Genomic DNA, 144,179 nt, shown 5'->3' on the forward strand with positions numbered 1-144,179 from the left:
GGCATTTTCCCCTAGCACTGAGAGATATGTCTGTACTTATGCCATCTACAGGAGTCTGTATGGCAGCACATGGAGGCTGTTTGTCACTTATACAAAAGTGTGCCGCCTCTCTACTGGAACATACCCCATGTCTGTATGACCGTGAGGTTAAAAGTTTGTCCTACTTGCTTTTACAAATAATACCTGCACAACTTGTAGGACAACAAAATTACTCATCAGAGGCTTGAGCATCTGCTAGATTTCACACATTTCCGAACCAGACATTATCTTCTCAGCCATACTCCCCCTCTCCCAACAAGCTCAAAGTTCACTGATGGTTGCTAGGAGACGTAGATTGTTATTCTTCACTTTTTTTTTCACATGCCTGAAAAACACATCAAAAACTGATTGCACCCATGCAGAAAAAACTGAAACGCTAAACGCAATCACAGACAAAACTGACTGAACTTGCGTGCAAAACCCGTTCTGACCTCCACTTCTCTGACAGGATCACAGAGCGTTGTAATGATTTATGATGCTGTGTAACCCTGAGAGTCCTGGAATCTACCGAATTACACTGACATAATGCTGTCAGTGTAATACAATAGATTACAGGTCTCACATGGGCACACAGCCTTATAAATCATTATCATGCTGTGCGATCCTGTCAGAGAAGTGGAGGCCATACTCCCTCCTCTCCCAAGAAGCTCAAAGTTCTTCTGAAGAAAATATCCAGCTCGTAGTTGGTTCTTGGTTCTTGTTTGTGTAGTTAGGAAGCTTTACCGTGCACTCAGACTGATACATACACATAAGGCGGAAATTAAGACTTTTTTCTGACTCCAGTTTTAATTTAAAAAATCTTGCTGGTTTTGGAGCATCCTTAGGAGGTCTATGTGCCAGAAAATTAAATGTATGCCAGCTAGTAGCTGGCATAGATTTTAATCGTTGTGTTGCAATTTTCAATGGTCTTTCCTTTCTTATTTTTGTAAAAAGTTGGCAAAGTCCTCCAATTAGTCACAAACGGGCACAGCACAATCTAAAACGGGTTATCCCATTAGACAACATATAGTACATGACAATCTCTGTCTAACAAAGCTAGAACCAGCCCTGCACCTCCCATGGAATCAGAGATCTCCCCATTCATTGTTCTGCTAGATTTATATGCCACTGGCAGCTCAAGGGGAGGGTCTTTTCTGCTGCAGCTACGAGGGCGTGTCCGTGCTCTCCCTATCACAGCTCAGGGGGCGTGTCCATGCTCTCCCTGGATAAAACTGGTCATGTGCGGCCTTCTCAGTGAGCCGGATAAAGAAATAAGAAAACAAACAGCAGGTGGCGCCATACAGATACATTTTATTGAATAACTCAGCGGCTATGCAAAATTTTTAATTACATACAATTACAACAGTATTTAGATCCAGGGGCTGGTTTGAAAACTGCTGAATATTTATTGTTTGACAACCCCTTGATTGAAGTAGATCTGCTTCAATAAACAGTCTTAGGCCTCTTGCACACAAAAGTATTTTCATTCCGTTTCTGTTTCGTTTTTTTTTGCGGACCGTATACGGAACCATTAATTTTAATGGGTCCACAAAAAGGTATTCCGTGTCCGTATTTCCGTTCAGCAAAAAACATGTCCTTTTATTGTCCGCATTACGAACAAGGATAGTACTGTTCTATTAGGGGCCAGCTGTTCCGTTCTGCAAAATACGGAATGCACACGGATGTCATCCGTATTTTTTGTGGATCTGTTTTTTTGCTGACCGCAAAATACATATGGTCGTGTGCAAGAGGCCTTAAAGGGTTTCTGTCACCCCACAAAACTCATAATTTTTTTTTTGGATAGTTATATTCCTTATAGCTCGATATAGGAGAATATAATAGTCTTACTTACTTTCATGCGGCCGATTCTTTATAAAACGAAGTTTTAAAATATGTAAATGAGGGCTCTACCAGCAAGTAGGGCGTCTACTTGCTGGTAGCCGCAGCAGCAATCCGCCCCCTCGCCGTGTTGATTGACAGGGCCAGCCGTGATCTCCTCCTCCGGCCGGCCCTGTCAGTAATTCAAAAATTCGCGCGCCTCTGGTCATTCGGCGCAGGCGCTCTGAGATGAGGAGGCTCGTTTCCTCAGCACTCCCTCAGTGCGCCTGCGCCGATGACGTCTTCTCTTTCAGTGATGTCATCGGCGCAGGCGCACTGAGGAGACGAGCCTCCTCATCTCAGAGCGCCTGCGCCGAATGACCAGAGGCGCGCGATTTTTGGAATACTGACAGGGCCGGCCGGAGGAGGAGATCACGGCTGGCCCTGTCAATCAACACGGCGAGGGGGCGGATTGCTGCTGCGGCTACCAGCAAGTAGACGCCCTACTTGCTGGTAGAGCCCTGATTTGCATATTATAAAACTTCGTTTTATAAAGAATCGGCCGCATGAAAGTAAGTAAGACTATTATATTCTCCTATATCGCCCTATAAGGAATCTAACTATCCAAAAAAAATAAAATGAGTTTTGTGGGGTGACAGAAACCCTTTAATGAATCATGGTCCACAACGTAATCAGTCGCCGTTCACACGTCATGTATCTCTTCAACCAGAGTTCCTCTTCCTCAAGTCGCACAATTATTTTTGGTTGCATGACTTTATTGAGACTCCCCCAGCCTTATTTACTATACAGAAAAGATCATCTGGATGTGGGATACGTGGAATTATGTTAGGTCATGCATGCAGGGAACTCCTCCTCTCATAGAGCTTCTTTTCTTTCTCATTTTAGGCTTCATGCCTATGTTCATGTCCGTATTTCTATCCGCAAAGAACGAATCTGCAAATTACGAACACCTTCCATGTGCATGCTGCATTATATTTTTTTTTCCCCATCAATAGGGCTATTGAGGACAAAAATAAAAACTGTGAAAAGCACACACATGAAAAATAGGGTTGTGTGCATGCGGGCTTATGGACCTGAATATATAGAGCGTCCTGTCTGCTTGTTTGCTTTGTGCCATTTGCACAATAACTTGTTAAATATTAAAGGGACTTGTAAACGCCAACTTCTTGTCAGGCTACACTGGGGGTTGTATTTTAACAAAATGTAAAGAACATTAGGTTATGTGTCTGTTTTGTTTAAAGTCAAGACCACCTTCTGGTTTGCAAGTAAAGGACTTCTCCAGATCCATGCACAGGGCTAGATTAAGGTCTCTTTCACACGAGCGAGTTTTCCTGCGCGGGTGCAATGCGCGACGTGAACGCATAGCACCCGCACTGAATCCTGACCCATTCATTTCAATGGGTCTGTGTATATGAGTGTTTTTTTTTTTAACGCATCAGTTCTGCGTTGCGTGAAAAACGCAGCATGTTCTATATTCTGTGTCTTACACGCAACCCTGGACCCATAAAAGTGAATGGGGCTTCAGTGAAAAACGCATTGCATCCGGAAGCAGATCCAGATGCAATGCATTTTTCACTGATGGTTGCTAAGAGATGTTGTTTGTAAACATTCATTTTTTATCACGAGTGTGAAAAACGCATCAAAACACATTGCACCCGCGTGGAAAAAACAACTGAACAAAACTGACTGAACTTGCTTCCAAAATGGTGCGAGTTTCACTGAATGCACCCTGAACGCATCCAGAGCCAATCCGTATCGTTTGTGTGAAGGAGGCCTAAGGTTTCCAGGAGTATTGAGCAGTCCATTCATTGGGGGCCCAAACTCAAGTCCACCTCCACTACATACTGGAGGACACTTAGTAAGGCCTCATGCACACGACCGTTGTGTGTTTTGTGGTCCGGAAATTGCGGACCCGCAAAACACAGATGGCGTCCATGTGCGTTCCGCAAATTGCGGAATGGCACCGACAGCCATTGATATAACTGCCTATTCTTGTCTGTAAAATGGACAAAAATAGGACAGGTTATATATTTTTTGCGGACCACGGAAAATAGGACAGGTTATATATCTTATGCGGCACCATTGAAGTGAATGGGTCCGCATTCCAAGCCGCAAAAACTGTGTCTCGGATGCGGACTAAAACAACAGTCGTGTGCATGAGGCCTTAGACTTATACAGTGCTTTGGAGTAAACCAGGAGAAATATACAGTGCAGTGTGCACCATACTGTAGCGTACTTGCCAACATGAACAAGTTGGACTGCGGAAGGCAGGGAATTTTTTCAGGTTTGGACACACCCCTTTTTCTGAGCCTCCACACCCTCCCATATATATGTCCACCCCTTTCATGATGTGTCCTCCATGCCCTGTGTGGGGAATTTACCAACTACTCTAGGAGTTTGCAGCATTTTTTCTACACCCCCTAAAATTAAGGTTTCACTGTTAGGGTCCATTCACACGTCTGCAAAATGGGTCCGCATCCGTTCCGCAATTTTGCGGAACAGGTGCGGACCCATTTATTTTAAATGCGTCCTGAATGTGCTGTCCGCATCCGCATTTGCGGATCTGCACTTCCGTTTCGCAAAAAAATAGAACATGTCCTATTCTTGTCTGCAATTGCGGACAAGAAAATAAATTTTCTATGAGAGTGCCGGCAATGTGCAGTCCGCAAAATATGGAACGTACATTGCCGATGTCTGTGTTTTGCGGATCCGCAAAACACATACGGACGTGTGAATGGACCCTTAGGCTGGGTTCACAAGAGCATTATCACATTGTGTTATATAATGAAAGTGCTGGATTCAGCATAAAACTAAGGGTACTTTCACATTAGCGTTAATATTTTCCGGTATTGAGATCCGTCATAGGGTCTTAATACTGGAAAAAAAGTTTTCAGTTTTAATTGTCAATGGGGACGAAACGTAACTGAGCAGAACAGTATGCTCCAAAATGCATTCCGTTCCGTTTGGCTGCGTTCTCATAACGGAGAGCAAACCACATCATGCTGCGGTTTGCTTTCCGTCATGGGATGCGGAGCCAACCCCCATTATTTCCAGGGGTTACAGCCACACGTTCAGCCTTTTTGAAGCAGTTTTTTTTAAGCGAAATGAGGCGTGGATCATAACAGGAGAAAAAGTATTAGGCTAGGGCTACGCGGCGACATTTGTCACGCCACTTCTTGACGTTGAAAAGTCAGGCAACTTTTTTTGTAACGATGTAGTTAATGGTGTCACACTGTGACTTGCGACATGCTGCGACACGACAGTCTCAAAAAATGCATCCAAGTTGGATTTCTGTGCGACTGTCGAGCCATTGACTATGACAGATGTCGCAATGTAGTTGAACCCTTTTTGTTGTGGAACTCCTGGTTTTGGCTTCAAAAACTGCATCAAAAACCTGAACGGGCAGCAGCCCCTAGGAATAACGGGGGAGATTTATCAAAACAGAGCTCCTTTTTAAAAGGAAAGGTGGAATCTGATTGGCTGCTATGGGCTACTAAGCCAGTTTTCCGTTACACCAGTTTTGATAAATCTCCCCCTAAGGCCTCATGCACACGACTGTCCGCAATATAGGGGCACCGGCCGTGTGAACACCGTATAACAGAGGCGGACCTATTCACTTAAATGGGTCAGCAATGTGGAAGATACGGTGCTGTGCGGTGCGGAACAGAGGCGCGGCTCGGAAGCACTACAGAGTGCAATCACTACTTTTTTGCGGTGCGGATGTGAAGTGAATGGGTCCATGTCCGCATGTCGGTGCTGGTGCATTGCAGACTGCAGCACAGGCACAGCTGGCACACGGTCGTGTGCACGAGGCCTAATTGTATGAAAATTAGAATTTTGGCATCAGTTTGAAATCTGTAGAAATCAATAGGGTCATCCACACATCCATTTGTATTCTCTCTCCCCCCCATAATACTAATAAAATGACATAAACCCCTGTGGACAGTCTTTGCAGTGTTGTCCTTCTTATCATGTGCCTCCAGTTGATTAGTTAATTTGTAACTCCTGTCTGTAGGAAAACATGTTAAATAGAGCGGCTTCACAGCCAGACAGCTAGTCAGAGGGAAAACATGGCCAAACTTGTGGAGTGTGTCCCTAATTTCTCAGAAGGAAGAAACAAAGAGGTAAGAATGTAATAGTCAGGAATGTGTGTTCGGTATACACCTGTATTCTCTGTTGTATTACGTTACTGTAGTTCTTTCTTAGTATTTGCTTTGTCCTTGGAGTCCCTATACAAAAATGGTGCAATATGATATCCTGTTACTCACGTCTAATTTTGGACGTCTGTGGGGCACATTTACTATGGTGTCAGCGCCTGTTTTTCAGGGGTAAAAAAAAGCAGTTTCAGACTGGGGCACATTTACTAAGCTCACCTTTTTCTCTGTCACCCCCCCCCCCCCCCCCATTGTGCACCCTATTGTAACCTGAACCTTGTACGCTGAACTTGAAACGCAAGTTTGCTCATTCCTATCTATGTGGTCCAGGTTGTTTTTGCCACATCCATTACCCATATTAAGGCAGCCTGTTTGTGGGACATATATTTTGTCTTTCCAGCAAGCTGTGGGTCTTTTTTTTTTTTGCTGCAATGTATGTAATTTGGTTTCACATTTGGTCATGGCTTCAGTTACTCCTGTGTCTGTAATTGAGTCATTTACTGGGACATTTCAGCCCTAGAATATATATATATATATATATATATATATATATATATATATATATATATATATATATATATATATATAATTATATTATTCCCTAAATTAAAGTATACTAGAAAAAAATGTTTCTCTATCCCTGCCTCTACCAATTAGCAAAAAATAAAAATATGACCGCAAAACTTTGTTTATTAGACAAAAAGCTGTTTGGAAACGATAAGCTTGTATAACATTGCAGAACACATCTGAAAAAGTGTGCCAAAAAAACCTCAATGGTGCCACAAAATCATATACATGTGGACCAAAAAATGCATCAATCCCAGAGTGTCGTAGGTTTAAGGCTACTTTCACACTCTCGTTTTGTGCGGATCCGTCATGGACGGATCCATTCAGATAATACGACCGTCTGCATCCGTTCAGAGCGGATCAGTTTGTATTATCTTGAATAAAACTATGGTCCAGAATGATCAAGGTGTAATTCTTTATTCAAGCGGTTTAAAAATATTCCATACAGGTACACAAGTGTCATGAGGAAGGACCTTAATTGAATACGGTCTGAAACGGGTAACGCATGTGTACCTGTATGGAATATTTTTGAACCGCTTGAATAAAGAATTATACCTTGATCATTTGGCGCTGGACCATAAAGTTTTTTTTTAAAGTTCCACTTATAGTGCACCCAGATGCTATGTCCTGGCTCAAGACAAAGATACACAGGTGAGAGCTGCCTTTGTTTGCTTCAGTTTGTACAATCTGTAACATAGCCAAGACAGATCCGTCTTGAACACCACTGAAAGTCAATGGAGGACTGATCTGTTTTCTATTGTGTCAGTAAAAAAAACTTTCTGTCCCCATTGACTTACATATTTGTGGTAGGAGCTAATCGAGGAACAGAGTAGGCATGCCTAAGTACTGCCCTGAACCAACTGGCTGGAGTGTGCCCGCTGCCAGTGACTAGGTAAGGCCTAGATAAGTGGGCAAAGAGAACCGGCCCGGAGTAGGGTGCAATGTATTTATTGGAGCATCATGGAACCCATAAAGCCCAAAGAACGAAAGGCTCTGACAATCTCAACTCGCGGATTGGGAATGTACCTTGCGTAGCAGGACGACCGCTAACGACCCACCTTGCGGATGACGTGTGCCGGTACCTGATGACTGGATGCTGCGGAAGCGGCCCCTACGCGAGAGGAGTGCCCGGATACCATGCTAGGGTTGAACCCCAACCCTGCCGCCAGGATGTGGATATTGGAGACAAACTGGGCCGAAGAAGCGGGGCCTTCCGTTAATTGGGAGCAACGGGTCGTCTAACGCAGGAGACTGGAGTGAGGCCAGAAGCTCTTGGAGCGCCTTGACGGGACACCAACAGTTGGCCGTAGGGAAGAACTCTACCTCCGTGGGAGGACCAGCCTGATTGAACTTGGTGGCTGGGATGGACAGTATGAAGTGGATGTTGCCTGAGCAGGGTCGCTCGGTTGACCGTGCCGCAGGTGAACTCCCCGGGTCTAAGAACCCAGAGACCCTAGGTACATGGCTGCTTTGGTGATGATGCTTGCTGAGTGCCCAAAAGGGAGACCGTCTAGGGCTACAGACAATCTGCGGAAAAAACTCGCCTGACACTGGTTGCCTACGCACCTGGACCGCCGCGCTAACGCTGAGGGTGGCTTTGATGGCCTGATACGAAAAATGGATTTGGCAGAGGGGTCGCCGAGCATCCGATGGTGTTGAATGCTGGCCAAATACAGCTTGATGGTGTTAAATGACAAGTGGCGGTGCGTGTGGCAATGGGCTATAAAGCCATGAGAAACGTGAGGAACCCTAACAGGGACTGGAGTTCCCACTTGGACAGGACCCTGGAAGAAGCCGCGGATGAAACGGCGGCCTGGATCTTAGCCAGCTTGGCGGCCGCCACGGGGGCCTGAAGCCTGGCAAGAAGCTGGAGCAACTAGCCCAGCCCGAGGGGACGCCCTGAGGTCCCTTGATCAGGAATCGGGGTGCAGACTGCCCAGGTGAGATTAAGAAAAACCATGACGTAGCAATGAACACAAGAATGCCGCTTGAGTGGGAGCAGAGTACAATACCTGATGTAACCACAGTTGTCGAGATAATGGATGACCATGTCCAAACCCCCATGATGACCCGGATCCAATGCAATCAGGGATTCAAACATGCGGAACCTGAACCGGATAAACAGGAACCACTGGATACTGCTGGAAAAAACCCAGAGCGTTTCAGGCAAATATATCGGATACTGAGTGATTCAGGCAAATGCGAACAACCTGCGGGAAAAAGGAGCTGAGAGAATCAGGCAAATGCGACCAACCTGTGGGAAAAAAGACCTGAGCGATTCAGGGAATACGTAACCTGAGTGAATCAAGAAAAAACACACAACCTGGAGATACTGCCAACCTGAAAGAGATGGGAAAATACCTAAACCTGAGCGATTCAGGGAAACACCTGACCTGAGTGATTCGGGGAAAACGTAAAACCTGAGTGACTTGGGCACATACATAACCTGAGCGATCCAGAAAACATGAACCCGGGCGATTCTGGAAACATAAAACCCGAGTGATTCAGGTAAATACATGAACCTGAACTGGCCAACAGATGACTTAAATCACTGTTGCATTCAAGTTCCTGACTTAGTTTAGCTTGCAGGCGTCTGCAAGGTGTCGCCGGATAGAACAGCCCCATCATCATACCTGCGGCGCCGTCCCCGCCTGCCCCCCTCTCTCCCGAGCCGCGCCGCACCAACTTGCGGCGCGTGCGCCGGAAGCTGGAGGGGGGAGGCGTCTGGGTGATGCATGCTCCGGTAGCAGTCGCGAGGCCGGGAGCCAGCGTGGAGCTTCCGGCCGGGCTGTGAATGGGGGGAACACGAGGTGCCCGTGGCAGGCGCGTCTGCCCGGGCCGCAGAGCGGTGAAACTTGTGGGAGGCGATGCGGCTGGCTGCACGAACCGAGATGAGGACTGAAGACACGACTGAAGATGCGACCGGAAGTGACGTCAGGCGCAGGTGATGCTAAGCAAAGAAACGGGCGCCCTCCTGCTTGTACCAGGGGGTTTAAATAGGGGAGGTCGCTCCACCCACAATTACAGGCTGCACGCAGCCTTAACTATTTGTGGTAGGAGCTAATCGAGGAACAGAGTAGGCATGCCTATGTACTGCCCTGAACCAACTGGCTGGAGTGTGCCCGGTGCCAGTGACGAGGTAAGGCCTAGATAAGTGGGCCACCCAGGAGGAGTGAATGAAAAAGGGGATGGGAGGGAGGGGCAAAGAAACGGGCGCCCTTCTGCTTGTACCAGGGGATTTAAATAGGGGAGGTCGTTCCACCCACAATTACAGGCTGCACGCAGCCTTAAAATAAAAATATATATATATATTATAATTTATTTTTTGTCTCAATTAGCAACTGATTTTGTGCCTGTTTAGGAGTAATTTGCGCCTTCGTCTCAAAATAAGGCTACTTGCACATGTCCGTTTTGGTCCTCATCTGAGCCGCAGTTGATGTGGCCCCGTTCACTTCAATGGGGCTGCAAAAGATGCGGACAGCACTCCGTGTGCTGTCCGCATCCATTGCTCTGTTCTGTGGTCCGCAAAAAAAAACATAACCTGTCCGTTTTGCGGACAAGAATAGGCAGTTATATTAATGGCTGTCCGTCCTGTTTCGCAAATTGCGGAAAGCACACTGACACCATCTGTGTTTTGCGGATCCGCAATTTGCGGACCGCAAAACACAACGGTTGTGTGCATATAGCCTAAGAATTGGATGAACAATTTTGGAGTGGTATTCGTTTAGCGCCTTATTTCTGATGTATTTATCTTGATGCGCCTTTTTTTTGTGCCTGAATTAGGCGCATGTTATTTTTTTTTATATTTTTTTTCCTACGCCACTCCTGATCAGGCTTATTTTTTTCATCTGTTTTAAACTAAAAAAATAATTTCACTGAAGGAGGTAGTTGCGACGTTTTCCCCAGTTTTTTGAGAATTTTTATTTTTTTTTTCATGTGCAAATCAGGGAGACAAATCTTAATGAATATGTCTTGAATTAATTATGAGGGGGCGGAGCCGAATACAGAGCTAAGCAGAAGCAGCATAGCTGAGCTCCAGCAGCCACAGCAAAGATCCATTTTGCCGCCCCCTCATGTCACGCACACCCTGCCAGGCACACACTCACTGACTCACTCACTGCCAGGCACTCACTCACTCACTGCCAGGCACTCACTCACTCACTGCCAGGCACTCACTCACTCACTGCCAGGCACTCACTCACTCACTGCCAGGCACTCACTCACTCACTGCCAGGCACTCACTCACTCACTGCCAGGCACTCACTCACTCACTGCCAGGCACTCACTCACTCACTGCCAGGCACTCACTCACTCACTGCCAGGCAGGCACTCACTCACAGGCAGGCACTCACTCACTCACAGGCAGGCACTCACTCACTCACAGGCAGGCACTCACTCACTCACAGGCAGGCACTCACTCACTCACAGGCAGGCACTCACTCACTCACAGGCAGGCACTCACTCACTCACTGCCAGTCACGCACTCACTCACTGCCAGGCAGGCACTCACTCACTGCCTGGCAGGCACTCACTCACTGCCTGGCAGGCACTCACTCACTGCCTGGCAGGCACTCACTCACTGCCTGGCAGGCACTCACTCACTGCCTGGCAGGCACTCACTCACTGCCTGGCAGGCACTCACTCACTGCCTGGCAGGCACTCACTCACTGCCTGGCAGGCACTCACTGCCTGGCAGGCACTCACTCACTGATTGACTGGCAGGCACTCACTCACTGATTGACTGGCAGGCACTCACTCACTGATTGACTGGCAGGCACTCACTCACTGATTGACTGGCACTCACTCACTCACTGATTGACTGGCACTCACTGATTGACTGGCACTCACTGATTGACTGGCACTCACTGATTGGCTGGCACTCACTGATTGGCTGGCACTCACTGACTGACTGTGCGCACACAAACAAAGTACGACGTTTCGGCTACACAGTAGCCTTTGTCAAGTATACAAAAGGTAAAAACTGGCAATGTTAAATACAGATATGTGACCTCTCCCACCACATGTTGGAGCCAATCATTAAAGGGCTCCGTCCACTCAATGCATCAGTGCAATTAGAAACAGCCTCTTCAGTAATCAGGCCATCTGATTCATATAATGAAATAAATGTGTACCTGAAACATATAAACATTGTCCAATAGCGCTAGACATATTCCCATCCATCTCGGCGTCTGGCCGACCCAACAACAGAGTAGGGACTCTCTTGGACTTGTAGTATTCCCTTAGCGTGCTGAGGTGCATTTCTGTGGTAGTGAGCCTCTTGGACTCCTGTTCAAACTTCCTTTTCAACAGGTCAATTGAAGGAGTACTGAGGAATGTCACATCCGTGGCATCCTCATTAACCAACCTGTGAACGAGATGCAGTGTACTCAAGTTAGGGTTAATAGTGTTCCTGGGTGTTGTAGTGCAATCGTGACCACTAACCTGGGACAGCTGACTCTCTGCAAGGGCAGGTAGTGATAGGTAGTGTTCGTGACGCCAGTGCCAAGTAACAGTGGCACGCCGTTTGCTGATAGCAGGAATAACTGAGGAACCACGTGATGATAAAACAGAACTTGAACTTTACTTGAGCTTTAGTAGTCATCATACATGGACATAGATGGAAGCGCAGTTCCTTTGAAGACAGTTGGCTTCGGTACATTTAATGCAGGCAATATGTAGCAAGGTGATCTCAGAGGGTTAATGTCACGGATGGTGTACAGGAAACAAGACAATACCATATAAACAATGTCTCTCTGGATCCACAACTAAGGAACAAAGGGAGACCCCTGCAATAGAGCTGCCGCTCTCCCTCACTGCTCAGCCTATGCGAACACCCCAAAGGTGGATGGCCGCATATCCACGTTCCTCGGCTATCTATTACCTGAAGACCCTACAATAGTGAAGGGACACGACCACCGGCTCCCTACACTGACACGGAGGGAGTCAGGGTCACCTGGATCCAGAAAAGACAAAAACATAAATACATAAACAGCACTTATCTGCAGACGACTGAGGACTGGGAACTGGGAACAGCATGCACACACACTCCAGGAAGTTGTATCAGCCGCACACTACTGCATTATGGGGAGGAACTTAAAGGGTAGCGATCAGTCTGACTGCATGACAGCTGAGATAGACTAACGAGATGAGAAACTAAACCAAAACAAAGAAATTCAAGGAGGAGGATCTGAGAAGCTCCTGTGAGCGCTTCTCAGCTGTCTGGCTGTGACAGTTAAACACAGGACTTGCAGTACAGGCGGCTTGCACTCTATTCCTGACTGATCCTGGGACATGGAAACTATTCTCCAAGGCCCAATGCCCTAGCTCTGGCGTATATCCTTGGGTCTGTAATTATCAAGTACCTCCTCTGCTGTCTTTAGTACCTCCTTGCTTTCCTAGACTTGCCTCTGCCTCTCTGTTTCCTCAGGCTGGTTAACCGTGGTGTTCCTGCTTCTGCTAATATGGACTCAGGAGGGGAACCTTCTACTTGGATCTGGAACCCGGTTACAGGGACTGCGATGCCCTCTCCTAGTCTGCAGGCTCCAGGCCTGCTCTGCTTTCACAGGCTCATGGCCTGGACTTAACTCAGACACAGTCTAATCTCCTCATTCCTTTCCCTGACTGGGCCTTATATAACCTAGGGCTCCCTAGCTCCCTCTATTGACTCAGAGCTGGAATGACACCCCTAGCAGGCCTGCACATGCACATTTCACAGTAACAGGGAAGTACATAGCATTACATTACATTATATTTTATGAAGATGACTTATACCAACCTCCCCATAAATAAGGGGAAACGACAGCACACAAGTGACCCTTCTGTAGTGACTGGCATTACAGCTCCCGTACACTACAAATGGGGTACCCGGTCTTCAATTTACTGTGACTTCCTCCTCTGAGGAGTTAGTTTCTTGACGTCAGGGTTTACATTGAAGAGGGCCAGATGAAAACAGACTTGTACAAGAAGCCTACCGACAGGAATAACCTCCTGAGATATGACAGTTGTCATCCCAGCCACATGTTAGATTCCTTGCCTTGGTGTCAGATGCTGCGTGTTAGACGAGTAGTATCTGATCATGTATTCAGCAATCAGATTAACGTGATGTGTAATACATTTTCTCAGAGGAGGTATCCTGGTGGGTTATTGCATAGGTCTAGGGCCAGGGTCTCCTTGGTTGACAGTGTCCACATTTCAGTCTTCTACAAGCAGGGATGCGGCACTTATCCCGTTTGTTTCCACTTATGGCAACCACAGTGCTGAGAACACCTATTTTGAGAAAAGAGTGGCATATCCTTCATAGAGTTTTTCCTATCGCCCATGACAGCACCACCGGAGAGGAGGATCCGCCCCACAGAGACAGGAAACCTGCAGAATAAAACGGGCGGGCATACTCCTCCTCTTCAGTGTGGTTTCCTGTCTCTGGGAAGCCTGCAGATCGGCATGCTGGATCCTTCCCTCCGGTGGTTCCCCACTTACCTGCGATCCCTGGAAGTGCGGTGGGAGCTGGCAGAGGCACATCTGAGCTCCGGAGGGGGCGGCAGTGTGCGGGGAGACGGCGGCATGTGTTACGCCGGAAGAAACGCTGACCACCAGGGGGGGGAAGAGGAGCGGCTCCGGCTGTGAGTAGGCCGTGGATCGCTCCTAAAGTCACATGACGCCAGCTGTGACGTCATCTACAGGCGCCTATGAGAGGTGCACGAGTTGTCGGCCCGGCGTCTCTTCCGATTAGGCCATGGAGGATGAGAGCCTTCAGAAGCGATCTGAGGATCCCACAGTTCCTGCCCCGGCTAAGCCCAAAAAAGTGGGGGCAAAGAAAAATAAGGAGTGTGCGTTATGCAGCAGGGGGTTGCCATCTGAATGGTAAGATGGAAATGTCTAAACATAACTATTGTTATAGCTTAGACGGAGTATCGCTGGGTAATTACATTTTGACCTGCAAACCTGTGTAATTCATTTCCCAGGGATAAGATGTGCCAGCCCTGTATAGATAGGACGGTGGCTGAAGAGTCTCCCTCATTTTACAAATGTTTGCAGACATTGGTACGCTCTGAGATTAATGCATCCCAGGTAGCCCAGAAACGGCTAAAACCAGAGCACCTTCCAGAGAACCCCCTTCGTCAGACGAGGGTGAGATCCCTTCTTCAGTATTTTGTCCTTCTGATATCTCATCACAGGACTCGTCGGGGGAAGAAGAAATAGGGGGGAGACCCTGTTTTCCGGTTGAAGACACCGAGAAACTCCTTAAAGCTATTCGCTCGACTATGGGCATAGAAGAAATTCGGGAACCCCGCTCAGTTCAGGATATTATGTTCGGGGGGTTGGAGTCCAGGCAGCATGGTACCTTTCCAGTGCAGAAAAATGTATCAGCATTGATTAAAGGAGAGTGGAAAAAACCCAATAGGAGGGTATTTATTTCCAGAAGTCTTAAGCGTAAATATCCTTTTAAGGAGGAAGATTCTGCGTCTTGGGATAAAGCACCTAGGATAGATGTGGCCATATCTAAAGTTTCCAGGAAAACGGCCCTACCATTTGATGACACAGGAATCTTGAAAGACCCGCTGGATAAAAAGGCGGATGCCTTTCTGAAAGGGGCTTGGGAGGCATCAACCTCTTCTTTTAGGCCTAGTATAGCCTCCACTTGCACGGCCCGGTCTCTGATTGTATGGTTGGAAGAGATTGAATCCCAATTAAAAAATAGATGCCCCCGTGAAGAGATATTAGCCTCCCTCCCTACAATTAGGAAGGCTGCAGACTTTCTGGCGGATGCCTCAGCCGACTCGGTTAGGTTGGCAGCCAGATCAGCGGCTTTGTCCAATTCTGCACGGAGAACTCTTTGACTGAAGGGCTGGTCTGGGGACATTGCTTCTAAGTCTAAGCTCTGTGGTGTTCCATGTGAAGGGTAATACCTTTTCGGTCCAAGTCTGGACGACCTGCTAGATTAAAGCGGCACAGGAAGAAAAAGTTTCCGGGGTTTCAGGGATCTTTTTCTAACAAATAGGTTTAGTCGGTCCTTTCATCCCTTTAGGGGTAGCCAGGAACAAGATAGGAGAACAAGGGAGGACCGATTCAGAGGTCAGAGGAAAAATAGAAATTATTTCTTCAACCAGTCCTCCGCAGACAAAAGAGAGCCTGAACAACAATGACGCCAGGATTCCGGTTGGAGGCAGGCTGAAGGTCTTCTTAACGGAGTGGAAGAAAATTTCCCTAAGTCTGTGGATTTTAGATACAGTCAGCAAAGGGTTAAAGTTGGAATTCCTTCAGTCCCCTCCGGCCCGATTCCTTCCAACCATAGTTCCTCCTTCGGTCTTAGGGAAGTCAGTGATACAGGCAGAGGTGCTGAAATTAATAGAGAAATCTGTCTTGATCCCAGTATTAAAGGAAGAAGTAGGCAGAGGATTCTACTCTCCTCTTTTTTTTTGGTCAAAAAAACAGACGGTTCCTTCAGGACCATTCTAAATCTGAAAAAATTAAATCAGTTCATTCAGCCCAAAAGATTCAAAATGGAAACAGTACGATCAACAATCAATCTTCTTTACCCCTTATGCTTCATGGCTGTTCTCGACTTAAAAGACGCATATTACCACGTCCCCATTGCAATAGAACACCAGAGGTTTTTAAGGGTGGCCATCCAGTTGAAGGGTCAACTGGAACATTTCCAATTCCAGGCTCTACCCTTTGGCCTTTCCATGGCCCCAAGGGTGTTTACAAAATTAGTGGCGGAAGTAGCAGCCCACATAAGGGAAAAGGACATTCTCTTCGTCCCTTACCTGGACGACTTTTTAATAGTAGATCAGACGGAAGGAGCGTGCATCTGGGCAGTATCAGAGATCCGGGTTATCCTGGACAGGTTAGGGTGGATAATAAACGAGGAGAAGTCAAGACCCCGTCCATCGAGGAGGCAGACCTTCTTGGGCCTAAAACTGGACTCTTCTCTCCAGAAAACCTTCTTACCTACAAGCAAGGTAGTAGTTGTCCAGAACAAGATCCGAAATCTAACCCGGAGACCGGTTTACTTCAGTAAGGACAGCAATGTCGGTCCTCGGCTCCCTCACATCCTGTATTCCGGGAGTAAGGTGGGCTCAGCTGCACTCCAGAGCTTTACAGTGGGAAATCCTGTCTGCTTGGAAGGAAAGCCGGTCCTTAAATGCAAAAAATGGACGTCTCAGTCCAAACCTTACAGAAGCTATCATGGTGGCTGGATACGGAAAATCTCGTCCAGGGGATCCCGTGGAAAACGGGCGGATTAGTGTGCTTAACTACAGATGCAAGCCCTTGGGGGTGGGGTGCCCACATTCAAGGAACTTCCTTCCAGGGTCGTTGGAACCCCCTACAAAAAGTAGAGTCCTCCAACCTGAAAGAATTGATGGCAGTCGGCCTTGCGATGAGAGCCTCCCTTCCAAAGATAAAAGGGAAGGACCTAAGGATCCTTTCGGACAACAGGACTGTAGTCTCCTATTTGAACAGGCAGGGAGGGACAAGATGCAGGGCTCTTATGGAGGAAGCTTATGTCACTCTGAGTCTGGCAGAAAGGGTATGCACCTCGATTTCAGCAGTCCACATCAGAGGGGTAGAGAACAGACAGGCGGATTTTCTGAGCCGTCATACCCTGTCCCAGGGGGAATGGTCCCTAGACCCCATGGTTTTCCAGAGGATAGTAGATCTTTGGGGGTTCCCCGAAATCGACTTATTTGCCACGTATTTAAACAAGAAGGTGGCCAAATTTTATTCCCTAAGCAGAGCGGGATCTCCCTGTGGGATAGACGCCCTGACACAGGAGTGGAATTTCCGCCTGGCTTATGCCTTTCCCCCTCTTCCCCTGAGTTTTACGGAAAATCAGGGAGGAGTGGGCCACAGTGATCCTGATTGCGCCCTTCTGGCCCAGGAGGTCCTGGTTCACGGGACTCCGAACCATGTCGATTGCCGATCCCTGGGTGCTTCCGACGGTCCGGGGCCTTCTGAGTCAGGGACCTGTGAGACATCCAGCTGTATACAGCCTACATTTAACGGCCTGGATTTTGAAAGGTGGTTATTAGAAAAGGAAGGGTTCTCTAATGCCTTGGTTTCTACCCTGCTAAAAAGTAAAAAGGAGGTTACTATAAAGATCTATAGCAGAGTTTGGCACAAGTTCCTAAATTTTGCCCAGATCCAGTTAAGGAGCCTACCTAGGGTTGCTCCCTTGCATTCTATTCTTGAGTTTCTCCAGAAAGGTCTAGAGATGGGTCTATCAGTCAGTACCCTGAGAGTTCAGGTCTCTGCCCTGTCGATTTCTTTTTAATCAGAACATGGCTAATAGCCCTTGGGTTGCCAGGTTTTTTAGAGCTGTGGAGAAGGTCTTCCTTGGTGGTAGTTCCAAAAGCCCCCCCCCCTGGAGTCTGGAGGTGGTATTAAAAGCTTTGTCTGGGCCCCCCTTTGAGCCCATTGATTCTATTTCAATTAAGCACCTTACGTTAAAGCTATCCGTTCTGATAGCCTTGACTTCTGCTCGGAGGATTGGTGAGATCCAGGCCATCTCCATCAACCCTCCGTATACCTTGATTCTAGAGGACAAAGTTATCATCCGTCCTGACCCGGCTTTTCTTCCAAAAGTCGCCACCAAATTCCACCGCTCTCAGGAGATTGTTCTTCCCACACTCTGTCAAAATCCTTCCTCTGAGGAAGAAGAATCTCTCCACTGTCTGGATGTCAAGAGAGCTCTTTTGGCCTATCTGTCCTCTACTTCTTCCTGGTGGAAATCTTCCTCGCTCTTCTTACAGTTTCAAGGGAGAAACAAAGGTTCTGCTGCCTCAAAGAGTTCTATATCTCGGTGGGTCGTGTCAGCCATCTCCTTATCCTACCTTTCATCGGGGTTGTCTCCCCCGGGGGGCCTAAGGGCCCACTCGACCAGGGCGGTGGCTGCTTCCTGGGCTGAGAAGTCTTCTGTTCCAATGGAGAAAATTTGTGAGGCAGCGACCTGGTCTTCCCCTTTGACCTTTTTTAGGCACTATAGGTTGGACTTGAACTCTTCTGGTGATCCTTCCTTTGGTAAAGGGGTTCTTCTTTCTACTTCCCACCCTTATGGATTACTCTAGTAAATCTCCGGTGGTGCTGTCATGGGCGATAGGAAAAAATGGTATTACTTACCGGTAATTTGATTTTACAGAGCCCATGACAGCACCCTGGGTTTCCCTCCCTGGTGGTTCTTCCTTATTACACGGGTGTTGCAAAAAAAATAAAAAAATAAAAAAATATATATATATATATATATTTTTTTTTTTTTTTTTGCAACACCCGTGTAATAAGGAAGAACCACCAGGGAGGGAAACCCAGGGTGCTGTCATGGGCTCTGTAAAATCAAATTACCGGTAAGTAATACCATTTTTCCGACTATATATAAATTTGACAGTCCGCCATTGATGGCATACAAACGGGGCACCAATTTCCGTGACAAGCTGATTAAGACTGACATTGGAGGTGTTTTTAAAGGGGGTCAAACTTGCGTTAAACCCAGAAAGATGGGGAACTTCCCATGTTTGGGTTGTTGTAACTGTGGGAATATGTTAAAGGGGAACACCTTTGTACACCCTTACAGTGGCAAGAAATACAACATTGCAGGATATTATACATGTCGGTCCAAGTTTGTAATCTATATGATTGTTTGTCCCTGCAGTTTGATCTATGTGGGAGAAACAACCATGTAAATTAGGGAGCGTATTAACAAACACAAAAGCACCATTAGGAAAAAATGGTGGACAAACCGGTGGCTAAGCATTTTGTTGACTGTGGACATTGTCAGCCAATTGAGATTTGGGGTCATTGACTCTGATGTCCCCAAGAGGGGTGGTGATAGGGAGCGCATGTTGAGGAAAAAGAGCTGAAATGGATCTTTACATTACAATTGCTACAACCCCAGGGACTCAACATTGAATTTAATGTAAACAGTGTAGATGGGTAGTGTTCTGTTCATGTCTAACTCAGTATAGAGAATGTTTGTTTGTTTTTAATGGTAGATTATGGTTTATTTATATTTTGTTTTGATCACTAAATTCACATGTCTATTCACAATATATCGGTTATGTATTTGATACATTGTTTCATCCGGTTCCATTGGATTTAAGCCTTTTTTTTTCCCCCCATATCCATCAAATTTTAAATGGCCATTCTCTGTGTCCGACCTCATATAACATCCATCTAGATAGTGGATATATTGATTTGCCCCTGTGTGGTTGTCTGTGTGTGACATGATTTTGTCCCCATTGACACACACAGGCCGAATAGTTAGGTCTGTTGACAGGACCTTCCAGTTGGTTTAACTTTCATGTGTGCAAAGGACCTTGCGCTCAACACGTGATGATCATGTGACTCGATGACACATTATGCACGTGACTGACGGCTACGCGTCATGGACATGCGCACTGCGACTGGCCAGACGCCGAGATGGATGGGAATATGTCTAGCGTTATTGGACGATGTTTGTTTCAGGTACAGATTTATTTCATTATGTTTCAGATGGCCTGATTACTGAAGAGGCTGTTTTTTATTGCACTGATGCATTGAGTGGGTTGAGCTTTTTAATGATTGGCTCCAATTTGTGGTGGGAGAGGTCACATATCTGTATTTAACATTGCCAGTTTTTATCTTTTTGTATACTTGACAAAGGCTACTGTGTAGCCGAAACGTCGTACTTTGTTTGTGTGCCCTCAAGGCTTCCAATAAATGATGCACTGGATATGCTGCTGTGACTACAATCTTTCATAAATACACAGGCAGACACTCACTCAGTCAAACACTTAAACACTCACCTCCCTGGGGTCCAGTGTGGTGCAGCTCCTCAGTCCTCCAGCGCGCCGTTTAGTATGCCGGGGCCGAAATGACGTCATATTCCGGCATCACAGAGGGCACACGAGAGAGGAGTGGGGAGCTGCTAGAACAGCCTCCCTTGCCACCCGCCTCCTCTCCTCCGGTAATTTACTGGCAGAGCAGGTACCTGCCATCAGGGTAAGCAGATGCCTGCTCTGCCATATTTAAGAAGGACCTCCACCTCCTGGCCCCCCTGTAACGGCGCTGGGGGCGGCTCAAGAGCTGCTCGCCCAGTCGCCCAGGGCTGCAGCTCCAGTCAGGGGGGCCCACCAGGGTGCCCCCAGCAGGCCGGCACCCTAGGCGAACGCCTAGTTCGCCTATATGGTTGCACCGTCCCTGAGAGTACAGCATTCTAAAGTGCCCCAGAGGCACCCAAACTGCGCTGGAGCAGACCGCTCTCCGCCTACTCACCCCCAGGAAGGCACTGGAGAAGACTAAGAAAAATCCAGTTCCCCCACAAAACTTACATCTTTCTTCACAGCAGCACTGATCCAAGATAGCCCCCGGCACATGCAGGAGGCAGCACAGACACCAATAAACTCCAGCAACAAGTACACCACGAGGCAGCAGGTCCATGAGGACATAGGACATATTTCCCCTGCAAATAAAACTAGTCATGTGAGTGCGGGGTCTGCCCTAAGCTCTCCAGCAGGGGGCAGTGTCTGATTTTTAACATGAGCCCTAATACAAGCTCTGAACATGATGGGATCACCCTGTCTGCTATGCAAGATTTAATGGCAGACCTGGAAAGTTCTATACACTCAGATATTCAGTCAGCACTATAAGGGCAGACATCACGACCATTGGGATCGCACTGCGCACCTTGAGGAAAAGATGGCGGAATTTAAGGAAGCACAACTCCCTAGTGGATTCCTATAATGCGACACAGGATGAGGTTGCTGCCATGAAACTGAAATTGGCAGACCTTGAGGATAGGTCTAGAAGGAATAATATCAGACTCAGAAATCTCTGAAGACATTAAAGAGGACTCTGGCACAAAAAAGGAGGGAAAGGAAAATTGCAGCGGCACTGCGCAAATACAGCTCTGTATATGTAAGTCCGTGTCAAACCTAGGAACGGCAGCCGTCTGTAAAGACCATATAGGAGGTGGTGCTCAGCGTGGCAAAGTGGTATAACTATGAACAGTAGAGAGAGACGCGGCACTCACCAATATTCTTATGCTGGTTGCTTTTTATTGCAGAAAAGACAGCGTGCTGCGCAGGCAGGGGGGCGGGATGGCCACAGTGTGCGTCGGCGGCGACTGCCGTTTCGCGCAGGGATAGTGCTTCTTCTGGCCGGGTATGACGTGCAGGTGCACGGATAACCTTTTATCAAGGAGGGAATGCTGGGCGTGTCTATGGTAATCCCAGACCTCCCCTGTGTGCAGCTGCGGAAAATATACAGACAGACACAAGTGAATAGTACAAAAAGTATCATTTAGCAAAACAATGCAACAATAAGGTACTCATTCTATGCTTGGGCGACAAGTTTCAGGGGCCAGGCCGAGAGTAAGGGCATCTGAGAGGTATGTAAATACTGTGGGTGCATGAACGAAATGCCTAAAAAAGAGATGTAGGGAATTGTCAAAGGTGATAAAGCTGATCCACAAAATACTATTGGGGTAAAGTAATGGGAGCAGAAACAATGAGAGGACGACATGGCCATACGCTCACAAGAAGACAGCCATGTCGTTCTTATCATTGAGTCCATGGGGTCCCATGGCATTAGTCCTGATAATCCATCTGGCCTCTCGTTGCAGCAAGAGGCGGTGGCGGTCACCTCCGCGGAGGATCGGTCCCACAGCCTCAATGCCAGCAAAGGAGAGGCCAGATGGATCACCATTGTGAGCTGCATGTACATGTTCAATAAGGCGGGGAGAACCTCGTCCAGTGCGGATGGAGTTAACGTGCTCGCGCACCCGTTCAAGCATTGGCCTGATTGTTTTTCCGATATAGAACATGTTGCAGCTACAAAAAATGACATATACCACGAAAGGGGTGCGACAGTTAATAAACTGCAAAACTTTGTGTGACACCCCCTAAGGATAGACTTTTAGCCTGGGAGTTCAAATGACAAAAAGAGCAAGTTCCACATTTATGGTTGCCTATGGGGATTCTACTTTGCAACCAGTTAGACCTTTTAGGTAGCCGAAGGGCGCTCTGGACCAATTTGTCCCTTAAAGTGTGGCATTTCCTAAAAGAAATAATTGGTTTACTGGAAGCTACTATGCTCAGATATGCATCATGTTTCAAGAGGTCCCAGTTACTGTATATTGCACGTCTAAATATAGTCCCGTAGCTGACACCATTAGACGTGCAATATACAGTAACTGGGACCTCTTGAAACATGATGCATATCTGAGCATAGTAGCTTCCAGTAAACCAATTATTTCTTTTAGGAAATGCCACACTTTAAGGGACAAATTGGTCCAGAGCGCCCTTCGGCTACCTAAAAGGTCTAACTGGTTGCAAAGTAGAATCCCCATAGGCAACCATAAATGTGGAACTTGCTCTTTTTGTCATTTGAACTCCCAGGCTAAAAGTCTATCCTTAGGGGGTGTCACACATAAAGTTTTGCAGTTTATTAACTGTCGCACCCCTTTCGTGGTATATGTCATTTTTTGTAGCTGCAACATGTTCTATATCGGAAAAACAATCAGGCCAATGCTTGAACGGGTGCGCGAGCACGTTAACTCCATCCGCACCGGACGAGGTTCTCCCCGCCTTATTGAACATGTACATGCAGCTCACAATGGTGATCCATCTGGCCTCTCCTTTGCTGGCATTGAGGCTGTGGGACCGATCCTCCGCGGAGGTGACCGCCACCGCCTCTTGCTGCAACGAGAGGCCAGATGGATTATCAGGACTAATGCCATGGGACCCCATGGACTCAATGATAAGAACGACATGGCTGTCTTCTTGTGAGCGTATGGCCATGTCGTCCTCTCATTGTTTCTGCTCCCATTACTTTACCCCAATAGTATTTTGTGGATCAGCTTTATCACCTTTGACAATTCCCTACATCATCTCTTTAGGCATTTCGTTCATGCACCCACAGTATTTACATACCTCTCAGATGCCCTTACTCTCGACCTGGCCCCTGAAACTTGTCGCCCAAGCATAGAATGAGTACCTTATTGTTGCATTGTTTTGCTAAATGATACTTTTTGTACTATTCACTTGTGTCTCTGTCTGTATATTTTCCGCAGCTGCACACAGGGGAGGTCTGGGATTACCATAGACACGCCCAGCATTCCCTCCTTGATAAAAGGTTATCCGTGCACCTGCACGTCATACCCGGCCAGAAGAAGCACTATCCCTGCGCGAAACGGCAGTCGCCGCCGACGCACACTGTGGCCATCCCGCCCCCCTGCCTGCGCAGCACGCTGTCTTTTCTGCAATAAAAAGCAACCAGCATAAGAATATTGGTGAGTGCCGCGTCTCTCTCTACTGTTCATCATTAAAGAGGACTCTCTCCAGGATTATCTGATAGCTCTCTTTACATCAATCCTGCCGGACATCAAAGAGAGGGATTTACTTGAAGATGGGGTGCACAGAGTCCCCAAACCAAAAATCGATGCTGGCCAGCATGCCAAGGGATGTACTAGCTCGCCTTCACTTCCTTCACTTTTTTTTTTTTTTTTTAAACAAGCTTCTCAGGGAAGTAGGAAGAGTGTTTTAAACAAGTTTCTTTCTATGCTGATCTCTCTCCAGCAACTCTAGCCAGGAGGAGGGAGTTTGCTAAATATACCACAATCCTGAGAGAGAATGGAATCCCATATTGCTGGGGTTTCCTGGTAAAACTTATTGTCAGTAGAAATGGCACTAACTTTTATTTTACTTTCTCCATCTTGAGCTGCAAACCTTCTGGAGAGGTGGTCCTTACTCCAGCCACAAGAGGGAGCCAGGTCTCCAGGGAAACAGAAGCCACCCACGCTGACTCAATAATGGACTGTGGTGAACTCCACAAAGTAATAAGCTCCATAGGTGCCAACAATGTAAGGTACCTCACCTGACTACACCATTCTACATTGGGTCTGCTCTCCTCCACTCTTGACCTATCTACTGTATACAGGGCTGGTTCTAGGTGAAATGGGGCCCTGGGGCGGAAAACAAGGCCACAAATACCACTGTCATAGAGTTTTAAAAAAAAAATAGAGTGCAATACCCTACATCAGGGTTTTTATTGGCGGATAATTTTTACCACTTTTTACTTTGCTTGGTGAACGCTAACTATGAGGGAAACATCTAATAATGGACGTGTTGGTGGAGCCTCTGGTGCAGGGAGAGGACGTGGCCGTTCTGCCACAGCTAAATGTCCTACTGAACCTACTACCTCAGGTCCCAATAGCCGCCAGAATCTACAGTGATATTTGGTCGGGCCTAATGCTGTTCTAAGGATGGTAAGGCCTGAACAAGTAAAGGCGCTAGTCGATTGGGTGTCCGACAGTGGATCCAGCAGGTTCACATTATCTCCCACCCAGTCTTCTGCAGAAAGCACACAGGTGGCGCCTGAAACCCATGCCCATCAGTCTGTCACATCACCCCCATGCATATCGTGGAATCTGTTTGAGCCTCAAGTCATGCAGCAGTCTTTTATGCTGTTTGAAGACTCTGCTGGCAGGGTTTCCCAAGGGCATCCACCTAGCCCTTCCCCAGGGGTGGAAGACATAGAATGCACTGACGCACAACCACTTATGTTTCCTGATGAGGACATGGGAATCCCACCTCAGCACGTCTCTGACGAAACACAGGTGCCAACTGCTGCGTCTTTCTGCAGTGTGCAGACCGAAAAGGAGGCCAGGGAGGAAGACTGGGTGGAAGACTATGCAGGGGACGATGAGGTCCTAGACCCCACATGGAATGAAGGTCGTGCCACTGACTTTCAGAGTTTGGAGGAAGAGGGAGCAGGGTGCAAAAGCAGAGCAGCCATCGCCAAAACAGTTTGCCTGCTACTGGCCACCGCCACCAGGGACCGAGCACACCAAAGGCAGCTTCAAGGAGTTCCCTGGCATGGCACTACTTCACACAATGTGCTGATGACAAGACCCGAGTGGTTTGCACGCTGTGCCATCAGAGCTTGAAGCGAGGCATTAACGTTCTGAACCTGAGCACAACCTGCGTTACCAGGCATCTACATGCAAGACACTGGCTGCAGTGGAGGAAGCACCTTCAAAACCAAGGGGCTCAGGCCCCTCCTGCTGCCTCGGCCTCTTCCTCCCGCCTCTGGAGGAACGTTGGCACCTGCCTCCCAGCAAACAGAGAATGTGCCACCAACACCACCACCTCCGTCGCCAAACATCTCCACCATGTCACACGGAAGCATTCAGCTCTCCATCTCACAAACCTTGGAGAGAAAGCGTAAATTCCCACCTAGCCACCCTCGATCCCTGCCCCTGAATGCCAGAATTTCTAAACTACTGGCCTTTGAAATGCTGTCATTCAGGCTGGTGGAGACTGACTGCTTCAAACGACTCATGTCGCTTGCTGTCCCACAGTACGTCGTTCCCAGCTGCCACTACTTCTCCAGGAGAGCCGTGCCTTCCCTGCACAACCAAGTATCGGATAAAATCAAGTGTGCACTGCGCAACGTTATCTGTGGCAAGGTTCACCTAACCACAGATACGTGGACCAGTAAGCACGGCCAGGGACACTATCTCCCTAACTGCACACTGGGTAAATGTAGTGGCGGCTGGGCCCCAGGCGGAGAGCTGTTTGGCGCACGTCCTTCCGCCGCCAAGGATCACAGGGCATCATTCTTTGCCTCTTCTTCCTCCTCATCCGGTCAGTGTCAGACCTTCACCACCAACTTCAGCACAGCCAGGGGTAAACGTCGTCAGGCCGTTCTGCACCGCGCAGGAGTTGTGGCGGGGTATAGAACAGACCGACGAGTGGTTGCTGCCAGTGAGCCTCAAGCCCGGCCTGGTGTGTGATAATGGGTGAAATCTCGTTGCAGCTCTGGGACTAGCCAGTTTGTCGCACATCCCTTGCCTGGCGCATGTGCTGAATTTGGTGGTGCAGAAATTCATTCACAACTACACCAACATGTCAGAGCTGCTGCATAAAGTGCACGCTTCCGGCGTTCTCATCCTGCCGCCGCTCAGCTGTCTGCTCTACAGCGTAACTTCAGCCTTCCCGCTCACCGCCTCATATGCGACATGCCCACCAGGTGGAACTGCACCTTTCACATGCTGGAGACTGTGCGAGCAGCAGCAGGCCATAGTGGAGTTTCAGCTGCAGCACGCACGGGTGAGTCGCACTGCGGAACAGCACCACTTCACCACCAATGACTGGGCCTCCATGCGAGACCTGTGTGCCCTGTTGCACTGTTTCGAATACTCCACCATGGCCAGTGGCTGACGCCGTTATCAGCGTTACAATACCACTTCTATGTCTCCTTGAAAACACTTAGGGCGATGATTGAGGATGAGGAGGAATGTTCACAGCGGGGTGGCATCCAACACAGCTCGGGCCCATCACTGGTGCGTGGCTGGGGGGATACGGAGGACGCAGACGATACGCCTCCCACAGAGGACAGCTTGTCCTTACCTCTGGGCAGCCTGGCACACATTAGCGACTACATGCTGCAGTGTCTGCGCAACGACAGCAGAGTTGCCCACATTTTAACGTGTGCTGACTACTGGGTGGCCATCCTGCTGGATCCCCGTTACAAAGACAATGTGCCATTCTTAATTCCCTCACTGGAGCGTGATCGGAAGATGCGCGACTACAGGCGCACGCTGGTAGATGCGCTACTAAGAGCATTCCCGACTGACGCCGGTGGACAAGTGGAAGCACAAGGCGAAGGCAGTGGAGGAGGAAGAGGTCGCCAACGCAGCTGTCAGCGCCAGCACCTCAGAAGGCAGGGTTAGCATGGCCGACATGTGGAAAAGCTTTGTCACCTCGCCGCGACAACCGGCCCCAACTGCTGATATGGAGCGTGTTAGCAGGAGGCAGCATTTGAACAGCATGGTGGAACAGTACCTGTGCACACGCCTACACGTACTGACTGATGGTTCTGCCCCATTCAACTTCTGGGTCTCCAAATTGTCCACATGGCCAGAGCTTGCCCTGTATGCCTTGGAGGTGCTGGCCTGCCCTGTAGCCAGTGTACTCTCTGAACGTGTATTTAGCACGGCAGGAGGCGTCATTACAGACAGACGCAGCCGCCTGTCCGCAGCCGCCTGTCCACAGCCAACGTAGACTAGCTCACGTTCATTAAAATGAACCAGGCCTGGATCCCACAAGACTTGTCTGTACCTTGTGCAGAATCGACAGTTCTAACAGCCTCAACCATCCATCCTTGTACTCAAGTGCACTTATTCCTTTTTTTTTTTATAGATGTCCCAATATTTTGGGGGATACCCCTATGTAAAAATGCAAAAAAAACACATCTGTGGCTACCTATTCCTCCTTCGCCGTCGCTTCCACCTAGACCGCCACATGAGCCTACACCGCCACATCCACCCATTCACCACCTCTTCCTCCTACATCATTCCTAATTTTTTTTTTTAAGGTCTTTTTTTTATTTTTATTTTTTATTCATTTCCCTATCCACATTTGTTTGCAGAGCATTTGCCATGCTCTTAAGCACATTTTGCTGCCTTTTGCAGCCCTCTAGCTCTTTCCAGGGATATTTTAGAGCCATTTTAGTGGCCAAAAGTTCGGGTCCCCCTTGACTTCAATGGGGTTCGGGTTCAAGTTCGGGTCCCGAACCCAACTGTTTTTTTCAAGTTCGACCGAACCTGAACATCCAGGTGTCCGCTTAACTCTAATCCCTATATCTATTGAGTTTGTTCCTAACTTCTCAGCATCACCATGGACTGAGAAAGGCCTTGACTTCTTGAAAGATCTTGGTGTTCCTACTCTACATCAATTCCACATTTTAGCTGCCAAACATAAATTGCCATCCTCAGAGTACTTCCAGTACATTGCAAAAAGGGAATGAGGTTGTCCTATGTAGGTGAGACGGTGCAGGCCGCACCTCTCCCCAAGGTACTGCTAGAGAGCGTAATAGGAAAATCAAAGGGGCAGTAACAATTAAAACAAGGTATTTATTGATATAACTAAAACGTATATATGTGTGTGTGTGTGTGTATGTATGTATATATATATATATATATATATATATAAAAATAACAGTGTCGGGACCTGGGTACCAGAGAGCCGCAGAATTGCGGGTCGCGGTACTCTGAGTCCCTAGTGCGGGCCCTTAATAGAGCTGTGTGGACCCCAGAGGTCAAGAGGAGCCACAGGAGATGCTAAGAAACACCCCAGCGTGGGCGTCCCCAATCCCAAGTGGGAATGGGTAATGCCCAGTCAGGGTAGATAAGGGTGGATCTTACCGGTGTGAGGTCAGACCATACGTGTGTCCAACGGACACAGGGGACGCCCGGACAAGAGATCTTTTCTCAGCACGTTGATAAGGTGTTCAAAATGCGGGGGAGGGGTTCTTCATAGATTAGGTCAATCCTGGTCAGGGTCCGCAGGGAGAGTGAACTGTCCCTGTTGTACCCTGCTTGGCCTAATATGACCCTAATTCCCTAACACTGGATCCGTGCCCCGCAAGGGGTGGTCCCGTCCGGAACCTGACCCTGGTATAAGGTCCCTATGAGACCCTGCCAGGGTGGTGTGTAGAACACCTAAACTAGTGAGACTAGAGTGAATGGTGGAACCATAAACGGATAGGGGTATGTTCCTATGTCCCTACGCGTTTCTTCAAATAGAACATACACTGAAAATATATAGCACTACAGGCAACCCCTAGAATCATCAGGGGACGGGGGTGAGTACTAATAGCTGCCTCCTAGGCCACTCAGTGTCAGTGATGTACTGCTGAACCTAGGTGGGCCAGGGCAGGCTGGAAAGGCTTAGTCTATTAACACTAAGAATGACCTCATAGCCACATAAGAAGCTATGCTTTATGCTAGGCAAATGTGAGTGAGGTGCTGGCTACCTCTAACCACTAATGGATAAGTAGCGTGGTAACTGTAGCTAGAGTGCGTATGGCAGAGTCCAGGTACATAGTAGGCCTAGGTGCGTGTGGCATCCGTCTGGCCGGACCGGCATCACTTTGTTTGTATGAGGCAGGGTGTATGGCGTCTGGCAGCCGGACGCCTTACACCCGGCCTCATACGAACGAACAACAAAAGCAGAACTTCCAACTCCCCATTCACAACACCCAGCCTACTACATCATTCCTCCCAATACACAACGCTTTTAAGTAGGTCGCCCACATACTGGATGCCAATGATGCCTGAATGAGCCCTGCTACGGTCCCTCCAGAAGATCCCACAGACAGCTCGGGCACTCCCTCCCAAACTCTTCTGCCTCTGGGGCCAGTTGCCGGAAAGTATCCCACTGTGAACAAGAGCGTCAGCGACACAGTTGTCGACCCCCGGCATATGCGCCGCCACCACCCAAGCATTAATCAACAAACACTCCAATACCAACCGCTGTAGCAGCTGTACCACTAAAGGCCGACAACCCATTTTTTTTATTTTTTTCCAGGAGGGTGTCCCCGCCTCCCCAGGACAGGAAACAACGTAGAAGCCCAAGCTTTAAAAGCCTTCTCCCCTTACCTGCTTCAGTCTGTTTCCTGTCCTTGGGAATTGCGTGGAAGCCACTCCTGCTAGGTCAGGGGTTCTTGTATGCACGGCCTGGATAAGGTTGCCCCATTCAGGAGGGCCGTGCAGAGGCGGGGGTTGGCAGGTTTTTGGCCCTGTTTCTTTGGCATAAGGCCTTCGCTGAAGGCAGCCCCGGGCTTCCGTTCCCCTGCTCAGCAGGAATGAAGAATCGCGTGCATGCGCACAGGATGGAGATGCTGTTGCCAGTTCTTTGGCCTCACTTCTGGTGGCGGGTGACATCAGAGAACTGGCGGATAGGAGACCGGGAGCAGGGAGTTCGGCGTCCAGCAGCACTGCCCGGTAAACATGTCTTCTCCCCTCGAAGCTCCTGAGTCCCGCAAGCCTGTGGATCCTGTCGCCCAGAGCCCAGTAACCTCCTTCCCGTATAATATTGACCCTTCTATGAGAGGGGGGTGGGAAACACTTTATAATATCCCTCACTGGTGCGGTGCTGGTGTTGAATAAGAGTCACTGTAGTCAGAGCACTAAAAATTTCAAATATTACCTTGCAGGGCAGGGACACCAGCACCAGAAGATGTGAGGATTTATTAGCTAATAAAAAATGTGCAATCTGTAAAAAGACCCTACCCTCTAAATTAAAAGAAAACATTATGTCAAAGATGTACGGACAAAATTGTTTCGGAGGAAGCACCTGTTTATCTTGAATCTGAGGCATAATTAAGGAAGAGGTCCAATCAGCAATTGATACAAGGCTGCCTCCGCATTCTCAGCCCTCTACCTCACAAAAATCTCAGATGTCGGACCTTCAGTTGGAGCCTGACTCTGAGGAGGGAGAGGTATTATTATATCTGGGAGAATCTGAATCCTCTGACGATGAATCAGGGAGGCCCCTTTTGTAGCCCAGAAGATACAGAAAGACTATTAAAAACCATTAGGGCTACAATGAAAATAGAAGAAACTAAGGATCCTCAGTCCATTCAGGACAGAATGTTCCAGGGGCTGGGGGAAAAGAAAAGGGGTCTTTCCAGTACATAGTAATATTAAAATGCTGATTAAAAAAGAATAGAAAGATCCGTAGAAAAATAATGTAATCCCCACCTCCTTTAAGAGGAAATATCCATTTACTGAGGAGGACTCAGTTTTGTAGGACAAAAAACCTAAGATTGATGCGCCTGTAGCCTGGATATCTAAGACTTCTCTCCCCTTTGAAGACCTGGGCCTCTTAAAAGATCCCATGGATAAAAAAAATGCGAGGGTCTGCTAAAACGTGCATGGGAAAACAGCCATGCTTGGGCCCAGCATAGCCGCTACCTGCACTTCAAGATCCCTGTCAGTCTGGTTAACACAGCTTGAACACTTGGCGGCAGGGACTCCAAGGGAAGAAATCCTGGCCTCAATCCCTACCTTAAAACGGGCATGTAATTTCTTGTCGGATGCGTCCGCAGACCTGGTGAAACTCTCTGCCAGATCCTCAGCCCTCTCTAATTCTACAAGAAGGGCTATATGGCTCAGATCTTGGTCCGATGATGCCAGTTCGAAAAGTCGGCTATGCTCTATTCCGTGTGAGGGAGATAAGCTGTTCGGGTCAGTCCTGGAGGACATTTTAGATAAAGCATCAGACAAGAAAAAAGGATTCCCTTCGGAATCGAGATTCTATCAGTAGCGTTGATCCTTTTGAAATCAAAGGAGGAATAGACCAGACCAGAAAAGAAAGGACAGTACAGGAAAATGGCAATCCTCCAGAGGAAGAGGGAAGGGATTTCTATTCGACCCTGAATCCACTTCTAAACCTCTCCAATGACGCCAGGCCTCAAGTAGGTGGCAGGTTAAAGATGTTCTCCATGGCCTGGGAAGAAATTTCTTCCTCCCCATGGGTTATAAACACCATATGCATGGGGTACAAACTAGAGTTCGACACACCTCCACCAGAATTTTTCGCCGTAAACAGGCCATTAAAAGGGTCAAAAAAACACCAAGCCTTAGAAATGGAAATATTATCTCTCCTAAAAAAAGGCGTAATTGTTCCAGTCCCGCGATATCAGGAAAGGCAAGGATTTTATGCTCCCATATTCCTTATTCAGAAACCAAACAAGTCTTTCAGACTAATATTCAATTTAAGAAAGCTAAACAAATACATGACCCACAAAAGATTCAAGATGGAATGAATCAGATCCACAGTGAATCTCCTATCTCGCAATTGCTACATGGTAACTATAGACCTCTCGGATGCATATTACCACGTTCCCATACACAGAGCATACCAAAAAATTTCAGGTTTGCGATATTCCTAGGAGGTCAGGAGTACCACTTTCAGTTTCAAGCACTCCCCTTCGGGCTGTTGTCAGCCCCAAGAATCTTTTCGAAGATTATGGCTGAGGTGACGGGATATTTACATCTCCAGGGTATAATAGTGGTCCCATATCTAGACTACCTTTTTTTTATAGCAGGTTCATCCCTTCAAGACCTCCCAGGGGCATCTGAAGACGGTGCAGGAAAAGCTGAGTTAGGCTGGCTAATAAATGCCCAAAAGTCCGACCTAGTTCCCAGTCGGCAAAAGAAATTCTTAGGAATCCTGCTAGATTTACACAGCCTTATGTCCTTTTTTACCTCCAGAAAAACTGATGGTTATAAGTCAAAAGATCTCCCAGTTCTGCGAATCCAGAAGAGTGGCCATAAGAGATACCATGAGACTGTTGGGACATCTAACATCCACTTTTCCTGCTGTCCGATGGGCCCAGCATCATACAAGGACATTGCAGAAATTCCTTCTGGGATGGGAACCAGAGCTCTTTAAACAGGAGAGTGAAAATTCCAGTAAAGGTAAAAATGTCTCTTCTGGTGGAAGATAAAGGATCTCCGATCTATTATATGGCAGAAAAGTCTTATCTGCAGTAGTCTCACCCTAGAGTTTAGTTTTTTTTCTATTAATCCTCCTGGAGTGCCATTGTGGAGGCGCCGAGGAAAAGAGACTATTACTCTTACCGGTAATTGGATTTTCCAATAGCCTCCAACGGCACTGGATTCCCTACCCAAGTTATTATAGTGGGATATATTATGTTATGTTTTGTTATTATCCATTATATCAATACAGTTCTTGAACTAACTAACCGAGTCCTATATCATTAACTGAAGCAAGTAAGGGGAGGAGGCTTTTAAAGATTGGGCTTCTACGTTGTTTCCTGCCCTGGGGAGGCGGGGACACCCTCTCGGAGTGCCATTGTGGAGGCTATTGAAAAATCCAATTAAGAGTAATCGTCTATCGCTTGAACCACTCCCAACTTATCACAGTGGAAGCGAACCTTTTTTTTTCCTGAACCCCCCCCCCCCCACCCCACAACATAATTGCCACCACAATGGGAAACCGCTCTAATAAGGCTAATTTTTATTTAATTTTTTACCAGCCATTCTCCGCCCAACTCACCGGCCATCTCCCAAGCACACAATTCCACCCCTTTCCCAGTAGACTCCAAAACCACAACACCATTCCCCCGGCCGCGTCCGAGAACAACTTCCAATCGAACAAGTTCACCACCTCACCCATGAATAGCGAGCGACCGTTATAATTCTCCAAAAAAGAACTCCAAACTCGCAGGTCCTTGCCCAAACTAATGTAGTGATGTGGTAAAACAATGCCAGTCGTCGCCCCCACCAACCTCCTGCTAATACCCCTCCTCATGGGCATAATCCGGCACGCAAAATTAAGTTTTCCCAGGAGTGACTGGAGCTCACGCAATTTTCTTTTTTAACCGAGCCACCCTCTCTACCTCCCCTTTTTAAATCCTCCAACTTGTCCCCCGGCAATATTCATTTCATCTTAATGGTATCAATGACCATCCCCAAAAAACTCCAATTCTGTGACTGGCCCTACCATCTTCTCTGTTGCTAATGGAACTCCAAATGCAGCAAACACCGTACTCCATGTATGCAGCAATGGTGCACACACTCTCTCGAATCCGGAGGGCCGATACAAAGGAAATCGTCCAAGTAGTGAATTATAGATTCTTAACCTGACAAATCCACCAAAAATGAGCTAAACGATTCAAAGTATGCACATGACTAGGAACAGCCCATAGGCAAACACCGATCGACCAAAAAATCCCCTGTCCCAAAAACACCCTAATAGATGCAAACAATCCCGATGTACTAGCAATAACCTAAACGCCGCTTCAATGTCTGTCTTCGCTAGCAGCGCCCCCTGCCACGTCAAATGGGATATAGACCATAAAACACAAGGCCGAATCAATACCGTCATTGACAAACCATCCCTTTTGGGAAAGACAGGTGGTGAATAAGCCGAAACCTATTCACCTCCTTCGGAACCACCCCCAGTGCAGACTGCCACAAATTTTCAAATGACAGATCCAAAAAAACAGACCCGCCATCCAACCTAGCATGACCTCTATTATTTTTTATTTTTTTTTACGTTTTTCTGCCATTACCTCCGAATGCTCCCTGGCCGACCTCCAATTCCTTCTTAAAACCGCATCCCTGGGAACAAATAGAATTCTAAAACCCATCGAAAAACCCACCCGTAACAAACGCCACCTCCTTATCCAGGTATCTATCTAGGAATCACTCCATCCTTTCCAGATGGACCCCCCTTTGCTATTACTATCCCCCCTTTTTTGTCTATTTCCCCCTAAAGCACTGCGCCACTCCATGAGATCCCCCACAGATGGAGCATTCGTGCTTGAATTTGCACTTGGCTCCAAATTTACAGTTCCCATCATTAAATGAGAAGCACAGGCCATTCATGGACGCGGCGGCGACACCGTATTGACCCCCAGTTCCTGATTCCCCCCCCCCCGAAAGGACTGATCTAATGGGTGCAGTCACCTTCAGCCACAAAGCTAGATCTTTGTGGTCCGACCTCCTCCTTTCTGGACGCACAGCTTTCCGCTGCCTGAAATGCTCATACCGCAGCCACGCTATTTCCCCCCCCCCATATACCCGATACGCCTCACCAATTGCGTCCAAATAACAAAACAACGCCGAACAGCACTCCAGCGCCTTTTCCACTATCACTCGCTAATATTGCAAACGCCTATAACCAGTTCTGAAAGTTCGCGCTGTTAGACCATCCATCATCAATGTCCGGTCCTCTGCGCTGATCTTCCAGATTCAGACCCAAACGCTTTTCCCTGGCTGCGCTCTTACTAGGGACGTTAGAGCTGCTCTCCTCCATGAATTGGTCAGAGGGGGCGGAGCTTCTTCCATGCTGCGGTCTGGATGATGGTGGGGCCTGCTGCATGACTCCACCGGACTCTCTGCAGCCCTGTGTCTCCCGACATCTTGATCACGCTGGGGGGCACCTTCCTCCCCAGGGCTTGTGAAGGTGCCCGGTCCCGCTCCCACGCCGTTCCTGGATGTAGAACGAGGTGACCTGGCCCGGCCACCTCGTGGGTTTTGCCTGCATTCTGGATTCCTCCCACGCCGGGGAGTTCAGGCGGAAGCTTTCCCCGCCAACCTCCGGCGTGAAGGGTCCTCTGAAGGGCTTCGGCACTGAGCCTAGCGGCCGGTTTGCAGAGGGCCGAGGCGGTACTGAAGCCTAAGCCGCCCCCCTCAAGAGCTGCTGCTGCAGCTGGTCCTGAACCCAGCTGTGGCCCTGAACCTCTGCAGCCTCCCTTAATCTCCTAATGTGTCCTCCAATTTTGCCATCATTGGTAAGCTCTGTACTAAATGGCATGAACTCTGGGACTCCTTTCTGCTCTGCCTAAAATTGCACCCTTCTCCCAGTCTCAGCCTTTTAATCCCTCGTCCCCCCCCCCACCCCTAAACTCAAATTACCCAATCTCTATCCCCCCAGGATCTTCCTAAACCCATTCTCTGACTAACTTGCCTATCCCTAACCTCTGGGGTCTCGCTGTGCCCCCCAGTCCGGCCGTAACTCGAATTCATCAATACGTAATTTAAAGGAACTGTATGCAAGAAGGATGTATTTTTATTCATCAATTGGTTATTAACACACTACCATCGGAGAGTTACATGTTTCGCTTAATTCGTCGGCATGGAATCTTATACTGTTATAACGATTTATAAGAAGGATGTGGTTTTATTCATTCGATCTATCGTAATGTATGAATCCTGATTCTTTAAGGGTCATCATTGAGATTAATTTAGTTAGGGAAATACATTTGGATTATAACGCACAGATTATCAATCTGATTTTTATTTAAACCATGTTTATTAAATAAAATGTTACATTGATTGAATACTTTTCCATGCTACATCAGAGGATGGAGTGCCACTGCCTGCCATATAATAAATCGGCAGTGGGTGCGCCAAGGACCGTGCACCTACTCCAGAAGCCTAGGAAGGTTGAGCCACTGTGGCAATATATAAGTACATATGAATCTGTCTTACAAGAAAACGGCCACTAGAGGTCAAACCAAATGAATAAAGGGGCTGTCTCACTTCAGCAAGTGGCATTTATCATGTAGATAAAGTTTTTAATACAAGAAAATTACCGTACTAATGTATTGTTATTGTCCATATTGCCTCGTTTGCTGGCTGATTTCATTTTTCAATCACATAATATACTGCTTGTTTTTAGGGTTATGACCACCCTGCATTCCATCAGCGGTGGTCGTGCTTGCACACTATAGGAAAAGGCAACTGCCTCTCTGGTGACTGGCATAAATGTTTAGTATATTTGCCACTGCTGGAGTGCCAACCACATCACGGCTCCTGACACATCCTGACCCCATTCCGTCCAACTGCCAAACACTGGGTAAAAACTGGCCACAACTATTGTTGCACGACTGCTCAAACAAGGAAATTGCAACTTTTGGATTTAGAAATTTGCGGCATGTCGATTGTTTGTGTGGTTTTCAGTGCAATGCAAAGGGTGAGATCTGGGGTAAATCTGTGTCAAAATTTGTAAGCAACAAATGTGGGTTTTGGTGCAAAAAATCACCAAAATCTGCTTTAAACCACAGTGCCATGTATGTGCAGTATCCCAGGGGGTCAGTAGCCGCTTTGGGTATGCGGGGAGTCGTAGTGCAGGGCAACCCACTAACCTGGGATTCACTGTCTTCAATCTGGGTAAATACTGGAACAGGCAGTTCATAAATGTCGTGACGCCAGTGCCAATTGAACGGTGACACCCCGTGTAGTGATAGGTGGAATAATAGAGTAGTCTGGATATTCATACAACAGGTCAACTTTACTGCATGGATTTGTAGTAGGATGAACAGCCAGAGAATACAGTTCCAGAGTTATTCCACACTTTACCATACAGTTAACAGTAGTGGTTCAGGCTTTTACTTACAACAAGGTTAACTTCGAGACAGGCCTCCTAGGTTCAGGGATTCCCTCTTATGCTACTTGCAGCAATACCCTCAAGGTCCAGACACCTAATTCCTGGTGATAACCCTTGAGCAAATACTTGGTAGAGGTATTCTTCCCTCCTGATGGCAGGCTCTATCTTTTTGAGTTCTTCAGGTATAACTAACCTGGAAAGCTGGATGGGTATGACCCTCCACACCAGTAGTGCAATCTCTGCACTCTTGACTGAGCCCTGAATCTCTCAGCACTCTCTCCAGAAACTTCTAACTCCTTCCTAGGCTAGGCCCTAGCCTATTTATACTGAACTGGGGGCTCCCTCTGCTGGCTGGAATAATGATTGCCTGCAACAGGCCTAACTGGCTTAAAGGGAAATACACCTCACAATCTAGCAGTGTCGGGTAACCTACCCGTATGCTGCACACCCCCAGACTTTAACGTGAGTAAGGCCTCGTACTCACACACCTTCCTGAACCGGCATAACATGGTACATAACTTAAGCATTACATTATAAATATAATAGATAATTATTTCACACAGAAAAACATAACATTCGTAACTTCATGACCAAATGACGCAAGGGAAAGGGGCGTCTTCTTACTTCTTAGTCACGGCCGCCGACCTGGCACAGCGGACTTAAGGTGAACCAGATTAGTCCATTTTTCTTTGGTTGCAGTATAATAACGGAACTACCCAGGGGTTTCCTGTGGGTGTATCACAGGCAAGGGCTCACGTGGAGGAGTCCATTCTTGCGCACAAATGTCAAGCAAGGTATTACCAGTAGCAACTGCTCGGGAAGAGACACCAGCAGCATAGTCAAAGTCTCCTAACCGGACTGGCAGACGTCCCCTGGTCATCCGGGTAGACCTTCTCAACACAGGGGTCTCCTCTTCCCTTAGCAACGAGGTAGAAGAGAGAGGAGCAACAGGAGGGTCTCCATCAGTGAGACCTTGGTCAGGAACAACAGGAACAACAATATCCCTTAGAAGGGGGACTGGATCTGGGGCATCTTGAACCGGCTCTTCTGGAGGTGAAGATACATTAGGTTCCGGAGCGGGCACCAACAAGTTCAACCATGGTGTCAGAAGCCAATGCATGGGATCAGAGTCATACCTTAGATTATTGACAGCCTGCATCGGATCCTCGGGCTGTATTGATGGCTCTGACACAGGTGATTCAGATCTAGAACTCTCGGCACTGGGTTCTGGTGTCAGGCAGAGTTTTAACCGGTTTCTGTGTACAATTTGGGATCCCCTGCCTTCCCGGGTGATCTCATAAGTGTGAGTCCCAACATTTGGGATTGCAGTGACAACATAGGGACTTTGCTCCCATTTAATGTCCAGTTTACTTGTACGGCGGTTATTTTTTAACCATACCACAGCCCCTATTGTCAAGGGTTCTGCATGGGCTGCTTGATCATAGTCTCTCTGCTGTCGGTCTCTAGCATAATCCATACGTTCCTGAACAATGGCTTTGGCCGTATTCAATCGCCTTTGGTGCTCAGCAACCTAGTCGGTGTTAGGTAATGGGTTAATGCAATCGGGTACGTGTATGTCCAATGAGTGATCAGCAGGCAATGTCCCTTGGCGCCCAAACATCAAATAAAAAGGGGTATACCCAGTGGAACAATGGATGGTATGATTGTACGTGAACATGAGCTGTGGCAACAGACTAGGCCAATCTCCTCTGGTTTCAGGAGGTACGGCCCTCAGCATCTCTATCAAGGTCTGATTCATTTTTTCACACAATCCATTACCTTGAGGATGGTAGGCCGTTGTCCGGATCTTCTTACAGTTGTGTAAGCGGCACAGTTCATGGAACAGATGGGACTCAAAAGCAGGTCCTTGATCGGTGAGGATCTTTTCTGGACATCCGTAGGGCAGGAGGAAGTGTTTCCAGAACAGTTCGGCTGTAGTCTTGGCTGTCTGGTCTCTCACAGGCACCGCTACAACAAACTTAGTGAAATGGTCAATAATAGTCATGGTATAAGCATACCCTGAGCGACTAGGCTCCAGCTTCACATGGTCGATGGCGACAAGTTCAAGAGGATGGGTACTTACAATGGGTCTCAGTGGTGCCCTCTGATCATGGTGCTCACTTCGTTTTAAGGCACAGGCTACACACTCCCGACACCACTTCTCAATGTCTTCTCTCATGCCCACCCAGTAAAACCGCTGGCGGATATTAGCCTCAGTCTTTTGGACCCCAAAGTGAACGGATTGATTGTGGTACATCTCCAACACCATACCTGCATCTCGTCGGGGTATGAGAATCTGGTGTACTCTTTCGTTGGACACTGGGTCTAGGCTTCTCCGTAGCAATAGGCCCTTTTGTATGAAGAGTTGATGGCGCTGTCTCCACAGTTTGATGAGCTCAGGATCTGCACTCTTATGCCGAATCCTCTCAGGGGCTCTGCCACTAGTAATGAAGTCCAACAACTCCCCCAGCACTCTACTTTCAGACTGTAGTGTCACCCACCTTTCTTCTTTAGGTTTAGGCCTACTGGAGGGTGAAGGAACTGCAGCTCTGTCATTGGTAGCTCGAGCCTGATCCTGTTGAGCAAATTTGTTATAGAAAGCCGGCATTTCTACATCTTCCCAAGCATCTCGCCCATCATCAGGAGCTGTCTCTGTGGGAAGCCTGGATAAAGCATCAGCATTGTCATTAGTATGCCCAGCACGGTATTTTACAGAGAAATCATAGTTTGCAAGGCGAGAGGCCCATCTCTGCTCAAAGGCCCCCAATTTAGCTGTATTTAGATGCGCTAGAGGGTTATTGTCAGTGAATGCAATGAACGGGGTGGCGGCTAGATAATCTTTGAATTTCTCCGTCACTGCCCACACTAATGCCAGGAAGTCTAGTTTGAAGGAACTATAATTCTGGTCATTTTTCTCAGCCCCTTTCAGGGAGCGGCTTGCATAAGCTATCACCCTTTCTTTTCCCTCTTGGATCTGGGCTAACACAGCTCCCAGGCCTCGCTTGCTAGCATCGGTATACAGATGGAAGGGCTTGCTGTAGTCTGGATAACCTAACACAGGAGGCTCGGTCAGTTTCTTTTTTTAACAATTGGAACGCTATCTCTCTTTCCTCATTCCACTCAATGGGCACAGGAGTTCTAGGACTTTTCTTGGGTTGCCCCCTCAGGAGTTCCTGGATAGGATCAGCTATTTGAGCAAAATGGGGGATAAAACGTCTATAGTAGCCTGCAAAACCAAGGAAACCCCTCACTTCCTTGACGGTAGTAGGAACCGGCCAATTACGGACAGCCGCTAACTTATCAGGGTCAGGTTGCACGCCCTCTCCGCTTACCACATGCCCCAGGTATTTTACTGCAGGTTTGAGCAAGTGACACTTGGATGGCTTTACCTTCAAGCCATATTTGATAAGGATTTCAAATACTTCTGCTAAATGTTTCAGATGGTCTTCATATGTTTTTGAGTACACAATGACGTCATCTAGATACAGCAGCACAGTTTCGAAGTTTTTGTGACCCAAACACCGCTCCATTAGTCTCTGGAAAGTTCCTGGGGCATTACATAACCCGAACGGCATACAATTGAATTCGAACAGGCCCATGGGAGTGGTGAAAGCAGTCTTTTCCCTATCTGCAGGGGCCATGGGTACTTGCCAGTAGCCACTGGTCAAGTCCAATGTGGAGAAATAGGCAGAGGAGCCCAGAGCAGTTAGTGACTCCTCAATGCGGGGCAGTGGGTATGCATCTTTGTGGGTTATTTGATTAATTTTCCTATAATCCACGCAGAAACTGATACCACCATCCTTCTTTTTTACAAGGACCAGGGGTGCTGCCCACGGGCTACGACTGTCCCGGATTACATTAGAGTCTTTCATCTCTTGGATCATTTCCTTTACAGTCTGATATGAAGTAGGCGGTAAAGGTCTGTACCTTTCCTTGATAGGAGGATGTGAGCCAGTAGGTATGGTGTGTTGTATGGCACTAACCTCTCCATAGTCAGTAGCATGCTTACTGAAGGCCTGGTGGTGCTCTTTGACAAGCTGTATAATCCCTTCTTGTTGTTGTTGGGGGGGTAGTCTCGTCCCCGACATGGAGCTCTTCCCACCAGGGCACTTGTGGCTGGGTCACCGGCGAACATCCGCTGACTGCAGCTGGCGGCTTCTCTGTCACTGGAAGACGAATGATGTCTTGGAAAGACACCTGGGACAGCTGAGCAACAGGGTAATGCTTAGTAAGCGCAACAGGATGATCACTCAGGTTAATCAGACGGACAGGTACTTTACCTTTGGAGACGTTCACCAGGCACTTGGCAGCTCTCACATAAGGATAGTTCTCCAACTGGATTGGTTCCACCAGGGCTGGATAATCTCTGCCTTGGACTCCCAGGACAGCACGACACCATAAAAGAGTTTGAGAATTAGGAGGCAAAGTCACAGGCTTAATATCACGGATCCTGGCAGTACAAATTTCTCCTTTCCCATTAGCAAACCTCTGCTGGGCACTTAACACAGTAATAGTCTTTTGAATCACCCTCTTGGATGCAGAGGAAGCAGTGGGCAAAGTCTGGTGTAATACGGCAAGTATTTCTGAATAACAGTTTTTGAAGACATTGGTGCCTAGAATGACAGGATGTCCTCCTCCTGTCGCCGGCCTGTACTACTATCACCCCCTGTTGCGGTAAGGTTACTTCTCCCACCTGCAGGGTGGGTTCCCAGTATCCATGAATCTTTACTGGTTTGCCATTGCTGGCGATAATCTCTACCCAGGATTCAGGCGGCTGGATCAATTGGTCGGTGTCCCAGAACTTTTTAAATGCAGGCAGCTGAATGGTAGTGACCTGGGACCCAGTATCTAATAGGGCTTCAAAGGGGACCCCATTGATCTCTATATTGATTTTAGGATGGGATCCTACATACCGTGGCATCCAATTTGGATCTTTTGGACCTATTGTTCTACCTCCCGAGGGGTGGTCCTCAGCCTCAGGGGTTGCCCGTTTAACTGCCAGCACGTGGATTCTGTGTGTCCCACCTTTTTGCAGTATGTACACACGGGCCGCTTGCGATTTCTATTACGCCTCCCAGGATCCCTGGGGTGAGTCTCTTGGTATGTAGGTGGGAACGGCCTAGGAGGTGACAGGAACTCTTCTTCTGACATTATGGGTTTTTCCCATTCCTCTATTTTTCTGCACACTCTCTCTAGACTTTTAGTGAGCTTGATTAGTGATAAGCGGTTTTGGCCTGCAGGCTGATGACTCAGGTGGGGTGCTCAACTCCGTAGATACTGCTGACCCCAGAATTTTTATAGCCAGTTCTTTAAAGTCCAGAAAGGCACTGTTAGGGTGCTGGGCGGACAGCATCTTTAATTGGGTCCTTATTTGCTCACTAGACACCCCGGTGATAAATTGTTCCCTTAGGGTCTGGTCCTGATTATCAGCCTATTTGGGATCTATCTGTATTACAGCCCCTAAAGCCTCCTGAAGTGATAGGGCATAGTCACGGAGGGACTCACCGGGCTTCTGTTTCTTGCCAAAGAAGTGCATCTTTATCTCTGAGGCAGCCCTGGTTTCAAAAGTGGCCCTGAGGCGGGTGAATATCTGCTCTAGAGTACTCCGCTCAGCAGCAGGCCAGGATAATACTTCTCTGCGGGCAGCTCCCTCCAGTTGTGCTAGCAGGATTTCCATTTGCTGGTCGGCATTTATGGGGTACAGTTTGAATAATGCCAGCAGCTTTTCTTTAAAGTCTCTTAGGGTATGGGTCTCTCCTTTTATAGCGGGGAAACCATGGGGCCCCAAAATAGTAAGGCATGGTAAAGGGCATCATGCTGGGGGCTATAGGATTATTAGGAGCCGCAAGCTCTCCCGGGGCCGGCTGCTCGGGAACTCCCGGTTCTGACATGTTAGCTTATTACGATGTGGCCGCTGGCGACTAAAGGGGCCGGAACAATCCCCTTCCCTCCGGTTACAAGTCCTTACCGGTATCGCCGGGTTTGCGCAGTCCAAATCTCGAGACTCCGGACGTCCTGAGTACGCGGTGACGTAGAAGAAGCAGGGCCGCGGCGGTGCGATGATGAAGAGGGGCGGGATTCTCTGTGTCTTTGAAGGGATCCGCCCACGAAGGTCCTCAGCAGTGCGGGAAACTTTACTCCAGGCGGCCGGTGGCCATCTTGGTCACCACTTCCTGACAGCAAGCAGGGATGTTGACAAGTGAATAAATTGTAATCCACAACACGATTTTCTTTTCCTGGGGGTAGCGCAACACAGCACAGCGCCTCTGAATCCTCCCAGGCACACTTGTAATCCACCGACTTGGGAATAAAGGGTACAGTCCTTGCAATACGGTGGTGGAATAGTTAAAGCACACAGTTCACACTTCTCTGCACTCCAGAAGCATGCGGATCCTGTTCGTGACGCCAAAAAGAGCGATGCAGTATCCCAGGGGGTCAGTAGCCGCTTTCGGTATGCGGGGAGTCGTAGTGCAGGGCAACCCACTAACCTGGGATTCACTGTCGTCTTCAATCTGGGTAAATACTGGAACAGGCAGTTCATAAATGTCGTGACGCCAGTGCCAATTGAACGGTGACACACCGTGTAGTGATAGGTGGAATAATAGAGTAGTCCGGATATTCATACAACAGGTCAACTTTACTGCATGGATTTGTAGTAGGATGAACAGCCAGAGAATACAGTTCCAGAGTTATTCCACACTTTACCATACAGTTAACAGTAGTGGTTCAGGCTTTTACTTACAACAAGGTTAACTTCGAGACAGGCCTCCTAGGTACAGGGATTCCCTCTTATGCTACTTGCAGCAATACCCTCAAGGTCCAGACACCTAATTCCTGGTGATAACCCTTGAGCAAATACTTGGTAGAGGTATTCTTCCCTCCTGATGGCAGGCTCTATCTTTTGAGTTCTTCAGGTATAACTAACCTGGAAAGCTGGGTGGGTATGACCATCCACACCAGTAGTGCAATCTCGGCACTCTTGACTGAGCCCTGAATCTCTCAGCACTCTCTCCAGAAACTTCTAACTCCTTCCTAGGCTAGGCCCTAGCCTATTTATACTGAACTGGGGGCTCCCTCTGCTGGCTGGAATAATGATTGCCTGCAACAGGTCTAACTGGCTTAAAGGGAAATACACCTCACAATCTAGCAGTGTCGGGTAACCTACCCGTATGCTGCATATGCAGGGCCGGATTAAGAGCATCATGGGCCTGGTGCAGAAGATTTTAATGGACCTTTTTATAGAAAATGAAAACGCAACGCAGAGCAACTTTTTATAGCACAAATAAAGTGTGAATTTACGCAAAATTATACATGTGAAAATACGCATGCATAAAGTTTGAAGTGTGAACGGGTCTGCGTAATCCCATTCAAGTCTATTGGACTAAAGTTCATGTGTAATTTTGAAGCCGATTTACGCACGGGTTTGCGTGTGAAATCTGCTGTGTGAACTTAGCCTAAGTGTACATCTCTGGCCACAGTTTAAATATACAGCCATCTATATAGATGGCTATATTATGTATAGCCACCCCCCAAGGAGTTAACTAGTGCTGCTGGATATGTCATTCAGGAGCATGAAAAAGCTATTCACGTCTAGCTTTTCCATGCTCCTGAATGGCATATGTGTTTATAAAAGCTAATCTATTATAAGCAGATATGCCATTGAGGAGCTTGGAAAAGATAGGTAGGCAAGAAATAGTCACCTAGCTTTTCCATGCTCCTGAATGGCAGATCTGCCTTTAGGCATATCTGTTTATAATAGCTGATCTATTATAAGCAGATATGCCATTCAGGAGCATGGAAAACCTAGGTGAGAAATAGTCACCTAGCTTTTCCATGCTCCTGAGTGGTATATCTGCCTATAGGCATATCTGTTTATAATACCTGATCTATTATAAGCAGATATACCACTCATGAGCATTGAAGAGCTAGGTGACTATTTCTCACTTACTTTTTCCATGCTCCTGAATGGCATATCTGTTTATAATAGATCAGGCTCAGCTATTATAAAGATATATATGCCTATAAGCAGATATGCAATACAGGAGCATGGAAAAGCTAGGTGAAAAAAATCATTACCCAGCTTTTCCATGCTCCTGAATGACATGTATAAAGTATACAGTATAAAGTATACAGTATAATAGGTCTTTCACTTTACGGCATGGCCTAGGCCCCAGGGGAGGAGTCTGACGTGACGACGCAGCGCGGCGTGCACAGCTGACCTATCACCTGACCTGATCTGTCAGCTGTCACTGTCCTGGTGAGTTTTGTAAAGGGCCGGCCTGGGAGATTTCTCCTTGCGCGCTGGCCCTGTCATCTGACAGTCGGCACAGTTTGGTCCTACCAAAGGGTCGCGGGGCGGCCGCCAGGCAACCCCAGTGAGGCGGCCTATGCGGGCCTAGCTCCGGTTGGCCTATGTATGCGGGCTGCTGGGCCTATTTTCATGCAGGGGCCTGGAGCTGCAGCTCCATCCGCCCCTACGTTAATCCGGCCCTGCATGTATGTGTTATACTATTTAAGGGTATGTTCACACCGCAGAAAATATGCATCCAAAAAATCTGACCTGTTCACATTGCTGTGGAATGCAAGGCTAACCCTTGAATTTCTGCTGTGGATTAAGGCTACTTTCACTGGCGTTTTGGCTTTCCGTTTGTGAGATCCATTCAGGGCTCTCAGAAGCGGTCCAAAACGCATCAGTTTGCCATAATGCATTCTGAATGGAAAAGGATCCGCTCAGAATGCATCATTTTGACTCCATTCCACTTTGGAGGCAGACACCAAAATGCTGCTTGCTGCGTTTTGGTGCCCGTCTGATTGAAAATGCATCTTGGATCATTTATGATGCTGTGAGCTCACATCAGAGGAGCAGAGTTCAGTCTGGGAAATACAGTTGTCAAACTGGCTTAAGGGTACAGTCACGTTTCCTAATACAGCTTTGGAAGCCAAAACCAGGAGTGGATCATAAAAGGAGAAAGTACAAAGGACTTGACTCCTGGTGTTTGCTTCCAAAACTGCATCAAAAACCCTGGCTGAGTGGTCGCATCCCAATGACACCTGGTGAGCTCGAAGTCGGTAGGCTTCCACTGCGTTCTTTCCTCATCTAATGTTCTTGCAATGTCCCCGTTACTCAGGTTATTGATGCTCTGGCAGCAGCTATTTCTGAAACTGAAGGATGTCGTTTATTAGATGTGGACCCTGGAGCATCCACCAACAGAACAGTCTACACTTTTGTGGGCACCCCTAAGGCAGTGGTTGAAGGGGCACTGAATGCGGCACGTGTGGCTTTTAAGATGATTGATATGAGTAAACACAAAGGTAGGTAATACTTTGTCTCATAATGCCCCTTTATAACCGTGATCCCATAACATTGCCAGCGACACGGTCATGAGTTTGCAACACCAAGCTGCATTTCCTAACCCTAGAAGTGTATTGGACTGATGCATAGACCTTAGGCTACGTTCACATCTGTCTTAGTCCTTTCCATTGAAGCGCCGGATCCAGCACATAACTAAAACGAACAGAGCTAAGTGGATCCCTTTGACTATAATGGGGTCCATTTGGTTTCCATTTGGGTGTCCCTGGTTTAGAGGAAAGAAGGTTTCTACACCAACATAGAAGAGGATTCTTTACGGTAAGAGCAATGAGACTATGGAACTCTCTGCCTGAGGAGGTGGTGATGGTGAGTACAATAAAGGAATTCAAGAGGGGCCTGGATGTGTTTCTAGAGCTTAATAATATTACAGGCTATAGCTACTAGAGAGGGGTCGTTGATCCAGGGAGTTATTCTGATTGGAGTAGGGAAATAATATTTTCCACTTTTTAAAATGTGTGTGTGTGTGGTCTTGCAGGGTAACTGGATGGACGGATGCCTTTTTTTCTAGGGCTCATTAACGTGACAGTTGCCTGTCGCAACTTGCGGATCTGCAAAACACTGGTATCGGCTGTGTGCGTTCCGCATTTTGCGGAACAGAACCTCTTGCCCATAATGGAACAGTCCTATCTTTGAACATTAATGCGGACAAGAATACAACCTGTTTTTATATTTTTGCAGATGGAACGGGCATACAAATGTGAACAGCATACAGTGTGCTGTTTGCATCTTTTGCAGTCCCATTGAACTGAATTGATACACATCTGACCTGCAAAAAAAAATGCGGATCGGATGCATGCGGACCAAATATACGTTTGTGTGCATGAGCCCTTACAAATTGTTACTATGTTCTACAAATCCGCAGATTTGCAGTAATTCATGGTTCCATGTAGAATTCAACACTGGTCCCTTTAATCAGATGTGTTATCATTGATCTCCAGGGGAGCATCCTCGCATGGGGGCTCTGGATGTGTGCCCCTTTATCCCTGTCCGGAATGTGACCATGGCTGAATGTGTTTCCTGCGCAAATACTTTTGCTGAAAAACTGTCTCATGAACTGCACATCCCAGGTGAGAAATGCACATTTTATAGTCTTCATATAAATCAAGGCTAATGCGTCTAAAACCCTGTGGTTCATGCTCAGAGATATGTTATTGTCATCAGTCGTATAGCAGTATCATCAGCATTAGGCCTCATGCACACGACCGTTCCGTTTTTTTGTGGTCCGCAAATTGCGGATCCGCAAAACACGGAAGCTGCCTGTGTGCCTTTCGCAATTTGCGGAACGGAACAGGGGGCCCATTGTAGGAATGCCTATTGTCTGCAAAACGGACAAGAATAGGACATGCTATATTTTTTTTTTTTTTTTTTTTTTTTTTTTGCGGGGCCACGGAACGGAGCAACGGATGTGGACAGCACACTGAGTGCTGTCCGCATCTTTTGCAGCCCCATTGAAGTGAATGGGTCCGCATCCGAGCCGGTTGTGTGCATGAGGCCTTATACAGGTAAAACATCTGACAAAGAGCTCTGTAAAGCATTGAAGCGTGTTCATATTATAAACTAGATATATCATTAAAGAGAATCCTGCCCATGTGAGCCTACAATCTGTAGGATACAGGGGTAGATAAAAGGTGGGAAAATAATGAAACTGCAGCCACCAGTGGGAACCATATAAAAACAGGAATTGAGGATGATCACTAGCCCAAAAAGAGATTTGACAGGAGTCCCAGAGTGGTACATGGTATAAATTGAAGAGCTGGAGATAAACCCTGGACATGAGCATGTAAGAGTTACTTATGGAGTTCCCCTTTAAGAGTGATCACAGAATGTAGGGGTTCATTTACGAATAGATATACACCACTTTTTGGCATCTGTCGCAGATTGAAGCACAAATGACCTCTGTACCGCAAACTGACTTTTTCCCCTTTTCTGCCACTCACGCCAGGTCTAAAAAAAAAGTGGGCCGGGAGGCCCGTCTCATTTATCACTTTCTGTGCCTGTTTTAGGAATAGAAAATGATCTAAATCTGCACCAGCAAGGGAGCTTGAGTAGATTTAGACAAGCGTAAAGTCCGCCTAGGTTATGTAGATGGCGTCTAAATCACCTGTGTTCATGAATTTCCCCCATAGTCTTTAGGGATCATTTATTATCCAGAAATACGCCTGGATTAGGCGCATTTCTGGCGCAGATTGCGGCGCAACAGTTAGCTGCACCGCAATCTGACTTTCCCTGCTCATGCCAGGTCTCAAACAGTGAGCATGGTGTGGAAGGGGATGAGCAGGCAGGCCCATCTCATTCAGCCTTTTCTACGCCTGTTTTATGGCTTAGCAAATGGTCTAAATGTAAGTCTAAGGGGGTCATTTATTCTGAAATGCCTATATTAAGTGTTTCAGGCACCGATTAACCGTTGTGCAGCAGTCTGCGACTTCTTCCCTGGTCTAAATAAGCAGGCATGGTGTGGGCAGAGAAGGCGACGGGCCAGCAGTTTTCGGCCAGCTACTCCTTTTTCGTTGTCAGATAACTTCCTACTACTCCTTTTTTCTTTTTCTCTAGTGTATCTTTATGCAGAGGCTGCACACACTGAAAGTCGAAGGGCTCTGCCCTCTGTGCGAGCTGGAGAATATGAAGCTCTTCCCACTAAGGTAGAACTAGACTCTGTAGTTACACCTAATAAATTTTGCACATGCATGCTGCCAGTCACTCCCATAGTTTGAATGGGCAGCAGCACATAGGCTTGACTTCTGTTCCAGTCAAACTCCTTCTTGCCTCAGTCGTGCAGCCATGGTGGGATATACCGGTAGATTGATCTGTTTCCACCAATCTGGTGATCCCTGGGGGACCCAGCTGACTGCATGCCATTAATACGTTAAAGGGGTATTCTGGTTTCGGCACTGAAATGTAATGCTATAACGGACAGGAACGTGTTTAGAACTCTATTACCCAGCAGTATAATTTTGAGCTCTATTTTCAGTTGTTCAATTTTATACCTTTTTTTTTTAAAAGGGGTATTACAGGAGCTTTTACTTTTGATGGTCTGCTACTTTCACACTTGCGTTGTTCTTTTCCGGCATAGAGTTCCGTCACAGGGGCTCTATACCGGAAAAGAACTGATCAGGTATGTCCCCATGCATTCTGAATGGAGAGTAATCCGTTCAGTTTGCATCAGGATGTCTTCAGTTCAGTCGTTTTGACTGATCAGGCAAAAGAGAAAACCGTAGCATGCTACGGTTTTATCTCCGGCTAAAAAAACTGAAGACTTGCCTGAATGCCGGATCAGGCATTTTTTCCCATAGGAATGTATTAGTGCCGGATCCGGCATTCAGAATACCGGAATGCCGGATCCGTCCTTCCGGTATGCGCATGCGCAGACTGAAAAAAAGGTGAAAAAATAAATGCCGGATCCGTTTTTGCCGGATGACACCGGAAAGACGGATCCGGCATTTCAATGCATTTTTTCGACTGATCAGGCATTTTTAAGACTGATCAGGATCCTGATCAGTCTTACTAATGCCATCAGTTAGCATACATTTTGCCTGATCCGGCAGGCAGTTCCGGCGACGGAACTGCTTGCCGGATCTCTCTGCCGCAAGTGTGAAAGTAGCCTAACCTCCAGCACTCCAGCTGTGGTGACACTACGACTCCCAGCATGCTCCTTTCATTTCTGTGGAGTTCTGAGAACAGCCAAACATATGTACATCTTGGGAGTTGTAGTTTTACCACAGCTGGAGTGGCGGAGGTTAGCCATCACAGGGATAGGCTATTTAATGTGTGATCAGCTGGGGTTCAACAGTCTGCACCCCCATGACCAGCTGTTCTGCAGTAGCTCCGGTGCTGGAACTACACAGATCTGAACTACTCTGCAGTGGATGTAGCTGGTTACCACAGCGCTGCTGCAGAGGACCCCCCCCCCTGCCTCAGGGCCCTTTAAGAGATCAGTACTTGTTTCAGGACGCCAGTTGCAATGAAGCAACAAGGGCTTAGGGCCCTTTTTAGTGATACTGTGGATGGTACCCAGATGTAGGAATGCCAGAGTGGTGTAGGGTGGCTTAAATGTCCCTTATGGTTGGTGCACGTGTCACGGTGCTCCTACATGTATACGCTGGACCCCAGGCTTTGGCCTATGAAGGAATAAAAAGGGGGGGGTAGTTGAATTACGGGGTGAATAATAAATTCCAGACCTTGTGATGAAGTTCAATAACAGCATTACTTGAATAAACATTTCTCCAACAGTTTCAGCCTTTGTCTTGGTTCCCAGCAGGCTTTAGCATTAACTATGGCAGGCAAATAAACTCAACTCTGCCACATATGGTGCTCTCCGGCTCTGCTGTGTTGACAGGCTGTAGTCTGACTCTAGATTTGTCCTGGGAAAACTCCTCCTGGCTTCAGAGGCTCCAAGCTGTGGCTTCCACACCTAGCAGAGCTTAGGGTGCTCTAGCTGGCTTGGGCAGCACCTGCTGCACACCTAACCCCTAGTAGGGGGGGTAAGCTAGACTGACCTCTAACGAAGACCCCCCCCCCCCCCCCTTAGAGGGAGAGTTGGAATGGAAAGAAGGGTTCCATTCTCTGTAGCTCTGCCATGCTTGCTGCCACCTTCTGGTGAACCAGGTAAATAGCATGAACAATAACCGTTACAAGAAATAGGCATGCACATTGTGATGGACTTGGAATAAATACACAGATGACATGATATTAGATTAGATAGTAGCGGGGTGCAGAAGTGGTAATGCCACTCTGGGGCATTACACTGCTCCCATTCACGCTCCATCCACTTTAATTATTTGCACGCACAGGTGCATGGCTAATTTTTACGAGACACCCTGTTACATACTGTACCTGTGATCAGTTCCACACCGGAGATTTCGCTACATGAGCAGGACTTTTATCCATGAAGAATGAAACTTGCCACTGAATGTCTGAAAGCGGAGAAAGTGAGAATCATGTGGAATCGATGTAGAAAGTGTACTGGAAAACTGTATTCTTTATACATAGATTAAATGGTTTGTCCGCAAAAAATATTCTGTCTTCAAACCAGCACCTGGATCTAAATACTTCTGTAATTGGATGTAATTAAAAAATGATTGACTCCACAGAGTTAGGCCCCTTTCACATGGGCGAGTTTTCCGCATTGCACCCGCACTGAATCAGGACCAATTCATTTCTATGGGGCTGTTCACATGAGCGGTGATTTTCATGCACCCCTTGTGTGTTGCGTGAAAATCACAGCAAGATCTATTTTGTGCATTTTTCACGCAATGCAGGCCCCATAGAAGTGAATGGGGCTGCGTGGAAATCGCAAGTGCGGATGCGGTGCGATTTTCACGCACGGTTGCTAGGTGACTATCGGGATGGAGACCCGATCATGATTTATTTTCCCTTATAACATGTTTATAAGGGAAAATAATAGCATTCTGAATACAGAATGCATAGTAAACTAGCGCTGGAGGGGTTAAAAAATTAACTCCCCTTAATCCACTTGCTCACGCAGCCCGGCATCTCCTTCTGTCTTCATCTTAGCTGTGTGCAGGAAAAGGACCTTTGATGATGTCACTCCGGTCATCACATGATCCATCACATGATCTTTTACCATGGTGATGATCATGTGATGGACCATGTGATGACTGGAGTGACGTCGCCACAGGTCCTTTTCCTGCAATCAGCAAAGGAGACAGAAGAGAAGCCAGGCTGCGCGATCAAGTGGATTAAGGTGAGTTTAATTATTTTTTTAACCCCTCCAGCCCTATTTTACTATGCATTCTGTATTCAGAATGTATTATTTTCCCTTATAACATGGTTATAAGGGAAAATAATGGCAATCTACAGAACACCGATCCCAAGCCCGAACTTCTGTGAAGAAGTTCGGGTTTGGGTACGATTCTCACGCGAGTGCAAAACGCATTACAATGTTTTGCACTCGCGCGGAAAAATCGTGCATGTTCCTGCAACGCACCTGGACCTTTTCCCGCAACGCCCATGTGAAAAAGGCCTTATTCAATGAAATATATCTGTATAGCACCACCTGCTGTTTTCTTTTCTTTGTCCGGCTTACTGAGATGGCCGCACAGGAGGCAGTTTTAGGATGAAACGGAGCACGAGTTGTGATGGGGAGAGATCTGCAGCAGAATGGACACTCCTGAGCTGCAGCAAAAAGAACATGCACCCTGAGCTGTCAGCTTGATATAAATCCAGCAGAGCAATGAATGGGGAGAGCTCCCCTTCACGCATAAAGTTGATGACAGGTTCCCTTAAATGTATAACACTGAACTATATACTCCACCTTTACTGACTATTTTATTTTTTTATTCTTTTAGTTGCAAAATCCAGACTGGAAACCAGAGTTTGGGGAGGCAGTCTTCGTTCCCAGCTGGGGGGCAACTGTGACAGGAGCCCGGAAATTTCTCGTAGCATACAATATAAATCTGCTGACTACTAAAGAGCTAGCTCATCGTATAGCGCTTAATATTCGAGAAGGTGGTCGTGGGAAAGACCAGGTTAGTAGTGCAGTGTCCTGAAATACACTGCAAAGCATTGAAAGTGTTAATATCACTGTATTTCATGTACTATAAATCCTATAAGGATGTATAGGGAGGTCCCATGAGGCTAGTCGGGGCTGGCTCCACTCTTCCTCTCTAGGAGGAAGATTCTGGAGTTTATGGCTGCCTTCTGAGGAGAGAACACCTCAGGGGAGCAGCTTCTGTAGGGAGATTCCATTCCCCTACAGCCCACAGGCAACTTGTGTGCCAGCCTTCAGAACGGAAAAGCTCCTATAGAAGGCTTAGCCGACAGAGCGATTGTGGCAAAGAAGGTAATTGCCGCTAATCTGGCTACAGCATCCTCTGCATGTGGTGGAAATGCTGTAAGCTACAAGTTGCCCACCATAACCAAAGGATAGAATAGCTCCCTGTTCAGTGACTGTAATCCCCTGAGGATACTGTGGGTATCATATACTTGTGTATATATCTGATAAAGTGCATCCCTTTTAGGCTGGGAAAAGGAGAGATTGACCAGTCAGAGAGAAGCTAGCCTCCATATACAATCTTTACAGTCGATTCAAGTAGTTCGCAAAGACTGCATTTTATGTGGATGCTGCTTGTGTGGATCAACTGCTGACCGACTTTATAAAAGTACAGTAAATTTGTTATACGAGCACCGGTCTCATTATACCACACTACATTTGCACCACAAGCTGCTGGCAACATCAAGGGCACCTCAACCTTCATCACGCAGAATCAGGGCTCCCTTCAGGTCACTGCACTCTGACCCAGGAAGCTTCAGGAAACCTTGAGTAGGACTACTGCACCAATCCGGCCACCCACACTTGCGTGCGCCCATGTGGCCCGTTCACTGCAGTAGGAAACCTCTGAAGCATAAAGAATAAATGTGCATGCTGTACTATGACTTCATGCAACCTGGATGAAATTGACAGCTCCCAGGATGCTACTGCTTTCACTTTGCCAATATGTTGCTGAGATTAGAAAATTATTATTTAAATGGATTCTGTCACCAGACAATTTACTCATAACCAAGCACAATGCATTGAAGGGCTAGCTCAACTGAATGTAACGATACCTTTCACTTAGTGATCCTTTGCTTTATTCTGGAGAAAAAGCACTTTTTTAATCCATGTGTAACTACACAGTTAAGTGCACTGAGGACGGACCCAATCCACTCTGTGCACTCTTTTTCTTCTGGCTTACTCCACCAACGCCTCCTTCTTGGATTGCCAAGGCCATAATTTTGCATAGTCCTCCCACCCTGCCAATTAAGGAGGGAGGGGCTGGCAGAGGGAGTAAGGGTGCACAAAGTGACTTGGGCCCTCCCCCATTGCACTTAACTGCTCATTTGCATAAGGATTAAAGTACCTATTCTCCAGCATGTAACAGATCACGAAGTGAAAGGTTTCATTACTCTCTCCTGGGCTAGCCCTATAAGGCATTGTGCCTGGTGTAAGTGAATTTTCTGGTGACTGACTCATTAAAGGAGTTTCCAGGATTAGGAAAACATGGCCGCTTTTTTTCAGAAATGGCACCACCTCTTTCACAAGTTGTGTGTAGTATTGCAAGCACTACCACATTGACTCCAGTGGAGATGAGCTTCAATACCAGACACAACCCATGGACAGAGGTGGTGCTGTTTTTGGAAGAAAGCAGCCATGTTTTTCTTATCCTGGACAGCTCCTTTTAAGCCATTAAGGGGTTATGGTATATTGACATTTGGAGTAAAGATTGTAAATTTAAAGAAGGTTGGATAAAATTGCTTCCTGTGTAATAAATAGTCACTTTTTATGTAATTTTTAAGAAATTATATCTTGTGAATTAAAGAAACAAAAAATCTTTTTTTTTTTTTTTTATGACTTCAGCCTGGACGACTTAAGAAAGTGCAGGCAATTGGCTGGTATCTGCAAGAAGAGAATCTGGCACAAGTGTCAGCAAACCTATTGGATTATGAGATTACTCCTCTTCACATGGTGTATGAAGAAACGCAAAAAGATGCCAAGGTGCTTTGGTCTTAATTTTCTGCCCAAAGCCACAGAGTTTAATAGGTTTAGCTAAACTGCTTTGTCTTGTTTCAGGAGTTAAACCTTCCCATTCTTGGCTCACAGCTGGTGGGTTTAGTGCCCCTTCAAGCATTGCTGGCTTCTGCAGAATATTATATTAAAGAAGAAAACCTTTTCATATTGGAAGAAGAACACAAAATTAGACTGGTAAGGTTTGCCCTGACTTTCTTTGTAGCAGGGCAGCATTTCTAGGGCAAATGATAGCTGAGCATGCATGTGGTGGTGTGGTCATCTGTATGCTTAAAATGTCTTGAAGGTTATTAACAGACTTGGATTGGACTCTCTGGCCCCTTTTGAACCTCAGAAAAGAATTATTGAGTGAGTGAACTTTAACTTTTATTTGTTACTTTTCTGTATTCCACCTACCATACATTAAATGGGTTGTCTCACCTGAGACATTGGGGGCATATCACTAGGATAAGCCCCCATTGTCTGATAAGCTGGGACCCACACCTATATCAAGAACTGAGCGGGCCAAAGAGGTTGTTGGAGGACTCCTTTTTTTTTTTTTTTTTCGGGAGGGGAGATAGGTGACCGTCAATAGGGGCATATCCTAGTGCTATGCCCCCATTGTCTCCCATCCCCTTTAAGCTTCTTACATGGCAGAGAGCTGTAGTTTATAGTGTTTATACTGTGTCTATTACAGGTATCTCGTCCAAGATGACTTCTCTGGGGCACTTATCACAAAGACTTTGAAAGGGTTTGTGCACAGTGTGGGTGCACGGACCCCGACCCCTGGTGGAGGCTCTGTATCTGCTGCCATCTCAGCTATGGTAAGTACAATGGATGGGAGCAATTGAGATGATGGTGATTTACAAAGTTAAAAAATTCATCTAATTTAACATTAGTATAATTGTACTGAAAAAAATCCTTTTTGCATTTTCAAGATCTGTTTTCTTTCAATGAATTGGAATAGTCATGTTGACTTCCTGATGCTGAAATGAATTACATACATTTAGAAATTTCATTGAGAATTTTCAACCGTTGTATCCAGCCTACCCAAATCTCTGAGCTAAGTGTTGTACATTGGCAGCACACATTTCCCTTGCTGATTTATCTAGATCAGGGATCAGCAACCTTAGGCACTCCAGCTGCTGTGAAATTACAACTCCCAGCATGCAAACCTGGCCGGCTGTTCTGACAACTCCCATAGACGTTAATAGAGCATTCTGGGAGTTGCAGTTTCAGAACATCTGGAGTGCAAGAGGTTGCTGATCCTTGATCTAGATCATGGGTCTCAAACTTAGACGGGTATATGGGCTCCACATAGAATTTTTTTTTTTTTACAGTTAACAGGCTGTTCCTCCCTGCAGCTCCCCTGTAGTTCTAATGCACCCCTGAAGTTAAATCCTCCTGTAGTGATATGTATGATGCCCCCTGTAGTGCATTGGCCTGTATTCATGCCCCCTGTGTAGTTTCCCCAGTAGTGCTGAAATATAATACTTGAATCCCATTCCCTGCCTGCTGCTGTTTGATGCAGGTCACATCCCGTCACAAGGACCTCACCTCAACTTCCTGCACCAGGTCATAGGCAGCACAATGACATGATCATGAATGCCTGTGTCGGGATGTTGGCATTCGTAACTAAATCATTCTGCCACCATGAGCCTTGCACAGGAGGTTGCAATAATATAATGACAATCTCCTCCGCCATTCTATTGCCTCATTGGTTTCAGGCCTAGTGGCTGGTCGGGCACCACCTGAGAAGACATGTGACCCCCCTGGTCTCAGATAACTGCCTCAGTGGCCAAACGCTGTTCTAGACCCAGTACCACGGTTATATGGTCCAGATATTAACTGCAATATCTGGACCCCATAGTCAAAAGGGTAAAAAGGGTAAGGCTCCTTGAGCTCTTTCACATGTATACTGTCGGCCTACGGAGTTCTTGTGATCTGTGGTGGTCCCAGTGGTAGGACCCCCACTGTTCTAATAGTTATCCCCTATCCTGTGGATAGAGGAAAACTTGTAAGTATTGGAAAATCCCTTTTTAATTTAAGATCCTATGTTGGCTGCTGTAGGTTTGGAGGAACTCCTGACTTGTATACCACCGATAGAAGGCTGTGATGTATTCCTTTGTGTGCTAAAAGCTACAGGTATACTAAAAATAAACAAGCATACTTTTATATGAAATGGTGTCAACTATTGTACTAATCAACCCAAAGAAAAGGTTTGCAGGTGGATATAGCTCCCTGGAGGCCAAAAGGACAATCTTTTCACCTGTCTTGGGTGAATGGAGCGTTTGGATAAGTCTGGTGTATGCCCCAGGATCTTTTCATTGTGTAAATGCCAAACATGGCCTTGTAACGTGAACAGAACCATGGGTTTAGCTACCATGGAAGTAGGGGAAGCCGCTTTTCTTGTGTAATTTGAGCACAATCACAGGTATGACCAGGGGTTTACGCTACCATAGAAGCAGGGAAAGCGGCTGCTACGGGGCCCGAACTCTGGAAGGGCCCCAGGAGGAAGACAAATGGATTTATTTTTCAGGGCCCAGGGAGTGGCGAGTATGGTGCTCCTAGTCCTAGCATTATTTTGTTTTGATCCGGTCTGAGGTCTGCATTAAGGGGACTGAAGGGGGGGGCCCCATTCAAAAATTTGCTGTGGGGCCCAGTCAGAGATATAGATTATATAATATATTACTGAACTCAAAGATCTGAAACATTTTCTACATACACAAAAGACCCATTACTCTCAAATATTAACAAATCTGTCTAAATCTGTTAGTGAGCACTTCTACTTTGCTGAGATAATCCATCCCACCTCACAGGTGTCATATCAAGGTGCTGATTAGACAGCATGAATATTGCACAGGTGTGCCTTAGACTGCCCACAAAAAAAGGCCACTCTGAAATGTGCAGTTTGATCACACAGCACAATACCACAGATGTTGCAACGTTTGAGGGAGCGTGCAATTGGCATGCTGACTGCAGGAATGTCTACCAAAGCTGTTGCCCGTGCAATGAATGTTCATTTCCCTACCATAAGCCGTCTCCAAAGGCGTTTCAGAGAATTTGGCAGTACATCCAACCAGCCTCACAACCGCAGACCATGTGTAACCACACCAGCCCAGGACCTCCACATCCAGCATGTTCAACTCCATGATCGTCTGAGACCAGCCACCTGGACAGCTGCAGCAACAATTGGTTTACATAACTAAAGAATTTCTGCACAAACTGTCAAACTGTCTTGGGGAAGCTCATCTGCATGCTCGTCGTCCTCATCGGGGTCTGGACCTGACTGCAGTTAGTCGTCGTAACTGACTTGAGTGGGCAAATGCTCACATTCGATTGCGTCTGGCACGTTGGAGAGGCGTTCTGTTCACGTATGAGTACCGGTTTTCACTGTTCAGGGCAGATGGCAGACAGTGTGTGTGTGTGTGTGTGTGTGTGTGTGTGGTGTTGTGTGGGTGAGCGGTTTGCTGACGTCAACGTTGTGGATCGAGTGGCCCATGATGGCGGTGGGGTTATGGTATGGGCAGGCGTATGTTATGGACAACAAACACGTGAATTTTATTGATGGCATTTTGAATGCACAGATACCGTGATGAGATCCTGAGGCCCATTGTTGTGCCATTCATCCACGACCATCGCCTCATGTTGCAGCATGATAATGCACGGCCCCATATTGCAAGGATCTGTACACAATTTCTGGAAGCTGAAAACATCCCAGTTCTTGCATGGCCAGCATAATCACCAGACATGTCACCCATTGAGCATGTTTGGGATGCTCTGGATCGGCACATACAACAGCGTGTTCCAGTTTCTGCCAATGTTATGCAACTTGGCACAGCTCATTGAAGAGGAGTGGACCAACATTCCACAGGCCGCAATCAACAACCTGATCAACTCTATGCAACGGAGATGTGTTGCACTGCGTGAGGCAAATGGTGGTGTAATGACCGACGTCACGCACAGGGAGGAAAACAGGGAAAGCCCTGCCCAAGGGAGAGGGAAAGGTGGTGACCCCTAGCTCACCTTGCGGCTGGCACCTGACTGCCCTGACGTCCCTAGACTGGTTCCTCACCCGTGCGGCGATCACGTGCCTAAACCCTGGCTTTCCCTAATATGAGCCCTGGATAGTGAACAGGCCGGTGGGATCGCTAGTCCACACCACTATCACTAAGAGGGAAACACCAGGGAGAGGAAAGACAAAACATACAAACACATACACCCAGGTGGGCGAGCACAATAAACCAAAAAGGTCCAACAGGGATCCGGAGGGTAGCGTTCTGGACCAACTACCAGCGAACGCAGCAACACAGCTCCAGAAGGTCAGAATAGATGTCCAGGTAGGAAGCTCTATCTCTGGCAACCAGAGAAGTGTGAGAGAGGAATATAAGGAGGTCTGGGAGTGCTGGACAAGGAACAGCTGAGGAGAAGGAGCTACGGATCCCTGAGTGAGCCAAAAGGGTTTGCTAAGCAAACCCAGAAAGCTACCATAAGGAAAACAGCCCTATCTTAAATAGAGTGTGCAGCCAACCGCTGCGACTTCCTGACCCCGGGTATAACTGAGTCAAGCGTGGTCCTCGACACCCTCGTGACAGTACCCCCCTCTCTACGAGGGGCCTCCGGACACTCAGGACCAGGTCTCTCAGGATGAGAGGCATGAAAAACCCGAACTAACCTGTCGGCGTTTACCTCAGACGCAGGAACCCACATTCTTTCCTCGGGACCGTAACCTCTCCAATGCACCAGATATTGAAGAGAGCGGCGGACCCGACGAGAATTAACAATTTTGGATATCTGAAATTCTAGGTTACCATCCACGACAACAGGAGGGGGTGGCAGCGGTGATGGTTCTAGAGGTGGAACATATTTTTTGAGTAACGACTTATGAAAAACATTATGAATTTTAAAAGTCTGAGGTAACTCCAGGCGAAAAGCCACGGGGTTGATGATGGCTACAATTTTGTAAGGGCCAATAAACCTAGGACCCAGTTTCCAAGAGGGAACCTTCAATTTAATATTCCTAGTAGACAACCACACATAGTCATTCACTCCTAGGTCCGGACCTGGCGACCGTCTCTTATCAGCCATGCATTTGTATTTACCTCCCATATTTTTCAAGTTAGCTTGCACCTTCTGCCATACCGATGAAAGATGACGAAAACCGTTCCTCTTCGGGAACCCCAGAAGACCCCCCCTCTTTGAAAGTACAGAATTGGGGATGAAAACCATATGCACCAAGAAATGGTGACTTGCCAGTGGATTCCTGACGACGATTATTTATGGCAAACTCAGCTAACGGTAAATATGATGACCACCTCTTGGTTTTCAGACACAACATCTTAGATATGTCTCAAGGTTTTGGTTGGTACGCTCAGTCTGTCCATTCGACTTAGGATGGAAAGCTGAGGAAAAGGACAAGTGTACCCCCAAACGGGAACAAAAAGCTTTCCAAAATTTAGAAATAAACTGGGTACCCCGATCCGAAACAACATCAGAGGGGACCCCGTGAAGCTTCACGATTTCACTGACTAATACCTGAGCAAGAGTCTTAGCATTAGGTAGTGCGGGTAACGCAATGAAGTGTACCATTTTGCTAAACCTGTCCACTACTACCAAAATAACTGTTTTACCCGCAGACAAAGGTAAGTCAGTGATAAAATCCATTGACAGATGTGTCCACGGTCTATTGGGAATGACGAGTGGTAATAGAGACCCTGCAGGACGTGTATGTGAAACTTTTGCGCGCGCACAGGTAGAACAAGAAGACACAAAATCCAATACATCCTGACGCAACCTTGGCCACCAAAAACGACGAGACAATAGTTCCAAGGTTGCTTTACTACCCGGGTGCCCAGCAAGTGCCGAATTATGATGTTCCTTTAATAATTCGAAACGTAAGTTCAACGGTACAAACAATTTCTCTGAGGGGCAAGAGACCGGGGCGTCCCCCTGGGCCTCTAACACCTTCCCCTCCAAAACAGAGTGTACCGCAGAAACAACCACTCCTCTTTTGAAGAATGGGTACCGGATCACTCACATTACCCCCTCCAGGGAAACAACGAGATAGTGCATCAGCCTTGGTGTTCTTTGCCCCAGGACAATAGGTAATCACAAAGTTAAACCTGGTAAAAAATAGCGACCACCTAGCCTGTCTAGGGGTGAGACGCTTAGCTGACTCGAGGTACAGAAGATTTTTGTGGTCCGTAATCACAGTGACGGGGTGGACTGCCCCCTCTAAGAAATGACGCCACTCCTCAAACGCAAGTTTAATAGCTAATAGTTCCCTATTGCCAATATCTTAGTTCTTTTCTGCTGCAGATAGTTTTTTAGAAAAGAAAGCACAAGGACGCCATTTGCCAGGAGACGGACCCTGAGACAGCACCGCCCCCACTCCCACCTCTGACACATCGACTTCAACAATAAAAGGCTGAGAGACATCAGGTTGGACCAGTACAGGTGCTGAGGTAAACCTCTTTTAGAGAGGAAAAAGCAACTTTAGCGGCGTCAGACCATTTAGAAAAATCAGTCCCCTTCCTAGTCATGTCAGTAAGCGGTTTTACAATAAGTGAATAATTTTTAATGAATTTCCTATAGAAATTTGCGAAGCCCAAGAACCGTTGTAGTGCTTTGAGGTTCTCAGGAAGATCCCAATCTAAAATTGCCTGGACCTTCCTAGGATCCATACGGAAACCTGACGCAGATAAAAAATAACCCAGGAATTGTATCTCCTGAACGGCGAAGACACATTTTTCAATTTTAGCATATAATTCATTCGTCCGTAGGACCTGCAGTACTTGTCTGACATGCACCTCATGTGTTTTCAGATCAGACGAATAAATTAAAATATCATCTAGGTATATTACCACAAACCTGCCGATTAGATGACTAAAAATGTCATTAACGAAATGTTGAAAGACGGCAGGAGCATTGGTCAGACTGAAAGGCATAACTAGATTTTCATAATGCCCCTCAGGGGTGTTAAACGCTGTCTTCCACTCATCCCCCTCCTTAATACGAATCAGATTGTAGGCACCCCTAAGTTCAAGTTTGGAGAACCACCTAGCACCCGCAATCTGATTAAACAGGTCAGGAATGAGAGGAAGAGGGTATGGGTCTCGGATGGTTATCTGATTTAATTCGAAAATCTAAGCAAGGACGCAGGCCCCCATCTTTCTTTTTAACGAAGAAAAACCCTGCAGCCACGGGTGAAGAAGAGGGTCTGATGTGTCCCTTAGCCAAGCTCTCGGAGATATAATCTTTCATGGCTTGTCTCTCTGGACCCGAAAGATTATATAACCTGGTCTTGGGTAATTTTGCGCCGGGAATAAGGTTAACCGGGCAATCATAAGGACGATGAGGTGGTAACTTCTGACAACCCTTTTCAGAAAAAACATCCTCAAAGTCCGAAATAAATGTAGGTAGGGTAGTTATGGAGGCGACTAAGCAATTGCTATTTAAGCAATTTTCTCTGCACTGCTCACTCCACTCCAATATCTCCCTGGCCTGCCAATCCACCACTGGATTGTGCGCTACCAACCAGGGAAGACCCAGCACTACCGGAGTGGGAAGCCCCTCCAGAACATAACCTGAAAGCATCTCGTTATGGTGGTCCCCTACCCGAAGGTGTAAATTATGAACAATGTGCGTGAGGTTTCTCTGAGACAGGGGAGCAGAATCAATAGCGAATATGGGAATGGGTCTCTGTAAAGTACAGAGACAAACCCAAAGTGCGGGCAAAATGGGCATCTATCAAATTTACCCCTGCTCCACTGTCTAGAAAGAAAGAAATAGTCTCCGTCTTATCACCAAAAATAACCGCTGGCAACACAAATTGCGATGTACGTATGGAGGAAACGTATACCCCCCGGCTGACATCCTCCACACAGCCTGGGGTTAGTAGTTTTTCCGACGGTCTTTTGTTTCTGAGGAAAGAAGGACAGACATTAATGAAATGACCCCTCTCCCCACAAAAAAAACAAACCCCACGCCTACGGCGAGCCTCAGGAGGACGGACCTGACTAGTAGTTCCTCCTAGCTGCATAGGCTCGTCTAAGTCCGTACAGACTAACTGCTGCCTGGGAGGGGTTACCAATTGCTCCGGTTTTTTCAACCTGTCCCTAAGGCGTCTATCTATTCGGATAGAAAGGGACATAACCGCATCAAGGGAAAAGGGGGTCTCATATAATGCAAGCGCATCCTTAACCCTTTTGGATAACCCAGAGCAGAACTGACTCCTGAGAGCCGGGTCGTTCCATTGGGTATCCGTAGCCCACCTACGGAATTCAGAGCAATACTCCTCTACCGGCCGCTCTCCTTGTAAGAGTCTCCGTAATCTTGATTCAGCCAGGGCGACTCGGTCAGGGTCATCATATGAGACCCAAGGCCCCGAAAAACTCATCCACTGACCGAAGAGCCTGGGAATCAGTAGGTAAAGAACGCCCAGGACTGCGGATCCCCCTGCAGCAGGGAAATAACAACCCCCACCCACTGATCTTCATTACCAGAGGAGTAAGGGCGCAGTTTAAAATATAACTTACAGGCCTCACGGAATGTCAAAAACTTGTCCCTTCCCCCAGAAAATCTGTCAGGGAGAGGGACCTTGGGTTCCGCAACAACCTGGTTACCAGTAGCAACCGCTGGGCTTGGAGTCAGTTGTAATTGCTGCTGTTGCTGGAGGACCGACGCCTTCAATCCTACCACCTCCAAAGACAGGCCATGAAATTGTTTGGACAGAGCAGCAATTTGATCCATACTGGATTCTAAGTAGGTAAAAAATTATTTTTTTTTTTTTTACCTACACAAAATAAGGGCCAGAGATAATGTAATGACAGACGTCACGCACAGGGAGGAAAACAGGGAAAGCCCTGCCCAAGGGAGAGGGAAAGGTGGTGACCCCTAACTCACCTTGCGGCTGGCACCTGACTGCCCTGACGTCCCTAGACGGGTTCCTCACCCGTGCGGCGATCACGTGCCTAAACCCTGGCTTTCCCTAATATGAGCCCTGGATAGTGAACAGGCCGGTGGGATCGCTAGTCCACACCACTATCACTAAGAGGGAAACACCAGGGAGAGGACAGACAAAACATACAAACACATACACCCAGGTGGGCGAGCACAATAAACCAAAAAGGTCCAACAGGGATCCGGAGGGTAGCGTTCTGGACCAACTACCAGCGAACGCAGCAACACAGCTCCAGAAGGTCAGAATAGATGTCCAGGCAGGAAGCTCTATCTCTGGCAACCAGAGAAGTGTGAGAGAGGAATATAAGGAGGTCTGGGAGTGCTGGACAAGGAACAGCTGAGGAGAAGGAGCTACGGATCCCTGAGTGAGCCAAAAGGGTTTGCTAAGCAAACCCAGAAAGCTACCATAAGGAAAACAGCCCTATCTTAAATAGAGCGTGCAGCCAACCGCTGCGACTTCCTGACCCCGGGTATAACTGAGTCAGGCGTGGTCCTCGACACCCTCGTGACAGGTGGCCACACCAGATACTGACTGGTTTTCTGACCCCCCCCCCCAGTCTAAGGCACACCTGTGCAATATTCATGCTGTCTAATCAGCACCTTGATATGCCACACCTGTGATGTGGGATGGATTATCTCGGCAAAGTAGAAGTGCTCACTAACACAGATTTAGACAAATTTGTGAACAATATTTGAGTAATAATCTATAGGTCAGATGTCGCACTAGGAGAAATGGACACCAAAAAAGGTGCACCTGTCAAAATGAGAACTCACTCAATTAGGGGAAACAATATTATATAAATAGACAGGGCACTCAAAGAAAACTGACCATGTGGTTTGAATAAGTAATATACTTTTATTATTTAGTGCTAAAAACAGTAATATTTAGGCAATATATTAAGTTGATCTTACATATAGTAAATGTCAATATTCGAAAAATCTGATTCTGATGGATAGTGGATAACAATATTCAACTGGGTCTTTAATAAAACATGGGATAAATAACAATATTCAATAAAATACTAGCTCAAGGAATAAATTATAGTAGCAATACATACAATAAACAATGGACGGCTGCTATCAATATTCGACAATTGGATGACAATAATCGACGGATGACCATATTCAATATAGTACTGACTCAAGGAATAAGTAATAGAAATATTCAACAGGATATTCGATGCTTCTCGATATAACAATCAGTAATGACAATATTCGACAGAATATTCAATGATATAATGACCAGTAAAATATGCGATCCTATAAAAGTCAGACACTGAGTATCGATAAAATTGTCGCGACAAAGACTATGTCCAAAGCTCCACACCTGATTACAGCGTGGGTAGCAGCGTCCCGCTACTGAGTTGCTTGCAAGTAAAGTTTTACCTTATTAATCAACCAGAATTTCATCCAGACCTCGAGGTGTCGTAACTCCCCAAATGTGCCTCTATGGGTACAGCACTACTTTATCGGGAGGTTGAAAATGGCTCTATTGATGAATTTGACTTCACTGCTTGGGCCAAAGGATCCCGGCCTTATGATGATAGTTCCACAGCGATGTTATGTCAAAGACTTTTGTTGATATACAGCCCACCTCTGGTCAGTTGGTAGTCGATAGTTGGTACAAAAGTGGGGGATGTAGCACCAGACGCGTTTCGGGGTCCAACGTTCACCCCTTCCTCAGTGGTATGCATCCCCCCTTTTCCAAACCCCTCTTTTATACTGAGTCTTCTATGGTCCTATTGGTCAATGTTCAGACGTCAGATCCTGTTTGTCAATTAACTCAGGTGTCTATCATTACTATGCAATTTCATTCATGGTGTCATAATGAATGGACTTAAAAGTAAAAAGATCTATTTTTTGACCTTTAGCAATAAGTCATAAATTTGCAATTTCATCCATGTGTATATATTGAGCCTATGTCTCTCCTAAAGAGAAAACGCACCTATGCACTATGCGTTTTTGATGCGGCATCTGTGCGTTTCTTCTTTTTTTTATTAAATAAGAGGAAGAGTACTTGCCTACCGTTCCACTCATAAATGTTATGGTTAGAACAATAACAAAAAAAACCGCTTTTTTTTAACATTAAATAGTAACAGTGATATTTCCTTTTAGTAAATATATTCCATTCTATGCATCTATTAAAATAAAACCATTCTTCCCCAAAACTAAAAAACACACATGTAACAGCTGCGTTGTCACTGCGGTACCTGTGCGTTTTTTTATATATAAAATCCTGGATACTACACAAAGTATTACCTTTTATATTGGATCTACACATATTGAAACCAACATTATTAAGCAAAAGTAGAGCATGATAAAATCAATGAAAAAAATAATTATATATATATATATATATATATATATATATATAATTATTATTTTTTTCATTGATTTTATCATGCTCTACTTTTGCTTAATAATGTTGGTTTCAATAGGTGTATGACAGCTTGAGTCGCCTAACTTGAGCGCGTCTGCAGAGCATGCGCAATACAGCGTTCCACATTCCAGTGGCAATGTTGGAAGAGGGCAGAGGGTAATGTGTCTCCCGGCGTGTACGTCAGTCATCGACATACCCAATTGCCCCACAGCACATCCATATTCCGCCACAAAATATATCAGAATAGGGGCAAAGAAGGGTTGCATGGACATGATGGCAAAAGCGCGCACCGCCAGGCACACACTACTCGCTGCCAGGGAACATAAGGCAGATCCCACGCACACTAGTGTGAGAACTACACCAATATACCCTGTAAATCCAATCGCATACTGCCCCAGAGGGTTCTCCTCAAATGGTCATAATTCATACATATGAACCAACATGTCATGATACTGTACCAATATACTCATGACGCAGCCTGGGCATGCTTTAAATAAAAAAAACGAATTACTAAAATAAGTCGCTATCACTATCTGTCGGCATTAATCACAAATCCATCCCAATCTTCATTCCTCTTCTGAAGATCATCTTAAAAGAGAAGAAAAAGAGTAAGTATAACCAATAGGTAAAAAAATGCAGAAAACTTATAATCGTCCTAATATTACTTCCTATTCAACAGCAGGCAGATTGCCCAAATGCTAGGGGCAGAGGGCAGGCCACAAAAATCCCTATACCTTTTGTAAACCTGAAATCAACATTAAGGCCATTGGGCCTGAGACTATTCAACTTTATAAATCCATTGTAGTTCTTTTTTCTGAAGAAGATTAACCCTACTGCCCCCTCTTCTGGGCATTGGGACATTATCAACGATCCAACATCTCAAGTCTTTCTCTTTTTGTGTTTTAATTCAGAGAAATGTCTGAATACAGGTAAGTCAAGGCGATTTTATATATATAATTTTTTTTCCTATATGTATTACGGTGATTATTCAAACTCTTTTTTTAGATCAGTAGAGGTCTCACCAACATAAAGCAAGTTGCACGGACACGATAAAACATATATAACATGATCAGAAATACATGTTGGATAAAAACGAATGGGATGGATGGAAACTGAATATGGATGTGTAAAGCAACTACCTTTTGCATATATATCTACAATTCACACAGCCAAGACATAGGAAACAACCCGTGCTTGGCTGTGTCAATGTAGTTTGCCTAGTGACTTTCTTAGGTCCTACGTCTGCCTTGACCAATTGGTCACGCAGGTTTTTTGATTTTCGATATGACAACAGGGGAGCTAAATTCAACTCTGGTACATTTTTGTGACATGCACCTAAGATGTTCCAGTGTCATCTGATAATTTTGGCTATTTCAACACTACGTTCCGTGTATGTGGAAATAAAAGGGATCCTGGACTGCCTCTGTTTGGATTTCTGATTCACCAGGGTGGACTTTCTCTCCAAACACCATCTTTTTGTTCTTGTAATTTGTATGGATAACCGCTTTTAAGGAATTTGTCAATCATTGTCTTAATCGTAGTGTCCAAATTTTTATGATCCAACACTATTCGTCTCGCTCTGATAATATGGAAGATGTTTTACCATCTTCCTGGGATGACAACTGTTGTATAATAAAATGGTGTTTTTATCTGTGGATTTACTGTACAATTGGGTATACAGTCTGCCATCGGAAAAGACCACCCTGATGTCCTGAAATTGTATATCAGTCATGGAGTGGGTCAAAGTAAACTGCAGTGCATCATCAATATTGTTCAAGAAAATGTGAAAATTGCACAATTCAGTCTCACTGCTAGTCCATATGAGGAGGAGGTCATCTATGTATCTCCCACCACCGCAGAACATGTCTGAAGTGGTGGGACACATACACGACGTCCTCCTCCAACGGCGCATAAATATATTAGCATAGGTCGGGGCCACTATTAAGCCGGCTGACAATTTTTTTTTTTTTTTTAACGATTATGGGGTTGTTGGAAATATATAGTATGTATAGATGTCGAGGGATTACACAGAACACCAGGCTTGCTTCCTCACTCGCCTAACTGGATTTTGAGGTTTGATGCAGATGTGGTGTATGTCCCACCTGATTATAGAACTGAACTTTAGTTGATAAACTAACGCTTTCATTTTAGGGCGCAGCACTGGGATGTATGGTGGGGCAGATGACTTATGGAAAACGTCAATTTGAGTCTTTGGATGGAGTAATGAGAGCGCTGATTCCTTCTTTTCATCATGCAGTCGATCAGTTACTAACTATTGTGGATTCAGACTCTAATGCATTTGGAAGCTATATGGTAATTTTTTTTTTTTTTTTTTCTTAAATCCTCCCAGGCTCTGCTTTTTCCTCAGCGCCTGGATTTAGCTGTAGCTGTTCAGCCTTTGAAATCTTTTACTGCATACATGTCTGTTTTCTCCTCTTGTGTTCCCATCTGCAGGCCGCTCTAAAGCTTCCCAAACAGACTGAAGAAGAGCAACAAATGTGAGAGCAAATGTTTTACTACGACAAATGTCTGAGATGTTCTGTAAACCTATCACTTTACTGACCTCTTGCCCAAATAACATTTGGCAGCAGCACATTCCCCAGGTGTCGCTATGTATAAGACAACAGTTATATCTTGTAGATGCGAGGGGCTTTTGGGCTTACTTGGTCATCAGGGGATGTTCAACATGCATTTTAAGGCTATATGCACATAACCGCGCTGTGTTTTGCAGTCTGCAAATTTCTGATCCACAAAACATGTATGCCGCCCTTGTGCGTTCCGCAATTTACAGAACGGGTCACCCATTACAGAAATGCCTATTGTCTGCAAAACTGACAAGGATAGGACATGTTCATATATACATTATTTATAATTTTTTTTTTTTTTCAAGGCCATGGATTGGAGCAATGGATGTGGACAGCACACAGAGTACTGTCCGCATATTTTGCAACCCTATTGAAGTGAATGGGTCCGAATCCGAGCTGCAAAAAATGCAGCTTGGATGTGGACTCAAACAGTTGTGTGCATGAGGCTTAAGGTATTTACTAACAACCATTTAGGAGGTGTGACCTGTTTGTTTTTGGGTTTGGACTTGGGAGGCACATTATTTTATACCCACTGGTATGTTTTTTTAGTTTTTTTTTTCTCTCTCTTTTCTGACATTTGATTTCATGGTTAGGATAAACCACAAAATGAAATGTGTATTAATTTTTTTTAATCAGATTTTTATGTGATTTTTAAGTTTCTCAGCCACACTTCACTTACCTATATTGTGCGGTATGTGTACAATATATTAACACTATACAATACTTATGTGCAGTCTAATGGCCAATACAAACCTCTATTACTAGTAAACCATGAACTGAGTGATGATATAAACTTTTACAAATATAACCTTGGACAGGAGGAACGATTTCAGTTGTCCTTGAATGGATGATCCTCTTGATGGTGCATATATGGAGTATATTAACAATACTATGTTCCTCCTTGGTTCAGCATTAATACCAAGCAATTCTGAGCAGGTGCTGGAAATGTATGTTCTATGTTTGTTTTGTCAAGGGTGGGGTAGACCAGGGCTCTTTCTGACTCTGTAGCTGCAGGGCTTACACCTGGAGCTAACCATGTTCCACTCCCTGCATTGTATTTTGATGAGGTATGTTTTGACCCTGGTAATTTGTCATGTATTCTTACTTTTTTACACTCAACAGACGTTTCCAGGCTCTACAGAATGGCCTGAAGGAGGCAGTAGGTGTCCCCTTAAGCCTGGCTGAAAAAATAAGTACTTTGTGGAAGCCACTTTTGGAGCTCTCTAAACATGGCAATCCATCGTGTATATCAGACTTGCAGGTAATGACATGGCATTAAATGTTTTACGATTAATTTTTTATTTTTTTACTTTTACAGTGTATTAGACTAATTTTGGTAACAGCAAACACCTAACCTTCCTACAGCCAATTACAAGTATTTTTATTTGGCATAGTATATTTGAATTTCTGAATAAATATATCTAGAGATGTATCCAAGCAGAAATGAAAGGGACTGCACCAAATTAAATAAAGCATGAAGTCCATAACGTTAAAAAACCCTGACGGGTGAAGTGAATACCATTGATTATCTTGTTACAATGGCGCCTATAAAGGACTGAAAATTGATTTGTTGGAAACAGGAAATTGGAGAAATGTAAGGACCTGAATAACTGACTAGCACCAAATTGTGATGGCTATATGACTGGTCAGAGAATTTCCAAAATGGCAGATCTTTGGGGTGTCCCGACTCCCTAGTACCTGAATGTGGCAGGCAGGACAGCCTTCTTAGCCCTAGCGGGAAGGCTAATGGGTTGGACCTATGACTATCATGATTGTTTGTTTCATAGTTTGCAGGATGTCGGAGAGCATTAGGACTGAGATGTAGGCTGAGGCCACATGGTAACTTTGGCTGTGACACTGCACGTGGGAAAATATTGCAGTGTAGTGCTGCGTACAAGTCATCACGATGATGGAAGTGAATATGTTGAATGTTTGAAATTGCAGGGTTGGATTTCTTGCAACGATCATGTTGTGGTCACAGAAACCTGCAGGTCTCAATGCAACCCCGTTCACTTATATACAGTTAGGATTACTTGCAATGTATGCAAAGTCTCTGTGAAGCCTAGCCTTGAGGATTATCTAATTAATACAAAAATAATACAGAATTTGCTCATAGCAACTGACTTTAGATTCTGTTTGTTGCACGTGTTTTAGAAAATTAAAGCTGAGCCCTTATTTGTTGCTACAGACAACTGTTCTACTTTTCCCTTGCACAAGTTTTAATTAATCTCCCCTTCTTTGCAATGATAGTTTTGTACGTTGTAATTTTTTTTTTCTTAATTACATCACTTCGTATCCAGTTAGCATACCAGTTTTTGGCTTTATGTTCGCCCGGACAGGAAACTTGGTATGGGTGCTCTAAATGTTGTGCTTTTTTGTTTGTTTTTTTTATACTGTGTTTTACGTGGGACTTATGATTATTCTTTTAACTTAGGTAGCCGCTAAAGCTTTAGAGACTGGAGCGTTTGGAGCTTATTTCAATGTTCTCATCAACCTCCGAGAGATCAAGGATGAGGAATTTAAAAGTCAGGTAATAGCAAGTTGGGTGTAAAACTATGCATGACTGTGTCAAAAGTAATAAAACTAAAATATTGCTGCATTTTTTTATTTTATTTTTTGTAAAGGAATTTTGTAGTATTTAAGTCCATGATGCAGTTTTTGCAGCATTAGCCAGTTAGTCATCATTGCAGCCTCTTCTTACTCCTCTTGCCTACTCTGTTCCCATGCAGCACCTCCATGTCAGACTGCCCAGCTACTGTAATCTGTCTTTCATAGGCTTGTGGGTATGAAGACTAGTAATGAGTGGCAGGGACTATATTTGAATCCACGATTGTGAAAATCTGCAATGTAATATTCGCGTAAAGCGCACGCAATACAGATGTGGATCACTATATAGCTACATTTTTCAAGCTGCTTAAAGTTTCCTGAGACTGGAGAAAATGGTTGGCACGGCAGAACATTAGAATAGCTTTATATGCAGATGGAGTGCTCCAATATATTCGTGATTGTGCTAATCGGCACGAATGATGTGAATATTTTGTGACCTGATCCAGCACTATGTATGTAGCCTGTATGTATCACTATCTAACCTACACTGACTATCTCCCACTAACTATCTGTAATATATTGTAATGACACAGGAAAGCAGAGAGCACCAGCATTAACCTCCTCAGGACCGCCGTACACAGGATTGCGTCCTGGCGGAGGCCCTGCTCTTCTGGGTGGACGCATATACGCGTCCTCTCGCGATAGCCGAGATTTCCTGTGAACGCGCGCACAGGCGCGCGCGCGCTCACAGGAACGGAAGGTAAGCGAGTGGATCTCCAGCCTGCCAGCGGCGATCATTCGCTGGCAGGCTGGAGATGTGATTTTTTTTTTTTAACCCCTAACCGGTATATTAGACGCTGTTTTGATAACAGCGTCTAATATACCTGCTACCTGGTCCTCTGGTGGTCCCTTTTGTTTGGATCGACCACCAGAGGACACAGGCAGCTCAGTAAAGTAGCACCAAACACCACTACACTACACTACACCCCCCCTGTCACTTATTAACCCCTTATGAACCCCTGATCACCCCATATAGACTCCCTGATCCCCCCCCCCCTTGTCATTGATCACCCCCCTCTCATTGATCACCCCCCTGTAAGGCTGCATTCAGATGTCCGTATGTTTTTTACGGATCCACGGATACATGGATCGGATCCGCAAAACACATACAGACATCTGAATGGAGCCTTACAGGGGGGTGATCAATGACAGGGGGGTGATCACCCCATATAGACTCCCTGATCCCCCCCCTGTCATTTTTCACCCCCCTGTAAGGCTCCATTCAGACATTTTTTTTTTGGCCCAAGTTAGCGGAATTATTTTTTTTTCTTACAAAGTCTCATATTCCACTAACTTGTGTCAAAAAATAAAATCTCACATGAACTCACCATACCCCTCACTGAATCCAAATGCGTAAAATTTTTTAGACATTTATATTCCAGACTTCTTCTCACGCTTTAGGGCCCCTAGAATGCCAGGGCAGTATAAATACCCCACATGTGACCCCATTTTGGAAAGAAGACACCCCAAGGTATTCCGTGAGGGGCATATTGAGTCCATGAAAGATTGAAATTTTTGTCCCAAGTTAGCGGAAAGGGAGACTTTGTGAGAAAAAAAAAATTAAAAATCAATTTCCGCTAACTTGTGCCAAAAAAAAAAAATATTCTATGAACTCGCCATGCCACTCATTGAATACCTTGGGGTGTCTTCTTTCCAAAATGGGGTCACATGTGGGGTATTTATACTGCCCTGGCATTTTAGGGGTCCTAAAGCGTGAGAAGAAGTCTGGGATCCAAATGTCTAAAAATGCCCTCCTAAAAGGAATTTGGGCCGCTTTGCGCATCTATGCTGCAAAAAAGTGTCACACATCTGGTATCGCTGTACTCAGGAGAAGTTGGGCAATGTGTTTTGGGGTGTCATTTTACATATACCCATGCTGGGTGAGATAAATATCTTGGTCAAATGCCAACTTTGTATAAAAAATGGGAAAAGTTGTCTTTTGCCGAGATATTTCTCTCACCCAGCAGTATATGTAAAAAGACACCCTAAAACACATTGCCCAACTTCTCCTGAATACGGCGATACCACATGTGTGACACTTTCTTGCAGCCCAGGTGGGCAAAGGGGCCCACATTCTAAAGAGCACCTTTAGGATTTCACAGGTCCTTTACCTACTTACCACACATTAGGGTCCCTAGAATGCCAGGGCAGTATAACTACCCCACAAGTGACCCCATTTTGGAAAGAAGACACCCCAAGGTATTCCGTGAGGGGCATGGCGAGTTCCTAGAATTTTTTATTTTTTGTCACAAGTTAGCGGAAAATGATATATTTTTTTTTTCTTACAAAGTCTCATATTCCACTAACTTGTGACAAAAAATAAAAACTTCCATGAACTCACTATGCCCATCACGAAATACCTTGGTGTCTTTCCAAAATGGGGTCACTTGTGGGGTAGTTATACTGCCCTGTCATTTTAGGGGCCCGAATGCGTGAGAAGTGGTTTGAAATCAAAAACTGTAAAAAATGGCCGGTGAAATCCGAAAGGTGCTCTTTGGAATATGGGCCTCTTTGCCCACCTAGGATGCAAAAAAGTGTCACACATGTGGTATCTCCGTACTCAGAAGAAGTTGGGGAATGTGTTTTGGGGTGTCATTTTACATATACCCATGCTGGGTGAGAGAAATATCTTGGCAAAAGACAACTTTTCCCATTTTTTTTTTTTTATACAAAGTTGGCATTAGACCAAGATATTTATCTCACCCAGCATGGGTATATGTAAAATGACACCCCAAAACACATTCCCCAACTTCTCCTGAGTACGGCGATACCACATGTGTGGCACTTTTTTTGCAGCCTAGGTGGGCAAAGGGGCCCACATTCCAAAGAGCACCTTTCGGATTTCACCGGTCATTTTTTACACATTTTGATTTCAAACTACTTACCACACATTTGGGCCCCTAGAATGCCAGGGCAGTATAACTACCCCACAAGTGACCCCATTTTGGAAAGAAAACACCCCAAGGTATTCGCTGATGGGCATAGTGAGTTCATAGAAGTTTTTATTTTTTGTCACAAGTTAGTGGAATATGAGACTTAGTGGAAAATGATGATTTTTTTTTTTTTTTTTTCTTACAAAGTCTCATATTCCACTAACTTGTGACAAAAAATAAAAAGTTCTATGAACTCACTATGCCCATCAGCGAATACCTTATGGTGTCTACTTTCCAAAATGGGGTCATTTGTGGGGTGTTTGTACTGTCTGGGCATTGTAGAACCTCAGGAAACATGACGGGAGCTCAAAGTCAGAGCTGCTTCAAAAAGCGGAAATTCACATTTTTGTACCATAGTTTGTAAACGCTATAACTTTTACCCAAACAATTTTTTTTTTATCAAAGACATGTAGAACAATAAATTTTGAGAAAAATTTATATATGGATGTCGTTTTTTTTGCAAAATTTTACAACAAAGTGAAAAATGTCATTTTTTTGCAAAAAAATCTTTAAATTTCGATTAATAACAAAAAAAGTAAAAATGTCAGCAGCAATGAAATACCACCAAATGAATTTTACCTCCTTTTCTTCTCACTAATAGAGCTTTCATTTGGTGGTAAGTTGCATGACCCAGCAATAAAGTCAGTAGTGTAGGTCAGAAGTGTAAAAAGTGGCCTGGTCATTAAGGGTGTTTAAGCTAAGGGGGCTGAAGTGGTTAACACTGCTCTCTCTCTCAGATCTACAAAATACTGCATACAAGGGCTGCTGGGGAGGTTCTTATATAGTAAGGGGTAGGCAACGTTCCTATTGGTTGCTAGGGATGTTGCTAAGCTCAGACAAAGACATTGCAGCCTTCTTATTGGCTCACAAGCAAGAAGGGAGGTTACTGATGAAAAATAAATCTAGAATATTCGAAATTACGAATATATATCACTATATTAGAAATATTTGTGAATTCGCGATGAAAATTCGCTATTTGAATATTCGCGCTCAACACTAATGGAGACTCACCATAGGCCCCTCTACTACAGGAGGAAGACATCTTTAGTCAACTGCAGGCTTTTTCTAGTGCTCAACCCCTCAATGGGGATAGGAAGGTGGGGGTTGTGCCATGTGTTTGCACCTCACTTCTCCTTGGCATGACGGCTGCTAACCACTTATACTGTATAATGCTCCTCCTGTCCTCTGAATGAATTATGTGCTAGCTGCATCACACAAGTGGACTTGCACCTCTACAGCTCTGCTTTCCCTGCATTAGTGGACAGTGCATGCCTTGTTCATGAGGTACTCTTCATTTCAACACTAAACAGAACCCCTCCCTTCCCCTGAGTGCCACTCAGATGGCCTCTGGTCTCATCAACCACATCTTCCATATAGTCATGGGTTTTCTGGTGGTGTGCTGAACTATTTTGCTTGCTGTGTTACTGTCACAGCAGACCTACAGCCTTCACTAACTGCATTAAAATGTTTACATTTTTTTCCCTTGAGTACAATGCTAGCTCTATAAATCTGTATGCAGTAAGCACCTCCTAGTGGTGGCTGCAGACAACCGAAATTATATAATTTATCAAGTACATTTATATTAAAAATAAATTGACATCATACACTTAAAAAATGGCATGCACTAAATAAAACACTAAACTTTCTCTCTACAACCAGTCCAGACACACCACTCATTAGCCTCATCCCCAACATATGGCACATATGGCATAGAATATTTAAAAGTAATAAACTATTAGGAGAGACTCCATTCAAAACCATTTACGTTAACAAAAAAATCACACCCCTAAACACCTTAGAACATCTTTATGGCCAAGTTACAATTCCCAAAGCCCAATACCAAAAGCTCTCAGATTTATTAGATAAAATATACCCCAATCATGTTGTTACAGCTAAAGAGACTGTGGTCTCGTCTCTCCTCCGCAGTCGCTCTTCCAGAGATCACCTGATCTCCAAATGTTACGAATTAACTGACTCGACAAAACACTTGCATATCTGGAGAAATTTGGCAAAGATTTAAACTCTCAATTTAAAGCATCACATACAAATTACATATTGAGAAATGCCCACTCAATCTCTTAAGAGATGCAATACAAATTGACATCACGCTGGTATAAAACCCCGGCTCTGTTACAGAGTAAACCCAGAGATCCCCGATCGCTGTTGGAGATGTGGAGGAGATTGGGACATACTCATATATTGGTTTGATGTATGTCATGCGTCTATAAAGTCAGTTATGTATGCTTTTCCTCAATGCGGCTAAGATATTAATACCAAGGAAGTGGCTGCAGAAAGAACCCCCCCCCCCCACCCCCCACTTAAGGAGTGGTTCTTGGAAGTCAAGAAAATACAAAGCTATGAAAAAATGCGATTGACTTTGGCCCATAACACACAGATATGAGGACATTTGGGAAAAATGGACTACCCCAGAAAAGCAAAAATGTTGTTAATGTGACCTGATGCTTACTTAAGTGTTTGTTATATCTTACATAGTACAACCAATCTCTAAATTATCTTGACTGGTAACCTATATTTCTCACTTACCCTTTCCTCTGTTACCCTCTACCCTTCCCTTGTTTGTCTTATTTTAGTTCTTTGTTTTGATATGCATACTATGTATGTATGTGTGTGTATGTATATATGTGTGTGTGTATGTATGTGTATATATATATATATAGTAAAGAAATGCTTTAATTTGTTCAATTGGGAGTGCTGTAACTCCATAATATATATCCTTGATATACCTTTTATAAATAAAAAAATAAAACATGTACATGCATCAACATAGATTTTGGACCTAAATGGTTGATGTTAACTAACAACTGCTATCTTGTGTAATGTGGCCATAGTGAAGTTGTGCTGGGATTGCTACCTTGAGGTTTAGATGATGCATACTATGTAGTTGGTGAATTTTTTTATTTTTTTTGGGGGGGGCTCAATGGTGTTAGCGGATTGCATTGACAGGCCTACAGAAGCTGACATTTTTTTTGTCTTTGTCCCCCTCTAGACCCAGAAGAAGGTTTCCCAACTGTTGGATGAGGCAAAGAAATCTGCAGAATCTGTGCTGCTACTTTGTGAAGGACGAAGCTAAAATTTGACAAAATAAAAATGGACTCTGCTCAGACACTTGTGACAGTTCTACACTTTTTGTAAAGTAATATTGGTACAACAGACATTAAATGGAACCTTGTTACAGGCATAAGTCACCCCCTTGTGTTTATCATGTATGGTATTTTTGATGTTTTTCATGACCAACATTTATCAAAGTGTCGTCATACAATGTTAAAGAAGCACTCCCACAACTTTTTTTACTCCCCGGCTCATTAGAAAGGTACATTACGTAAACTGTACTGAAGGCAATCTTTTTACCAGTGACCGTATTTGTGAGTTATAGCCTCCCTTCTGATCCCCAGCTGTGTCAATGTTACCAGCACTCCAGAGTGCTCCTACAGCTAGGCTAACATTAACATATTAAACCGGTATATAAAAAAAAAACTATACATCAGTGTTACATGTTTCACGGGTGTGCCACCCTCTTCCTCATACCCAGATATGTGCCTGAGGAAGCGGGTGGCACACACTAGAAACACATAGCACTGATGTATAGTTATTATTTTTTTTAAATATGGTTTTAATATTTTAAGAAATTAGGCCTGCTGTAGGAGCACTCTGGAATCTCCTTTTTGCTGTTACCCCGTTCATGCATTGGTTTCAGAAGTGTGTGTGTCAGGGGAGTGGAGCTGCACCTAGCTGGCGGTCTGATCCATATGCTCTCAGCATTGTTGTGCTGGCTCATGCACAAGTTAATCTGGTAAGCCTCACTTCACCTGGAGTTGTACGATTTGTTGTGCAGTATTCACACTATGCAGGGTCCTGCTGCTTGTTTTTCTCATCTCCAACTGACACTATTTGTTCCTATAAGGCTGACATTGAGGTTTCCATTGGAATACATGAAGAAACTGGCTTTCTGTCCATACAAGATGCTGTCTTATTTGGAGAGTCAAAGTGTTGGTCACATGGCACAGCTGAGGATCAAAAGGGAGGAGGTAACTCACAAATAGTCACTGGTTAGATTACCTTCACTATAGTTTATATCCTCTACCTTTTCTAACATATCCGCGAATAAATCTTTTTGTGGGAGTGCTTCTTTAATAAATTTTTGTCTAAATCCTGGCCAAGTAGCAAGTGACAACTACATTTCCCCCACTCCACTACAGCACTCCTCAGTTTGCTTCACCCCTGCGAAGGACCGGAAAAACACATCCAGAGAAGTTAAAAGCCCTCCCCTTCCTACTATGCCTGTTTTTCCTGTCCCCTAGGCCTCTTGCACACGAACGTTGTGCATCCGTTTCCCATTCAAGTGAATGGGACCACATCTGTGATGCGGAGTGTACACAGGCCGGTGCCTGTGTATTGCGGACCCACCATATGCGGGCCGCAATATGGCCATGGGCACACAAAGTTCGTGTATGGTGTGCGTCTTTTGGCAGGTAATAAATGTATATAAAAGCATTGTGAGGATGCAAAAATGATAGAAGATTCAGGCACATGCAATGATGTGGGAGAACAGAGAGTGGTCCCGGTGGTTGTGAGTGTGCTCTTGTTCTATTTTGATTGTTTGGAGAAAATACTTAATTGTAGTAATTTTGGAAAATTTTCCTACCAAAAGGATTAAAGAGGAGATATCCTTTTAGTGAAGAGGACGCTGTTAAATGGGATTCAGTGGATGTTTCGGTTGCAAAAATTGCCAAGAAAACATTGCCTCCTTTTTGAAGACTCAACTCAGTTGAGATCCAATCGACCGGAAGGTAGAAGATTTTCTGAAAAACAAACTAACATGGGAAGCAACCTCTGCAATTTTGAGACTAAATATTTCATCCACATGTGTAGCTAGGAGTCACTATCTATGGTTGGGGCAATTAAAACTCCATATAAAAAGTCGTACCACAGAGAACAGTTTTTGGAATCCTTGCCATTATTAAAAATGGCAGCAGGATTCCTTGCTGATGCTACCGCAGAAGTGGTTAAAATGGCGAACTCCTGCAGAAGAGTTCTGTGTTTAAAATCTTGGCAGGGAGACTTTGCATAAAAAAAATAAAAATAAACTTAATGATTTTCCTATTTCATGACGTAAAGTCATAGTTTTATTAAAGACACGGAGGCGAGTATTGCTTTCTCCTTCTTTACTGAACCACCAATAGCAGCAAAGAGAAAAATTTACATATAAGGAACCATAGCAACCAAGGTCCCTCCCCACTGGCCCCTATAATAGGCCTCTCTTCCTCTGTGACTTCCTCTTTCTTTGATCCTCTGGTGCTGACATCCCGAACATCCCAACGGTAACTCCGAACTGAACCGACATCACGAACATCACAACGATGACTCCAAACTTCAACTGGAACAGACAGTCCAACGCCCAGAAGCGTAATCAACTAGCCAACCAGGCTAAACTGTAGAACATATCCTCCGGAAAACACGGCATACTGCAACGGAAAGACTTCATCCTGGAAAATAAAACAGACCATAGGCCTAGGTGAAACAACATCTCCAGACAGAATGTCCAGACGCCACCTTCGCCACTGGAAAAACAGGTGACAAGTGACCGAACACAATAAGAATTGTAATAAATAACATGAAATACAATGTCAATGCAAGAACATTAGGACAATAAAACCTAAAACACAATAACTTAAAAGGTTAATAATACATAGAGGTAATGATACATGACCCCTGTAACCAAAAACTGCGAGAAAAAACCCAAGGGAGGGAATAGGGTGGGCAATACTCGCCTCCGTGTCTTTAATAAAACTATGACTTTACGTCATGAAATAGGAAAATCATTAAGTTTTACAGCAAGACACGGAGGCTTCGTATTGCAAGTTCAAAGCCCGTCAATGATTGAAGCAAATAAATTAGGTGGAGGACGGAAATAGAACTCCCTGAAAGTGGTCACATTGGACCAATCAGCCAGGCGCATAACATCCTCTAATCTGGCACCCGAAACCGCCAAGGCGGTGGCAGAGGCCCCACGCGCAGAATGGGCCGTGAAGACAGACGTGTCCACACCCGCTAATGACATGACCCATTTAAGCCAGCGTGCTAACGTGGGGCTAGAAACCGGTCCAAAAGGATGACGAATAGAAATGAACAGCTGAGAACTGTTCGGAGACCGATGCGCCAGAGTCCTGGACTCGTATTCTTTAAGGCACGCCACTGGACATAAAATCGGAGAGTCAGGAAAACTGGGGTAGGACACGAAACGTATGTTGGTCTTCGTGCGACGCGAGATGTTGAAAGTAACCCCCTCCGGGGTAAAGGAACGCGCGTCGTGATCAAGAGCCCTCACATCTGAGACCCTCTTGCACGAAATGAGGCAAAATAACGTCAAGAGCTTAGCTGACAATTGCCTAATTGTGAGGTCAGAGTTCTCGGGCCAGGAGGACAAGAAGGTAAGGACCAGGGCCACGTCCCATGTAGTGGAAAAACGAGGACGCGGGGGACGAGATAAACGAGCCCCCCTTAACAGGCGAGAAACAGACGGATGTTGGCCAGCCGCGACTCCCTCGAAGCCCGCATGGGACCTAAACAGGTTAATGGTCCGATATGCCTTCCCCGCCTCGAAGAGAGAGGTGAGAAACTCTAGCAGGTGGGTTACAGGTGCCGAAACGGGATCCAAGTCCCGTTCCACGCACCAGTTAGCCCAAGTTCTCCAGGCTGCCCGGTACGACTTCCTAGTGCCGGGAGCCCATGCACTGTCCAATAGCTGTCGAGTTGCTGCCGAAACTCCCTCGAACGATCCAGGTGTCCGGAGATCCGGCATGCCAGCAGCCGCAGGGATCCGTCGAGTAGAAGGGGATGTTGTAGTCCCAGAGGGTTGTGGAGGAGATCCGATCGGGTCGGGAGAAGTACAGGAATCTCCACTAGAATCCTCAGCAACGAGGGGAACCAGACCTGAGACCCCCAGAACGGTACCACAAGAACTAGGTCCGCCTGCTGACGAATCACCTGCAAGAGTGTCCTCGGAATCATCGAGAATGGGGGAAACGCGTACAGGCGGGATACCGACCAATCCTGGAGGAACGCATCCACTGCTAATGCTTCCGGGTCCGGACGCCAGCTGTAAAAACGGGTGAGCTGTCTGTTCAGCCGTGAAGCGAACAGGTCGATAGACATCGGACCCCACAATTCCGAGATAGCTGAGAAGACCAGAGGGTCCAATTGCCAATCGCTGCCATCCGATAGGTAGCGCGAGTTCCAATCCGCCTGGACGTTGTTCAGTCCCGGTAGGTACTCCGCCTGGACCATGATGTCCCTGGCTAGGCAAAATGTCCAAAAGTCTTTGGCCAGACGAGCCAACGTCGCTGAGCGAGTACCCCCCAAACGGTTGACATACTGGACTGCTGATATATTGTCCATACGTAACTTGATGCAAGCGTTGGCGATCCCGTTGGAAAAACTCCTCACCGCGAAAGATCCTGCCAGGAGCTCCAAAGCATTGATGTGCAGGAGGGACTCCTCCGCTGACCATGGGCCTCCCGTAGATACACCATTGCAATGGGCGCCCCAACCCTGGAGGCTCGCATCTGATTCTATGGTCAACTCTGGCAGGGAGCCGAAAATCGCCCTGCCGTTCCACGCCTCCAGATTGGCTATCCACCAACTCAATTCCTCTCGGGCCTCCGAATCCAGGACCACCGCGTCCGCAAAGGATGCACCGGTCCGAAGATGGGCGATCTTCAGACGCTGGAGCGCACGGTAATGTAATGGGGCTGGAAACACCGCCTGGATGGACGAGGCTAACAGACCGATGATGCGGGCCAGATGACGCAATGAGAGATGGGGTATGAGAAGCGCATGTCTCAGTTCCTTGCGGATCGCCCGCAATTTTGCCGTCGGCAGACTGAGGGACTCCGAGAGAGAATCCACCGTGAATCCTAAGAATTCCATCCTCTGAGTCGGGATGAGGCAGGACTTCTCTATGTTGAGGAGGAATCCGAGATCTGAAAGCAAATCCGACGTCCACTGGAGATGTACCAGTAACCCCACCCTGGATTCGTGCATCAGAAGGATGTCGTCCAGGAAAATAATTAGGCGGACGCCCCGAGTCCTCAACCATGACACGACCGGACGCAGCAACTTGGTGAAGCACCAAGGAGCTGACGACAGTCCGAATGGCAGACAGGTGAACCTCCAGACCTCGCCGTTCCACCTGAACTGGAGTAGGTCCCTGGAGTGAGTGGCCACTGGGACCGTCAGGTAGGCATCCTTCAGGTCCAGCTTTACCATCCAGTCCCCAGGAACTAACAAGTCCCGAAGAAGATGGATCCCCTCCATTTTGAAATGCCGGTAGCGAACTACCGCATTCAGCGCGCGCAGATTGATAACTGGCCTCATCTGTCCACCCTTCTTCTGGACAAGGAAGATATTGCTGATCACCGCCCCACGTGATGGGGACGCTCGTTCTATCGCCCGCTTCTGTCTGAGGGAGCACAACTCCGCGTCGACCAGAGCGCAAGCTGTGTGTGACAGGGGGACAAGTGGCGGGGAGGGGACAAGGTAGGGGGACCCCGTGAGCTCTATGTGAAATCCCTTGACCGTGGTGAGGACCCACGGGTCTGAGGTAATGACACTCCAAGCGTGGGAAAAACGCTGGAGTCTGCCCCCTACACAAGGAACCATAGAATCCCCGGTCAGGGGAGCACTTACCCAAGGGTCTGCGATGGTTGGGGTTGCCCCGGAAGGAACGAGAACGCCACTGGTTTCTTCTGGAGGCGAAGAAAGGAGACGGGTTGCGTTGCTCCTGGAAGGATGGACGATGTCCACCAAAGCCTCTACTTGCTCCACGGGCCTGGGAACTAGAACGGCCGGACAGGCGGCCCCTACCACTGCCGGCCCGATGAGAGACCCGACCCTGAAATACTCTGCGCATCGAGCTCTGGGCCTTGTCAAGCGCGGTAAAGGTGCCCACAAACCGACTCATGTCTTTAATGAAAGACTCGCCGAAAAGGAGGCCCTGTGCTTCCTTTCCCGCTTCAGTGAGCGCTAGATTGGCTAGCTTCGGGTCTATCTTGAACAAGATTGACTTGCGCCTCTCAATCGCCACAGCCGTATTGGCGTTACCAGTAAGGCAAATAGCCAGCTGGGTCCAACCCCGTAATTCCTCGGGGTCTATTTGGGATCCCTCATTCCTAGCCCTCTCGGCCATCTCCAAGATCTTGGTCAGTGGACCAAGGACATCTAGAATCTTGTCCTGGCAGCTGCGGAGAGCTGAATCCAGGCCCTTCTTAGAGTTCCAGCCAGTCTTGGCCAGAAATTGCGCCATCTTGGGGTCAACAGTAGGGGTGTCACAAACCTTATTGGGTACTACTGGTCTGGGACACTCTGCCCTGAGCTTATTGCGTGACTCGCGGGAAAGCGAGTGACGGACCCAATGCTCTAAGTAAGCCCCCACATGGGGAGAGGGGAGCCATTCCGCCGAACGCGGGTGATGTAAGGACTCAGGGTCGAACATGGGTTCTCCTGAGTCATCTAACACGACCTCAGAACGGTTAGCATAACTGGAGGAAGCCACCTCCTTGGCAGAGGAGGCCGCAGTAGCGGAAGTAGAGGGGCCCTGAATCGGGGGGGGTGACATCCTCCTCTGCCCCGTAATCCATGTCTGCATATGCCTCCTCGTCTGAAGCTCTGTCAAGAGTCAGACAGTTCCGGTAATTGCGCTCTCGCGCATTTCCATGTCCGCGCCCGTTCTGCCTGGCGGGAATAGGCCCTTTTCCGTGAGCTAAGCACGGTCTCTGGGGTGGCAAGATGCGCACCAGTCACAATCTCCTGAGTCACAGGAGGGTCATTAGAGGTAGGCTGCATAGTATCGATGGGGTCCTGCAAAGGTACAGTGGGAGGTGGGACGGACAGAGCCTGGGAAATGGTCTGTGAGAGAATGGATGACATGGAGCCCATGGCTGCCATGATTGCATCCGATACAGAGCGCTGCAGGGCCAGCGCCTGTGCATCCACCTCAGTGGAGAGACGTCCCTCAGAGGGGGAGGGGGGCCTACTGGCTGTCTGAGGGGGAGTAGTAGATGACATCCCTAATAACTGGCCAGATAAAGCTGCAAAACCGCCCTAGTATAAACCCACAGGGTGGGAAAGAGGTCACCTGTAGAAGCGCTGCAGTCTAATTAGCAGGGGAGCAGGAGCCGCCGACCGTGCCGGGTGCAGGGGACGAGTGCCTGGAGGAAGCAGGAAGTGCCGTAGCCCCGCCCCCCAAAAGCCCGCGAATCGCGGCAGCCAAACGCAAGATGGCCGCCGAGATCTCGCGAGATCTCGCGGCCCTACCGCTCCGGGAGCGTCAGGGATGGTGCGGCGGTACAAGGGGAAGGAGGACCCGCCCACCGAGCACCGGGAGCCGCGCTATCATGTTGTAAGGTTAAATAAGGTAACACTGACTGATTGTGGCAGCGAACTGGCCCTGGGAAGGAATAAGCAAAAGGGGGCAGCTGAGGGAAAGCGTCCCTGGGAGCAATAAGCGCGGTGATAAGCGCAGGGGACTAGGGTAGTCGCCCCAAACAGGGGCAGGCATACAAACACAACAAATAGGAGCGCTGCAGGCAAGCAGGGTTAGTCACCCTGGGATACACAGCGCACAATATACACCAAACATCAATGACATAAGCAAGGAAGAAGATGTACTTAACTTGGTGGCAGCAGCAAAGAAAGAGGGAGTCACAGAGGAAGAGAGGCCTATTATAGGGGCCAGTGGGGAGGGACCTTGGTTGCTATGGTTCCTTATATGTAAATTTTTCTCTTTGCTGCTATTGGTGGTTCAGTAAAGAAGGAGAAAGCAATACGAAGCCTCCGTGTCTTGCTGTAAAACTATCAGTTTCCTTCCATGATGAATTCTTATTTTGCTTCTGATCTGGACAGTATCTTAGAAAAGACAATCCAAATTGCATACAACCATACCAGATCATACTCTACCAATCTGCAAATAGTTACTGCTAACTGCATACTGCAAATTTAGCAAGTGAACTATTAGTTAGACCTCAGATATACCTCTCAGAGATCATAAAGTGCTTAAATAACTTAAAGTGAGAGTACAGATACTCGAGAGAAATATATCCACCGGTTTATGTTCAATGACCAGATTGAACAGTTGATCCACCATCTTATGCATACTGCCATTTTGTGATGCTTTATTCAACACGTGTTTTGTACATGGACTATCTGCTGCGGAGAAGTTATTCAAAGCATTTGGTGTGCTCTTTAAACCAACTGTTTCCATAGAACTGCGCTAGAGGAATTCTAGAGTAATAGACAGTCTGGTTAGACTAAAAGTCAGAGATATCAAAATTCTTCTAATGCCAGAGCGCAAAAGGCACTTCATAGTGCTGCGCCTGCCACATGAGGACAGGTGATGAATAGTAAAAGCCTGGACAACCCCTTTTAAACAAGCTACAGAAAATTCAAAATGGACACATTAAAATCGGCAATTCCCACAGGGGGCGTTGCTAGGGTCTCAAAAGATCTGGGGCCCAAGCCCTAATGATTAGGGCCCAGTTCCCTAAGTTGCCCTCTCCCCCCACACACCGTATTTTGCTGTACTTGCTATACAGTTTGGGGCCTCATTAGCATATTGGTTCAAACTACACTGCTCAAAAAAATAAAGGGAACACTTAAACAACACAATGTAACTCCAAGTCAATCACACTTCTGTAAAATCAAACTGTCCACTTAGGAAGCAACACTGAGTGACAATCAATTTCACATGCTGTTGTGCAAATGGGATAGACAACAGGTGGAAATTATAGGCAATTAGCAAGACACCCCCAATAAAGGAGTGGTTCTGCAGGTGGTGACCACAGACCACTTCTCAGTGCCTATGCTTCCTGGCTGATGTTTTGGTCACTTTTGAATGCTGCCGGTGCTTTCACTCTAGTGGTAGCATGAGACGGAGTCTACAACCCACACAAGTGGCTCATGTAGTGCAGCTTATCCAGGATGGCACATCAATGTGAGCTGTGGCAAGAAGGTTTGCTGTGTCCGTCAGCATAGTGGCCAGAGCATGGAGGCGCTAGCAGGAGACAGGCCAGTACATCAGGAGATGTGGAGGAGGCCGTAGGAGGGCAACAACCCAGCAGCAGGACCGCTACCTCTGCCTTTGTGCAAGGAGGAGCACTGCCAGAGCCCTGCAAAATGACCTCCAGCAGGCCACAAATGTGCATGTGTCTGCTCAAACGGTCAGAAACAGACTCCATGAGGGTGATATGAGGGCCTGACGTCCACACGTGGGGGTTGTGCTTACAGCCCAACACCGTGCAGGACGTTTGGCATTTGCCACTGGCGCCCTGTGCTCTTCACAGATCAAAGCAGGTTCACACTGAGCACATGTGACAGACGTGACAGAGTCTTGAGACGCCGTGGAGAACGTTCTGCTGCCTGCAACATCCTCCAGCATGACCGGTTTGGCATTGGGTCAGTAATGGTGTGGGGTGGCATTTCTTTGGAGGGCCGCACAGCCCTCCATGTGCTCGCCAGAGGTAGCCTGACTGCCATTAGGTACCGAGATGAGATCCTCAGACCCCTTGTGAGACCATATGCTGGTGCGGTTGGCCCTGGGTTCCTCCTAATTCAAGACAATGCTAGACCTCATGTGGCTGGAGTGTGTCAGCAGTTCCTGCAAGACGAAGGCATTGGTGCTATGGACTGGCCCGCCCGTTCCCCAGACCTGAATCCAATTGAGCACATCTGGGACATCATGTCTCGCTCTATCCACCAACGTCACGTTGCACCACAGACTGTCCAGGAGTTGGCAGTGCTTTAGTGCAGGTCTGGGAGGAGATCCCTTTAGGAGACCGTCCGCCACCTCATCAGGAGCATATTTCCAGATGACCCACTAACCCAGGAAGTTAATTCAATTATTCCAATAGTCTACTGACTATAATTTCCCGTTTCTGGTCCTATAATTAAAATATAACTTTTATTTCCTTTTATTAAACTATATTCCACACAGAAAAAACACACTTTTAAAAAAAATTGACTTGTTTTAAGGTCATTACATCAAAGTTGGATCAGCCTGTAGTGTGTTTTTCTACTTTAATTTTGAGTGTGACTCCAAATCCAGACCTCCATGGGTTAAAAAATTTGATTTCCATTTTTTTTTATTTTTGTGTGATTTTGTTGTCAGCACATTCAACTATGTAAAGAACAAAGTATTTCAGAAGAATATTTAATTAATTCAGATCTAGGATGTTATTTTTGTGTTCCCTTTATTTTTTTGAGCAGTGTATTTTTTTTTCATGCTGTATAGATGAACTGCAGCCCGTTGATAGCAGCAGTGTTAGGCCTGTGCCTTCTACCATACCTCCTGCTGTCTCACCTGTCATATCCCAGCATCTCTTGCCTCGCTGCCTGCTGCTGTCTGTGGCAGGTGTGTGCCTGCCAGACATGTCCTCTGGCCACACTTCTTCCGTGCTCCGTCCCATAAGGGTGCATCCCCGTGGCTTCCCGCTCTCCCCACCTACTACAGCCCCTCCCTAGGAATCTGTGGATGGGATATTGATGAGGGGGTCTGTGGATGACGACATGATGGGGGGAATCTGTGGATGGCACTGTTATGGGGTGGTGGATCTGTGGATGACACTGCAATAGGTGTCATCCACAGATCCCCCCCCCCCCCATCATAATGCCATCCACAGCCCCCCCCCCCCCCCATCATTTTCTCATCCACAGATTCCTAGGGAGGGGTTGTAGTAGGCAGTTAGTGGCGGGGCAGTGCAGGCACTGTACTCTGGCCCCGCCGCTCAGTATGTACTGTATTATACGTAGTGTTAATCATCATATCTAAACTGAATAATGATGCGATCCCCCTGCGTACCGTACTTACTGGTACACATGTCACGCTTCTGTAGTAAGCGCTAGCAGGCAGGCCGGGCGGCCGTAACTCACTGAGGTCACGTGCCTGCTCCGCCTGCTTCATTCATAAAGTAGGCGGAGCAGGCACGTGACCTCCGTGAGTTATGGCCGCCCGGCCTGCCTGCTAGCTGCTAGTGCTTACTACAGAAGCGTGACATGTGTACCGGTAAGTACGGTACACATGGGGAGCAGGGGGAGCTACAGTCCCTCCTCCCTAATATATCGCAGTCTGCGATGCAAATTGCCAGCATTCGCCCCATAAGACGCAAGGGCACTTTCCCCCCACTTTTGGGGGGGAAAAAGTGCGTCTTATGGGGCGAAAAATACTGTATATTAGACGGTCAAGGGATATCAATTATACTGCAGGCCAGTGGACTACAGGCCCCAAAAATTATTCATTCACTGGACAGAAAACATCAAAAAAACATTGCAACGAGGTTTTAAAGGTGAAGGAAGCTTTTCACACACTTGGAAATGATATACGGGAGGTTGCATCAACTGTTTCATTCTCTGCAGTTTTGCCTGTGCATAACTTTTAGCATGACAGGAAGATGCGCATTAAGGAATTCAATGTATGGCTTGGTGAATGGTATCTGAACCAAGGGTTTGGCTTTGTGTCTCATGGTAGTAGTGTTCCAGCAAAATTGACCCTTTAAAACATAACTTTTACTTAATTATACTAATAAATTACCACCACATTCATGATTCACTAGTGAAAATCTGTGAGACAGATGATAGTCAGAAATAATAAATGCTTAAACAGGGTAGCCAACCATTGATATGATTATGAAGGTTGGTGTACACAGGGCAGTGTTGGGGGAGTATTGGAGTGTCTGTCCTATCCCTACACTCACCCTATATATAGATCCTCAGCCCAGTGACGTCCCCTAGTGGTGGAGACTCCCTGTCTTCGTACCTGGAATGACTGCCCTACGTACACCCTCCTCTCAGTGAACAATACCCCGGTACCCTGTGAAAACGACGGGTAAATTCTGTGTCACAGGCAGGTTAGCACCTGTATAGACAACAGCCCATGTAGATGGCAAAGACAAAAAACACATATGGTGTAACGGTGTAGGTCTCACCTATAATACCATGCAAAAAGCCCCTCTAGGGGCGTCAAAATATTAATACGCTCCCAGGATAATTAACGCAAAACCCTGACGCGTTTCCCCTATTTTTAGGTTCATCAGGGGGTAAATAAACAGTCATAATGAAATCAAGATAATATTGATATACTTATGATACAGATGGAGGATGCAGGACCAGATAACGCAGACACTGATATGTGTATGGTACCAAGGGGATCAACAGATATTTTCCTACCTTCCATCTACAGGTGGGATATATCAGGCTACAAACTTAATTCATATTTATTCATACTTTTACCCCTTAATCTTTGAGACACTTACTTAGTATCCTAGGTGGTCAGATAAATCAGGAGCCCATTAAGATGAGGGCCAACCCAGTGTCCAAAGCTGTAAAAACATATAGTATAAAGCTCCATTGCAGACCAGAATTATAACCTGCCAGATTAAATCAGGGGGTCCTTACTCACATTACTTGCGTTCTGGTATCATCCTGTTCCTCCATGTGGTCACACACTAAGTTATCAGCCTCCCTAAATACCCCATACTCAGCTGTTTCAACTTGCAATTTGCCCCCACACTTAATGGGCTCCTGATTTATCTGACCGCCTAGGATACTAAGTAAGTGTCTCAAAGATTAAGGGGTAAAAGTATGAATAAATATGAATTAAGTTTGTAGCCTGATATATCCCACCTGTAGATGGAAGGTAGGAAAATATCTGTTGATCCCCTTGGTACCATACACATATCAGTGTCTGCGTTATCTGGTCCTGCATCCTCCATCTGTATCATAAGTATATCAATAGTATCTTGATTTCATTATGACTGTTTACCCATGACTGTTTATTTACCCCCTGATGAACCTAAAAATAGGGGAAACGCGTCAGGGTTTTGCGTTAATTAGCCTGGGAGCGTATTAATATTTTGACGCCCCTAGAGGGGCTTTTTGCATGGTATTATAGGTGAGACTTACACCATATGTCTTTTTTGTCTTTGCCATCGTGGCCAAAAGTTTTGAGAATTACATAAATATTGGAAATTGGAAAAGTTGCTGCTTAAGTTTTTATAATAGCAATTTGCATATACTCCAGAATGTTATGAAGAGTGATCAGATGAATTGCATAGTCCTTCTTTGCCATGAAAAATAACTTAATCCCAAGAAAACCTTTCCACTGCATTTCATTGCTGTCAATAAAGGACCTGCTGAGATCATTTCAGTAATCGTCTTGTTAACTCAGGTGAGAATGTTGATGAGCACAAGGCTGGAGATCATTATGTCAGGCTGATTGGGTTAAAATGGCAGACTTGACATGTTAAAAGGAGGGTGATGCTTGAAATCATTGTTCTTCCATTGTTAACCATGGTGACCTGCAAAGAAACGCGTGCAGCCATCATTGCGTTGGATAAAAATGGCTTCACAGGCAAGGATATTGTGGCTACTAAGATTGCACCTCAATCAACAATTTATAGGATCATCAAGAACTTCAAGGAAAGAGGTTCAATTCTTGTTAAGAAGGCTTCAGGGCGTCCAAGAAAGTCTAGCAAGCGCCAGGATCGTCTCCTAAAAAGGATTCAGCTGCGGGATCGGAGTGCCACCAGTGCAGAGCTTGCTCAGGAATGGCAGCAGGCAGGTGTGAGCGCATCTGCACGCACAGTGAGGCGAAGACTTTTGGAAGATGGCCTGGCGTCAAGAAGGGCAGCAAAGAAGCCACTTCTCTCCAAAAAAACATCAGGGACAGATTGATCTTCTGCAGAAAGTATGGTGAATGGACTGCTGAGGACTGGGGCAAAGTCATATTCTCAGATGAAGCCTCTTTCCAATTGTTTGGGGCATCTGGAAAAAGGCTTGTCCGGAGAAGAAAAGGTGAGCGCTACCATCAGTCCTGTGTCATGCCAACAGTAAAGCATCCTGAGACCATTCATGTGTGGGGTTGCTTCTCATCCAAGGGAGTGGGCTCACTCGCAATTTTGCCCAAAAACACAGCCATGAATAAAGAATGGTACCAAAACACCCTCCAACAGCAACTTCTTCCAACAATCCAACAACAGTTTGGTGAAGAACAATGCATTTTCCAGCACGATGGAGCACCGTGCCATAAGGCAAAAGTGATAACTAAGTGGCTCGGGGACCAAAACGTTGACATTTTGGGTCCATAGCCTGGAAACTCCCCAGATCTTAATCCCATTGAGAACTTGTGGTCAATCCTCAAGAGGCGGGTGGACAAACAAAACCTACCAATTCTGACAAACTCCAAGAAGTGATTATAAAAGAATGGGTTGCTATCAATCAGGAATTGGCCCAGAAGTTGATTGAGAGCATGCCCAGTCGAATTGCAGAGGTCCTGAAAAAGAAGGGCCAACACTGCAAATACTGACTGTTTGCATAAATGTCATGTAATTGTCGATAAAAGTATTTGAAACGTATGAAGTGAGTGTAATTATATTTCACTACATCACAGAAACAACTCAAACAAAGATCTAAAAGCAGTTTAGCAACAAACTTTGTGAAAACTAATATTTTTGTCTTTCTCAAAACTTTTGGCCACGACTGTACATGGGCTGTTGTCTATACAGGTGCTAACCTGCCTGTGACACAGAATTTACCCGTCGTTTTCACAGGGTACCGGAGTATTGTTCACTGAGAGGAGGGTGTACGTAGGGCAGTCAGTCCAGGTACGAGGACAGGGAATCTCCACCACTAGGGGACGTCCCTGGGCTGAGGATCTATATATAGGGTGAGTGTAGGGATAGGACAGACACTCCAATACTCCCCTAACACTGCCCTGTGTACACCAACCTTCATAATCATATAAATGGTTGGCTACCCTGTTTAAGCATTTATTATGTGCCCCACGGAACAATGCCAGTAGCTTAGGTTAAGAAATGACAAGCTCAGAGTCTTTTCTACAAATGCTCGCAGTTTAGGGAATAAGATCAATGAACCTGAGTCTATAATGGTATCTGAGAATATAGATTTAGTGGCTGTTACTGAGACATGGTTCAATGGGAGTATTGCCTGGGATATAACAATACCAGGGTTCTCTCTATATAGGAAAGACAGAGAAGGCAAGAAAGGGGGAGGGGTGGCCCTGTATGTGAATGATCGCATAAAATCTAATTTAATACACGTTAGCAAGACCAATTTAGAGTCAGTTTGGGTTACCTTGCAGCTTGATAATCATAAGGTAACTCGTGTAGGTGTTATTATATAGACCACCTAGCCAAGTCAAAGAATTAGATGATCTACAAGTTGAGAAAATAGCTAAAATGAAATTGAAAGGGGAAGTTATCATTATGGGAGACTTTAATCTTCCTGGTGTAAATTGGAAACCAAAATACCTAGTTCTGCCAGGAGTACAGATATTCTAAATTCCCTATTGGGATTATCTCTACAGCAATTAGTTGAGGAGCCAACCCGGAAGGAGGCCATTTTAGATTTAGTATTAAAAAATGGGAATTTGGTATCTGATATTACTGTAGGGGAAAGCTTGGGATCTAGTGATCCCCAGTCAGTGTGGTTTACTATTAATACAGTGACTGAGTCACACCACACAAAAACAAAAGTTTTAGATTTTAGAAAAACTGACTTCTAAAATTAGATTAGTGGTATACGAGTCCCTATCAGATTGGAACAGTTTCAATGGAGTCCAGGAGAAATGGGACTACTTAAAAGTGGCCCTATTGAAGGCAGCAGATAATTGCATTAGGCATGTCAGTAAAAGCAAAAAAAGGAAGAGACCACTGTGGTACTCAGCAGAAGTGGCCAAAATCATTAAAAACTAAAATATAGCATTTAGTATTATAAAAAAAAAAAAACGAGGATGACAGGCAAATTTATAAGATTAGGCAGAGAGCGGCCAAACAAGTTATAAAAGCTTCTAAAGCACAGGCAGAAGAGAAATTAGCTCAGTCAGTGAAAAAAGGCGATAAGACATTCTTCAGATACATAAATGAAAAAAGGAAACTAAAACAAGGAATTACCAAATTAAAAACTTAAGAAGGAAGGTATATGGAAGAAGATAAAGAACTAGCTGACTGCCTCAATGAATACTTCTGTTCAGTTTTTACAAAGGAAAATGAAGGAAAATGACCTCAGTTAGGAAGGAAGACTAATGAATCTTTTGATGCATGTGTCTTTACAGAGGAAGAGGTTTTAAGTCAGCTGTCTAAAGTTAATACAAAATAGTCACAGGGACCTGATGGGATACACCCAAAGCTATTAAAAGAGCTTAGCGGTGAACTAGCAAAACCATTAGCAGATTTATTTAACCAATCACTGGTAACAGGAGGAGTCCCAGAAGATTGGAAATTAGCAACTGTTGTGCCCATTCACAAGAAAGGTAGTAGGGAGGAATCAGGCAACTATAGGCCGGTAAGCCTGACATCAATAGTGGGGAAATTAATGGAAACCATACTTAAGGAGAGGATTGTGGAACATCTAAAATACCATGGATTGAAAGATGAAAAACAGCATGGGTTTACTTCAGGGAGATCATGTCAAACTAATCTTATTGATTTTTTTGATTGGGTGACTAAAATAATAGATGGCGGAGGTGCAGTAGACGTCACTTATCTGGACTTTAGTAAGGCTTTTGATACTGTCCCACATGGAAGGCTTATCAATAAATTGCAGTCTTTGTGCTTGGACTCCCATATTGTTGAATGGATTAGGCAGTGGCTGAGGGACAGACAACAGAGGGTTGTAGTCAATGGAGTATATTCAGACCATGGTCTTGTTACCAGTGGGGTACTTCAGGGATCTGTTCTGGGACCCATATTGTTTAATATCTTTATCAGCGAAATTGCAAAAGGTAAGGTGTGTCTTTTTGCTGATGACAAAGATTTGTAGCAGGGTTGATGTTCCTGGAGGGATACACCAAATGGAAAAGGATTTAGGAAAACTAGAGGAATGGTAAAAAATCTGTCAACTAAAATTTAATACATGCATGGGATAGGCATAAGGCCATCCTTCATATAAGATAGGGCCATGGGCTATTCATAGTATTCAGTATATTGGGCAGACTAGATTTGCCAAATGGTTCTTATCTGCCGACACATTCTATGTTTCTATGTTAAGTAATTATGTGGCTGGCGGTATATTAGACGGTCATTGGATATCAATTTTATTGCAAGCCAGTGGAGTACAGGCCCCAAACATTATGCATTCACCGTACAAAAAACATCAAGTGATTATGTGGCTGGAGGTAGATTGAGCGGTCAATGGATATCAATTTTACTGCAGGCCAGTGGACTACTGGCCCCCAAAAATATTCATTCACCGTACAGAAAACATCAAGTGATTATGTGGCTGGAGGTATATAAAACGGTCAATGGATATTAATTTTACTGCAGGCCAGTGGAGAAAAGGCCCCAAAAATTATTGATTAACCATACAGAAAAGAACAATTGATAGTGTGGCTGGAGGTACATTAGGTGGTCACCGTATAACAATTTTACTGTTGGCCAGTTAGACGAAAGGACCCAAAAATTATGCATTCACCGTACATAAAACATGAAGTGATTATGTGGCTGGAGTTATATTAGACAGTCAATAAATATCAATTCTTCTGCAGGCCAGTGGACTAAAGGCCCCAAAAATTATTCATTCACCGTACAGAAAAGAACAATTGATAATGTGGCTGGAGGCACATCAGGCGGTGAATGGATATTAATTTTACTGCAGGCCAGAGGACTACAGGCCCCAAAAATTATTCATTCACAGTACAGAAAACATCAAGTGATTATGTGGCTGGAGGTATATTAGACGGTCAATAGATATCAATTTTACTGTAGGTCAGTGGACTATAGGCCCCAAAAATTATTTATTCACCGTACAGAAAAGAACAATTGATAATATTAATGGAGGTACATTAGGCGGTCATTGGATATCAATTTTACTGTTGGCCAGTTACATTTCAGGCACAAAAAACTATTCATTCACCGTACAGAAAACATCAAGTGATTATGTGGCTGGAGGTATATTAGACGGTCAATGGATATCAAATTTATTGCAGGCCAGTAGACTACAAGCCCCAAAAATTATTAATCCACCGTACAGAAAAGAACAATTGATAATGTGGCTGGAGGTACATTAGGCGGTCATTGGATATCAATTTTAATGCAGGCCAGTCGAGTAACAGCCCCAAACATTAGGCATTCACCGGACAGAAAAGATCAAGTGATTATGTGGCTGGATGTATATTAGTCAGTCATTGGATATCAATTTTAATGCAGGTCAGTGAAGTAAAGGCCCCAAACATTAGGCATTCACCGTACAGAAAAGATCAAGTGATTATGTGGCTGGAGGTATATTAGACTGTCAATATATAGCAATTTTACTGCAGGCCAGTGGACAATAGGCCCAAAAAATTATTCATTCACCAGACATAAAACCTCAAGGGATTATGTGGCTGGAGGTATATTAGACGGTCATTGGATATCAATTTTAATGCAGGCCAGTGGAGTAAAGACCCCAAACATTAGGCATTCACCGTACAGTAAAGATCAAGTGATTATGTGACTGGAGGTATATTAGACAGTGGATGGATAAAAATATTACTGTAGGCCAGAGGACTATAGGCCCCAAAAATGATTCATTCACCTGACCATAAAACATCAAGTGATTATGTGGGTGGAGGTATATTAGAAGGTGGATGAATATCAATTTTACTGCAGGCCAGTGCACTACAGGCCCCAAAAATTATTCATTCACCGTAAAGAAAACATCAAGTGATTATGTGGCTGGAGTTATATTAGACGGTAGATGGATATCAATTTTACTGCAGGCCAGAGGACTATAGGCCCCAAAAATTACTCATTCGCCGGACATAAAACATCAAGTGATTATGTGGCTGGAGGTATATTAGACGGTCAATGTATACAATTTGAATGCAGGCCAGTGGACTACAGGCCCCAAAAATTATTCATTACCCCCGGACAGCAAATATCAAGTGATTATGTGGCTGTAGGTATATAAGACGGTCATTGGATATCAATTTTACTGTTGGCCAGTTAGATTACAGGCCCCAAAAATTATGCATTCAGCGGACAGAAAAGATCAAGTGATTATGTGGCTGGAGGTATATTAGACGGTCATTGGCTATCAATTTTAATGCAGGCCAGTGGAGTAAAGGCCCCTAACATTATGCATTCACCATACAGAAAACATCAAGTGATTATGTGGCTGGAGGTATATTAGACGGTCAATGGATATCAATTTTACTGCAGGCCAGTGGACTACAGGCCCCAAAAATTATTCATTCACCGTACAGAAAACATCAAGTGATTATTTGGATGGAGGTACATTAGACAGTCAATAGATATCAATTTTACTGCAGGCCAGTGGACTACAGGCCCCAAAAACTATTTATTTACCGTACAGAAAAGAACAATTGATAATGTGGCTGGAGGTACATTAGGCGGTCAATGAATATTAATTTTACTGCAGGCTAGTGGACTATAGGCCCCAAAAATTATTCATTCACTGGACAGAAAACATCAAGTGATTATGTGGCTGGAGGTTTATTCGACGGTCATTGGATATCAATTTTAATGTAGGCTAGTGAAGTACAGGCCCCAAACATTATGCATTCACCGTACAGAAAAAATCAAGTGATTATGTGGCTGGAGGTATATTAGACGTTCAATGGATATCAATGTTACTGCAGGCCAGTAGACTATATGCTCAAAAAATATGCTCCATATACAAGGTGGAGTTCCAGCGCGTCGGGCTGTCACAAATCAGACGTCTGACGGGCAAGTGGTGTCGCCGCTGAATTTCAGCAAGGCAAGTCATGGCTGTGTAAGATCTTCTAAAATGCCCAGAGATTTTCCTGGCCTGCCGCGAGATGTCCTGGACCCCAGGGTATTTAGCAACGAATCGCTGCACGACTAAGTTTAGTACGTGTGCCATGCGCGGCACGTGTGTCATTTTGCCCAGTTTCAGCACGCTCAGCAGATTGGCACCATTGTCGCACACCACTTTACCAACTGTCAAATTTAGCAGGGTTAGCCACTGATCGGCCTGTTATCGCAGAGCTGGAGTGCAGGACTGGTGTGGCTCTTGGCTTTCAGGCACAACAGCCGCAGCACAGCATGGCAACGTCTCACCTGGCACGTAGAATAGGTTCTGGGGAGCTTGGAGGGTGCAGCGGAAGAGGCGGTAGCAGTGGAAAAGGAGGAGTCAGCCGAGGAGATGACAGAGGAGGGAGTAGGAGGAGAAGAAGAAAAGGCAGGTCTGCATGCAATCTGTGGCGGTAACACCAAATCCACACAGGTGCCACGGGTTGCATGCTTGACAGCCGTCAGAAGGTTCACCCCGTGGGCAGTAAAAGTTATGTATCTTCCCTGCCCGTGTTTGCTAGACCACGTTTCTGTGGTCAGATGTATCTCGGCACTGACACTGTCAGAGATACATTCACTTGCCACTGAACATGGCCATATAGCTCTGGGATGCCTTTCTGGGAGAAATATTTCCTTCCGGGGACCTTCCATTGTGGTGTGGCAATGGCCACACATTTTCTAAAGGCCTCCAAGTCCACCAGTTTAAATGGCAGTAGTTGGCGGGCTAGCAGTTCCTACAAGCCGGCGGTCAGCCGTTGGGCAAGAGGGTTATCTGGCGTCATCAACTTTTTATATTCAAACATTTGGGCCACGGAAGCCTGCCTTTTGCCAGATGAATGTGATGACGGCACGGATGAAGGTGGAGTGGAGAACAAATGGGAGGAGAGAGGAGAAGGAGAATAGGCAGGACATGGAGATCTGGGAGTGTGGCTTTGTGGGTTCTGACGTTGTTGCTTACCGCGACTTATGCGTTGCCAGCACAGGCTGCAGATGGCAACACTATTGTCAGTAGCTGACACGTTTAAAAAAGCCCACACTGTGGAGCCATGTGTCAGCATCCTGGGAGCACCAGATGTGACAGTGTATGGTGGATGGCTCGCTCCTAATACATTTGCAGTCTGATTTTTGCCTCCTGTGCACTGCGAGTTCTGCCTGCTTCTCCTCCCTATCTGCTGCTCCGTCTCTCCCTCTGAACTCCCCTCCTCTTCCTCTCTTCTGGGCACCCACGTGACGTCCATTGACACGTCTTCATTGTCGCCTTCACCTTCCTTGGGCCGATCTGTGTACTGTCGCCAGACCGCTGGGTCGGGGCCGTTGCTACCTCCTCTTCCTCATCCGATGCCAAGAATGGCTGCGCATCGTAAGGTCTGGGAATGGATGGGAAAATAATTCCTCTGTCTCTAGTGGAGGGGCTATGGTGGTGGTGGTGGTGTCTTTGGAGTTGCACACAACAGAGAGTGAGGGGGGTTCTGATACAAAGGATGAAGATGGTGCAGAAGCGGAGGGCTGAGTGAGCCACTCAAGCAACTCTGGTGCGTCCTTTGACGTAATCGCACGCATCTTCTCCAACTTCCCACTTAGGCTACAGCCTGGTTCACCTGCCCGACCCCTACCACCCCTGCGGAATGGCCTGCCTTTTCCTCTGCCTGTCATTTTCAAAATGACCCTGTGACAAAGTCCCTATAGAAGAGCAGTATTTGTCGAACCAGGAATATCGCAGGCCTCAATCAATATTTTGTGGAAGCAGGTATATCAATACCCTATATCAGTATTTCGTAGATAAGGGATTTAGAACCTAATAATGAGTATTTGCTGGAAGCCGGTAAATCAAACCCCTTAATCAATATTTGGTGTAAGCTGGTGTATCGCGTCCTTAATCAATATTTAGTGGAAGCCGGTATATCAATCCCCTGTATCAGTATTTTGTGGAAACCGGTATATAGAACCCAATAATGAGTATTTGCTGGAAGCTGGTAAATCAAACCCCTTAATCAATATTTGGTGGAAGTTGGTGTATCGCAGGCCTTAATCAATATTTGGTGGAAGCCGGTATATCAATACCCTCTATTAGTATTTTGTGGAAACAGGTTAATAGAACCCAATAATGAGTACTTGCTGGAAGCTGGTATATCACACCCCTTAATCAATATTTGGTGAAAGCCGGTGTATCGCAGGCCTAAATCAATATTTGGTGGAATCCGGTATATCAATATCCTGTATCAGTATTTTGTGGAAACCGGTATATAGAACCCAATAATGAGTATTTGCTGGAAGCTGGTAAATTAAACCCCTTAATCAATATTTGGTGGAAGCTGGTGTTTTGCAGGCCTCAATCAATATTTGGTGGAAGCCGGTATATTAATACCCTCTATCAGTATTTTGTGGAAACCGATATATAGAACCCAATAATGAGTATTTGCTGGAAGCCGGTAAATCAAACCCCTTATTCAATATTTGGTGGAAGCTGTGTATCTCAGGCCTCAATCAATATTTGGTGGAAGCCGGTATATCAATACCCTGTATCAGTATTTTGTGAAAACAGGTATATAGAACCCAATAATGAGTATTTGCTGGAAGCTGGTATATCAAACCCCTTAATCAATATTTGGTGGAAGCTGGTGTATCGCAGGCCTCAATCTATATTTGGTGAAAGCCGGTGTTTCACACCCCTCAATCAATATTTTGTGGAAGCAGGTAAATCGCACCCCGTAATCACTTTTTTGGGGGGCAACAGATATATCACACCAGTTGCAATTAGTTATTCCAATAACGTTTGTCCCTCTATCTAGCTGCTGTATCTCAGCAGGACCGCACACAACTGCTGCACAATACAAATGCACTATAAAAAACTTTCTATGTTAGACGGTATATTATAGGTATATCACACCCCTCAAGCAGTTTTTTTTTTGGGGGGGAACAGGTATATCACACCAGTTGCAATTGCCTTTTCCAATTGCGTTTGTCCCTCTATCTATCTGCGGTATCTCAGCAGAACCGCACACAACTGCTGCACAATACAAATGCACTATAATATACTTTCTATGTTAGAAAGTATATTATAAGTATATCACACCCCTCAGTATGTCACACCTATCGATAGCACTCCTATACCAGTCCTTAAAAGGACTTTTGTGGCCCTATTAGCTAGCGTTTGGTGTCTCTAACAGTATAAATCAATTCACGGCACTCGAAAATTGCAAAATGAAGCTTAAGTATTTATTTAGGCCACCAGTGGTTTTCTGTTTAATTTGGCCAACGTTTCGGTCCTCCCGGACTGCGTATGTCCGGTATAAAAGGCATTCTAATCGCGCGATAGTACGAGGAGCGTCTGACCTCATAGATACGTGCGCAGTATTATTCTGTGTGCTATAAGGGAAATCCTGACAATGAAGTCCGATCATGTGGCACTGTGTCACATGTACCTGGGGATGGATCGGCGCATGCGCCGGAGAGCTTGACGCGCAATAGAGGCATGAAGTGTCCAGAAATAGTGAAACAGATAATAAGCGGGCTAACATCGATGTGTATAGAAATGTATATAGTAATATGGGCATATCATTGCAATAATATATAGGAAGGACTCATACAGTTTACTCCACACCAATAAGCATTATACATGTCATTAGTATACATAATAGAATTGTTAACATAGTGATTAATATAGACATAGGCATGACCTCACAAAAGAGGGACACTACAAAGTGCCGTGAATTGATTTATACAATTATTGGGACATCTTCCCATCACAGAGCACCGAGTGAACACATGAAAAGTGCCAGCCATCCAACTTGTACATGGTGTCCCTAAAAAGTCTGTCCCTGCTTCACACAGCAACCTCTCCCTACACTGGCAAGACAGAATGTAAAATGGCTGCCAGATCAGGTTTATTTATAGGGTAGGGGGTGTGTCCATGTGCTGAAACGTCTCAATTGGCTGCCCTGTCCCACCTGATGGATGTGTCATGGGTCAAAGTTCTTCACAATGCTAAGAATATGGCGCTGGCAGACATCGCCATATGTTCGCCTGTTTGGCGAACCGTGAACGTGCAAGGTTCGCCGTGAAATGACAGCTGAGCAAACCGCAAGGCCATCTCTACTCAACCTGTGCTGCTATACTACATTGCTACCCATGTGGATTACAAATGACATTATTGCCTTATGTGGATTACAAGTGACTTTTACTACCTCATTTGGATTACAAATGACATTATTTCCCATGGATTACAAATAATGACGTTGCCCTATATCCTATGGATTACAAGGGACTCTGTTGTACTTGATAGACGTTGTTGCACTTAAAGTTCCAGTTTGGTGCACATTCGGTGTACATTCAAACATGAAGAAAAGAGACTCTAATGTGGTTTTATTATTGCACTGTTTTCTTGCATTAAAAATGCGCCTTATCTATTTGCCTTAAATATTTGTACTAACCTTTTACATTTTCAGCAACGTTTAAGCACTTTTGCCCATTGTGTGTATTCTTTTGCAGGTACAACAATGTGATACTGTGCATTTTTGCATGGACTTTGCACTTAATACTTTTAACCAGATAGTCAGCACCTTATTGCTTAGTTATTATGGACTACCTCTGAGGACGTTAACATACGTCACAAGCAGATATAAGATCGTGAAGGGTAACCTTGCTGCTAATGTGTGTTTGGAGGTAATAACCCTCATTGAGATATGGGAGAGAACCGGCTCCTTCTCCTAGTCTATTTATGTCCTAAGGTATGGGGCACCGCCTTAGGGAAATTGTGTGTAGTTACCTGTTCAGTCATCAAGGTGACAAAGCGTAAAGCATTATAAGGCCTTGGTGCTAGTAAGGGAATACAGGATGAAGCCACCCTTCTATTTGCGGACGTCTCATAGCATCGTGGAGGGATTACAGTACATGACACCTCCACGCTCCATATACGACTATAGCCAAAGTCCTGTGTGGAGTATTTGAGCGCTTGGTGCAGACTTGTTGGATCACTGGTTTTAACGAGAAGGGCAAACTAGACACCCTACTCATACTGGCAGGAACCTAGAGGCCTTCTAGCCGTCTTATATGTTAGTCTGTTTCAGTGTATTCTCATGCAGCACTTAGTATTTTCCCAGGTACCCTGAGATCATATTTATATGTTTACCCTAAGCACAAGCCGAGGACGGCTTGGTTCTTAAGTGCCGGGGAATGTAACGCCCCAGAGGTGCACTACCACCTTTTACACCTCTCCACTATCTGTTATGGTTAATATAACATAATCTATGCACTTATTTCCAGGTCCTGCAAAATGTGTATATTTATTTCTATGAAACTGTTATGTTTAATGTAATGTACCTGGTTCACCAGCAGATGGCGGCATACATGGCAGAGCTACAGGGACACAGGATGGAATCTTCTTTCCATTCTCATCTCCTTCTGGGGAGGAGTTTAGATAATTGAAGTGAAGGTCAGTGAGAGTCTAGCCTACCCCCCTGCCAAGGGAGGCTGTGTGGCAGGAGCTCGTCCCTGCTGGGCGAGCCTTGCCTAGGCCAGCTAGAGCACCTTCAGCTCTCAGCTCTGCTGGACACTGAGGCCAACGCCTGAAGCCTCAGAAGCCAAGGAGAAAGTTCCCTGGATGAAGTGAGAGACAGACCAGATTACAAAAGTTAAGTTGCAGCATACAGCACAGCAAAGGAAAGCTTCCTATTTAATCCTGACAACACAGCAGAGCCAGAGAGTAACTGATGTAGCAGAGCCGAGTGTGTTTGCCTGCCAGAATTAATGCCAAAGCCTGCTGGTGACTAAGACAAAGTTGGAAGATTCGTTCCCGATGAAAGTTTATTCAAGTAAAGCTGTTATCAAGTTTATCACAAATCGGGACTCAATTTTTTTCATCATCCTATTTCTATATCTTTTTTGTCCAACCAGACTGTATGTTACTCTGCTTTAATTCTTCTAGCGCCGTTCTATGGAAACGGTAGGCTTAAAGAGCACATCAAATGCTTAAAATAACTTTTTCTTCATATACACTCACCTAAAGAATTATTAGGAACACCTGTTCTATTTCTCATTAATGCAATTCTCTAGTCAACCAATCACATGGCAGTTGCTTCAATGCATTTAGGGGTGTGGTCCTGGTCAAGACAATCTCCTGAACTCCAAACTGAATGTCAGAATTAGAAAGAAAGGTGATTTAAGCAATTTTGAGCGTGGCATGGTTGTTGGTGCCAGACGGGCCGGTCTGAGTATTTCACAATCTGCTCCGTTACTGGGATTTCCACGCACAACCATTTCTAGGGTTTACAAAGAATGGTGTGAAAAGGGAAAAACATCCAGTATGCGGCATTCCTGTGGGCAAAAATGCTTTGTGGATGCTAGAGGACAGAGGAGAATGGGCCGACTGATTCAAGCTGATAGAAGAGCAACGTTGACTGAAATAACCACTCGTTACAACCGAGGTATGCAGCAAAGCATTTGTGAAGCCACAACACGCACAACCTTGAGGCGGATGGGCTACAACAGCAGAAGACCCCACCGGGTACCACTCATCTCCACTACAAATAGGAAAAAGAGGCTACAATTTGCACGAGCTCACCAAAATTGGACTGTTTAAGACTGGAAAAATGTTGCCTGGTCTGATGAGTCTCGATTTCTGTTGAGACATTCAAATGGTAGAGTCCGAATTTGGCGTAAACAGAATGAGAACATGTATCCATCCTCTGATGGCTACTTCCAGCAGGATAATGCACCATGTCACAAAGCTTGAATCATTTCAAATTGGTTTCTTGAACATGACAATGAGTTCACTGTACTAAAATGGCCCCCACAGTCACCAGATCTCAACCCAATAGAGCATCTTTGGGATGTGGTGGAACGGGAGCTTCGTGCCCTGGATGTGCATCCCTCAAATCTCCATCAACTGCAAGATGCTATCCTATCAATATGGGCCAACATTTCTAAAGAATGCTATCAGCACCTTGTTGAATCAATGCCACGTAGAATTAAGGCAGTTCTGAAGGCAAAAGGGGGTCCAACACCGTATTAGTATGGTGTTCCTAATAATTCTTTAGGTGAGTGTATAACACTGCCACCTCCGCAGCAGATAGTCCATGTACAAACACGTGTTGCATAAAGTATCACAAAATGGAGGCATGCATAAGATGGTGGTTTAACCACTTAAGGACCACAGGTTTATACCCCCCTAAAGACCAGGCCCTTTTTTACAAATCGGCACTACACTACTTTCACCGTTTATTGCTCGGTCATGCAACTTACCACCCAAATGAATTTTACCTCCTTTTCTTCTCACTAATAGAGCTTTCATTTGGTGGTATTTCATTGCTGCTGACATTTTTACTTTTTTTGTTATTAATCGAAATTTAACGATATTTTTGCAAAAAAATGACATTTTTCACTTTCAGTTGTAAAATTTTGCAAAAAAAACGAGATCCATATAGAAATTTTGCTCTAAATTTATAGTTCTACATGTCTTTGATAAAAAAAAAATGTTTGGGTAAAAAAAAAATGGTTTGGGTAAAAGTTATAGCGTTTACAAACTATGGTACAAAAATGTGAATTTCCGCTTTTTGAAGCAGCTCTGACTTTCTGAGCACCTGTCATGTTTCCTGAGGTTCTACAATGCCCAGACAGTACAAACACCCCACAAATGACCCCATTTCGGAAAGTACACACCCTAAGGTATTCGCTGATGGGCATAGTGAGTTCATAGAACTTTTTATTTTTTGTCACAAGTTAGCGGAAAATGATGATTTTTTTTTATTTTATTTTTTTTCCTACAAAGTCTCATATTCCACTAACTTGTGACAAAAAATAAAAACTTCTATGAACTCACTATGCCCATCACGAAATACCTTGGGGTCTCTTCTTTCCAAAATGGGGTCACTTGTGGGGTAGTTATACTGCCCTGGCATTCTAGGGGCCCAAATGTGTGGTAAGGAGTTTGAAATCAAATTCTGTAAAAAATGACGAGTGAAATCCGAAAGGTGCTTTTGGAATGTGGGCCCCTTTGCCCACCTAGGCTGCAAAAAAGTGTCACACATCTGGTATCTACGTACTCAGGAGAAGTTGAGGAATGTGTTTTGGGGTGTCATTTTACATATACCCATGCTGGGTGAGATAAATATCTTGGTCAAATGCCAACTTTGTATAAAAAAATGGGAAAAGTTGTCTCTTGCCAAGATATTTCTCTCACCCAGCATGGGTATATGTAAAATGACACCCCAAAACACATTCCCCACCTTCTCCTGAGTACGGCAATACCAGATGTGTGACACTTTTTTGCAGCCTAGGTGGGCAAAGGGGCCCATATTCCAAAGAGCACCTTTCGGATTTCACAGGTCATTTTTTACAGAATTTGATTTCAAACTCCTTACCACACATTCGGGCCCCTAGAATGCCAGGGCAGTATAACTACCCCACAAGTGACCCCATTTTGGAAAGAAGACACCTCAAGGTATTCCGTGAGGGGCATGGCAAGTTCCTAGAATTTTTTATTTTTTGTCACAAGTTAGTGGAAAATGATGATTTTATTATTTTTTTTTTTTTTTCATACAAAGTCTCATATTCCACTAACTTGTGACAAAAAATAAAAACTTCCATGAACTCACTATGCCCATCAGCGAATACCTTGGGGTCTCTTCTTTCCAAAATGGGGTCACTTGTGGGGTAGTTATACTGCCCTGGCATTCTAGGGGCCCGAATGTGTGGTAAGGAGTTTGAAATCAAATTCTGTAAAAAATGACCTGTGAAATCCGAAAGGTGCTCTTTGGAATATGGGCCCCTTTGCCCACCTAGGCTGCAAAAAAGTGTCACACATCTGGTATCTCTGTATTCAGGAGAAGTTGAGGAATGTGTTTTGGGGTGTCTTTTTACATATACCCATGCGGGGTGAGATAAATATCTTGGTCAAATGCCAACTTTGTATAAAAAAATGGGAAAAGTTGTCTTTTGCCAAGATATTTCTCTCACCCAGCAGGGGTATATGTAAAATGACACCCCAAAACACATTCCCCACCTTCTCCTGAGTACGGGGATACCAGATGTGTGACACTTTTTTGCAGCCTAGGTGGGCAAAGGGGCCCATATTCCAAAGAGCACCTTTCGGATTTCACAGGTCATTTTTTACAGAATTTGATTTCAAACTCCTTACCACACATTTGGGCCCCTAGAATGCCAGGGCAGTATAACTACCCCACAAGTGACCCCATTTTGGAAAGAAGAGACCCCAAGGTATTCGCTGATGGGCATAGTGAGTTCATGGAAGTTTTTATTTTTTGTCACAAGTTAGTGGAATATGAGACTTTGTATGAAAAAAAAAAAAAAAAAAAAAAAAATCATCATTTTCCACTAACTTGTGACAAAAAATAAAAAATTCTAGGAACTTGCCATGCCCCTCACGGAATACCTTGGGGTGTCTTCTTTCCAAAATGGGGTCACTTGTGGGGTAGTTATACTGCCCTGGCATTTTCCAGGGGCCCTAATGTGTGGTAAGTAGGTAAATGACCTGTGAAATCCTAAAGGTGCTCTTTGGAATATGGGCCCCTTTGCCCACCTAGGCTGCAAAAAAGTGTCACACATGTGGTATCGCCGTATTCAGGAGAAGTTGGGGAATGTGTTTTGGGGTGTCATTTTACATATACCCTTGCTGGGTGAGAGAAATATCTTGGCAAAAGACAACTTTTACCATTTTTTTATACAAAGTTGGCATTTGACCAAGATATTTCTCTCACCCAGCATGGGTATATGTAAAATGACACCCCAAAACACATTCCCCAACTTCTCCTGAGTACGGCGATACCAGATGTGTGACACTTTATTGCAGCCTAGATGCGCAAAGGTGCCCAAATTCCTTTTAGGAGGGCATTTTTAGACATTTGGATACCAGACTTCTTCTCACGCTTTGGGGCCCCTAGAATGCCAGGGCAGTATAAATACCCCACATGTGACCCCATTTTGGAAAGAAGACACCCCAAGGTATTCAATGAGGGGCATGGCGAGTTCATAGAAATTTTTTTTTTTTGGCACAAGTTAGCGGAAATTGATATTTTTAATTTTTTTCTCACAAAGTCTCCCGTTCCGCTAACTTGGGACAAAAATTTCAATCTTTCATGGACTCAATATGCCCCTCACGGAATACCTGGGGGTGTCTTCTTTCCGAAATGGGGTCACATGTGGGGTATTTATACTGCCCTGGCATTCTAGGGGCCCTAAAGCGTGAGAAGAAGTCTGGAATATAAATGTCTAAAAAAATTTACGCATTTGGTTTCCGTGAGGGGTATGGTGAGTTCATGTGAGATTTTATTTTTTGACACAAGTTAGTGGAATATGAGACTTTGTAAGAAAAAAAAAAAAAAAATTTCCGCTAACTTGGGCCAAAAAAATGTCTGAATGGAGCCTTACAGAGGGGTGATCAATGACAGGGGGGTGATCAATGACAGGGGGGTGATCAATGACAGGGGGGGTGATCAATGACAGGGGGGTGATCAGGGAGTCTATATGGGGTGATAACCACAGTCATTGATCACGCCCGTGTAAGGCTTCATTCAGACGTCTGGATGCGTTTTGCGGATCCGATCCATCTATCAGTGGATCCGTAAAAATCATGCGGACATCTGAATGGAGCTTTACAGGGGGGTAATCAATGACAGGGGGGTGATCAGGGAGTCTATATGGGGTGATCACCACAGTCATTGATCATGCCCCTGTAAGGCTTCATTCAGACGTCCGGATGCGTTTTGCGGATCCGATCCATCTATCAGTGGATCCGTAAAAATCATGCGGACGTCTGAATGGAGCTTTACAGGGGGGTAATCAATGACAGGGGGGTGATCAGGGAGTCTATATGGGGTGATCACCACAGTCATTGATCACGCCCCTGTAAGGCTTCATTTAGACGTCCGGATGCGTTTTGCGGATCCGATCCATCTATCAGTGGATCCGTAAAAATCATGCGGACATCTGAATGGAGCTTTACAGGGGGGTGATCAATGACAGGGGTGTAATCAATGACAGGGGGGTGATCAGGGAGTCTATATGGGGTGATAACCACAGTCATTGATCACGCCCGTGTAAGGCTTCATTCAGACGTCCGGATGCGTTTTGCGGATCCGATCCATCTATCAGTGGATCCGTAAAAATCATGCGGACGTCTGAATGGAGCTTTACAGGGGGGTAATCAATGACAGGGGGGTGATCAGGGAGTCTATATGGGGTGATCACCACAGTCATTGATCATGCCCCTGTAAGGCTTCATTCAGACGTCCGGATGCGTTTTGCGGATCCGATCCATCTATCAGTGGATCCGTAAAAATCATGCGGACGTCTGAATGGAGCTTTACAGGGGGGTAATCAATGACAGGGGGGTGATCAGGGAGTCTATATGGGGTGATCACCACAGTCATTGATCACGCCCCTGTAAGGCTTCATTTAGACGTCCGGATGCGTTTTGCGGATCCGATCCATCTATCAGTGGATCCGTAAAAATCATGCGGACATCTGAATGGAGCTTTACAGGGGGGTGATCAATGACAGGGGTGTAATCAATGACAGGGGGGTGATCAGGGAGTCTATATGGGGTGATAACCACAGTCATTGATCACGCCCGTGTAAGGCTTCATTCAGACGTCCGGATGCGTTTTGCGGATCCGATCCATCTATCAGTGCATCCGTAAAAATCATGCGGACATCTGAATGGAGCTTTACAGGGGGGTAATCAATGACAGGGGGGTGATCACCACAGTCATTGATCATGCCCCTGTAAGGCTTCATTCAGACGTCCGGATGCGTTTTGCGGATCCGATCCATCTATCAGTGCATCCGTAAAAATCATGCGGACATCTGAATGGAGCTTTACAGGGGGGTAATCAATGACAGGGGGGTGATCACCACAGTCATTGATCATGCCCCTGTAAGGCTTCATTCAGACGTCCGGATGCGTTTTGCGGATCCGATCCATCTATCAGTGCATCCGTAAAAATCATGCGGACATCTGAATGGAGCTTTACGGGGGGGTAATCAATGACAGGGGGGTGATCACCACAGTCATTGATCATGCCCCTGTAAGGCTTCATTCTGATGTCCGTATGCGTTTTGCGGATCCGATCCATCTATCAGTGCATCCGTAAAAATCATGCGGACATCTGAATGGAGCTTTACAGGGGGGTGATCAATGACAGGGGGGTGATCAGGGAGTCTATATGGGGTGATCACCACAATCATTGATCATGCCCCTGTAAGGCTTCATTCAGACGTCCGGATGCGTTTTGCGGATCCGATCCATCTATCAGTGCATCCGTAAAAATCATGCGGACATCTGAATGGAGCTTTACAGGGGGGTGATCAGGGAGTCTATATGGGGTGATCACCACAGTCATTGATCATGCCCCTGTAAGGCTTCATTCAGACGTCCGGATGCGTTTTGCGGATCCGATCCATCTATCAGTGGATCCGTAAAAATCATGCGGACGTCTGAATGGAGCTTTACAGGGGGGTGATCAATGACAGGGGGGTGATCAATGACAGGGGGGTGATCAGGGAGTCTATATGGGGTGATCACCACAGTCATTGATCACGCCCCTGTAAGGCTTCATTCAGACGTCCGGATGCGTTTTGCGGATCCGATCCATCTATTAGTGGATCCGTAAAAATCATGCGGACGTCTGAATGGAGCTTTACAGGGGGGTGATCAATGACAGGGGGGTGATCAATGACAGGGGGGTGATCAGGGAGTCTATATGGGGTGATCAGGGGCTAATAAGGGGTTAATAAGTGACGGGGGGGGGGTGTAGTGTAGTGTAGTGGTGCTTGGTGGGACTTTACTGAGCTACCTGTGTCCTCTGGTGGTCGATCCAAACAAAGGGGACCACCAGAGGACCAGGTAGCAGGTATATTAGACGCTGTTATCAAAACAGCGTCTAATATACCTGTTAGGGGTTAAAAAAAACACATCTCCAGCCTGCCAGCGAACGATCGCCGCTGGCAGGCTGGAGATCAACTCTCTTACCTTCCGTTCCTGTGAGCGCGCGCGCCTGTGTGCGCGCGTTCACAGGAAATCTCGGCTCACGCGAGATGACGCCTATTGGCGTTAGCGTAGCCTGGGGGAGCCGCCGCGATGACGCCTTTCGGCGTTACAGTTGCGGGAAGTGGTTAAGATGGTGATTTAAGATGGTGGTTCAACTGTTCAATCTTGTCATTCAACATAAATCGTGGATATATTTCTCTCTTCAGTATCTGTACTCTCACTTTAAGTTATTTAAGCACTTTATTCTCTCTGAGAGGCATATCTGACATTTGCTATTGGTTTGTTTGTACGCAGATTGTGATATGATTTGCACAGTTTGTTAACAGTTTGCTTTAATGGCTCAGTATGATCTGGTATGAGCAGTTCAGTTTGATGGAACTGTGAACAAACATATACAACTGGTTCAGTATACAGTTCTACTCACAATACTAACAATAGGAACCTCACATAACCGTACTAAATGCCTATTTGGCCTCTTGTTCTCATAAAAGTCATCTCTTAGTGGAATGAATGTCTGTTCAGCTCCTCTCCTCTGGTGTAATGACTCTTCCCACACAGGCTCAGTGTGAGGCTGGCTGTGATTGGTCAAGACTCCTGTGCAGTAACAGTTTAACTCTATGCTTTCTGTTGATAATTCTGCTGTGTCATTGAGCTTACCTTACATTCATTTTACTGAATCTTTTCTGCGAACACAATATATAACTGTTATATGAAATCCAAAACATAATGTCACTGTAAATAACTCTTTCTGTCTTTAACATATAAACATATGAACTGTATTGGCAGGCCTAGCTGTATACACATATAAGCCATATTAGCAACCTAGGGCAGGTCTTAGCTGGCCAGCTACACCAACTACCCCATTTTTTGCAACGGACGGCCGTGCCTAGGGTTTCAGTGTATCTAGGTAGGAGCATCGTAACAAGGGCAACATGATTAAGGGACATTAGGCCACCCTACACCACTCTGGCATTCCTACCCTGGGTACCATCCAGGGGCCCTGTGCCCTTGTTGCTTCAATGCAACTGGCGTCACGACAAACACTTACAAAAATTTAACTTGGGGTACTTTCACACTAGTGTTTCTTTTCCGGTATTGAGTTCCGTCACAGGGGCTAAATACCGGAAAAAAACTGATCAGTTTTATCCTAATGCATGCGGATCCGTCTGACAAATGCCATCAGTTTGCGTCCGGATTGTCGGAGCGACGGAACTGCCTGCCGGAATCCTCTGATGCAAGTGTGATAGTACCCTTAGTCACTGAGTTATAACATCTATCAGTCTAGCACCACCCTGTGTGTGCTCTTTTCCTTATTTCTCTGTCCACCTCACTGAGGTGGTCACATACAGTACAGACCAAAAGTTTGGACACACCTTCTCATTCAAAGAGTTTTCTTTATTTTCATGACTATGGAAATTGTAGATTCACACTGAAGGCATCAAAACTATGAATTAACACATGTGGAATTATATTCATAACAAACAAGTGTGAAACAACTGAAAATATGTTATATTCTAGGTTCTTCAAAGTAGCCACCTTTTGCTTTGATTACTGCTTTGCACACTCTTGGCATTCTCTTGATGAGCTTCAAGAGGTAGTCCCCTGAAATGGTTTTCACTTCACAGGTGTGCCCTGTCAGGTTTAATAAGTGGGATTTCTTGCCTTATAAATGGGGTTGGGACCATCAGTTGCGTTGAGGAGAAGTCAGGTGGATACTACTGAATAGACTGTTAGAATTTGTATTATGGCAAGAAAAAAGCAGCTAAGTAAAGAAAAACGAGTGGCCATCATTACTTTAAGAAATGAAGGTCAGTCAGTCAGCTGAAAAATTGGGAAAACTTTAAAAGTAAGGGCTATTTGACCATGAAGGAGAGTGATGGGGTGCTGTGCCAGATGTGTTTTTGCTATTTATTCGATACTTTGGAGAGACAGGGGCTGGCACATGAATCCTGGCAAATTTGCTAACACTTGAACCTCTTTTCCTGGTGTATATGTAGGAGAAAACTACTCCCCTTGCGCTGCCGTAAGATTTTGCTAAGACGGGAGCAAAATTTTGGTCTTTGGTAAATGACCCCTGATGCCATGTACTGTATGATGTCTGATTTAAATTTTTTACGTCACTTATGGAATAACCCTTTTATTGCAATGTATACACTATGAATATCACCTGTTTTATTGTGGTTTTTATGTGTTGTCCTATTTGTATATGTTTTGACAAGTATTAGATGCTGTAACAGGGAGTGTCGTGTCATTCCTTCCTAGATGACTCAGAATTGCCATAGAACCTGTTCCGTGTCTCCTCCCCCCACCTTGGATCCTATCAGTATTATATAAGTAGCAGGTTTACTTCAATAGCAAACAGAACCTCTTGACTCCTGTGAGCGGTATGTATACATGGTATTCCGATATGCATGCAGGGTGTGAGCTACTGGAATGCAGACTACTTATCAGTAACTCACAATTTATGTGGACTGCTCTACATAACGCAGACCAAATTCTTATTTTGTACAAGAAGTGCATGTGAATTCCTGCAGGGAGTCTTGCTCAATTATGTTGTGTACCATATATTTCCTAAAAAAAAATAATAATCTACCGAATCTTTAATCCTATGAACTATACTTTATGTGGCTAGAGATTTCAGACAACCAGTTACTGAATGACTTGTTCAAGGTTAGTTTGTGAAGGTTGTTGATCCAGTAGAAAAAGCTGTAGATTACATGATGGCTAGCTGACTATTGATAGATTGCTGTGTCCCTTGGCTTCAGTAACACAAGAGACTTGAGCATGCGTTTAAAGCCTCATTCACATGTCAGTTTTTTCCCATGAGTGATTGTGAGCCAAAACCAGGATTGGAGCCTCCACAGACATAAGGTGTAAGGGAAAGATCTGCACCTGTTCTGTGTTTACAGCTGCACCTGGTTTTGGCTCAAAATCACTTATGTAAATGCAACGGGTGCCTCCCCCTAGGGCCCTCTACTTAATGAGACCCAGGTATAGGAAATGCTGAGTGGGAGGAATAATTGAGGGATTTGAAAGAAACATTGAGTCCAGACCTTGTATGTAGTTGAACAGCAGCTTTACTTTGCATAAACGTTCTCCAAAATGTTTACAGGCTTTGTCTTGGTTCCAGCAGGCTTTAGCATGAAACTGTCAGGCGAACTCGACTCTGTTTCTCTCTGGCTCTGCTGTGCTGACAGGCTGACTTTATGACTGTATGCTGCACTTCTCTCTTTGTAGGGTCTGTTTCTAAATTTAGGCCAGGGAACTTTCCTCCTGGCTCCTGAGGCTCTAAGCTTTGGCCTCCATTGCCAGCAGAGATGTGCCCTGCACACCTTCCCCTAGCAGGGGGTAAGCTAGACTAACGCTCACTAGTGGTACTCGCCCAGACCTCTCCAAAGGGGGGGGGGGGGGTAGAATGGAATGGAAGGTTCCATTTTATCTAAGATAGCTCTGCCATTTGCGCTGCCACCTGTTGGGGAACCAGGCACATTACATATAAACAGTTGCAAACATTAGAACTGCACAGTGTGGTGAACCTGGAATAGAATGCATAGGTGACATTAACCCATTCGCTACCAGCGCCGTACATGTGTGGCGCTGGAGCGATGTGCGAACATGGCACCCACTCGCACGTGCAGCGGGCGTCAGGGCCAGCAGATCTCTGCTGTTTCAAATAGCAGAGACCTGCGGCTAATCCCCGTGACCGGCAATAATGCCGATCGCGGTAATTAAATGCTTTAGATGCCGTGACCAAGTGAGGTCATGGCATCTAAATGCGCAAAAACCCGTGTGGCCAAATGGGGCATCGGTACTTGCGCTGAACACTTTCAGCCTCGCTGATGAGGCTGAAAGTGTTCATTCTGCAATTCTTATTTTGGCCAACAGATGGCAGGCCAGGATAAGAAATTAGCAAAATTGACTTTCAATGGCAATTTAAAAATCCCTGAAAGAACAAAATGAAAAATTCAAAAAACATAATTAATAAGCTCATATATGAGTCACAAAATGATCACAATTTTTTTTTAAATGGCTAAAAAATATATATATAAAAAAAATATAAAATTAAATCACCATACGGTCTCAGATAAACGGTACACTCCCAATACTTAGATCAACCACAAAAAAGAGTGCAAAACACACCATTAATGAATCATAAAATGTAATATTTATTGATAACAATAGTTAAAAAATGATATTCACAATACTAGCTTGTGAATGAGCAGGGACAAAAACACAGTTGCACACCACCTCAATTGTGGACTCTCAGCTATAACAAGTTGCAACAATGAAATCGACCTCTAAAGATGTTAATAATCCCAATACAGGGTAAAGCGGTCAAGTTTATATAAAGTGCATATGCATTAGAAAATGTGCCAAAAAGTGACTAGTCCATATTAAGAGCAGCGAAATAACAAACAAGTATACTCGCTAACCTACAAATGCGACATGAATGGCAACATACCAATGGAAAGAGAGTTAAAGACAGAGTGGTGGCGCTCCTCGACACGCGTTTCGCGTGTGATCGTTTCCTCAGGAGTTTAAATCACCCCCCTTTCCGTATAATTAAAAAATAAATATCTAAATAACAATAAATATAAACATCATGGGTATCACCGCAAACGAAACCACCCATACTATTTAAATGGGAAAAAAAGTCCAATACGGCGAATGGCGTAGAAAAAAGGGTTAAAATGGCCGATTTGCCATTTTTTCATTGCTTCTCTTCCCCAAATTTTTTTATAAAATGTGATCAAAAAGTAACACACACTCCAAAATGGTATCAATAAAAAAAATGAGCCCCTTTAACAGCTCAGTAGACATAAGTATAAAAAAGTTATGGGGGTCAGAATATGGTGGTGTCAAAAAAAAATAATTCTCAAAGTTAAAATTTATTTTTACACTATTTAGACATAAAAAACCTATACATATTGGGTATAGTTGCAATCGTACTGACCCAGAAAATGAAGGGCATGGGTCAGTTTTGCCGTAAACGAAACGCTGTAGAACCAAAACCCGCAAAACGGTGGAAGGACTGCTTTTTTTTTTCCAATTCCACCTCATTTGGAATTTTTTCCCGCTTCCCACTACATTTAATAATTAAAGGTGGCGTTAGAAAGTACAACTTGTCCCGAAAAAATAAGCCCTCATACAGCTATGTGACTGGAAATATAAAAAAGTTATGGCTCACGGAAAATAGAGAAGAAAAATGAAAACACAAAAAGGAAAAAAACCTCCGGTAGCCAAGGGGTTAATATTAGTAGACACAGATAGAAGCCGGGTGAAGGAGTGGGAACACCACTCTGGGCTGTTACAGAAATCACTGACTGAACACTGACGTGTGAATGAGGCTTAAGTTGGGAAATGACCGCACCCAACCAAAACCGGAAAGAATCAACACAGCTGATGGGACAAACATTGTGCTGTATGAAGATGAATAAATGATTTTTTTTTTTAAATGGGATATATAACTAAATAATGGACTTTGTCCTTATAGCTTTCAAATGTCAGACTTTTCCATGATATCATACATTTCTTTGCACATGTAATGTACCTTGGCACTTTGTAATCTCTGCTATTGCAAATTTTATCAAATGAACATGATATGGCAGTGGTTTGAAGGCATTGCAGACAGAAATACCATATACCAATGTGTATGGTCTATGAGGGAAGCTGGCGAGAGGATAATCTGCTCACTGAATATCAGTCATGGTGCTCCAAGAAGTCCTCATGCACATGACCATTTTACAGATGCCTATTAAAGCCTCACTCACACGTCAGTGATTCACGGACATGTGCTATACGTGTTCTCCATGGACAGCACATGTGTAACGCTCCAGAGTGTCATTACAATTTCTTCACCCCGCTACTGTCTTTATTGGTTAACCTCATGTCATCTTGTGCATTTATTCCAAGTCCTTCACAATGTGCATTTCTATTTCTATGTAACTGTTGTGTTTAAATGTAATGTGCCTGGTTCACCAGCAGGTGGTAGCAAATATGGCAGAGCTACAGTTAGGTAGAATGGGGCTTTCCATTCCATTCTAACCCCCCTCTGTGGAGGAGTGGACGTGCCCAGGCCAAGCCAAGGCAGCCAGAGCACCTTCAGCTCTGCTGGATGTGGAGGCCACAGCTTAGAGCCTCAGGAGTCAGGAGGAGAGTTCCCTGGCGTAATCAAGAGACAGACTACAAAGAAAGATGTTGCAGCATAAAGAAGAAGCTGAGTTATACAGCAAGCCTGTCAGTACAGCAGAGCCAGAGAGCAACAGATGTAGCAGAGTTGAGTTTGCCTGCCAGAGTTTTAATGCCAAAGCCTGTTGGGACCAAGACAAAGCCTGAAACTGTTTGGAGAAACGTTTATGCAAAGTAAAGCTGCTATACAACTTCATCACAAGGTCTGGACTCAATTATTTCTTCAAATTCCTCAACTATTCCCCCCTATTTGTCTGCTTCGGAGCCAACGTTCATTATAGCTAGAGATGAGCAACGTTTTGTAAAATTCGATTCGGCTGCTTCGCTGAATTTTACATTCAATTTTACTTCGTCAAGAAGCGCATTTATTTGTAAGTAGTGGATACAATGACAGGAAGTGGCTATTGCGCCACGCTCCGTCATTGTACCCCTCAGATGCCGCGTTCATAGCTGATAGTGGCATCTGACAGCAATAATACAGTGTAAAATGAAAAAAATAAAAATACTTACCTGATCCAATTGCGCGCAACAGGCTGGCCGCCGCCATCTTGCTTGAAGGTCTGGTGCGAAATCTCGCTCTGCCCAAGATGACATAATCAAGCTGGCTGGCGTGGTGACGCCATACGTCACCATGCAGGGATGTCAGCCAAGATCTTCAAGCAAGATGGTGGCGGCTGGCCTGTCGTGAGCAAATGGATCAGGTAGGTATTTTTTTTGTTTGTTTGCTTTTCACACTATTTCAGAGGAAATTCGGCTTTGCGGCAAATTGTATTTATCCTGAAATTTATATTGAAGTCCACTTTGTGGATTTCGATTTACTCATCACAAATTATAGTCTATGGGTCCGTGAAAACCACAGATGCCATCCGTGTTTCACGGATCATTAGGATGAGATGCTTTGAAAATTATTGGACAGACACTTGGACCAGACACAGATCCTTCACAGACATCTTCACGGATGCATCACTGACCATGTTTTCACGGACATGGAAGTGTGAATGAGGCTTAAGGCACGCACAGTCTGCTAGGTCCTTGTACTCAGATTTTATACTGGCACCCTGAGTTATTTCTGTGGGGACATGTTCCAATACAAACAGTTTCATGCCTCTTTTTGGCATAAACTTGTTGCACAATCCCTTTTTTTGCAATTCTTTTAAACACCCAGGTGTTTTTCCACTGTATTCGACACAAAGAAGTGGCGGGGGCCAGGAGACTTTGTTGAATAAGACTTCATTAAATATCTTTGGTAGTTGATTTTTAAAGTGGAAAACCAATTTAAAAACTTGGATTCGGTTCCAACTGGTACTTCGGAACCGAAGCCTACTTTGGTTCCAAGTTTTCAAGTGGTTTTCCACTTTAACGCCACTTTAAAAATCAACTACTGAAGTTTATCAATGAAGTCTTGCGCGAGTTAGCGAATAACTAACTTCAGCTCATCGGAGCCCGCACATTTTAATACCGGATGGAGATGGATCTTCGTACAGTATTAATCCAAAGTTTTGAACGAAGCGACTTCAGATGTAGCCTCATTTTCACACTGATGATCTTTAGCTGTTAACATGGTATGTGCAGCCCATCCCTATACTCCTCCTGGCTATGTACTTAAGAGAAGGGGGTTTCCTTATGTTTTATGCTAAAGGAATGAAACCAGTATGCCTCGTTTTATGGGTGGGGTTGTATACAAATTTATTGCATTGCAAAGGTGAGGATTAGACAGAGAACAAACTGGTTTGGCCAGGGATCATTAAAGCCTAAATGAGCAAAAACCCTCCAAGGTAAGACTTCTGCTGGCTCATACAAGATATGTGCTTTTACACAGCTCTCCAGTATCATATACAATAGTTTAGTTTATATTTAGTAAAAGAAAAGTAAGTGAAGCTAAAATAATTTCTGATTCGATATCTGACTGTATAAATGAAGCTTAAATGTGACTTGAATTGGAAAAAGTATACTTTTATACTTGTCACACCCAGTAAAGTAACTAGAAGTGACTGGGCTGCTCAGTAAATTTTTGAACGGGCCACCCTGCCCCCTAAGCAGGGTTGCCAACCGTCCAGAAATGTCTGGACAGTTCGTAAAAATAGGTGACTTTTTTCCTGGGCCTGTAAAAAAAATTAAGTGTCTGTGATTTTTTTGAGTGGTGGTACATGACTAGACTGTTTTAGTGGTAGTTATCATTTTACAACTCACAGTAAATGCTGGTAATGAGTTCTTATCAGTATATTGAGCTATAGACGTGAATTACTTATAATCCTTATCATTCATTATGGTTTTATAATTTGTCCCTAAAAAAATATTGGATGTCTGCAGGGCCGATTCTAGCTCTTCTGCTGCCTGAGGCAAAAATTAAAATGGCGCCCCCTCCCATTAAAAATTGGTATGAAAGCCAGGTAACATAGTAACATAGTACATAAGGCCGAAAAAAGACATTTGTCCATCCAGTTCGGCCTCTCATCCTGCAAGCTGATCCAGAGGAAGGCAAAAAAAAAAACCTGGGAGGTAGAAGCCAATTTTCCCCACTTTAGGGGAATAAAAAATTCCTTCCCGACTACAATCAGGCAATCAGAATAACTCCCTGGAGTAGCCACCGAAATCCGAGACTGCCCTGCCAGATCTGGGGTGGTACAAGTACAGATAATGTTATTGATATCACCTGCAGTCCTATGTAACACCACAGGTAACACAGTGATAAATCTCTGAGTACAGATACTATAGTGGATGTTACCTGCAGTCCTATATAACAGCTCAGATAACACTAGTGCTGATAATTAGAGATGGCATTGCGGTTCGCCCGGGGGTCGTTTCGCGACAAACTTTCATCTTTCGCGATTCGCCGAACACATGGCGATGTCTATTGGCGCCATATTTTTTGCATTGTGCTGAACTTTGACCCATGACACATCTATCAGGTGGGACAGGACAGCCAATTAAGATGTTTCAGCACATGGACACAACCCGTCCCTATCACAGAACCCGATCTGGCAGCCATTTTACATTCTGTGTTTTGCCAGTGTAGGGAGAGCTTGCTTTGTGGAGCAGGGACAGACTGTTAGGGACACCAAACACTAGCTAATAGGGCCACAAAAGTCATTTTAAAGACTGGTAGTTGTGCTATCGATAGGTGTGACTTACTGAGGGGTGTAATATACTTATAATATGCTTTCTAACATAGAAAGTATATTATAGTGCAGGCATGCTCAACCTGCGGCCCTCCAGCAAAACTACAACTCCCATCATTCCTGGACAGCCAACAGCTATCCGCCTACAGAAGGGCATGGTGGGAGTTGTAGTTTTACAACAGCTGGAGGGCTGCAGGTTGAGCATCCCTGTTATAGTGCATTTGTATTGTGCAGCAGGGACAAACGCTATTGGAATAACTAATTGCAACTGGTGTGATATACCTGTTGCCCCCAAAAAAACTAATTGAGGGTGTGATATACCTATAATATACTTTCTAACATAGAAAGTACATTATAGTGCATTTGTATTGTGCACCAGTTGTGTGCAGTTCTGCTGCTATACTGCAGGTATATAGAGAGCCAAGCATTATTGGAACAACTATTTGCAATGGGTGTGATATACCTGTTGCCCCAAAAAAAACTGATTGAGGGGTGCGATATACCTGCTTCCACCAAATATTGATTAAGGGGTTCTATATACCTGCTTCCACAAAATACAGATTGAGGGGTGCGATATACCTGCTTCCACAAAATACTGATTAAGGGGTTTGATATACCTGCTTCTACAAAATACTGATTAAGGAGTTCTATATACCTGCTTCCACAAAATACTGATTGAGGCCTGCGATATACCTGCTTCCACAAAATACTGCGTGGCAATGTGAACATTGAGGTGTTGTTTCCCCAGGTTCCAGTCCGGGACTTGAGACATGCTCATGTCCAGGGATCGTATTTAATCCTGCTACTGGATCTTGGGTGTGGCTCACTCTGGAGAGTCTGTGTGCAGCAGAGGCCTGGGAAGGTTCTGTCTGTGTGGTCTCAGCTGGGCAAGGCTGAGGGACCACGAGGCTGGGAGCCTGGAGTTGGGGGGACTACTGAGCCCCAAACCCCCACAAGAAACAGTGAACTAGAGACAGTGGGCATACTGTGCTCTGTACAGCCAGGAGGCTGTGGGACATTGGCTGACAAAGCCGCACGAGTTCACAGGGTGTGAACTGTGACCTAGGTGAGTCAGGAAACTCTGTGTTAGTAAGAGCCTAGCCGGGCAAGTGTTTATTATTTTATGTGGACGTCACATGTGTTAGGTGAAGCTGCGACTTCATGATAACCTGTATTGGTTGGAGTGTGCACAATAAATGCACGGTTTGGACCTGAAACTTGGTGTCCTAAAGTCGTATCTGTAAGAATGACCCCCAAATAAGAGGCGATTCCTTACAACTGATTGAGGGGTTTAATATACCTGCTTCCACAAAATACTGATTGAGCGGTGCGATATACCTGCTTCCACCAAATATTGATTCAGGGGTTCTATATACCTGTTTCCACAAAATACTGATTGAGGGGTGCAATATACCTTCTTCCACAAAATATTGATTAAGGGGTTGTATATACCTGAACAAGGAAAAAATACTTATATGGTAGTTGTAGAATCAAATCACTATCACTGAAAACAACTACCTAAAACATAACTACTTTTATTAGAGATCATTAAACACGGATCCCTTACAGGGGACCAATAAACACATGGACAAACACAGAGTCGAACCGTACTGGACCAGGTAGACGGTGATTGCTAAAGGATAGAGGGGTAGGGCAACACCTAAAATTTCCTATAGTCTGTCCCTAGATATCCCTCAAGTTATCCTCTGCCCAGAGATGCACCTGGATGGTAGGAGCACTCTGTCCACGTGCATTGACTACCTGTCCTTGTAACGCCCTTGCTAGAGATAAAAAAAAAAAAACTATACATGGTTTACCAATGAAAAATAACCTGGGTCTCAGTATACACTAAGTACATATTAGATAGATAATTATCGAGAATGGTATAGATATACAGTCCCGATCAAAGCATGATGCGACTCTACCCGACTCGTTTCCCCTTCTCATCCAGAAGGTTCGTCAGGGGACGCAAAAAAAATCTATTATCATAACATATGTGTCACAGATACGTCACAAATGTGCAAATGTGGAGACCAAAAAAAAGGCAAAACAAGACTGGAGCACCCACAAGCCAGCACTGGTCTATGGGACCAAACACAAAATTAGTGTAGTTACTATACGGAGATAAACCATACTGAATACCAGTGGATTACTTATCTGGTGATGAACTTCAGTCTCAACTCACAGACCGATGGTGCTTGGCTTGCGGCGCTCCAGGGGGCAGAAAAAGATGTGGCTCCGTTGTTGTTTTCAGTGATAGTGTTCTATATACTTTCTTCCACAAAATACTGATTGAGGGGTGCGATATACCTGCTTCCACCAAATATTGATTAAGGGGTTCTATATACATGCCATACTCTGTCTCCTCCTCGGCTGACTCCTCCTTTTCCACTGCTACCGTCTCTTTCGCTGCACCCCCCCCCTAAGCTTCCCAGAACCTATTTGACGTGCTAGGTGAGACATTGCAATGCTGTGCTGTGGCTGTTGTGCCTGGAAGCCAAGAGCCACACTGGTCCTGCACTGCTTTCAGCTCTGCATCATAGGCCGATCAGTGGCTAACCCCGCTCAATTTGACAGTTGGTAAAGTGGTGTGCGACAACGGTGCCAATCTGCTGAGCGCGCTGAAACAGGCCAAATCTACACACGTGCCGTGCATGGCACACGTCCTGAACTTAGTAGTGCAGCGATTCATTGCCAAATACCCCGGGGTCCAGGACGTTTTGCGGTAGGCCAGGAAAATCTCTGGCCATTTTAAAAGATCTTATACGGCCATGGCTCGCCGGATTTGTCTGATTTGTGACAGCCCGACGCGCTGGAACTCCACCTTATATATGCTTGATAGGCTGCTCCAGCAGCAACCTGCCGTTAATGACTACCTGTACATACTCTGCAGCAGTACAGGTTCTGAGGAGCTTGGTTTCCTTTCACCGCGCCAGTGGCTGCTCATGCGTGACGCATGCAGACTTCTGCGGCCATTTGATGAGATCAACAAACTGGTCAGTCGCAGCCAGGGCACCATCAGTGAAATCGTACCTTACGCCTTCTTTCTGGAGCGTGCATTGCATTGTGTCATTGATCAAGCTGTCGAGGAGCAGGAGCTGGAAGATGAGGAAGCCGCAATGCTGAATGAATTCCCAGGGGGGCTACTCCATCTGAAACAAGTTAGCAGGAGTCTGAAGAGGAGGAGGAGGATGAGGATGGTGGCTGGGGGGAGGAGGAGCAAGAAGAGCAGGCTTTGAGGGAGACCTTTAAATTTTTTGTGGATCCCTGGTGTTGTCCGTGGCTGGTGGCAGGAGACCAAAGACGACATTCTCTTTGGCGATGAGCAGGACCAAGGGCGCTCCACCGCTTCCAATTTAGTGCAAATGGGGGTCTTCATGCTCCAGTGTTTGAAGAGGGACCCCCGTTTAAAAAGAATAAAAGGCAAGGACCAGTACTGGGTGGCAACGTACTTAGACTCCCGGTACAAACACAAAATGGCAGACATGTTACCAGCATCTCAGAGGGCTGGCAGAATACAGCATTTACAGGCCTTGCTGCGAGAAATGCTGCATTCTGCTGTTGCGGGCGCTGGCAGAGGAATTTCCACCCACAGCGAAACAGGTGCGGGTACCAATCCTACCGCGCCTGCAAGAAGAGGGCGGTTTAAAGATGTCACTTCGGATATGAGATCATTCTTGCAGCCAACCCATCGACAGCCGCCCTCCGGATCCAGCCTCAGGGAACGCCAAGATCAACAGGTGTCCGACTACATCAGGTTAACGGCCGATGTGGACGCTCTGAGAAGCAAGGAACCCCTGGACTACTGGGTGTGCAGGCTTGACCTGTGGCCAGAGCTGGCACAATTTGCCATGGAATTCGAGTGTACTGTCCGAAAGGACGTTCAGCGAAGCAGGGGGGATCGTGACCGATAAGCGCACTCGCCTAGCTCACGACAGTGTGCACTACCTCACATTTCTAAAAATGAATGAGGCATGGATCTTGGAGGAATTCAACACCTGTGACGACCACGTGTAATTTGAATTTCCTCATGCCAGCCCACACATATCTGCCACCACCCAGGACAAAGAATGGTCCTTTTATATACAGCGGCATAAAAGGCCTTTTCTGTCAGGTGAATGCCTAATTTTTGGGGCCTGTACTCCACTTGCCTGCAATAAAATTGTTATCCACTGACCGCCTAATATACCTCCAGCCACATAGTCACTTGTTCTTTTATGTCCAGCGAATGCATAATTTTTGGGGCCTGTACTCCACTGGCCTACAGTAAAATTGTTATCCACCGACCATCTAATATACCTCCATCCACAAAATCACTTGTTCTTTTCTGTCAGGTGAATGCATAATTTTTGGGGCCAGTACTCCACTGGCCTGCAGTAAAATTTGTTATTCACTGACCGTCTAATATACCTCCAGCCACATAATCACTTGTTCTTTTCTGTCAGATGAATGCATAATTTTTGGGGCCTGTACTCCACTGGCCTACAGTAAAATTGTTATCCACTGACCGTCTAATATACTTCTAGCCACATAGTCACTTGTTCTTTTATGTACGGTGAATGCCTAATGTTTGGGGCCTGTACTCCACTGGCCTGCAGTAAAATTGTTATCGACTGATCGTCTTATATTGTCACGGTGCCTCAGGTGTCTGATGGCAGGAGATCAAGAAGACTGGCTGAACGTGGAGGAATCTAACAGCCTCCTTGATTTCTCTTGATTCAGTATTGACAGGGTTAATGACCACTTCCCTTTTCTTAGCTGTTGCTCAGTGGTCATCACTTCTACCCTTTATAGTCTGACCCCTCCCTTCTGACTATGCGGTAGATAGTTTCATTTGGGTTTGGTTGAGCTGGTATGAGGTCATCTCTGGTGTTCCTGCTCGTCCCTCTCTTCAGAAGTTAAGTGTCGCGTTTGTTTGTGTTTTGTATTATTCCCTGTTGTTTGTATCTAGACCTGAGACAGATATTTTCATAAGTGTATCTGTGGAGGAATGGGTTGTCTCTGGTCCTAACCTTATTCCAGGCCTTATAAGGAAATAAGGGCCTAGGTATCCTGCATATGAATATTCCTACCTTCAAGGTCTATTGATATTGATAGGTAGTTAGGGCCCGGATCAAGATTGTTCAGGAGGTGTCCTGTTCCTTCCCTATTTTGCAGGCCCAGTTGCTGTTCCCCTTCCCTTCTGTATTCAGTGTGGTCGTTTTCCCCTACACTGATCGTGACATTATCTACCGCCCAAAAAAAAACGCCATTTCGTTCAGGCCAGTGCAGCTATGGATCCTATGTCTGTACTGGTCGAACATCTGCAGAGACTGTCATTGGAGGTAGCTGACCTCCGCACGACACTGTCGCGACAGTCTTACGAATTCACAGACTACAGGCGGCTGGTTCCGATGGTGGGTACCAGACCTGCCCTGAACCTAAGATTACCGTCCTTTCTAGGGGTAGTGACATTTTAATTTGGTTCAGGGGATCATGTAAGTTGCATTTTAAGCTGCATCCATACTCTTCTGGTGATGAGTGTCAACGTGTGGGTATGATCATTTCTTTGCTTAAGGATGATGCACTGTTTTGGGCTTTTTTATGGGTTGACTACTAGTGCACTAGAGAAAAGCATTTCTGTCTTTGCAATTGATTCTGCACCTCTTACCCAAAAATGCCTGTCGCAGGTCCATTTAAGAGTGGGTGATTTCCATCACAAATCTATCTCATGTTATGTGTTGGAGGGTCTGCCTGCTCCGATGGTTTTGTGCTTACCATGGTTAAGCAAACATAACCCTACCATCAACTGGCAAGTGAGATAGATTCTCGATTGGAGTGATTTTTGCATGGACAACTGTCTTAATGCGTCTTTCTCTATGGTCACCACTAAAACTGTACCCTCATTAATTTCCAAATTTTCTGATGTGTTTTCTGAGAGTGGTAACCAGGAGTTACCCCCGCATCGGGAGTATGATTGTCCCGTCAATCTTATTCCTGGAGCTATACTGCCGAAATATCGGTTGTATAATCTTTCGGAGCCCGAAAGAAAGGCTATGCGAGAGTATATCACTGAGAGGTTGGCGAAGGGTCATATCAGACCATCCAAATCCCCAGTGGCTGCTGGGTTTTTCTTTGTAAAAAAAAAAAAAGGATGGTACCCTTAGACCATGTCTGGACTTCCGTGAGCTCAACCGTATTACTGTCCGCGATCCTTACCCTCTTCCTTTGATTCCGGATTTGTTTAATCAAATTGTCGGTGCCAAAGTGTTCTCTAAATTGGATCTGAGGGGGCATATCATTTGGTAAGGATCAAAGAGGGGGACAAATGGAAGATGGCCTTTAATACCCCTGAGGGTCATTTTGAGAATCTGGTCATGCCTTTTGGGTTAACCAATGCTCCAGCGGTTTTTTAACACTTTGTCAATGACATCTTTCATCATCTGGTGGGGAGATTTGTTGTTGTATATCTGGATGACATACTAATTTATTCTCCAGACATGGAGACTCATGTTACAGGTCCTAAGAGAGAATAAATTGTATGCGAAGATGGAAAAATTTGTTTTTGCTTTTCAGGAAGTGCAATTCCTGGGTTACCTGCTCTCATCCTCAGGTTTTCGTATGGATCCCGAGAAAGTCAGTGCGGTGTTGGACTGGGATCGACCCGAAAATCTGAAAGCGCTTATGCTGTTTTTGGGATTCACCAACTACTACCGTAAATTCCTCTTGAACTATTCTACTGTGGTTAAACCTTTAACAAACATGACTAGGAAGGGGGTCAATTTCTCTGTTTTGTCTGAGGCGGCATTACAAGCCTTTTCTGCTGTGAAGGAATGTTTTGCTTCAGCCCCTATTCTGGTGCAACCGGATGTGTCTCAGCCATTCATTGTAGAGGTTGACGCATCCGAGGTAGGGGTGGGAGCAGTTTTGTCGCAAGGTCCTTCATCTAGTAAATGGCACCTATGTGCTTTTTTCTCTAAAAAACTGTTGACTGCTGAAAGAAATTATGACTTGGGTAGTATGGCATTGCTAGCTATTAAATTGGCTTTTAAAGAATGGCGCCATTGGTTGGAAGGAACAATTCATCCTATTACTGTAATTACTGAACACAAAAATCTGGCTTACCTTGAGTCGGCTAAATGACTGAATCCAAGGCAGGCCAGATGGTCGCTGTTTTTCACCAGATTTAACTTTATTGTCACCTACCGCCCTGGGGTGAAGAATGTCAAGGCGGATGATTTGTCACACAGCTTTCCTGGGGGGGTGATTCTAAAGATCCTAGCCCTATTTTGTCTGAAGGGGTAGTCATATCTGCCCTATATCCTGATCCTGAGGCTAAGGTGTTGGAGGCCCAAGAGGATGCACCGGACTCTCGTCCTCCAGGGAGATTGTTTGTTCCTTCAGACTTAAGTCACAAGGTATTTGAGGAACATCACTGTACTGTCTTGGCTGGACACCCTGGGAGTAGATCCACTGTCGATCTCATCTCGTGCAGATTTTGGTGGCCGGGGCTGCATAAGTGTGTTGAGGACTATGTGTCAGCCTGTTGTACCTGTGCTCGTGCTAAGGTGACACATACTCGGCCTTCTGGATCTCTTCTTCCGTTACCCATCCCGCCCAGACCTTGGATGCATTTGTCCATGGACTTTATCACGGATTTACCAAATTCTTCGGGAAAAAACGTGATCCTGGTGGTAGTCGATCGGTTTAGCAAAATGGTGCATTTTATAGCATTGCCTGCTGTACCTAATGCCAAAACTCTTGCACAGGTGTTTGTCGATAACATTGTGAAACTACATGGCATTCCCTCTGATGTGGTGTCTGATAGGGGGACTCAGTTTGTTACCAGATTCTGGAAAGCGTTCTGTACTCGACTGGGGGTACAATTGTCCTTTTCTTCGGCTTTTCATCCTCAGTCGAACGGACAGACAAAGCACACTAATCAGAATCTGGAGACTTACTTGAGATGTTTTGTTTCGGAGAACCAGGAGGGGTGGTCTTCATTCTTGTCGTTAGCTGAGTTTGCCATTAATAACCGTAGACAGGAGTCCACTGATAAGGTGCCATTTTTTGGGGCATATGGATTCCATCCGCAGTTTGGCACATTTTCTGGTTCTCAAACTTTCGGTATTCCTGAGGAGGAACGATTTTCCTCTTCTTTGTCTTCGATTTGGCGGAAAATTCTAAATAACCTGAAAAAAATGGGCAACAGGTATAAGCGTGTGGCTGACAGAAGACGTATGAATGGTCCGGACCTGAGAGTGGGTGATTCTGTATGGCTGTCCACAAGAAAGATTAAGCTTAAGGTACCTTCTTGGAATGTGGGCCCAATATTTATTGGTCCATATAAGATCACTGCCATTGTTAACCCTGTAGCCTTCCGTCTTGAACTTCCTCAGGCTTTGAAAATTCATAACGTATTTCATAAGTCGTTGTTGAAGAAATGTGTCGAACCTGTGTGTATCTCACTGCTCCCTGGGCCCTGAAAATAAATCAATTTGTCCTCCTCCTGGGCCCCCTCCTGAATTTTGGCCCTGTAGCAGCCACTTCAATGGTAGCTCTACACCCCTGGTCACACCTGTCATTGTGCTCAAATTACACAAGTAAATCAGAATTATACTAAGAGCACCCCTAGTTAGTGTGCCAGTCCATATGCCTGTGATTTGCTAAGAGTATGAAACGAGTAACTCACATTTAGTTTATTCATTTAATTCAGAACAAAATCCTAATAAAGTCAGTATTTCTTTTTGCTACTGTACATGCTCATTATTATAAAGAGATTGAATCATCATCCAAGGCAAACAACTGACTTTGCCTGGTGAGGATACAGGCGGCTGTGTGTTTTCCCCTACAGATTCCATGGTACATGTCCCCTATGATGGGACAACCCAGAAAAGCCCTTTCTGTCAGCTGCTTACTTCCTATATGTGCTCCTATAGGTGGCAATATCAATCCATCAATCCAAGAAGAGGAGATGACTGACATGGCTCTCATCCTGAAATAGTGTCCTCAAATCCTATTTAAAAGGACTATAAGACTTACAAAAAACAGCCTCTTTTAGGACCTGTATACACATGAATTTGGTCTAAAAAAAATACCATTGAAACTGCAGGTTTTTTTCTTTTCCATCCCACATGCATTTTAATGGTTTTATAATGGCGTTTTTCCCAGTAGAGGAGACGATAAAATGCCATAACTTGCTGTGTTGATAAAAAAATAAAAATATGCCAGCGGGACAAAGGATGCAACTAGTGGTGAGCAAAGTAAGCTTCAGAGCCTAGATTCAAAGTTGCTTCGCTCAAAACTTCGGATTAATGCTGTACGGTGATCTGTCTCAGTACAGCATTAAAATGTATTGCCTCCGATAAGGCGAAGTAAGTTATTCCCAAATTCTCGCGAATACCTTTTGGTATTTGATATTTAAAGTGGAAAACCACTTTAAAACTTGGATCCGAACTCTGCTTCAGTTCCAACGGATGCACTCTATTATGTATCCTGTGAATTCAGAAGCAGTTGTTTTTTCAGGCTCACAATCTCAGCTAACTTTGACCCCCCACCCCCAATGAAATTGTGTGAAAGTACAGTAGCTCTTTAAGGTAACAAATGTATTATAATGCGAAAATATGACTGTAGCTTCAATTTGTTATTTTCACTACTATTCTTATAAAGATTAATATATCTTTAATTAATATCATTTTTATTTCTTACTAGAATCTGCACGATGTGGAACCCAAACCAAGGTAAATTAACTTAAATATATTTACAAAGCTTAACCTAGTTAGGAACATTTCTTATAAGTGATCAACTTCAGCCATTAAAGACTAACTTTATATTTTGTATGAGTTTAAAAATCATGTTTGACCTGCCGCTCCATTTATACAGGAGCAATGGGAACTGGTTCTCGTGATCAGTAGGGGTGCCAGCAGTGAGATGTTCACAATCAGATTTTAGGGTTCACAGACTTATAAGCAACAATGTAAATGCAATCAGGCAATGTTTGGATATCTACTGCCTCTTCTCCGATCAGTGCTCTGTTGGCCTGTAAATGGTCTTTCAGGATATTATGCTAATACGTCAACTGACAAAATCTCCTTTTACATATCTACACTTTGTCATTAACATTTTTTATCTTTTACTGGTATAGGCTCCATGTGTTTTAATAGTTTCCTTAAAATTCTATTTTATATTTTCAGGGACACCCTATGGGCAGCCTGGATACCCAGCACCAGGTTGTCCTCCTCAACAAGGACCTTATCCAGGCCAATGCCCTCCAGGCACTAACCCATATCCAGGATATCCTATGCCTACTTACCCACCACCAACAGGTGGATACCCTGGTGGATGTGCCCCTCAGCCAGGACACCATGGATCCCATGGCCATCACGGTCAACATGGTCAACCTGGCTATGGTGCACCTGGCTGCCCTCCCCATCTACATGGAGATCATCATAAGAAACACAAAAAACATGGACATGGACATGGACACGGACATGGGCATAAGAAGGTAGGGATCATAATGTATTATGAATTACCTATCATCATTTAAAAGACACTGGGGCACATTTATTAAAACTGGCATGAAATAAAAAAAAAAATAGAATAGCTATAAAATATTTTTTTTATTTTAAACTTGTTTTAAAACCTGTATGATTTGTTAAAAAAACACATGGATCAAAATGGTATGGCTAATAAACTCACTAGAGCTGTGTCAAATTTATTATGGATTTGCATCATACCTGGGTACAAAATGCTGGTGTAAATGACTTAATATAATGTATCACAGAAGTATGTCCAGAATTCTGTTGCACCAGCTGCTTCCTGCTTCATTTGCAAAAAGTTATCTGGGAAGAAGGTATGCAAATGAGCTCTTAGCAAGCTCTGCCTCTAATGCCACCAGGTTCAAACATTGACTTATAGGATAGCTACCTTACATCTGGTGGCATTAGAGGCAGAGCTTGCTAAGAGCTCATTTGCATACCTTCTCAGAATTCCAGAGGAGCATGTATGGCCTATAAGCCTCCTCACGCCAATTAAAGAGCTCTCCCCAAGGAGAGATAGTACCCCCCAAATCTTAAAAAGCTATCTGTAATGATAAATATTCCTCACAACGGAACTTCCGGTCTTTCCTATTAAGCATTCTACTTTACACGTTATGATATCTTTACACATAAAGTGAAGCATATACACTATATGGAAAAAAGTATTGGGACACTTACATTACACCTACAGGAGCTTTTATGGCATCCAATTCTAAGTCCATAGATATTAATAAGGAGTTGGAGTGTGTCTGTGGAACTTTTTGCCCATCTATCCAGAAGAGCATTTGTGAGGTCAGAGAATGATGTTGGACAATCTACTGTACATTCTAGTTCATCCCAAGGGTGTTCGATGGAGTTGAGGTCAAGCTTTGTGCTAACAGTCAAGTTTTTCCACACCAAATGCAACTAACCATGTATTTATGGTCCTTGGTTTGGTATGCTGAAGCATTAAAATTTTCCTTCACTGGAACTAACGGGCCTAGGCCAACCCCTGTAAAACAACCCCATATCATTATTCTTCTAAAAACTTTGCAGTTGGCACAACGAAGGCAGGTAACGTTCTCCTGGCATTCATCAAACTCAGACCCATCCATCAGACTGCCAGTTACAGAAGTGTGATCGGTCGCTCCACGGAACACATTTCGACTGTTTCAGAGTCCAGTGGCAATGTACTTTACACCACTCCATCTGATGCTTGGCATTATGCTTGGTGATGTAAGGCTTGCATGCAGGTGCTCAACTATGGAAACCCATGTTATGAAGCTCCTGGTGCACAGTTTTTGTGCTGATGTTAATAATAAAGAAGGTTTGGAACTTTGCAGTTATTGAGTTTTGGAGAGCGTTGGTAACTTTTATGCACTATGCACCTCAGCACTTGATGACCCCAGTCTGTAAATTTACGTGGTCTGTCACTTTGTGTCTGAGATGCTGTGGTTCCTAAACGCTTTGCAATAATACCATTCACAGTTATAAATATCTAGAAATGGTGGCATACTATTACAGGACCACGCTGGAATTCAGTGACCTCTTCAGAATGTGTTATTCTTTCACAAATGTTTGTAAAGGCAGACTGCATGGCTAGAGGCTGGATTTTATACACTTGTGTCGTTGGCACTGAATAAAACCTCTGAATAAGAGTTGTGTTATAATACTTTTATCCATATAGTGTGTGAGTTAAACTGATAAAAAAGTAAGGACTTGTACAGTACTTGTTCTGAGATTTATGTAGCAGTAATATGGTGTCTATTAAAGTCTACAGGACCATACTGTACCTCTCTATATACAGCAATGTATTATAGACGTATCTTTCATCAGCCAATGAAATGTTGCAATTTTTTTTTCTCTCTGATCCCCTATGGATTCCATTAGATTTGAAGGCAGACCAAGGTACATGAAGTACCTACGGCTTCATAGTATGGGAAAATATGTATTTTGCGTGTTGCTATACTTCCTTCATGCAAATGGCTTCAATAATACTAACTTTTCACACAATTTTGCATAAATCAATAGTACAAGTGACCACAAGAAACTTTGTATAATATGTCTTAGGGCTCTTTCACACATGCGTTGTCCGGATCCGGCGTGTACTCCATTTGCCGGAATTACACGCCGGATCCGGAAAAACGCAAGTTAACTGAAAGCATTTGAAGACGGATCCATCTTCAAAATGCGTTCAGTGTTACTATGGCAGCCAGGACGCTATTAAAGTCCTGGCTGCCATAGTAGTAGTGGGGAGCGGGGGAGCAGTATACTTACAGTCCGTGCGGCTCCCGGGGCGCTCCAGAATGACGTCAGAGCGCCCCATGCGCATGGATGACGTGTCCATGCGATTACGTCATCCATGCGCGTCGGGCGCCCTGACGTCACTCTGGAGCGCCCGGGGAGCAGCATGGACGGTAAGTATACTGCTCCCCCGCTCCCCACTACACTTTACCATGGCAAACAGGACTTTAGCGTCTTGGCAGCCATGGTAACCATTCAGAAAAAGCTAAACGTCGGATCCGGCAATGCGCCGAAACAACGTTTAGCTTAAGGCCGGATCCGGATTCGTGCCTTTCAATGGGCATTAATTCCGGATCCGGCCTTGCGGCAAGTGTTCAGGATTTTTGGCTGGAGCAAAAAGCGCAGCATGCTGCGGTATTTTCTCCGGCCAAAAAACTTTCCGGTCCTGAACTGAAGACATCCTGATGCATCCTGAACGGATTTCTCTCCATTCAGAATGCATTAGGATAAAACTGATCAGGATTCTTCCGGCATAGAGCCCCGACGACGAAACTCTATGCCGGAAGAAAAGAACACAAGTGTGAAAGGGCCCTTAGTGAGAAATGTCTAGTTCTCATGTTATCAGCTGTTTATACCCCCTTCCCTTACTAATTGCTTTTCACTTTGAAAAATTCCTTAAATACCTCCAAGACAGGAGCAGAGCCACATGAGGGTCATATTACATGTCAATGCTAGTATATAAAGTGGGGAGGGGGAAGGAATGAGCAGGAGCACACACAGACAAGCAGAGTGCTGGAGCTACATGAGCTGATGAATACATTTTTCTAAGTGCTTTATTCATAATCATACAGGTCATTACTTCTCTGTAATATCCTTCATGATCCCGGGGCTACTTCTAAGTAAGAGAGGGTGAGGAAGGACATTCTGCTCTACTCTCTGTGTAGATAGATAGATAGATAGATAGATAGACACCGATAAATAACCTCAAGCGCACTGCATACACATAGACACTATTGGTAGTAACTAATGGCAGTAAATGTAAATACAAACCAAAGTATGGCATTGCAAATAGTACCTAATGGTATACAGACCAAAAAGTAAGCACCTCCTAAACACCCCAACATGTGTTTCATGTCAGCTTCCTAAGGGGAAATCAATCATTCATTTCCCCTGAGGAAGCTGACGTGAAACACTTCTTGGGGTGTTTAGGAGGTGCTTACTTTTTGGTCTGTATACCATTAGGTTCTATTTGCAGTACTTTGGTCTGTATTTACATTTACTGCCATTACTTACTACCAATAGTGTCTATGTGACCAATATAGTGGCAGCTCCATGTGGCTGATTTCTCGATATCATATGTTTGTATTTTTTTAACTCATATTTAATAAAATATTGATATTTTTTCATATAAAATGTTGTATGCAGTGTGCTTGAGGTTATATATCGGTGTCTATTGAAATATTTGCACCTGCTTGTCAGGAATGTTATTGGCCCTCATTTATAGGTGTAGTCTACTTTCTGTATGCAGTGGATAGCAACTAGCCTCTACCCACCATATCTGAGAGAATGGCATATTAGGAATTCACTACACACAGAGGAAAACTGCTAAAAAAAAAGGGCAGAGACAAATGATATAATGGCCAGAAATGGTGTTACTCCTCATGTACACACACTGTACTATTGATTAATGCAAAGTTTGTTGACAGGTTAGTGACAGCTGGCAAAATATATTAGATAAATCTCTGCTGAACCCAACTCTCCTGAACTTTCCCTCGAGAGCAGATGTTGAAGAATAGAGGGATCGGGTGGTTAGATTTTTTAACATGCCTGATCCTTTTCTTTTCAGGGTAAATAAAACATCACCAAAGGTGTCTGGTAGTGGTTTATTCCACTCTGTGTAATCAGAATACATGCATGCTCGGCTGTGTTTCTCTAGGGTGGTCGGGACAAATAGACAAATCTATCTATCCTCATGAGATAACAGATTACTATGTCAGTAGTATAAGTAAACACCCTGTTTTTCTCATTACAGCATGGAGGTGGATCTTCCAGCAGTTCTGACTCAGACTAAATGGCTTCAGGATGGCTATTATGAATCTGACCCATCAAATTTTCTACATACAGTATACGTAAATCACATGTATCCTACAACATGATAATAAGAAACGTAGAAGAGAACAATAAATTAATACAACAACGCTCATCTCAAAATCATTTTGCAATTCCTGTGTATCCAGAATAAATTTGTTCTCTTCTTGTTGTGGTGCTGCTCCACAGAACCTTTTATCGTGTCTGTAACCCTCACTATATTGACATACAAGTGGTGTGATCATTTGCTGTGTGGTTGAATAAAGTAATTCTTTACAAAATGTTAATTTATGCATATTTTATATTCATTGTGCTATCGCTTTGCGAGCTGGGGCCAGAAAAGCACTTTGGACAGCTCATGTTACCAAGAAGATTATCCTGACCTTAGTTGCAAAATGTAAATTTTTATTTTAATCTATGAGAAGGTACATTTTCTCCTTGAACCCCTTCAAAATACCCGTTAGTTGACACTCGGGAACTACTGAAATGTGATATCTCCTGGAAAATACCTTATTACAGTTCTCTATAAACTCTGTGTTGTATGTACGGATGTAACATGGCACAAGTGAGTTCCTTCTCTAATTGCCTCTGCCTCCATTTCACACGGAGGCATACCAATTTTTTTTGTTCTGATGGAAAACGCAAGAATCCAACAGAAAAAAAATATTGTACATTTCGATGGAAGCCGTATTGTGCAGCAATGAAGTGATTAATGTGTACTGATGGTAAAAACCTAATTTTGTGCTTATGATTTATAATGCGGATGCATCATTATAGGGTGACTGACATTGTAGTCGCAGCTACTGTACAGTGAAACCTACTAAATGCTACTAAAGGTTCCACAGAGTTAGCCTAGGAGATACTTATGTTTAGAGTAAGGCCTCATGCACATGGCCGTTGTTCGGCTGTTCCGTACATTCGGGACCGCAATTTGCGGTCCCCATGTACGGCCAACATATATGCGAATTACACAGATGGATCCAGACCCATTCAACTTAAATGCACTACTTGCATTACTTTTTTGCAGTGCGGAGGCTTGGAGAGAAACCCCACGGAAGCGCTCCATAGTGGTTCCGTGCCTCCGTTCCACACCAGACCTTCCAGATTGCGAACCCATTCAAGTGAATGGGTCCGCATCCGTGATGCAGTGCAAAAATGGCCGGGGCCCGTATATTGCGGACCTGCTGTTTGTGAGCCGCAATAAGGGCACGGCCGGCACACGGTCATGTGCATGAGCCCTAAATCTGTATGTATGAGAGAGAATAAGCACAAATACAAGCTGGCGGGTCATTAACATTAAAGCGAGCCTGTCACATAAATTTTACTAATATAATCACCAGCAATGGCCATCAGAACATTGTAAAAGCATTATAACCGTACATTTACCATTATGGGTGTTACTGTCCATGTCCAGGAAAAGCGCTTTTATTACTATGAAAAACAGCTCACAAGTGCCCAGCTAGACGGGCTTTCCTTTTAAATGTGCCCAAGCCCGCTTCCCTTCCCTTCTTCTCCTCCCCAAACCTTCCAAGTATTTCTCCTGCCTCCTCTGATGTCACATCGAAGTGTGCCTATAAATCTGATCTCCCCTTCTTATCTACTTTTTGAGCTCTCTAGACAAAAAACAAATATAGTGGGAAGTGCGATCACTGCAGTACAGTATTGGAAGATTCCATAGAAGGGAGACACCCACTGCTTGTGAGAGAAATGTATCTAGCTGTACAGCTGAAACATATAATAATATGGCTGAGGAAGACATTAGGTAAGCCTAAAAAAGACCTGTTCCTTCACAGTTATGATTCTACCATTAATCAAACTTAAAAAAAACTCAGGTACGCTTTAAAGGTATATTCTGATAGCTAACACCCTGCGATTCCATTTCTTCTCTATGGGACTGTTAGAGATAGCGGAGCACAGTGGTCAGCTATTTCCAATAGTCCAATAGAGAATGAATAGAGTGGCAAAACACATGTTTGACTTGTCAGTCCATCCAAATGGGGGTACGGGACCAGCATTTGGACCTTCACCAATCAGCTGGTTATCCCCTATCAAGTAGCTAGGGAATAATTTTTAGCTACTGGAATGTCCTTTTAAATACAGTGTATGTTGAGCATTTATTAACTTGCACACATTGCTGTTTCCAATATGTGGGTTGTACAATCAGAAATTGGAGTGGAGAGATGATCCAGGATGGTGCAGTTATCAAAGCAACCGTATGCTGCACTGTGAGTATTATACACAGTTCACATTCTAATTAATGAGACCTATGCATGATCTAGGAAGAGATCACGCAGATTTTTTTTTTTAAATATGCAAACATAAACCTTTCGCTTGTTGCAGAATGGAGGTTGGGGGACCCTGTTCTGAAGATAGAGGAGGGTATGGGAAAACTTTAAACTAATTTAAAGGGTCACTAACTTTAAAAAAAACATTTGATATGTCATAGAGACATATTAAAAGTTTAGATCAGTGGGGACCCCCAACAATCCCTAGAATGAGGGGATAGAAGCATGAATATTGCACTCTCTTTCCTTACTGCTGAGGATGGAACTTCTATGGAGCATGTCTCGTGCAGTGAGATGAGAGTGATGTGCCAGCACTTCTCTCCCCTTGTTCTAGGGACTGGTGGGTATATTAGCACTCAGATATAAGGTGATACAAACTTTTAATATGTCTTTCTGGCATATAAAAAGTTTTTCGAAAAGTTAGTGACCCTTTAAGACTGAAATTCTCACTGGTCAAAGTATCATTGTCTGGACTTTCTGCAAAAACAAACCCTAAGGCCTCTTTCACACGGGCGTCCCGGATTTGCTTCGGATGCGTTGCGTGTGCATTGCGGGAAACCCACGCGAGTAGGCACGCGATTTCAGTCAGTTTTGACTGCGATTGCGTTCCGATGTTCAGTTTTTTCCACACGAGTGCAATGCGTTTTGCACGCACGTGATAAAAAAACTGAATGTGGTACCCAGACCCGAATCCGGACTTCTTCACAGAATTTCGGGTTTGGGTTAGGTGTTGTAATCATTTTATTATTTTCCCTTATAACATGGTTATAAGGGAAAATAATAGCATTCTTAATACAGAATGCTTACTAAAATGTGGCTTGACGGGTTAAAAAAATAAATAAAAAATAACTCGCCTCATCCTCTTGTTTGCGCAGCCGGCATGTCTTCTTTCTTCTTCTTTCAGGACCTGCAAAAGGACCTTTGATGACATAATCGTGCTCACCACGTGGTGAGCGCGGTGACGTCAGCGCAGGTCCTGCTGTGTGAAAGAGGCCTAAAGGTTTTAGATGTTAGAAATATTTCCCTTCTATAACAGATATAAAAATCCTGGATATTACCAGCAGCAAATACATAATGGATTAAACATCTCTACTCAGATGACCCTGTATACTGAAGAATGCCTATAAGTTACATATACATATTTTCAAAAATTTTGGCTGTTTTGAGACTTGGAAGCTTGTTTGCACAGTGGCACAGCTGGGCCTGGTCATCGGGGGCATTTGCCACAAGACTTTTACCGAATGTCCCAGATGTTTCAGTTGTGTCTGTGTCATTAAGACATCATTAAAAACGAGCAGTAAAAGCAGCCGTGATCTTTGACTCACTTCTGCCTTTCTATCTCTAAGCACATTGGGGCTTTGTGGTTGTAATGGGGTGGCACTGTAGCTAGCAAGTGGGGTATTGTGACCTTCCTGGCGGCCTTTGTGGCTTCAATGGAGGGAATTGTAGCAGCATGGAAGTACTAAATGCATTGTGGTTGTCATGGGGGAATTGTTTCTGGAAACAGTGTAAATGGTATACATATGTGATATTGGGCTGTCCCAACTAAGGGCTTTCAACTATAATTAATGTCATTGTATTCAGTGTTATATCTGTTATCCGCTCTATATATGTTATCCACTTTACTGCCATCTAGTGGCCATTGTTATGTGGTTTATGTAAGTTATCTATGGTTGTAATTTCATTTTGCTTTTCATCTTCTAACTCCTCCTCCTGTGAGCTCACATCTTGTATCCTGCAGTCTTGCCAGTTTATGCATCACAGAACTGGAGAGAAAATTTTCCTTTGATATAATTTCTCAAGGTACATTTATATAATATATACCTAAAGGCATATTCATTGCATCCCCCTCACTGGAATTCTACATGCGACTGGTGTCTCTAGGTGTTGCTGCAACTTTAGGACAAGTCCCAAACTTTAAGACTTAAGCTTGTCTTGTCTGTGGGATTCAAATTAGTAAATTAATAAACATCAAAATAACTGATCAAAGCATATATCCAAGTGACTAGTCAGAGATGTATAGCTAAAGAGGTGATTTATCTGTTATGATTAAATATTACATTTCTAAATTTAATATCTTGCCTATGTTGGAAGTGCCTTACTTGCAAACACAGACAAAATAATAGATAAAGACGTATTAGTTATATTTGGTCATAAGAGGAGCATAACAAGACTAAATGGATGCCTTGTCTAGCACAGCTGTGTTCACTTCAGGTCATTTTCTCTCTCATAGGGGAATAAGTGTAGCGAGTTCACTATCTTCCATTGCTTGTAAAAGAGATTGCCACTCACACTCATCAGAAACTTCTCTCATGTACATCGGCATTATGGTTGTTGTAGAAGCAACCTTTGACTGTCCAGGAATAAATGTGACGTAAATCACTGGACCCTTTTATATTTAGAGCTGAGCGTACTGTACTTAATACTACCAGTGTACTCTAGAGAGAAGGAAGTTAGAGGGTCTAGAACCCACATGCATTAGAGTCAGACATCAAGGTATTGTGCACATTTATGGAATATTGGGAATATTGCTAAAGCATCCCCCACACTTTGAGGTGGATTGAGCACCAGTATGTAAAGGGGTATTCCGGTTATATAAAGTTAACCCCCCCCCCGATCACAAGAATGAGGACCCATACCCCGTGGAAACCCCTTGTCATGGATGATGTTGCAGATAGCTGGAACTTATAAATAAACATCTGACTGGCTTGATCCCAAACTAAGGAGCATATGGGTGAGCCCTATAAAACCCTAAGAACTCTCCCTGACTGCTATGCCCATGCAAGGGTCTGAATGGTAGACGATTGCATGCCCACGTACCTAAGACTGTGTGACACCTGAAGACCCTATAATAGTGAGGGGACACGACCACTGGCTCCCTGCACTTAATAAGGACGGAGTCAGGGTCACCTAGAATCAAGCCAGCAAGGAAACACAAATAAAGAAAAAGACTTATCTTAGCAAACAGCAGCAGCAGCCTCCAGCAGTGAACACCTCATCCAGGAAGTAGTATAAACCTCAAAGTGAGGCAGTATGGGAGGGAATATAAAGGTAGACAATTAGTCTAAATTGGTGACACCTGGGAGAAGGAAAGGAGATGACAAAGTGAAACCAAAACAAAGAACGTCATGCAAGAGGTAGAGAAGAACGTCTGCCAGACCTTCTCACAGAACTGGCGGTGACAGTACCCCTCCCTCTACGGGTGGACTCTGGACACTCAGAGCCCACCTTCTCAGGATGAGACTTATGGAAAGCCCTGATGAGACGAGTGGCTTTAATGTCCGCCACTGGGACCCACATCCTCTCCTCAGGACCATAACCCTCCCAATGAATGAGGTACTGGAGAGAACTGCGGATAATGCGAGAATCCACAATCCTAGTATCACGACCGGCGTGCCGATCACATACGTGATGCAAAGGGAGGAAAAAGGGAAGGCCCTGTCCAAGGGAGAGGGAAAGGTGGTGACCCCTAACTCACCTTGAGACTGGCACCTGACTGCCCTGACGTCCCTAGACGGGTTTCTCACCCGTACACCGATCACGTGCCTAAACCCTGGCTTTCCCTAAGATGAGCCCTAAGTAGTGAATAGGGCGGTGGGGACACTAGTCTTCACCACTAACACTAAAGGAAAACTCCAAGGAGAGGACAGACAATACAGACAAAACATATAATCCCAGGTGGGCGACAACAGCGGACAACAAAAGCCCAACAGGGATCCGGAGGGTAACGCTCTGGAATGACAACCAGGAATCACAGCTACACAGCTCCAGTGGGTCAGTATAGAAGTCCAGGCAGGAAGCTCTATATCTGGCAACCAGAGAAGTGGGAGAGGGGAATATAAGGAGGTTGGGAGTGAAGGACAAGAAACAGCTGAGGAGAAGAAGCTCCGGATCCCTGAGTGAGACAAAAAGGATTGCAAGGCAAACACAGAAAGCTACCATTAAGAAACAGCGCGGGGGCGTGGCTTCGGCATGGCGGCGTGAAGACGCATGTAAGGAGAGCTCCGTGACCTGCATCAGAGAATTAAGTGAGACCACCTTCTTACTCACCTCCGACAGGCCATGACTAAGGTGAGAAGGTCGAAGAGTCCCTCCAGAGCACTCCATAGGCTGGTTCCTCCATTCCACCCAGCAAGGAGACCCAGAGTCGCCCATAATGGCCGCCGCTTCCTCATCATTGCGGCCTGCGGCACAGCCGTTTCTTCCGGCGCTAACTCCTGAGGCCCTGCTTTCCAGCGTGCAACACCCGGGTGAGCTGTTTCCATCTCGCTCAGCCCCGGCCTCTTTGAGTGAAATACCCGCCCGACCGGGTTCCCCGCTATGCCACGCAGCTCCCTGTCAGCCGGAGCTTACAGATACCGCCTCTCAGGTGAGATCGGGGCCTAATGAAGGCAGAGGCCTACAAGCCCGCACCTACACGCCTTCTCCGGCGGCTAGCCCTGCACGGGGTATAACCGAGGGGACACCGCCGACCCTGCAGGTCCCTGCTCTTACTCACCCACGGCCTGCCCTGGACACTCACTCTCTCAGCCAAGGCATACCTGCCATTTTCTCCTCGCTGTCGCAGCATCCTGAGGAATCACAGGGGCTCCCCCCACCCCCATCTACCATTGATCGCACGCTATCAGAGTTATGGGAAATGGTGAGGGCATTGCCCACAAAGTCTGATTTAGAGGCACGAGTGGATCGCATAGAAACTAAACAAGCCCAGGCTCTCCAAGTGGTTCGTGATGAAGTCCACCAGCTAGACGCCCGACTGTCATCGCTAGAACACCGCTACGCGGCCACTACGTCCACGATCCACTCTCATTCCACGACCCTGTCTGCGCATACCTCTCAACTGCAGGACTTTTCTCTTCATCTCGACGATGTGGAAAATAGAGGCCGTCGGAACAACCTAAAGCTTCGTAACATCCCGGAGTCTGTTCCCAGCGATCAGCTACATTCCGTTGTGGTGGACATATTCAACTCGGTCCTCGATAATCCACTTTCAACCAAAATTGAGCTAGACAGAGTCCACAGGACCGCTGGTCCTAGAAATCGTGATCTGGAGAGGCCACGTGACGTCATCTGCCGGGTACATTTTTACACGGTGAAAGAGCGAATTCTACGCAAAGCCTGGGAGAAAAAGGAACTCTTCTTTGAGGACACTCCGATTACTATCTTACCAGATGTGTCCCGCCTAACCCTTTCTATGAGAAGAATGGTTAGGCCTCTGCTAGAGGCTATCAAAGAAGCTGGTGCATCTTATCGCTGGGGGCATCGGTTCCACCTCATCGTCCGTTACTCTACCGGTCAGTCAATGCTGGTCCGCTCTCCTGCCGACCTCTCGGATCTTTTCAAGTTTCTGGATATCCATCCATTTGCCGTTCCGGATTGGACATTGCCTCCACTCCTGCAAGGGCCACTACAAAGACCAGATTTCCCTCGACGATCAACATCTCCGTCATCAAGACGCGCATCTCCTGGCCTTTCCAGCTCCTCCCCCGGTCGTTCTTCCAGACCTCACTACCAGCCTACAAGACGTCTACCGCAATCTCCCCGTTGATTCACCATTTACGTCTCGGACGGGACGATTCTTCATCTGCATTCCTGAAAGGGACTTTGCTGTGAAACTCTCCATGTCTCTTCAACCTCAGGGGATGTTATTGGTCTTATGACTTTGTTCTTATTCTATCCTCTGTGTTATTTTGCTATTTCTGGTGCTACCTCCATTTTATCTGTCTTACAGGTATAAACCTATATATCTATCCTTACCTCTCTCCGCTGTCAATGTTGATGTTCATTCTAGGAAGGGGTCTCCCGGAAGTAAATTTGCTCTGTTCCCTTTTCCAGGTCACTAGGGGCTCTTTCTGAGATTAGATTTCACTCCCTCTCCTAGTCGCTTGCCGTTCTACCTCCCCTACTAGGGCACTGTGAGTCCTTTCCTTAATTCCCTTTTGACGGGTTACTCACAGTTATTTCTGCTTTTGCAGTTTTTTCCTGCTCATAGCTAGGATCCCTCCCCCTCTCCATTTTCCTCTCCTTTCCGCCTTCTCCTACCCTACTCCCGTTCTCCTCCTTCCCCTACTGACGGCTCACTTCTCTCTCATAAAGGGGTTCTATACGCACTTGTTTTTTATCTTCTACTGTTCAATATGTCTGACATTTTGTTGGTCTCCCTTAATGTACAGGGTTTGAACTTGCCTGAAAAGAGATCTTCTCTCCTGCATCTCCTCTGGAAAAAAAGAGCTCATGTGGCATTTATCCAAGAAACACATTTCCGCTCTTCCTCCACTCCGAAGCTCTCCGATAGACGTTTTCCACATGTCTACCACAGTTCTGATCCGGATTCCAAGACAAAAGGTGTATCAATTCTTATCTCCAACGCAATCGCCTGGGATCTGATTGAGTCTCGCACTGATGGAGCAGGCAGGTACCTGTTTATTAAAGGAAAGTTGGCAGGTGCATTAGTCACTTTGGCGTCTATTTATGCCCCTAACACAGGACAGATCAGTTTCCTATCTAAGACCCTTAGAGCCTTGGAGGACTTCACCGAGGGCCTCCTGATTCTGGGGGGAGACTTTAACATTGTTGTAGACCCTCGTCTGGACTCCTCCAAGGGTCAGGTTTCTTATCCCCACTCAACCATTTCCAAGCTTAAAGAACTCCTTTTCTCTCAGCAACTTGTGGACACTTGGCGCGTCTTAAACCCAACATCCCGAGATTACACGTTCTTCTCACACCCACACAACTCCTACTCCAGGCTGGATCTTTTCCTCCTGAACCATGCTAGACTAGACATTCTTATAAAGGCGGAGATCGATCCAATAGCTTTCTCAGACCACGCCCTAATCTCCATATCACTCTCTTTCCAGTCCCACCAAAACAGGACCTGGCATTGGCAACTAAATGAATCAATCCTACATGACCTGCAAGTCTCTTCTGAAATCCGGAAGGACCTGACTGAATATTTTGTGACTAACGTGACTCCAGAGAGTGACCCACTTAATATTTGGGAAGCCCACAAATGCTTTATCCGAGGCTCCTTTATAAAACTAGGGTCCCAGTTGAAAAAAGAGAGAGCCGCTAAGATAACATCCCTTTTATCGCGCATTTACATGTTAGATCAGCAACACAAACAGACCCTAGACTCGCAGTTGGGAGCAGAGCTTACCCAGCTCCGTGATCAGGTTCGTTCACTTTGCCTCTCAAAAGCAAAGGCAACCTTAACCAAATGCCGTAGACACTACTATGAACATGGGAATAAACCAGGCAGAACTCTGGCTCGGGCTTTACGGAAAACTAGGCTAAGCTCTTATGTTCCACATGTATCTACCA

The 144,179-nt window shown here is 45.2% G+C and overlaps 1 protein-coding gene and 1 long non-coding RNA gene across 2 annotated transcripts; both read left to right on the forward strand.

Annotated features, from left to right (window-relative positions):
* Positions 1-5,895: 5,895 nt before the first annotated feature.
* On the forward strand, positions 5,896-77,721 carry FTCD (formimidoyltransferase cyclodeaminase). The gene is made up of 14 exons (XM_040441877.1): positions 5,896-5,981; positions 46,390-46,573; positions 47,570-47,698; positions 49,182-49,270; positions 52,937-53,116; positions 54,985-55,122; positions 55,198-55,329; positions 55,439-55,500; positions 55,829-55,955; positions 68,624-68,785; positions 68,927-68,970; positions 70,180-70,318; positions 71,492-71,587; positions 77,605-77,721. Exons 1-14 carry the CDS (start codon positions 5,928-5,930, stop codon positions 77,686-77,688), a joined length of 1,620 nt encoding a protein of 539 aa, XP_040297811.1. The 5' UTR covers positions 5,896-5,927; the 3' UTR covers positions 77,689-77,721.
* A 34,983-nt stretch (positions 77,722-112,704) lies between these two features.
* On the forward strand, positions 112,705-134,902 carry LOC121009007. Its single transcript, XR_005780663.1, has 4 exons — positions 112,705-112,822; positions 129,437-129,465; positions 129,919-130,229; positions 134,519-134,902. It is a non-coding gene; the product is annotated as an uncharacterized LOC121009007 (long non-coding RNA).
* The last annotated feature ends 9,277 nt before the right edge of the window (positions 134,903-144,179 follow it).

The sequence above is a fragment of the Bufo bufo genome, chromosome 7 (assembly GCF_905171765.1).
Source record: "Bufo bufo chromosome 7, aBufBuf1.1, whole genome shotgun sequence".
Classification (NCBI taxonomy): Eukaryota; Metazoa; Chordata; class Amphibia; order Anura; family Bufonidae; genus Bufo; species Bufo bufo.

Coding starts and splice junctions, on each gene's coding strand:
- FTCD (XM_040441877.1), top strand. CDS start 5,928: ATGGCCAAACTTGTGGAGTGTGTCCCTAATTTCTCAGAAGGAAGAAAC. Junction 46,574..47,569: donor TGATATGAGTAAACACAAAG/GTAGGTAATACT, acceptor ATTGATCTCCAG/GGGAGCATCCTCGCATGGGG. Junction 70,319..71,491: donor CGTGTATATCAGACTTGCAG/GTAATGACATGG, acceptor CTTTTAACTTAG/GTAGCCGCTAAAGCTTTAGA.